At 41.4% G+C, this 144179-nt stretch overlaps 2 protein-coding genes across 5 annotated transcripts; one reads left to right on the forward strand and one right to left on the reverse strand.

Annotated features, from left to right (window-relative positions):
* The first annotated feature begins 33884 nt into the window (after positions 1-33884).
* Positions 33885-38572, forward strand: POU3F2 (POU class 3 homeobox 2). The gene has a single exon (XM_066315163.1). It carries the CDS (start codon positions 33957-33959, stop codon positions 35265-35267), a length of 1311 nt encoding a protein of 436 aa, XP_066171260.1. The 5' UTR covers positions 33885-33956; the 3' UTR covers positions 35268-38572.
* Positions 38573-55111: 16539 nt separating this feature from the next.
* On the reverse strand, positions 55112-113350 carry FBXL4 (F-box and leucine rich repeat protein 4). Of its 4 annotated transcripts, none has more exons than XM_066315164.1 (10): positions 113274-113350; positions 112628-112715; positions 106899-107065; positions 105724-106313; positions 96633-96978; positions 90492-90736; positions 81876-82089; positions 69274-69345; positions 68248-68560; positions 55112-60453 (listed from the first exon to the last, which is right to left on the reverse strand). In XM_066315164.1, the coding sequence occupies exons 4-10, from the start codon at positions 106230-106232 to the stop codon at positions 60290-60292; spliced, it is 1863 nt and encodes a 620-aa protein (XP_066171261.1). In that variant the 5' UTR covers positions 106233-106313; positions 106899-107065; positions 112628-112715; positions 113274-113350; the 3' UTR covers positions 55112-60289. The 4 variants fall into 4 exon arrangements, with proteins under 4 accessions (XP_066171261.1, XP_066171262.1, XP_066171264.1 ...); XM_066315165.1 differs by lacking the exon at positions 113274-113350 and adding an exon at positions 112978-113137; XM_066315167.1 differs by lacking the exon at positions 69274-69345.
* Positions 113351-144179: the final 30829 nt, after the last annotated feature.

The raw sequence follows: 144179 nt of genomic DNA on the forward strand, positions 1-144179 counted from the left end.
ATTCACAGGTTTTTCTCTGTGACAAAACTATTTAGAAGGGATTGCAATCTGATGAACACAATTGAGGGAGGAGTGCCCTCCTTTAATTCCCCAGCAAAATGGAGTCACCACCCAGCATCATTCTAAGCCTCCTTATTTCTCATTAACCTTAGCATTTCCTTTCTTGCCCCTCAAAAAGCACAATTATGTAGACTGACAGTATCTCTCCTGCCCTAATGCCTCACTACAGTATATGCCTTTTCTTTTGACCCTCTCTCTTGAGCCAGATTTAAGCCTCTAGTAGACTTCATGCAGACACCTCTGTAAGAAAAGCAGGACCATTTAGGAGATAGGAGAGTTATCAAATAAACTTTCCATTTTATTTACAGTTCAGGAGCCTTGCAGAATGACACACACTTATGGTTTGGGATCACTAGCAATTATTGTAAAGGTGAAAGCAGATACTGCAAATTTAACAAGCCTTTTGTATGAACTAATTGCATTAGAATACATTAGTAAGGGTGCACATTGTAGGTTTTATGTTTCATTGGAAAGGTCATCCTGGATTCCGGTTGAATAGTGAAAGAGAGGAAACCATATTAGCAGTTTATCCAGCAAGTGTCTCTAGGATGAATTTCCTTCAGGTCATTTGCATTATTTGATTGTAGCTGAATAGTTCTCCCTCTGCTAAGCAAGTAGGGGAAGACCTACGGTGACAATAGGGGAAGTTCAAAGTCTTTGAGCCTTATTAGAAGGCTCATTTTCTGCACACATTTTCGTGCACTCATTTCCCAGAACTAGGCTAGCAGCTGTATAATCAGGACAGCAGCTTTACATGCCTCCTGTAAAATACGAACCTCCCAGGGAAAGCTGCTGTTAGTTTTCAGGAGGCAGGAGGGCTCCTGCCTCTTCAGAGGTGTGACACCCCGTTATGCCACATCACACAGCCCCCCTTGCTGGTCCCTCTGCAAATGATTTGTGCCAGTTCAGCTGCCTTGGGTGTCTCTAAAACACTGTGTTGGAGACAGTCACTAGAGCAACTCTGCCAGCCCCCAGGGCTCTAGTGGCTTGGCAAGCCTAGAGGTGGTGGCAGCCCTGAAGAGGCTGCAGAGGGCAGAAGGGTGGTGGCAACAGAGCCAATGCTTGGGGAAGAGAGAGGGACATAGCAGCCCCCAAGATCCTGAAGGAATTTGTAGGGTGGAGAAGCTGAGCCAAGTAAGGCAAAGAATTTTGGCTCGAAGAGAAAACTCCTCTTCCCAGTCCGGCAACATCTTCCAGTACTGCCTCATCACATGGCTGCAGGAAGGGGACTAACTGACAGCCAGAGAAGTGCAGATACTGTGTCCATTCAGACATTGTTGATCTGACAGTATAAAACCTTCTGATTTTGCTCCATGAATACCCAACAGGATTTCCAGAGGAGTAGCTAATGTCCACAAGTTTTACTGAGCTGTGTATTTCAACCAACTCTCTAGAAAACCTTGTTGTGTAAAAATCAGGAGATGGCATTCCTCGGCTAGACAGTGCTAACAAGGTTAGAAGAGGAGCTAAATTGATGCTAAAAATTATTCCCATCCTCCACAAACCCCTCTCTACTCTGTAAGTGGCACAGAAAACACAGCACCCTCTCAGAGGGTGTAGTGGCATTTACGCTGTCGCCAGCCCCTTTAGCTCTGAAAGGAGGTGGCTTCTACCCATCTGCCACCCCCAGAAGATGTAAAAGAGAGGAGCATATGGTTTTGAGAAAATGAAAGGTCCTGGTATCTCAGCTTGGTAAAGTTATTGACTTACTGTCTGACCTCTGGCAAGACACGTGCCCTCCATCTGCCCGGCTCAGGCTGGCAAGACAAGCAGAGGAGACTCTAGTGCAGAGATGCTGAGTTTGAGTTTAGCTTGTCAGAGCCACAGCAGCTGGTCACCCCTTTGATCCTGACAAGCTACATTAAGGCCCATTTCAGCCAGCTCATAGAAGCTGGGTCTTCTCAGCCCACAGATTCAAACTGGCTGTAAGGCTCCTAACAGCTTCCCAAGCCCAGGAGCACAAGGAGTGTAAAAATATGTATAGTATGACTGCTAGGGTGAGCTGGGATCCCCTGGGCCCTGTTGCTCCTCTTCCCTCAGCTCCATAGCCCATTGTCCCCTGCTGCAGCCCCACAGGCTCTCCCCACAGCCCCACATCTGCTGGGACTGCACACTCACTTTTCACCTATAGCTCCTTTATACAAATGCTATCACTCAACCACGGCCAAGGGAGCGAATCAATCCCCTCTGCATTGAACGTCACCTCTGGCAAGGTTAAAAATTCAGTTCAGCAAAGCTCTTGTGCATTTGGCCACGGGGACTCATCCTGTGCTGCATCACTTTGTGTAGGAGAGCTCTGAGCATGCAGAGGATGACTAAGCCCCATCAGAAACCAGAGGCACCTCAGACTTCCCAGAACCGAGACAGCAAAATCTTAACACAGGAATAGTAAATATTGTCCATCCTTCATTAAAGCTGCATAGCAGCCCAAACAATAATTTTTACATATTACACATTAAAAACATAATACTTCAAATTTTAGTGTCCCATAATTTTCATATTGAATTCCAGGGAGGATATTTGATGGAGTGTGTGCCATAGCTCCTGTATGTATGTACTATATCCAAAGGACATGACAATCCAGAGTAACATCAGGTAAGTCCTAATAACAGCCATATTTTAAGGGCCGTTTTAAATATTTAAAGATACAATCTGAAATAAAAATGGAGTGTGAAACATCCATATTAATGATATTATCATCAACCATTATTAAAGCCAAAGACTTGGGTTTACACCACTGCTACAGCCCTGTTAATAACTTTATCCTGAAAAATGCACCCAGAACCTCTATTTTCTTCTTCTTGGTCCACTTTATAATTTCTTTTCATAAGGAACCAAAAGCTGCAAGTTCTAGAGGAGGGGTGAAAGCCTCAATTATCCCATCAGGTCCCATCAACACAAATACCGTGAAGCTGCTTCTGGTCCCTTCTTGGTGTCACTGATACAGGCCTGACAAACCCCATAACTCAGCCACACAGCATTTTTTTCTCTCCCATCCTACACTAATACAAACATGTTTTCACTGTCCTCCAAGTCTCCTGATGAATTAATAGCCATGAAACTTACATCTGAAACTTGAAAAAGATTTTTTAAGCATCCTCCTCCAACATGATTGGTGCTTGCCACTTCTGTCCCCCCTTTCCGTGTTTATTTCACCCCTCTTGGATCTTGGTGTTTCTCTCCAATTCAGGAGGAGTGGGAAGGGACAGTGTTCCTGACTGCTATGAATATGATGGGAAAGAGGAAGACAGGATTCATACTGGTGGTGCATGGGCTAAATATTCATTATATCCATGTCTTTACACAGCAACAAAGTAAATATAAAATTTTCTTACAATGTGTTCTGAAAGGTCATGAAAATACATTGAAATACATCAAATCAATAACAAGAACTTCAAACTACTTTCAGAAAACACTAAATAGCTACATATAAGAATGATAAGCATTGGAAAGAGCTTCATATAAAATCGTTTCTCACTTCAGTACCCTCTCATGGTCTGATGGAAAGATTTTTCTGCTCTGGAAGAAAATTATTTGTTTGTAATATCAGTCTAATACTATTAGTTATATTGATTTATGTTAGACTATAGACTGGTGGAGTTTTCAAAGCTTTAGAATTACACAGTTTATGAAAACCCCTCACAGGATCTTTGACCTGGGCAAGGTGCAGAGCAGGGTCCCCCAAGTGGTGTATATATTGCTGGATTATGTTTAATCAAGTCATGTAATAATTACTATAGATTAAATTGTCTTGAGTTGTTGAAATAATTTTATTAATACATCAAAATCTCCGGCATGTTTCCTTGAACTATTCTACAATTTCATTTCTCGCACCATTCTTATATTCTTTATGTGAATAAATACAATATTCTTGGTTAGTACGAGCACCTGGAACATGCTTGCACAGGACACTTCCAAAGACAGCACATAATCATTGTTGTCCTTATATAAAAGAAAAATGCTGTGTGGGGCTTCTGTTTGCCAAACCTCTCTGGCTTTTCCAAAACTTCCTACAGTATCATTACAACAGATTTGTTTCTTGGGACGATCCCTTAGCCCTCATGCTCCAATAATGCATGAACCCAAGGATTTGACATATTGTGCAGAGGCTCTGCAAATATGAATCATTTTTACCTCAAAACTCGTAAATTAAAAAGGTAATCTCATGTGTACCTGCTTCTCTGAAGTGTTTACAGTCTTGGTTCATATTAAAAACCCAATAATATTAAAATTCCTTAAAATAAAATAAAGATTTCTTAAAGTCTAGAAGATTAATAAAATAGAAACACTATTTAAGGTGATGGATCATGTAAGGCAATCACTACACTCTCAGACTGTAAAATGGGATTACACACCATTTCTTCTTTTTTTTTTTTTATTTTCTCTCTCGGACACTGCGGTATCAACTGCTGTAGTCCTAAATTTAGCCAAACACTGCAATTATCAGATGTATTCAGTTGCAAAAGCTTTTGTCACTTTTGTGGTTGTCTGACGGTGTATGGTTCAATCATAAAAGGGCAAATGACAGGCGGGTGTAGGAAATGAATTTTCTTCTTCTTCCTGACATACCAGGGGAAGGCCCCCTGCTGTAATATGGAAAATCTTTTATGCAAAAGAGCACACCAACTCACAGCGCACAATCACTATGCAGACTTTCTGTTGGGGTATTTTTTCACAATTCAGCAAAGGAAAGGGAAGAAAAGGCAGCCTTAAAATCAAGTTTAAAAGTTCAAATTTGATTATAGCACTAGGATATATTTATAGGTTTAGGGATCTAGTAATTAAAATGCAATAAAGCTCCCTCTAAGTGTGAACATTCCTTCTGTAAGCGATGTTGCTTTTCTGGTGATCCCGAGGCCACAGCAGCAGAGTTTTTCACACACAGCTGAAGCAAGGTGAGAGGCAGAGAGGGATGTTGAGTCCAGCAGGAAGCAGTCAGGTCCACCCCATGCTGTCTACTCAGAAAACAAAGAGAAGGCTGTATTTCTGAGCATAATGCAAACAAGAATCTGGGAAAACACAGAAAAATGTCCTTCCTGTAGGTTTTAAGTAAAACTGCCTTTGGAATAAATAATCTCTACTCCTTTCCACAGAAGGGACTTTAACACCTTCTGGCAATAAACAAAAATCTTAAAGAGGAAGCAAATTTAGCATTTGTCATTTTAAGGTCCTGGTGTGAAGTGGTATTATGGAAAATAAGCATCACTTGGATTATCCACAGTGTTTCCAAATGAAAGCAGGTATGGCATAAAGGCTTATTATTTGCCAAAAATACACTTTGGCTCACGGTCACTGCTCAGCTGTATGAACCACAGGTGCCAACTCTGAAGTAAGAAAAAGCCCTGCTCCTTACACAGAGGCTGGCATGGACACCATGGCAAATTTTCTGGGGTTTCTCAAGTCAGTGACTCTTCAGCTGAAGGGAAATTGGTCAAACCTCAGGGGCAGGGCAGTGCCTCCCAGGCTGGCCTTGCTCACTCAAGGAGCTTCACAGGCTCCTGTCTGGTCTGAGTGCAGACCCTGCAAAAAAGAGGAAATTCAGTGTACAGGGGGAAGTGTACAGTGTACAGGGGGAACTACACCTCCCATCAGGCACTGGCACAGCATTTCCAGATCAAACAAAAAATAACACCTTTTTCTTTCAAGACATCTATTTACTTGGCTTTTTTGTTTTGTTTTGTTTTGTTTCCTAGGGAAAGCTTATGCTTTACTTCTAAAATTCTTTTTTTTTTTTTTTTTTTTACTTAGGAATCTACATTTCTAGTGAAAAACAGTCTCAGTGAACAATCCCTTTTGAATTACTCAGAGAAAACTGAACAAACACCAACAGCAAGACATATTAGGAAAGAATATTTAGTTCCTTAGGAAAAAAATAGCCCTTCAATAACCAAAGGCTAAAATACAGCAGAACTGGCCCCAGTGAGTGCAAATCAGCTACTGATTTCAATGAATTTGTGTCAGTCTGCCCCAGGTGAAGTTCTGGCCCACTGAGCTCAGAGAAACAAAATGTCACCTTTACTTTCTAAACACTCTTTCTCAAATCATATTCCCCTTGTAATAATGTGCAGTGAGTGTTTAGCTCAACATGCCTCTTGTAGTTTCTGTTTAGGAGATGATTTTTCTTTTTAATTTCTCTGTCAAGCACACTTATTGAAGCGCACACGCTTTAGACAGATGCAATCTGCAAAAAAGGTTTGAAAGACAGTGATTTATTTATGAAATTCCTGGTTGAGAGGGTGAGGTAAGCCACACAAAAATTTTAAAGCTTCTCACTAATGCAAGGCATATGTGTTGTATATGTAAAACATGGGGAGGGAAAACATTTAGAATATTTGGGCACAGATCCTTCACAGCGTAGAACAGCAGTGGGAGAAAAGGGGCAGCAGGTGGAGAAGAAGCCATAAGGACAAGTTCTGCTCTGCCTTTAATGTCACTTTGTTACCTCAGGGCCAGCAGCATTTATTATATGGGCCTTATACATACATCAAGTTTTTATTCTTGTGTGTTTTATGCTGTGTGGTCGACACAGCAGTCAAACCTGAAGCTCCGTGGTGGGAGCTTAAATTTACTAAAAGCATAAATTCACTAAAAGTCCCTGCACTAAAGTGTTTTGCTTCTAGCTAAACATTTCTCCATGCCAAAGCCCTTTGCTTCAGCTGGGAGATGTTTTAACTTTCAGATGTCTTCAGACAAAGTGGGCAGACTAGAGTCCAAGGCGTGCACTGGGGACACAATTTTTCTGACTGTGCAAGGTCCATGGCTGCCAGTGCCAGTGTCCTGGGCTCTCCCTCCACAAGGCTGCACTCCCTGTCACTGTGGAATGTGGGAGGACTGGCAGACACATCCCAGCAATGCCAGCCTGCAGCACCTTAAGAGGGATTTGCCTGAGTCTGTCTCCTACCATTGAATGCCCCTGTGACAGAGCTGAAGCGCAGGTGCATCCCAGTCTCTGAGGAGCAGGTGACTGGGAGGAGCCAGCAAGAACAGCTCCATTCCCATGCCAAGCCGTGAATCACCAGAGACTGTCCATACTCACTGGAGAAAAGTAATTGAAGGAGATGCATGTGGAGAGAAAAAGGACCTGTTTCATGCAGGCTGCAGCTAAAAGGTGCAACTAAGCAGCCTGAATTATGGGAGGAAGAATGATATTGGGAAGAGCAGCAGGATCTGGGGTTAGAGAGACACCTCTGGAGGCTAGAGTTGGCCAGGGATATATCCAAACATCTTTTAAAAGCACGTCCAAAACTAAGAGATTTCTGAAGTGTTTAATGGTCCTAGCTGTAAGCAGGTGGCAATATTTGCAGGCTTTTGAGCTGAAATGGCATTGAGAATTGTGGAGGTGAGGTAGCAGTGGCTGAACTAGCTGGCTCAGAAAGAACAGCCCCTGCACACAGGCTGGACCATCAGACTGGTGACAGTGACAATCAGGAAACGCTAAAGTAAGACACAGCAGCAACCAGGAAGATATTGGAGCTGCTCTATCTTACTGTGGACAGGAAAGCTGCATTCAGTGATGGGGAGAGTGGGGCTTTGGCAGAGAGATTCAAGGTGTGAGGTGAGAGGAAGAAACACAGTGTGAAAGACCCATTAGAATGATGATCCCAGCAGGGGTAATTGGGATACATAGCCAAAGGCAGAGACCACTCTCAGCACACAAGGGGGAAAATCTGTACTCCTTATAAAATCATGTTCTTCTCCACCATCTTGTCCATCTTCCTGGAACATAGTATGGAAAACAGCATCAAACCCAGTGAGTACAACACCAAACCACCATCACGCAGGGCACCAGTGCCAGGATAATGCAGAGCTGGCACTGGAGAAATTGAGCCGAAAAAGATCCAAGGAACTGTCTAACAGTGGACAAGCCCTTGAGTCATCCAGAGGAGCAAGGCCTTTCTGCCCTCCAAAGGGAAGAGCAGTCACTTAGGAGGCTGCCAGTAGCTGCCCACAAATGAAAAGGGTTAAAAAAAGAGTCCTCACCTGCAGTGTAAGAGCTATTGCTGGCAAGATCAGAGCTGAGAAAATTAAAGTCTCAGACTAGAAAAATAACATTTATGATGTCTTCTTTTTCTCCCTGAGGGGTGGGAGAGTTAGATGGAGGGAAAGGTGAGGAGATGCTGAGTGTTGAGAGTTGCTGTGTGGATGTACAAAGGAAAAGATTACATTAATCAAGGTGGGAGACTAATCAAGGTGGGGGATGAGAAGGATTTTTGCAGTGCCCACAGAGTAAAACTGGAAAGGAGATATGGGAAAGGAAGAAAGGAAGATAAAGAGAGCATTAGAGAGGACCCCAAGGGGCTGGGGTTGGAAAGCAGATGAGAGAAGAGCCACAGAGAGATACCAGATGTAAAAGATAACAACCCAGCAGAATTTTGCCAAGAATAAAGGCTTCTGAGCCATCACTTGGAATTCACATGTCCACCCTCTACTAGTAAAACCATTAGACAGACAAGAATTAAGAGGAGAGAAATCAGTCGCCTGCAAACAGCCTGCTGAAGACATGACATTCCTGAAGAAAAATGTACACAAGCCTAAGCAGCTTACAAGAGCGAGCTATCTCACCCAGCTCACCCCCCACGAACACCATTAAATCCATGAGAATCAGAACAAGGAAATTGTCAGGGAAAGGCTGCGATTAGCCAGAGTCTCAACTAGAAAAATAGTTTATGAATTGTCATAAAAATTTAAAGCTCAACCTCACATTAGCTGCTGCAGTGTCTCTGCTCCCACCTACAGTACAGTTCGTCTCCCTCTATCTTCTTCACCGACTGTGCCAGCACAAGGGGGAAATCTTCTGAATGTTTCCCCAAAATTAAATGCTGAAACAGCATATCATTATTTTTGATATTCAAATCTATTATTAATAAGCTATACACTACAAAAAGATTCTGAACATGAGTGATACGTCTCATAATTCTGACCTATTAACAGAAGTACATGAGTCTCCCTGGACCAAAAAAATAGTTGTTAAAAAAGATGAATCACTTACTCAAATCAAAATAACATGACAGTTCCATGAAAGATTTCAAAATAAAAGTTAATAAGTTAATGGATTCATTTTACTGCTCCTAAGACACAAACAGACAATGCAGAACCGTCATCTTCTTATTGAATAATATGAATCAACTGCTCCATCATGTTTGTATTAAGCAACAGGCAATGATACTCTCTTAGTGTGTATTAGGGTGAGCATGTCAGTAAGAGGGCAGAGCCAGAGCATGTTCTGAATCTTCTTTGCTTTCAGTGACCAGGTACTTAAAATTTTGTAGTACACCTAAGTATTATCCTGAACACAAGGGCAGAAATGTCGCCCCAGCAGATGCCAGCAAAACCTTCCCAGTTTACTCCTAATCCTCATGGTTTGTGTGAGACTCACCTTAGCAGCTGCCCTTTTATCTGCCATGCAGCAGAGTGCTGGGAGCTCCCTGTGTCCCTTCTCCTGAACACCTCTCCCAGGAGAGAGAGAACTCCCCTCCAAAAATACACAATAGCTTCTGATGGAGCCCAGGCAAGTGTCTTGAACCAGGCTGCTGGATTGTCAATAGTGAAAAAGAGGGGAGAGGAATATCATGCTCAACATGCACTAGAGAAAAATATTTCTGATTTTTTTTTTATTTTAAAGTAGGTTTTTTCCAGTGTAAGTAGAATAAAAATAAAATGGCATTTCCCTGATATAAAAATAATTATTCTGGCTTCCTACAAGTGCTGCAGCCCAAAAGTATTCCCAAGGAGAGAGAAGAATCTTGGAAAGAACACTGTCCTTAGTGAGTGGTAGAGGGACTTTCTCCAGCCCCATGGATGTCCTGTTCAGTTTTGGCTGCATTATGTGGGCTTGATAACCAAAGCCTTTATATGCACAGGAATTACTTTAATAGGAATGAGGGGTAACAAAAACATCTTCCATTTGAAAGTAGGTTGCATTGTACAGGCATAAGGGATTTCACTGCCTGCTCAGAATAGATAGATGAGAGAGTTTTAATGTAAGAAATCAGGCGGTGAAAGGACAGGAAACAAGTGACTTGTGGCTCCTGCCATTTAAGCATGAAAGGGGCATGTGAAGAGGCATTAATTTCAGCCACACTGGGCTGAAGGATAAGGACTATTCACATAAGTAAGGCTTTGGAGGACTGGGCTTGTAAACCCCAGCTGCTTAAACAAAAGTCTGAGGCACCTTTTTTCAGGAGAACTTAAGGCTGGTTTTCTAAAGGACCTTCCCCTCTTAAGTCACTTCAGATATATCTACCCTTTCCATGTTGGATGACGGGGGGACAGTGGCCGGGCTGGTGGGGGAGGAGGGCTGAGGGAGGCTGTCAGTGGATGGGGCAGGGGGCTCAGCAGGTTCCCCAGGCTGCTGCAGGGCTGCGTGTCCCGAGTGGGGACTGGAGCCGGAGCGCTATCCCGCATGTTTCATTCCCTCAGCCACTCAAAACTGCTACCTTGAGCCTGCAGCAGGATTTCAGCAGAGGTCTCCTAGGCTTTAAGCAGCTTCTAACTGTATTTATGTGCTTCGTCCCTTGAGTAGGATAAACAGGTTAGCAATTAACTCTGGTTTTCTGACCTCTAGCTGGATAACCAGATCTCTAATTATATTTTCGGTGGCAGTGAATCTCAAGAGTTGTGTGACACTATCTGAAAGTTTCCGCTCCCATGCCATGTAACATCTGCAGCTCTGTGTGGAAATTGGCAGCCAAGAAATTATCGACAAAACAAAGCAAATTTTCTTCCCCTCCTCAGTACTTCTGCCTCCTCAGCGCTTCCAATCCTTCCACTCTGTTGCTTGGAAAATATTTACCCTGATAGGTGATTCCTAGTATGCCAGGTCCTGGGTCAGATTGAAAACCAAAAAATTCGGAGAAGTATTTTATTCAAAATGCCTTTTATTTTTTCCTTTTTTTTTTTTTTTTTTTTTTAAATAAGGTCCTTGTGGTAGACAATATTCACAAGAGTCAATCAACTGGAGGCAACGATAAGCCCCATGCCTGGTTAAGTTATTTTCTATTGTTTCTCAAAAGATCGTTATTTTGTGAGAGAAGGTGTTATTTAGGGCTACAAAAATATTATTTATGAAAAAGAAAAAGAAAAAAAATGAAGAAGAAAAGATTTAACATAGCGCTTACTATAGAAGCACAAGTGACCTTCAGAAAGGCGATAGAGTTGAAGGGACAGCTCTGGAACTGGCAGAGCACACCTCAGGAACAGAGTACCTAGATGGCCTAATGCCAGGAGTTAACAGTGACAAAGCAGAGCAATTTGGAAAATCAGCTTGCTGTCATCCTGTATGCATGTAACTCTTGAAATAAAGCAGTGATCTAATATAAAGGAAGTATATGGATTTACTCTGACAGCAATGCCAAGCGTTCATTCTAATCAAGTGCCACACATATTCTCACTTGAAAAGGGGTAAAATAGACAGCAAATTAGCTATGTTCACATCTTCTAAATGAGTGATCTCTGCAATAATTTTTCCATGTGGATTCCTACTACCTGTACAGAACATTCATGCCTGTGTCTGAGCCCACTTCTTACTTCACTGCCCATACAAATTATCCCTTCTGAAGACAGATGTGAAAGAACTGTTGAAGGTCTGCATCAAACCAGAAGAAAAATCAACTACTTCATACTTACACAGAACATGATAATTTATTGTAATAAAAGCTGGTTTGGACTCACACCACAATCAGTTCCAGCTTCAGGCTTCAGTACTGCAAAGATTATTTCAGAGAGCTGTGCCAAATTCCCTTGTCATCAGGACAAATGGGCAGTCAGACACTGGTAGATGCCTTCTGTAGAAGGTGGAATCTAAAGTAAGATGTGCACACATCAGATAATAATCTACAAAAGTAAAAGCCGAGAGGAGAAAATATGGTTCACACATCAGCTGGAGAGCAATTATACCTGTCTAGAGGACCACAACACAGTAATTTTAGATAGCCAGCAGTAACTGTATGACTGCATTTTGATCCTCAACGCAAAAGACAGAAGAGGTGAGCTGATTAGTTCCTTCTCAGAGCCTTCCCTTCTCAGTGGCTTCCTAGTTTCTCACAACTTGCCACCAATTCTGTTCAGCAAGGGCCAGTGCATTACACACCCAGAACCAGCCAAGCTCCTGCTTTGCCTGCTCTACCCCCACCACCAAGAGAGAAACTCATAACAAAGGTTACTCACGCAGTAACTATGAAGAAGAGATGTCTAGTGAGGCACTGCTGTTGGAAATCACCTTTCCTGGTTTTGTGCAGAAAGGAAGCAGTGGCAATGTAGTACGGAAAGCAGGTGAGATGCTTTTAAAAGGATGCATGCTTGAAGCGGTATTCAGGAAAAGAGGAAAGAGGGAAGATCAACTGAAATTTTAATTTACCTCATCTTTTAAAATAGTGGACTAATTTTTTTTCATGGAAAATTTTCAGCCAAGGACTTAAGGAGCATCCAAATAAACTTCGTGGAGGATATACCTAAAGGCACTGTACCCAGAACAACTCAGCAAGGTATAAACAGCACTGCATGAGGCCAGACTTAGCAGAAGGACAAAAGCACCTATAAAGTTCATGTCTACTCCTGTGTTAAGCATCCAGCCTATACAGTGCCTGCTCAGCTCACACGGCACAGCTGAAGCCATGTAGTTGCCCTTCTCCCTCACATGTAGACAGACACATAGAGACAGACACATTAGGAACAAGAATACAGGAATGAAATTGTTGCAGATCACAGATTCAGAGAAAAATCACTCTGGGTGCTCTAAATAAAGGTCTAAAAGAAAAAAAAATACTATACTTTATAATTTATACCTCAGAGAACAAAAAGGAGGGGATGATTCTGTTCTTTAGTTGACCGAAAGACTCCAAATAAATCAAGTAGGCAGGCTTTTCCAAGCTGAGCTTGAAGGGTAATGTGCAAAAAGAGTTGTTTCATGACTGAGCCTACCCCATAAGTGTGTTCTCATCTTCTATAACCTGCTTCTAGACTAAAAAAAGACCAGACATCCTTCCTGTTTCTGAAAGTTCTGCCCTGTTTTTGTTCTTGGAAGAGGTTATAAAGGCTGAATCCTGTAACTACCTGGCCAACCACAAATACTTTTTGGTGGTAAAGCAAATACTGGAGATCCAGTGGTTGTGGTTGAATAGCCAGCAGGAACAGTGTATGAGTGCATTCTTCTCCAAGAAGCTTTGCTCTTTCCCTGTTCCTAAAGTGGAAAATAATTACTTCATGAGAGTGTTGGCTTTTTAACAGCAAGTGATATACATACATCAATATTCAGATAGTTTGAAAATTAATACTAATCTCTGTGGCAGTTTTACATATTTGGTTTTCCACTTTCCAGTTTGTGTGTTAGTTTTGCAATCCCATTAACAAATCATCTAGAAAACTAAAAGTGATCCACACACAGTTTAAAGTTAGTAATGGAAAGTGACACTTGTCCATTGCCCAAAGATGCCATCTCACCTGATCACACCTTTAATGCATAAAAAAACAGTATTTCACATATTTATCGAGGGGAATAAAACCAGTGTGTTACAAGTGCCTTTTAGTTTGGTTTAGTTTGCTCAGGAAATGATGACTTAATAAGAGCCCTCCTCACAGAAAGCATGCAAGTCTGAATTAGAAGTGTGAAACTGAATTTATGAAATAACCTTGGCAGTAAATAATAGCACACCTCAAACCAGGATTCATCACACACCTGTGTGGTAGGGAATGGAAGTCAGCTTCATCCCACTCAGGGTATCAATCACTCCCAGGATGAAAATTCCATGAGATACAGAAAGATTGCTTTACATAAACTGCAGAAATTGTTTGAATCAATGTAATAAAAGCTTCAGCACAGCATTGTACAACCTACGAGTGTCCTTAGGAGCACACTTTTTTCATCATTTTGCATATGAGCACAGGTATGGTATGGTATGGTATGGTATGGTATGGTATGGTATGGTATGGTATGGTAGACAGATGAATTAGCTTGTAGCTGCAGACATACTACACTTCATTCAAAGATTTATTCAAAGCTTTCAGTAATGAGTGTTGAGTCTTCATCAGAAGAAGCCTCACCTTCCTTCAATAAGCAGCAAAAGGCATGTGACTTTCGCTCAGGATGGGTCTCCCACCCTAAATGTATTTTGAGTGCTCTGCTTCTTTCTAACAGCCTCTGGCATTTCTGAGGGGTGCCCAAAGGAGGCTCAGCCAGCAGGACACACAATTCATGTGTGTCTACAATCCTGGCTGGGACTGCTGTTTTGGAAGTGTTCCCTTGGAGAGAGCACTCTATGGGCCACAGATCAGAGATCACTTCAGGGACTGCAGCTCTCCATAGGCCTGCCTCTGTCTGCTCCAGTACAGACACCCAAAAGAAACACCTGCTTTTCCAAGCAGCCCAGAATACAGTAGCAAAGCTCTTCTGAAAATCCAAGCCCTGAGTGAGATATGTACATTAAAATCAAATTCTTTTAAAACACTGGTCCCAAGACATTGGCCAAACCCTCCTAAACCCCAGAGCCAGGGAAGGGGGAGACAGCACAGCACAGCCAGTCCAGACAGCCACTGCTCCCTGAGGTCAGTGTGGTAGGCACAAAGTTAGCCAGGCATTTTGCTGGCAAGGCAAACACCACAGCCAGAAGGAGACAGACAGCCTTATTTTTAACTTCTATTACATAATACAATACTTAGGTTGCATCTACTGCACACGCAGTCTCCTAAATACTCTGTTATTTGGTAAAACTGTGTATTGCATTAAATCCCTGTATTGTGTACATTGCAAGGGATTTCTGACTCCAAGACACCTTAGGAAAAAAAGATGCATGTGAAATGCACAGTAGGAAAAAGATTGAAGGTCCCTTCTTCATTATCATGGTTTTTTTCTGTCATCAAAGAAGTATAAACATATAAACATAAACCACAAATCTTATAGCTCATTCTATATGTTTTTTATATATTAAAAAGGACTGTTTAACTGTTAATAAGAAACTTCAGTTTCCTATTTTATGCCTTTTGAAAAGAGACTAATATAAAAAGTTTTAAAGTAAGGCATTCCACTGTCACTTCTTTTCTATTGCACTATTTATTACCTCTTTGAGACTGCAGAAGAGGGGCACAAATGACACTTTATTCCGTAAGTCTTTGGGTCAAACTGAGTTGCCAACCATGCTGATCAGATTTCCTTTTTTTAATTTTGGCAAGGGCTAGATATAACCCATCTTCATATGAGATTTTGCAATATAATCCTTGTTACCTAAGCCCACCTACACCTGTCAGCATACAGCTTTCAATTTTTCTTGTAATTTCTTTCTTTTCTTTTCCTTTTTTTTTTCTTTCTTTTTTTTTTTTTTTTTTTTTTTTTTTTTTTAGGCTAGTATATAGAATCCACACCCTAACTGACATATAAAACATCAGGGTAAAAGATAATAAACTTGTTTGCAGCAGTTTGGCAAAGCCTGAGAGGAAGTGTGGGGCCAGAGAGCTGGGAAGGTCCAGGTCCTGCAGCCACATCCAGACTTAATTGAAGTCACTGCCAGCCTCAGTACAACAGAACTGAAGAAATAAGGGGAAAAAAAAAAAAAAAAAAAAAAAAAAAAAAAAAAAAAAAACCACCACTTCAAAGATGTGGTTAATTCAGGGCACATCAGATGACCAGCATCACCCACCTGCCCGAAATCAGGCCCACGTCTAAACCTTGAGAGCAGATCAGCTCTTGTTGCTATTACATTTCCATTCAGGGGAGCTGGGGAGGGTACGGGGAGGCTGCACTCCAGAGCACAACAGCAACATTCATAACAGCCTTCATTCACTCCTCTGCAATCATTCTTCTGCCTATATTCTAAAGAATAGTCATTTAATATTTGTTTCTAGGTAATTAATTTTGGAAATGCTCTTCATTAAAACTGAACAGATCACCACGTGTTCTGCACTTACTGCAGGCACCCAGGTAACCTGGGGCTTATGCTGTGCAAAATTTGAGATAGAGGAGGTATGGGTAGGATGGAGAGAATTCAGATTTATAAGATTGTTTTTTTAAAGTGTGAATGAACTAACCTAATTTTCCTTTGCCCAGCAATGGCTCATCTCTACTTAAAAATTAGTAGATGCAGAGTTGAATATTCAGTGTGCAAACAAGACTTCAGTCTTTCTGTGCCCTCACTGGAAATTATTAAGCTTGTAAGCCCAGAAAAATACTAAACCTCTGTTCCCATGGGTTATGTTCACTCTGCCCACCTCAAATTGTCATTTTGGAGCTTGATTTACAAGTGATTAAGAAAAAGGAGACAAACAGCCATCAAAGCAGGGCCCTAGCTATGAGGCTCCTGCAGCTGGTCCTTGCCTGTTCTCATGGTCAAGTTGGACTATCAGAAACTTCTCCATCTTATTCCAGCAACCTCAAGTCTTGGAGGACCAGGAAGGCCAGAGCACCAGCCATCATGACAGGGAGCAATATTGTACTAACCAGTGTCTATGGCTCACCTACAGAACTATAGAAGAAACCATAGAAGTTTGGGATACCTGATGAGGATAACTCATTTCACAACGCTGTTCTCTATTCTCCCCAATAAATTAAAAAAGGTGATGCTTTCTTTCACTTCCAGCCAGAAGACTGAGTATAATGAGCTTGTGTTCCAGCAAATAACAGGTCAGATTTCCTATCCTGATGAGGGCTGGTAGTGTTCAACCCACATTGTAAAGGAGGCCCTGGAATAAAAATAATACACATGCAATGTCTAGTTATTATCTATCCTATTATCATTGCCATATAGAATTAAAACATAAAAGTAATTTGGTCATTTTATCAATTCCTCCCAAGATGTCACTCCACTTTGGATGACCAGTCTTAATCAACTGGGATCATACATGTAATTACACAAGTGTGCTTTAATTTATATACACAAGAGAAGAAACTTAATTTTTACATTCTGTAACTTTTGAAGGCTCAATTATTCAACCTTCATACCCCTCAAACAGATGGAGTTCAGGAGGAGGAAATCTTTATGACTTGTTTTAAAATAAATGTATTGCTGGGTAGGAGAATTAAGTCCTCCACTCACAATTAAGTCCGTGACATCATTTGTTACTTGAAATAATGGCAGTAACAGGCTGTTATCTTTGAAGTGCTGCTCACCAGAGGTGTATAAGAGCATGGGTGTATGGGAGCATGTTCAAGACTACTGCGTCCACTGCTACTTGCAAGTCAGAACACAAATGCAGAGAGATGGCACTCTTGGATCCTGCTGTGGATCCCTTAGGGAGCTACACACCCTTCAGCCTCATTCCCTCAATCCCCCTTCAGCATCATATTCTGTCCTATTTTGGGCCCTGATGTTTCGCTCAGCCTCATAATTTCATCCTGATCTTCCACCTTCCTCCTCTTTTCCCTTGTGTGAACCTCCATTCTCCCACCATCTTTCCACACTTCTGGCAGTTCTCCTCCTCCCAGTACTCCTGCCTCCTCCCATAAGATGAAACACATAAGATCACAAGAGAGCAACCCTTACTGGCTATTTCCCTACCCAGAAACGCAGAAATATAAAATCACTACAAACAGGGGTTGCAGGGAAGGTCTTCCCCAACCCACTCACCTGGGTGCTTTTTCTCCATCCAGAGCCTGGTCATGACCAGGTGAGGGGAGAAGCTGAAGTCTGTTAAAGGTACCTAGAGCCTGCAAGGACTGTGTCTGGCCCAAGATAAACAATAAGCTGTAAACTCACACTTTTAGAAATATCAGAGTTTGGTTAAAAGCAAAATTCTGCACTTCTGTACCAAATCTTGATATGCTAGACTTTCACAATGAAATAATAATGATAATTTTTTTAGGATGTTCAAGTGTATCAGCTTCCCTTAATTTCATTCTCCAAAACCGTGGAACCATGAAACTGGCTACTTCCAGGATAGTTTGCCTTGAGTCAGAGACTAGCCAGAAAAAGCTCTTTAATTTTTATAAGTTTGACAGAGCTATAAACAATACTGCCAGTCCTGAGCATTAGGAAAGTACAAATCAGGCCATGAACAAAAAGCCTCACAGATTAGCTGTAAAAATGAGTTGTTTGTTTGGTTTTTTTTTAAATACCAGTAAAAGCAGACACCTGCCATTGAGGTGCTTTAGCTTTCGCATTGCATTTGCAAGGCTCCTCTCCAAACTTTGCAACTTTGCACACTCAAGAAGCTTTTCTTTTGAAATGAAAGATAGGCTGCTTATATTTTCACTTGTCTCCTGGATCTTGATCTGGATGAAAACAGCAAGCACTGAAACACTCAAATCAAGACAGATGGCACAACTATATAAGCAAGAGGAAGCAGAATTTCATGATGAAAAGCATCAAGGAACATATCTATAGGTGATAGCACCAGTGTGTCTATCAAGCTCCTCATATCTCTTGCGATAAAATTCCAGCCAATGAATCTCAACTCTGTGGTTAGTTATGTGCTCCTTTCCAGTGCTTTGGATAAGATTTCACCGCATGACCAAGGGGAATAAAAAAAAAAAAAATGAGAGAGAGAGAAAAGAAAAAAGAAAAAAAAAAAAAAAGTGAATTAGGAATTAGGGGTAGCAGTACTCACTACAGTAAGAAGAGAGTTCAGCTTCTTGCCCTTATCTTCTTCTTTCCTTGCATTTGAATCTATTTTCCTACCTAAAGCCATGATAAAAAAAGAGCTGTAACATTTCTAAACCAGCAGCAACCCTAACGAGCCCCAGTAAAGTACAGAGGACCATGGCTGAGGCAGCAGCTTACATGAGCAATGCCTGAGAGGGGTCAGACTCTTTTGGGGCCAGGCTCCACAGAGAAGTGTGCATCAGTGAGCACACCCATATGCAGCCCCAGGCACTCCAGGAGCTCCCTGGCACCCCAGGCTGCAGTAGGGAGAAGAAACACACCCCTGTCTACTATGTTGACAAGAAATGATGCTGAAGAGCTTGATGGAAAAGCTGCTTCCAGAGATGCCATGTTTGGCTGCCCTGGGAAGCAGAGTGAAACTCCATGGAAGAGGGGCACTGCAGAAGAAGAAAGAAGGGATGTCTCCTGGGTGTGCCTCTCTGCAGTCCCACCCTCCATCACATTGACTACTGTGGACACTTCTGCCTCTGCTGACCCTCTTCCCAGAAAGTAAACCTTTACATAGCACTATATGTGCTGACTTGATACCCCAGGGATTTGATGAGAGGAAAAACAGATATGAAAAAGGCAAGTAAGTGGATACTTGTTCCTGTACTTCTAAATTCCTGTAGCTTTCAGAAGGGTTTCCTCAAAATGTACCTAACCACTTTTAAAATGACACACTGACTTTGGCCACTGCAATGTAACGATGATGCTAACATATCCAGAACTTCCTGGGCCATATTTGTGTGGAATTGATAGCACTGCCAGCAAGATATGGGACAATGGTCCAGTATTAAACTGGGCTCTGTGGGCATAGAGATTAAAAAAAAAAAAAAAAAAAAAAAAGATGCAAAATGTAGAAGGCAAGAATCCCAGACATTCTTATTTTTAAAAAGGGGAACATTTCAAAGTAAGTATCAGACACCTGTTGTTATGTGCTAATGGGGAAATCTTTCCACCAGATCCACAGGGCAGGTCTGAGATAAGCAGCCGGAGAATGATAAGTTATCTCTGTTTCGATTCAGGAAATATAGATGCTTCAGATGCTAATGGTGTGTCAGCAGGGAACCAGACACACAGTGGACTGGGGTTAAGTAAGCCTAGGAAGGTGTTTATTCATGTATAACATTTGCAGAGAAGGTGACTCCCTACCTCTCTCCTGGCTGCCCAGAGGAGCTGCTTATAACCAGAAAAATGCTCAGAGAAGTCAAGCAGAAAGGTCAGGCGGGGTGAGAGGTGAATCCCAGCCGTGACAGCCCTCCCGTGAGCACTGGCACTGCCCAGCTCCACACATGTCCTGCGAAGGACAGGGGTCTGTCCATGTGCACCTGCCAACCACAGCACCTTGGCATAACCCAGCCCCTCCAGAGGGGCCACTGCCAGCACAGAGGGACCGTAAAGTGCTGCAGCTTGGAAGAGTTAGAGGTCACTTGTGCATCCTTTGGCACTGGGCTGGATCGACTGTAGCTAAACCATTCCCAGCAGACATTTGTCCAATCTATTTTCAAAATCCTCCCACTGTCACTCTAGGCAATCTATTCTTGTGCTTTCCAACTGAAAGTTAGAAAGCTGTTCTTAATGTCTAATCTAAATCATAAGTCAACTTTAAAAATGACAAGTATGGTTAAAAGTTTCAAGATTTTTCCTAATAATAAATGTGGTTTTCATTCTATTTCTCTGTTGGTTGCTCCGCATTCAGGGTACTTTCAAATCACTTTTTAAAACATCCCTCTAGAATCATGATATATAGAAACCATATTTATTATTTTTCACAAGGGCTGAGATTGTCATTTAATTACATAAATCCAAGAGTAGGAGATTTAAGAAGGAAAAAAAATTCAATAAAGTCCTGAGAGAGATGCCCGCACTTAATTTAGCTGTAAAAGGTTTTGGGGTTGTTTTTTTTATCTGTATGCCTCACAGAGCCATTGCCCAAAAATGTTCTGAAGTGACAGCAATGTCAAGCAGAAAAGACATATCACCCATATCTAATAGAGAAAAATATCTCAGTTGTGGGAGACATATATTCCTGTGTATATGCATAAATATTCCTTCATTTACCACTCATCAAAATCCCTTCTAGCTATCCCAATCATGTGAGCACTGTCTTTCAATAGATACTTTGCAAGATCCCATTCAAACCAGTTAACAGCAAGAGAAGTAGTTTCCTCTTGCCTCACTGAAGATGAATCCCTAGAAAACTGCCACTTTGCTCTGGTGCTTGAATTCAAAAACATTACTCGAAAAAACCTGGAAACACTTTCTGATTCAAGCTTTTTGAAAGGGTTGCTACCAACCCTGACTCAAATGCAGAAACACAATAAAAACACAAATAGGATCTCTTATCTTTTACATCATCAGCACCAGATACGAAGGAAAACTACACTGGCTCAGCTTTCTAGATACACATGGCTGGGCACTGATTCATCCCTGGAGACAAACATGCTCCAAATTTACATCCTCAAAGCTTGTTATTTATCGCTGGAAATGCCTAGCTTTTTAGCTAGGGTGTCACAGTAATTTTGCTTAACCTTAGCATCCGTGGCATAGTCAGCTCTATCTGCGTGGGCTCCCCTAGGCATTGCACTTCCTCCCAAGAGCAGACACAGAGGCACAGCAGAGGAGCTGTGCCTCCCCTTGGCTGCCGATGGCCCCTGCACTGCAGACGTCTGAAGTTAGGCAATGTTATCATCACCCTCGCTGCCTGCATCCTTCTCTCCAGAACCACCCAGGGAAGGGAGGAGAGCGATTCCTGGTGAGAGACGAGAGTCTGTCTGTGCTTACCATTTCCTTTCAGCGGGCTCAGGCCAGCCAGCACGCCCTTTTCAAGGTGCCCGCTTATCAGGATTGTAATTGTGATAACTTGGAGTGCACTTCCAGGCTGTGAATTCTCTCAGAAAGGCAGGTATCTAAAAATTAGGTATTGCAACCCTGAGTTTCAGTCTCCCTCTAGGTACCCAGCCTGAAGTGCATTGCTAGACTTTTTTCTTTACCTTCAGCAAACACAAGGGAGGGAAGAGGGCTTGTGGGTGTCTTAAGCTGTTTAACTTTTGCTTTTACCACACCACACTGGACCTATATGTAGGATATGCCTTTTTCTTTATGGATATAATGCATTATCTACAAATTACACTCAAATCAAGAAGCAGTGTTTATGGTCTTGTCTTTTGCAGACCAACCTAAGATGATAAATACAGTCCAGTGAAAGGTCCAGGACTGTACACTCCTAGAAAAGAGGAGCAACCATTCATCCTCATTGTGTCATCCATGCACTTAGAATGTGAAGGCATGGGATTTCCAAATGGCCCCAGTTTCCACCTTCAGCATGCCTACAGAACATACAGCATCAAGCTGGATGATCTCAGCCATGTCTGGAAGAGCTCTGTTATTCCATGTACTGCATCTGAAGTCCTTTCAATCTGTTCCTCACTCCCTAGACTGTTTTCTCTGCCCCACTGTAGATTAAAATCTACAGGATGAAAATTTTTGTCCTCATTCCCAAAGTGTTGTGTGACTACAGAAAATCTGGGCCCTGTTGATGCAATCTAGCATAGTATAACCAAAAATTTTTAACTGGAAGAATCACACAGCTGTAACAAGGGCCAGCTCTCCCATTCCCACCTGTACTGACCAATACGCATTCAAATAGGAGGCAAAGAAAGGCGTGAGATCTTCATCTCCTACCCTTAAAACCAAAACAGGCAGATTTTTTAATGAATGCTTTTATTTTTTGTCAGCAGCCGTGAGTATGGACCTCTTTCAAAATAATGTATGAGCACTGGATGTTGACCAAGCTTTTCTGGATAATTACTGGATAAATACATTGGCATAGTATAAAAAATGACAACAAGAAAAATGAAGAAAGGAAATAATGGGGGAGGAGTACAAGAAGCCTTGCAAGAAATTTGGGAGAGCTGGTAGAAGCCACTACAACCACCAAATTGCCCTTGAGTAGTCCAGCCTCACCATGTTTCATCATCCCAAAAGGTTTGAACCAGCAATGCCAAAACTCTGGAGCAAAGGGACTAAATCAGCGACCCTTTTGGCTGCATGAAGATCTTTTATTTTGAGCAGAGAGCAAGTTGTCGTGAAGCCATGGCAGGGAAAACACACTGACACAGGGTCCCCCAGGATTACTGGTGCCAAACACAGAAGCTACTGTCAGCTCACAAAATGCTTTACTGACATGCCAAAAATAAAAACTCTGTATTGCCAACCACCCTTACCACACATCCCAAAACATGCCATATGGCCGAAAGTACGACAATGGATTTTGCCACTCCTCGGGTTTGGGTGTGAATTGACAATGAGTCTAACATATAAATTACATCATCTTTTAACTTTTTGTGATATATAACATCGGACAGCTTTGTCTGGGACAATCCATCATGAACTAGTCTTGTTGACATTCTGGATTCTCTCTTCTGACCTTGTCCTTTCAGCACAGGCATAATTGTGCTTATGATAATTTTATTCCCAGTTAGGCAGTGATTTTGCACACCTTTGAGTTACAGAATAACTAAGAAGCCAGTTCTCTGTACGACTGCTGAAACAAGGCACCTTGAACCAATTTATGCTGAAGCGCAGTCCAGTAGTGTAGCAGTAAATAAAAGTGGATAAATTCACCTCTCTCAGAGAGCATAAGTAGGTTAACTCTTTAGTCCTGTTTACTGTTGACTATACCACAGGTGTGCTCTCAGCTGGGGGCTCCCCACTGAGGAAACACCAACCGTATGTTTGCACAGCAGAAAGTGGAGTGTGGGACATGTATGACCCAGCCTTCACAGCATGAAGGGTCTAGAAGGCAAGGGGAAGGGATCCAGGCTCATTTCTGCCACCCAGCTCACGTGCATAGAGACTCCCATTTCAGCCACAGAGCTCTAGGCTCACTTATCATCACTAATTTTTTGCACTTGCATATCATCATGGAGGTTTAGGGGGTTTTTTTAGAAATGTAGCACTTTAGCAATCATCTAGGGTGATGGGCAAATCTTTTTTGTTGAAGGATCGACTGTTCGGTGTCACTTCAGTGGGAATATACAATTATTATGCTACATGAATTATTTGAGCTGTTCCCTATGAAGACTGATTGCCTTTCATGGGCTGTGTGTGGGAGCAGCAGAGAACTCCCTGCTGTTCCAAGTGGTGTTGGCACCCCCAGACAGTCAAGCATAGCTTCAGAAGTGCAACTGTCACGTCACCTGTAGCAGTGCCTGAGTCATGGTCCCTGCCCACCCTGCACTCAAAGCAAGGGAGTGATTTAGCGTATTTCTAACCACTGGATTTCCACAAATGGGAGAAAATAAGTTGGACTGCAAATACTTAAAATTAATTTTTGAACTGTCACTTACCACAGCAGAGAGAAAGGAGAATCCCACCACATGCACATCTGTATTTTCAGGGGAGAATTAGTTATGTCAGCTGTAGCCTCCTCTCAATATGAAACTTGTAGACTAATTATTAGATTGTTATAACGAATAGGCTATTGTACTCCCACTGTGATAACTTGGTAACCAGAGGAGTGCCAGTGTGTTTTAGTTGAAGGCCACTACCACCCAGTCACTTCTGCCCTCTTCGACACCTTTTTCAGCTCTGTCGCTGAAGCTGACAGGAGGATATGGAAGAACACACATCAGCTTGACCAGAGGCAGAAAGTTCCTACAGAATCAGTTGCTCTAAAGCTGGAAAGAGTGGCAAACAGTGGGATCTCTGCAGGCTGCTACTTTTTTAGCTGCTTGCCACAATATTCTTTCACGTGGTTTCTGGACCTGCTTCTGTTACATGTGTTTTTCGACTGTTTCTGGCAGAGGTTCTTTTTACCAGAGTGTGGATATATTGCTGAAGATGCTGTTCAAGTTTGCAGACTGCTTGTGCACTACCAGATAACTTTTACTGTCCTCAGTGCCTCTGGTCCCATCTATCCAACTTTATTTGCCATCAGCTTTAAAATAAAAGGTATTTGTTATTTATTGGAAAGATTAACTCCCTGGGGTATAATTACTTGCTTTTAGCATTGGTCTGTCTGCATGGCCTAGGCTTCAGGAGAGGTGCTTCTGGAGATCAGGGCGAAGAACAAGGCAATTTACTCTTATCTCCTCCACAGCCTCCTCACCTACTCCATTTCTCGAAGCTGTTACTTAACATAGCATTAAACATAAATGGTTATCAATCCAGTCCAGAAAGTGAGCAAGAGACATTAATAGACAAGAAATGGATGTTTTTGACAAATGCTGAAGCTCATGGAGGAGCAGTAACACTGCAATAACAGAAACGGAGTTTCAATTGAGTTGAAAAAGCAATTATCTGGTACTATAGAATGAAGTGAGAACAAGGAAATATTTTATGATGTTATGATTCCTCTTTCTCACAGTTTTTCGAGGTGGGTAGGGGGTTGCTATGACTTTTGCATTTACCCATTGCACAGTTGCTCTCCCAAAACAGCCTCTGGGTAGTAACATTTGTCTTAGTCTGACTTCAGACTTTTCTTCGGGATCTTTCCTGGATGTTCAGCACAAAAGCAGACACAACGAAGAACCACGGAGGCATCACCAGCATCCCCACCACCAGGCCGGAGATGCTGCTGGGAGGGCTGAGCCGAAAGGGTCGCCTGCCCCCGGCATCCTCTGCCCCACGGGTGAGCACCCACGCATCCCTCCCCTGCCACAAGCTCCCGTCTCTCTCTCTCTCTTTCTATATTTTTTCCCCAATTTATTTTTCCCCTGCAGAAGTCGAGGTTAAAGCCCTGAAACCCGAAGCCCTGAAACCGAGCTGCTTGGCCCCGCCGGTGGCACGGCCCCGCCACGCACGCCCGTGTCCGCTCCGTGGCCCGGACGCCGTCGGGGTGCGGAGGGGAGGGGGCGCGGACGAGCCCAAGCAGCAGGCTGCTCCTGGGGTGACCGTGAGCCCTGGGTTATGCCTCGGTGACCGCGGGGCTGCGGGGGTGAAGGAGAAGAGGAGAGGGGGTTTTTCACGGGCAGGAAAAGGCAGGATCCCGTGTGCCTGCGCTGGGGAGGGTTGAAGAACCGCTGAGGTTTTTTTTCTTGAGAGAAGCAATAAACTCAAATTAGTTGCACTCATGAGGTGGGAAGACAACCCCGTCTCTCTTACTCCTCGGGGCGGCAGCCCCTGGGGCAGTGCGGGTGCCCGGGCCGCTCCTCAGAGCATCCCCGGGCGGCGGGCGAGGCGCTCCCGCATCTCCCCCCGCAGCCCCGGCGCTCCCCGCCCCGCCCGGCCTCGCCGCCACATCCGGGGCGGGGGTGAGGGAAATTCAAGTTAAAGAAGGGCTGACCCAGAGCTGCTCCCCGATCCCGGCCCGCGGTGAGCCCCCGGGCTTCGGGAGGAGCGGGACGGGACCGGGGGCTCTCTCCGGGTGCCGGCGACCGAACAAGTCCGGTCTCCCCAGCCTGCATTTTAATCCTGAAATCTGGAAATGGAAATTGTTTGATGTATGAGGAGACGTTATCTAATTAGGGCGTAAGAAATTTAATCTTTCCAGCAGGCAGGTCATATAATTAATGTTAATTTAACGCTCAAATTCTCAGTCATTAATTTTTATTCTCTTAAATGTAGTTTGGCAGGGCCCCCTGATCCATGGCAATGGATTTTACTGAATGTAAGAGCACACTTGGTCTTTGGAGTGAATTACTGCAGCCCTTCCTATCCCAATAACAAGATCACATCATGTATGCATTATTAAGCCATGTAATTGAATGGTCCATAGTTTGCATATCAGACTATTAAAGTAATGTGTTTTGCTTTTCTTCCAACACGTAATGTTAAAGCCTTTGCGAATATTTGGTGATTCTGATAATTATCACCAAATTACTACAAATGTTCTCTTCATTAACGTGATTTCTCTCAAGCATTTTTAAAAAATGTCAATAATGCATTAAGTGGTGGCTTCTAAAGTGTTTTTTTAAATAAAACTTGTCAACTACAATTTGAAAATTAGAAAAAGGAAAAGGAAAAGGAAAAGGAAAAGGAAAAGAAAAGAAAAGAAAAGAAAAGAAAAGAAAAGAAAAGAAAAGAAAAGAAAAGAAAAGAAAAGAAAAAGAAAAGAAAAAGAAAAGAAAAGAAAAGAAAAGAAAAGAAAAGAAAAGAAAAGAGAAAAGAAAAGAAAGAGAGAGAGAAAGAGAAAGAAAGAGAAAGAGAGAGAAAGAAAAGGAAGAAGGAAAGAAGGAAAGAAGGAAAGAAGGAAAGAAGGAAAGAAGGAAAGAAGGAAAGAAGGAAAGAAAGAAAGAAAGAAAGAAAGAAAGAAAGAAAGAAAGAAAGAAAGAAAGAAAGAAAGAAAGAAAGAAAGAAAGAAAGAAAGAAAGAAAGAAAGAAAGAAAGAAAGAAAAAGAAAGAAAGAAAGGAAGAGGAAGAAAAGGGAGTGAGAATTAACAGTTGCAGTTGCACGGAAAGAAAACAATTTTCGTCTGAGATTGGAAAAGACGAGTTCTCTTTTTTCCTTATTTCAGATAAGTGGCTATACACCTTAAAAGTTTCACTTCATCGGGAGCAAAAGTGCATGCAATCTAAAGAACTGTCGATTGCACATGATACAGAACAGATGGAGGAAAAAAGTTGGAGCTTTTCCCTTTACAGGGAATAGATGGGAACAGAGGCAGACAGACAGAGAGATTGATTTGAAAAGATACTGACCTCTCTCCTTCAGCTGCAATTTAACTTGTCCTGGGAGGAGAGAAAGAGGGGAAAGAATAAAAAAAAAAAAAAAAAAAAAAAAAACCCTCTCCAGTGAGACCTGCCTCCTCCCCTGTCGGCCTCCTTGCCTCCACCCGCCCCAATTTCGCACTGTCATCTGAACAAACTGCTGCGCCGATCTCAGAAGGTGAATAATTCTCAATTAACTAAGTAACTAACTTTCTTTGTGCAATCTTGAGTCACTCACTTAACTAAATCTTAAGCCTTCGAGACCCTTCATTATTGCCTTCCCCCGCCGCACTATTTTCAAAGTTCAATAGCAAGGCAACAAAAAACACTGCTGCAAAATAAGAGTCTCTTTTAATTTTAAAGAGCTGTTCATTTGCATCGGAAGAAGTAATTTTTTCCCCCTGCTTTGAATTATTTAGGCACAAATATATATATATAAATAAAGGACACCCCACAAAGTCTCCCGCAGTCCGTGTCAGGATCAGTGTCACGGATGCTCTGCGGGGTGCGAAGCATCTGTGACCAAGTGAGTAGGCTCTGGATCAGGTGCGCTGTTGGGCTGTGCGGCTCGGGGCATCCCGCCGCGCTGGGAGGTTGCTGCTCCGCAGCCCGCAGCGCTCGGACCGCGCCGGGCCGGGCCCGCCGCTCCCCGCGGCCGGGCGGCGGAGGATGAGCGGGCTCGGGGCGCGGTGGGGCGGCCGCCTCCCGGGACCGAGGCCGGGGCCGTGGAGGCTCCTCACCCCACGGGGAGCCCGGGTCGGCCCGCGGCCCGCTCTTATTTTGGTTGGGAGCGGGGAGCGCTGCCGGCTGGAGCCGGGTGAGCGAAGGGAGGCGAATTGTGCTCCTCTGTTTGGTTTAGGGTCGGGTATTTTTTTTCTTTCCCTCTCCCTCCTCTCTCTCTCCCCTTCCCTCCTCACTATAGCAACCAACGCCAGCCTGACAAAAATGCACCCTCTGTGGACAATGGCCCAGCCTTCCTGCTCGCCTCGCTCCTCTTCTTCCTCGCCAAGCGAAAGAAAGTTTCCAGCCCCCCCGGCCCGTTCTCGCCTCTCCTCCCGAGGCGAGCTCCCTGCAAATCCCGCTCAGCCCCGCCGGGACTGAGCCGACCCCCACGTGGGAGGCTGAGAGCGGGGGGGACACAGAAGTCGCCCCCAGCCGGGGCCCCGGTTCCCTAAGCCGCCTTGACAGCGGGCTGGCAGAACGCCCCTGGGCCACCGCCAGCCCCGCGTCCGTGTGCGGGGCCGCCCTGCGCGGCCGGGGCCGGAGAGGGGCTGCCCGCTGCCCCAGCGGGACTCGGCTCTCGGGCTCGCCTCTTCTCTGGCGACAAACACCATCCCCAGCCTGGAGCGCGCCGCACCGCGGGGACGGAGCGGGGCAGTGGCGACCGAGAGCCCTCTAAGAAAGCGCTTCTCAGAGTGAGGGGAGAGAGTCGTGCCCAAAAGTGCCCCGAAAGCTGTAAAGAGAGGAGGGAGGATCACGTCGCCCGGTGAAGCAGGGACACCATTTATCTGAGCTTTTCCCGGGGATATCTGTTTGTCTCCATCAGGCGTGAGCATTGACAAAACAAACAAACAAAAAAAGCAGCCGTTAGATTTGCCAGAGAAAGCTGGGTACTTTTTTTTTTTATTATTTTAACCTATGTGAGACCGCTTTCCCTAGCCAGAGAGGTTGAATTGCCTCCTCTCTCCTTCCAATTCACCTGCTTTTCAGGCCAACAGAAACGCCCTTCCAGCTCCAGCACGGGGCGGTCATTTCCCAGCCAGGCTTTTGAACACTAAATTGCAAACTCCGTTGCACCAATAGCATCTGGGTCTGTCTCCGAGAATTCAATAAACAAGCTGTATTAACTCCAACCAGAATTTATCTCGTAGACTGATGGAATTCGTCTTTTTCCTTTTTATTTTTTTTTCCCCTTTTGCTTCTTCTGCTTCTTTTCCCCCAAGGCCTCATATTCACCACTCAAAATTTAGCAGCCTGCCTTTGATAAATTACTCAAAGTAATCCCTGCAACAGCTAAGTCTGACTGGTTGACGTTGTGTTAGAAGTCTTCATAGCGGTATCTGTCTATAAAATATTCACTTGCGGACTACAAAGGGTGGATCATTTTTAATGACAAGATTCAGAACTGGAGGATGAAGGGAAAATATTAATATCCGTGAATTCAAATAATTTAATTTCAAATACTGAACTTAGAACATTATATCCTACTAGTTTAAATACTGATGCAGATAAAATAGCAGATTCTCAGATGAATGAAGCGGCCGGAAGAATAGAGTTGTGGGGAATGTTCTAAATGAACATTAATACAAACTTTACAGGAACTTTTTTTTTTTTTTTTTTTTTTTTTTTTTTTTAAATTCTACACCTTTCTACGTTCTGTCTTCTGGGATAATCAGTATTCTAGCAGGGCAAAAATGTTCATGATATTACACCGTGTGTATATCTATATACACAGGGAGAGAATTTTTTTTCTCTAGAGGTAGGTAGAGAAATCTATTTAGATGGCGTGTTTTAATTTCAATGGGTAATGTGAGCTTGTGCAATCAAAGTTATCAATTTCTGTCCTTTTTGTTTAGATTTCTTAGTTAAATGTGTTTGTTATATCTACCCCGAGGAGAAGCAACTTGAAAGTGTAGCTTTTGAGTCATCTTATAAATACATCCCTGAGGCTGCGGTTCTTGCCGCTTTAAGCAGTTTTCATTAAAGCAGCCAGCTGCCTCTTTGTGTAGATTGGATTTTTTTAAAGCAATCACTTGTGAAGCCCCGGCCTTAGTTTTGTCTCTCCGCAGGCCCTTAAAGTTGAAGTTTCATTCATGTCTTGGGTCTCTCCGCCGAATCAGACTCCTCGGAGCAACACTGGAGAGAGCCACACGAAAGCACAGGCTTGAATACCTCATAGAGAAAGGTTAAAAAGGAAGCAGAGATCAAAACAATCCCATCTCACAAAAGGTGCATTAAATGCGCCCCAGCAATAAGCACAAATCTTCCAAGTTGGCCTTTAAAGCGAGCACCAGGAGTCTCACGTTTATTGCACCCAGCAATTCTCTGAGCGACTCTCCGCGTCTTTGCACTCCTGGCGCATTTCCTCCTAAAACAACATCTAATGGGTAGATAATAGAGACACGGAAAGGAGGCGCGGGGATTTCTCCCCCTCCTCCTTTCCTTTTAGCTGCGTGAGTCTATCTCAAGGTTTGGAGAGCAGAGTTAAAAAAAAAAAAAAAAAAAAAAAAAAAAAAAAAAAAAGGCGCTTTTCACCTCTAAACACAACAGGCACATGCAAATATACATTCCCCACCCTACAGCCGCACGCATCCAAAGGCACACAGGAGCGTGCGTTTGGGGAGCGTTCCCCCAGCCCCCCGAGCCGGGGAGGCTGACGAGCGGCGGCTGGAAGCCGAGGCTCGCTAAGAACGAGCCGTGCTCTTGTTTTGCTGCTGGAAATGCAGCTTTCTCTCCGGCACGCACGGAGTTGAAACACCAGGGAGCCCAACATCTCGTCAGCCGGAGCCCGCCGCGGCAGCTGGGGGCGGCTGGCGGGCAGGGGACCCCCAGGTGGGGAGCCGGGGGGGCGGCGGGGGGCGGCCAGAGGACTCCCGCAACCCGCCCGCGTCCTTCTGGATGCACCTGATGTGTATGCAGCACCTCGCCTCCCAGCCAGGACTCAGCTCCAGTTAAGTGGCGCTCTATGTATTTTATAGCGAATATTCTCGAGTAGCTGCACTGCAATGAAGGAGATATCAAGGAGGCCTGTCAGTTCAAAGCTTTTGGGGTTGTTTGAAAATCTTCTTCACGTCAAAGTAAGCAGCCCTAGTATTTGAACAGCTGCTTTGAACAGTGAAAAGGGCTGAGCTGAATCAAAACACTGCAGTGTCTGCCCAAGACACCGCATCACCTTCAACCTGCTTTTATGCGAGCAGAGAAAAGGAAAGAAAGGCTGGTGAGACCTCTAATCCCGCGGGGTCAGCTCCGCCAGAAAGGGGCCACATGACTGTCTCTTTTACATCCCGAGCGGCCCGGACCTGAGCGGCGACCGGAGCCGGAGCCCGCGGCGGGCAGCGGCGAGGCGACAAGACCGGCGGCCGGGCGCTCGCTCCCCGCTCCCCGGCGCTCCTCTCCACGGGGGGAGATGGGAGCGGAGGATGCTTAAGGAGCGGTATTAATGACAGGGCTAACAATGATGGGGAGGACGAGGAGGTGGAGTCTGCGGCGGCTCTGAATGCACCGGCCGCGCTCCTCGCTGCTCCCAGCTGCGCCTCCATAGGCGTGCGCTCCGCCGGGGAGGGGGCAGGAGGGACGGCGGGGGGCTCTGCCGGGGAGACGAGGTTTCGTTCGCCTCCTAAGGCCGCGGTGCTACTTCGGTAACTGCAATTACCGTCAGCCCTGACTGAGATCTGCCTCTGGGGCAGGGGGCGAGAGGCACGCAGGACGGTGACCGTAGCACCTGCCAGAGGGCCGGCCGGGGGTGAGGGACAGGACATGCACGACTGGGGCAGGCCCGGAGAGGTTTTTCCCCTCCCCCCCCGAAAAGTGTTAGTTGAATCTCGCTGACCCCGTGTCCCGTCTCCTGGTCGCGGCGAGCCGCGGGGAGCGCGGTGCGTGCCTCGGCACTCCACGGGGACCAGCTGTCCGTGGGGCGTGCACACTCCGTGGGGCCGGGGCACAAGGGAGGCCCCTCGGACGACCACCGGGGTAGGTCCGTGCTCGGCGAGCACCGCACGCTGGAGGCGCCCGCGCGAAAACCTCGCTCTGAAAACGACGCGTGGCGTGGCCCCTCGTGTCTCGTCCACGCACGAACTTTTGGCAGCGGACCTGGAGGCGCGCTGGCGGGAAAGCCGCCCCCGGCAGAGCTTCGGCGGCCCCAGGAGCGGGGCGGGAGGGCTGGCCCGGGCGCGGAGAGCGGGGCGGCTCTCCCAGGACGGTCCCCGCGATGCCTTGGCAGAAGCCTGCTGCGGACTTGCCCTGTTGTTTTGTTTCAACTCACTGGTCTACACCTAATTGGGAAGAGAGAGACGAGAAAATGAGCATCAAATTATAAAATTCCTGGGTGCCCAGTTGTTTACACACGGGAAACAAAAGGCACAGCTTCACTTCAGAGACACTGACTTCCCTCTCCGTAACCCTCGCAGAACAGGCAGCATTGTTCTTCCCTTCGCCTTCACCTCCAAGAAAGAGGAAAACAAAACAAAACAAAACCCAAACCTTAGGAAGAATATCCACTGTTTCCTGGACAAAGTTTGCGCCCCCCTCCTCCTCCTCTCCTTCTCTTCCTCCCTCCCTCCCCTCCCCACCCCCCGGCAGAAGGAGCTCTTGATACGCCGCTAAACTAACGAAACGAGGTAACTCCTGCTGCGCCCCTTGTCTCAGGGCACTGGATATCCTGTTTATGCTGCTGCTGCTGTGTATATGTTTATGTGCAGGAGCCCATCCCCCTTCTCCTCCACACCCCCATGCAGAGGAATATTTCCAGGCAAGGAGCCTTTCCGGCGCTCACGTTAAATACGATGATTTATAAACAACTCGCAGAAGAAAGCTGTTTCTTGTTAGTAGTAATAAATTCCCTGGTCCGCCCTATTGTGTTATTTCGATGAAGGCAGTGGGAGCCTGCGACGCGCACCTACCCCCGTGAGCAGTTTATTTTCGAGACAAAGCTATGGCTTTCGGCTCAAAAATGGGCAGCGAACTCATTTCGCGTCGGCCAGCCTGGCGCTGCTCATTCCTAGGAAATCGGAATCCAGTTCCAGGGTCTCCTTCCTTCCTTCCTGTCCGGGCCGCAACTTCTTTTCTTTTCCTATCCCTCTCCTTTTTTTCCCTATTTTTTTTTTCTTTTTCCCAGCACCCTCTCATGCCCATCTTCTGCATCCATGCAGAGTCGCGAGCGCCGCTGAGGTGGTCCCGCAGGCGTGCCGTCCCGTGGGGACGGGACAAGCGGAACAAAACCACCTCCGCGGTGCCGAGGTGCGAAGCCCCGACATCCCCGGAGGAGCGGTGCGCTCCGGCGACCACCGGGTGCCGGGAGCAGGGCAGGGCCGGCAGACGGGCAGGGGGGCCGCCCGCTTCCCGCTCCCCGCCCCCGGGGGCGCGGCGCTCCCCGGCCGCTCCGGCGGGGCCGGCTGCGAGGCGGCGCCGCGAAAGTTGGGGGCGGGCAGGCGGGTCCCCCCCCGGCCCGCAGCACCGGCTCCGGGGCGGCGCGGCCGCGCTCCGCGCAGAGACGCGCGTCGAGGCGCGCGAGCAACAGGAGCCGGCAGGCGGACCGGCGGCGGCGGCATCCTCCCGCCGGCGGTGCGGGGCGGGCCGGGGCGGGGCCGGCGGCGGCGGCGCGCCCCCGCCCTCCCCTACGCTCCCCCCCCGCCCCGCGGCCGCCGCTCCCCCGCGCCCCGTTCCCCCTCGGAGTTGGGTTCCAGCGGGGGCGGGCCGGGGCGGGGCCGGGGCGGGGCGCGGCCGGCGGGGAGCGCCAATGGCGGGCGGCGGCGGCGGCGGTCGCCGGGAGCGCCGGCGTCCGTCAGGGCGCGGGGAGCCAATGGCGTGCGGCGGCGGGGCGGGGCGGCCGCGCGTGCCTTCGCAGTGGGCCCCGCCGCGCGGGCCGGGGGGGCGCGGGCGCCGCGCGGCGCCCGAGGCGAAAAAGTAGCTGTCAAATGCGCGGCGCCTTTAACCGGCGCGATCAGTGCGGCTCGGCGAGTCATGGCGACCGCAGCCTCCAACCACTACAGCCTGCTCGCCTCCGGCTCCCCCATGGTGCACGCCGAGCCGCCCGGCGGCATGCAGCCCGGCGGCGGCTACCGCGACGCCGGCGCCCTGGTGCAGGCGGACTACGCGCTGCAGAGCAACGGGCACCCGCTGAGCCACGCTCACCAGTGGATCGCGGCGCTGTCCCACGGCGGCCCCGGCGGTGGCGGCGGCGGCGGCGGCGGCGGGGGCGGCGGCGGCGGCGGCGGCGGCGAGGCGCCCTGGTCGGCGGGCGCGCTGGGCCAGCCCGACATCAAGCCGGCGGTGGTGCAGGCGGGCGGGCGCGGCGACGAGCTGCCGCCGCCGCCGCAGCACCCGCCGCCGGGGCGGGCGCCGCACCTGGTGCACCACGGCGGCGGCGGCGGAGGGCACCACGCGGCGGCGGCGGCGGCGGCGGCGGCGGCGGCGGCGTGGCGGGCGGGCGGCGCGGCGCACCTGCCGCCCGGCATGGCCGCGGCCAACGGCGCGCAGGCGGGGCTGCTCTACTCGCAGCCGCCCGGCTTCACCGTCAACGGGATGCTGGGCGCCGGGCAGCCGGGGCTGCACCACCACGGCCTGCGCGACGCCCACGAGGAGCCGCCGCCGGGGCCGCCGCACCACGGCCCCGAGCACCCGCCGCCGCCCCACGGCCCCCACCCCGGGGCGGCCGGGCCGGCACCGTCCGCCGCCGCCGCCGCGCCCCCCGGGCCGCCGCCGCACCACGACCCGCACTCCGACGAGGACACGCCGACCTCGGACGACCTGGAGCAGTTCGCCAAGCAGTTCAAGCAGCGGCGCATCAAACTGGGATTTACCCAAGCGGACGTGGGGCTGGCGCTGGGCACCCTCTACGGCAACGTCTTCTCGCAGACCACCATCTGCCGCTTCGAGGCCCTGCAGCTCAGCTTCAAGAACATGTGCAAGCTGAAGCCTTTGTTGAACAAGTGGTTGGAGGAGGCGGACTCCTCCTCGGGCAGCCCCACCAGCATAGACAAGATCGCGGCGCAGGGCCGCAAGCGGAAAAAGCGCACCTCCATCGAGGTGAGCGTCAAGGGCGCGCTGGAGAGCCACTTCCTCAAGTGCCCCAAGCCCTCCGCCCAGGAGATCACCTCGCTCGCGGACAGCCTACAGCTGGAGAAGGAGGTGGTGAGAGTGTGGTTTTGTAACAGGAGACAGAAAGAGAAGCGCATGACTCCCCCGGGAGGGACGCTGCCGGGCGCCGAGGACGTGTACGGGGCCAGCAGGGACACGCCGCCGCACCACGGGGTGCAGACCCCCGTGCAGTGAACTCGCGGCGGGGGCGCCCGGCCCCTCCTCCTCCTCTCCTCCTCCTCCTCCTCTCCTTCCCCCAACTTTTGATTGTCCTTCGTTTTTTTTTTTATTTTTTTTTCTTTTATTTTTTTTTTATTTTATTTTCTCCTATCTTTAAAAAAAGACAAAAAATCAGAAAAAAAAAAAAAAGAAACAAACTCGAACAAAAAAGAAAACAAAACAAAAAGGGAGCGAGCGAGAGGGCGAGCGCGAATCACAGCGGACAGACAGATAGACAAAGCACCTGCACCACACTGTCCCTTAGACGGTAGGAGGTGTGATGCTGTATTTTGACCTTTCCAGGCGAGTGCCCGTGCACGGGAGTGGAGTGGGCACCGCGCACGGGCAGGCAGGCGGGCACCGGCAGGGCAGCGGCAGGCACCGGCAGGGCAGGCGCAGGGCGAAGCGGTTCGCACAAAACTCTCTCACTCGCTGGCCAAAACATACGGCGCTGCTGCCCTGCCGGGGAGGGGGCGGAGGAGAAGAGGGGGCACAGCCACCTCGGGTCCCCTCCGCAGCCCCCTCCCGCCACACAAAGGCAGATTGCATTGTGGAATGTCGCTCGGTGTTGGCACATGCTGCTGTGTTTATTTTCTGTGGATCCCCTGTATGAATATATGAAAAAAAAGATAGAAGAGAACTGAAAAGCTATCCCTTTTGATGTAGACAGTATTTAACCGTATCAATTTGCACTGCAAGAAAATCGAAGTTTACATAAACAAAATGTTTATTTTTTCTTTTTTCCCCTCTTCCTTTCCGACCTTAATTTTGCAAATGACTTGCATTTTCCACAGTGAGCGTTAGTCAACCAGTGACCGGTCTACAATATGTTGCTGTGTTTTAAGCCTTTGCTTTATGTGTATATGTGAACTTTTGTTATAAACAAGTATTCTTAAATACGTGTAACGCTTATTTTCTCCTTTTACCATAGCAAAAAGAATTAGTATATGTGTGTGTGTATGTATTCATATGCACGCGTGCAAAGACATACATACATACACACATATATATAATGTCTATATATACACATATATATGCACCTCCAGCTTCCATTCTCCAGAGATGTGACTCTCGTAATTGTTTAATATATGCCTTCAGTGGCAAGAGTCGAGTTTGGAGAAGGGAGAACAATGCAAATTAAGAAAGTAAACTTCATTTTCAGGCAGTGTGTCCGGGGGTCAGGGCGCAACCAAAGGGGGAGGAAAAAAATACGTGCAACCCTTCCAGACTGTGTCAGTGCGGGCAAGCAAGGCCTGGTGTGGGGAAGGCGGAGAGGGAACGACATGTTTCCAGAGTTTTCCCAGAGAAAGTGGCATTTCCTTGAGAGGGAAAGGGGATTATTTAGCTCCCCCACCACCGCCCCCTCAGCGCCCTTTCCTTCCCCTCCTCCCCCCGCGGCTCCCCTGCGTGCCTTTGGCATCCCCGGTCTCGCCGCCCGAGCCGATATCAGCCTCCAAACTTTCTTTTATTGAGCAGTTTTTTACGTCAAGGCAGAGCCAGGGAGAGCCTGAGGAGCTGCTGGGCCCGAGGTGGGGGTCGGGTGCTTACACCTGCCTGTAAACACACGCTGCCCCCTCCTCTCCACAGAGACTGTGCATTTCTTTTTCACTTTACTTTCCATATTTATTTTTATTTTCTGTTTGTATCCAGCCCCTATCCCTCCCCATCCTCCCCTTGTCCTTTGGTCAGATTGTGGTATAATTTATTGAAGGAAAGGACCAGTTTTAACTTGGGCAGCCTTGTGTCTTTCACTGGGGAATGAAATGAAATGGGAAAAAATGCCATTTTTCAATCCGTGTTCCCCCCCCCCTCCCCTTCGCTAATAGTTTTAAAGTGCATTTCGTGACATTATCCTAATGAGAAATGGTTAACTTTCCAAAATAAAAAAAAAAAAAAGAGAAAAACCCACGGGAACAAAAAGGAAAAAAAAAAGGGAAAAAAAAAAAGGAAAACAAAAAGCTCTGAAGGGAAGCAGAGGAGCGGGACCTCGGAGCAGCGCATGTATGTGCGTGTGTCTGCGTGCGTGTTTGTGTACTTATGCACACACACAGCTATGCATATACATTAGAGGAATTTTATGATAGTTATAAATTCATAAAGGGATCATTTAGTCAGCACAAACGGGTGCTATAGAGACAAAGCATTTTTATAATCTAAAAGTTTACTTAGTTGAGTGTTGGACAATTATGGAGAAAAAACAGTGAAGCATTCTCTCGCAGAACTCTCCTATAAATATTGCATTCAGTAGCTGAGGCTTTAGAATATGTTTCTCATTGTCTTTTAAAATGCCTGTGACACTGGGTTTTCTTTCCTTCTTTCTTTCTCCCTTCCTTTCTTTCTTGCTTTCTTTCTTTCTTTCTTCTTGGTAAGACGGATGATGATTTCTAAGAGGCACATGCATTAGCCTTTTTCCTGGTTTTCCAACAATTGTTAAAAAAGATACGGGCACCAAGCTTTTCTCCTTTTTTTTTGTTTTGTTTTGTTTTGTTTGTTTGTTTGTTTATGTGTTGAGCTGCTTGTTATTTAAAGTGTTGAGGACTAGCGCCTAGTGAAGTGAATCAGATCAGGGCAGATCCAGTGGTAAAGGGAGGAAATGAACTTTCAGACACTTATTAATATGTGCGTAAGGTCAGACAACGGAGTCGAGAGGATGTTTGAGAAAGCCTCAAACTCCAAATAGGTTTACTAAAAAAAAAAGTTACCACACAAACCTTACCACTATGTATATATGTTTAATATTTGTCCTTTGAAATGCAGAAATAGTTTCAATGTTTTCTTTGTCTATTTTTCTTTTTTTTTTTTTTTTTAATGCTACCCAGGGAAATATTTTCATATCATTTTTAAGTGGCCTGCCTCAATGTATATTTATTTCTTTTAAAGCAAACAGGTTCTGGAAACTGTTTTTCTGTAGCTTTAAATGAGTAGGTGAACAAAATCTATATGGGATGTAATTTTTTTTTTTTGTTCAGTCTCTTTAAAAATACTTTGTTTTGGTACATTTGGATGTGCTTGTGGGGAAAAATAAAAACGCAGAGATCCTTATATATTTATGTTAAAGTAATATTTTATTATCTACATAAAACAGAAATGCACAATACCTTCATAGTTTCTTCTAATTATTGAAATATCGTTATTTTATTTTTAAAGATAGCACAGATTTGCATAGTTCTTAAAATCTGGAGGGAGAAGACCCCGGTACTTATACTGAGCTGAGTTCTGTGTAAAAGCACCGCCGTTTCTTTCTATTTCGTGGAATTTTTGGAATAAATTTGATGCCTATACCGAGAGGTTCCACACTTATAACTTTCAGGGTCTTGAAGGAGAGCCTCGGGAGCTGTGTTCATTATGTCTCTGAGCAGATGAACCACAGCGGTGTGTTTTGGAGCATTGATTTCTGTGCGGGTAGGGCTATCCTGCCTTTGGTGCTGGTGGGGAGATCTGCTCCTCAAGTTTGTTGCATGTTCTGGCGAAAGGCATGGGGGAGAAGAGATTCGACTCTTCTCGGTCCCTTTTTATAATTTAACATCTGAGTCCTTAAAAAAAAAAAAAAAAAAAAAAAAAAAAAAAAAAAAAAAAAAAGAGAGAGAGAAAGAAAAAAGCAAAACAAAAAGGCGGGGCTTAATGATGGGAGTACCGTTTGCGGGAGGAAGGAAGGACGCGGCTGCCCAGCGGGGCTGCGCACCCCCGGGCCGGGCCGGGCCGGGCCCCGCGGCGATGGCCCCGCTTTCCCGTTGTGTGTCTGCGGCTCCGTGCGGTGACGAGCGGGTCGGTTTTGCCGGAGGGGTCCCGGCTGGGGACCCGCGGGGCTGGCGCGCTGACATGCGGCGTCCAACTGCGCAGTGTTCGCACGCTCGGCGGTGTGTTCAGGTCCTTCTTGGCTGGCTCGGTTTCCTGAGTGCGATATCCTGCTCTTCTCCCTCCCCCCTCCTTCACGATAGTTTCTAGGCTTATTAGATTTAATCATCTTTTCTAACTTCTAGTCAATATTACACTCATCCCGAACAGATTCAGCTAAATGATCTTATCAATAGTTTCGAAGAGAAGTGACAGAAAGAAGAAGTGTTTTGTGACCGCAGACGTGCTGACGGGTAAAATGTTGAAGCTGGGTATGGATTTATAAGTCCTTGGTCAATAGCCCGCGGAACGGGCTGCGGAAAGCGAGCAGCCTCTGCCCTCTGCAGGACACTCGGGTGGGCGCCCAGGGAATATTCCCCCTTTGACGACAGGGCCCCGCTCTCGGGGAGCGCTCTCGTGGCGGGTGGACAGGAGGTTCCTTGGGTGTTCGGTGCCTCGCTCGGCGGGGCAGGCCCGGCGCCGCGGGGATGACCGGCTCCGCCGCTGGCGGGGTGCCGCGGCAGGCCGCTGTTCGGGGCCGTCCCCGGCGGAGGGCCCGGGGCTGCTCCTCCGGGGCTCTTGGCCCGGCGGCAGGCTGACCTTACGGGAGCGACTTCGCTCGTCCTTCCGGACTGGTTGTGGGGAGGCCGGTTGGTTCGGGGGTCATTCTTTTTATCTCCTTCGATCTCTCGTTTAAGATAAAGGAGAGAGGGAAATGGAGCAGCTATAGGATGCTCCTTCTGCAGGTGTATGTCAGGGTGCGCGGCAGCTCCTCGGGCTCCCTCGCTCTTATTTCCAGCAGGGACACTCTGTTGTAGGTCAGATGTCAACAACAAAAGCCCTCTTTCCTCGGTTCGCTCTCTCTCTGGTGGAGGCCGAAACTGCAAGGCGAGAGGAGACGGTAATATCCTCAGGTCTGTCAGTCTTGTCACCCCCAGTGTGTCCAGCCCCGCAGGGGCGAGAGGGAGCAGTCGGTGCTGCCCGACCCCGGGAGCTCCGGCTGCCGCCCAGCTGCGCCGTCTCTCCTGAGTGGGCAGTGGGGGGTCGGGGTTTAGAAAGAGAGAAGCGGAGGAAGGGGAAATAATCCTACAAATTCCCCAGGCTGCGGGGCAGGCCGGAATGGTGTCTGGCCAGGTGCTACCCTCGGGCTGGGCAGCTTGTGAGAGCCCCGGCGGGGGCAGAGGCCGCGGTTGCCTCCGGCTCCGCCCCGCCGTGTCTCTCTCCATCGGGCTTTGTTGTCGGCAGTTCGGGTTTGCCCCGTGTCCGCTTCTCCAGTGCCCCGGCTTCCGAGCGCGCTCCTTGGCCGCGCCGGGCCGCGACGGTGGGGCGGGACGGTCCCGGCTGCCTGCGCCTTCCCGCTCTCCTGCCCGCGGCCTGGGAGAGCCCCAGGCTGGGGCTGTTCCCTGCCCTCCGGCTGATCCGACGGAAAACCCTCTCCCCCGGCTGCCTACCCCTGCCTGCCGGGCGGCCCCCGGCCTCGGGGTTGTCCCAAGCCGCGTTGTTGGAGATTTGGTGGCTCTTTGTTGCTGTGCCGTCGGTGAGGGGGATAGAGGGCGGGTGACCCGGCCGGGGAAGGGAGGCGACGGCCTCCGGCGGGAGATGAGGCGTGGGGGAGAGCGGTTACCCGCGGGCGGGAGAGCTGGGCTTAGTCCGGCTTAAACCACTGGCCTCAGATACAGCACTGGAGGAGGGTGGCGGGCATGGGGGTTCCCCTCAGCCCGAGCCAGGGCAGCGCCTTGCGGAGCAGGGAGCGGGAATGAGGAAAGAACGAAACCGCCCGTGGCTTTTTGGCGGTGGACGGGGCAGTGGCGACCTTCTGCTGCCTCCAGAAAGGAGCCTGGGCGTTGGGGTCTGACTCGGAAATCGTGGCTCTCTCGCCTCCCCTGCTCCTGCGGGCGAGTGTCTCGTTATTGTGCGTTTCGGAAGGGACGCGGCCTGGGGTGCCTCCCTGCCTTTAAATCTAGAGACGAAAAAATTTTTTGAAAACCCCAAATTTTCAGAGCTGCAGACGCTAAATTGGCACTCTGTGCTCGGAGCATGGCCGGGCTGCCGTCGGGGATGTAGGAAGGCGTTCCGCAGAAGCGAGTTCTCCCCAGGCTCGGATGGGCGATGCTGAGGGAACGGGCACTTCTCCGGGGAAAATTAGAGCAAAGCCAAAGCGTGCTTTAGCAGAAATGGTAAAACATAAAAAGCAAAGACTGGTCTTCAGACCCGACTTCTCATCAAACTATAGACCAAACAAGTGGGCTTTCCGGCAGGCGAGTCCCAGCTGCAGCGCGTGGATTCTCACGCTGCAGTCGGCCTCAGCCCGTGGCCTGGCCCAGGCTATGGGTCTCTTCGTTCTAAGCGTTTATCTCTCCCTGCAAACTCTCTGTAAATACTTCCGAAACTCGGCCGAGTGTCCCGACTATGCCGGGATTTCACGCAGGGCCCCTGGGCCAGGAAGGTCGCCTGAGCCGGCGCGGAGCCCCTTCCCCCCGCAGCGCCCCGGTGCCAGTGCCGCCAGGGCCGAGCATCCCCGCGGGACGCGGGCGTCGGATCCTGCCCTCCGGTCGGCGGCCAAAGACAGAGAGCGATGAGGCAACGGAGCGGCCGAAGCTGTGCCAGCGTTGCCGGCAGCAACAGCGGGTCGGCGGCGGGCGCTGCTCCCCGAGAGCAGGGGAGGGGGGCCCGGGACCCCTTCGCCCCAAGGGGACGGCGTTTTTGGCCCGTGTCTGCCTGGCCCCGTCCGTGCCCCTGCCGGGGCAGAGCCGCTGCCGGCCCGGAGCAGGAGCTGTGCCTCCCTCCGTGAGTGGGGATGCAGGGCGTGGGGGCCGCCCGGGGGACCCCATCGCTTCTGCGGCAGGGCCGGGGCGGTGCGGGCTGTCCCAGCGCCGGGCTGTCCCAGCGCCGGGCTCCAGCTCCCGCCCGGCTGCAGCTCTCCCGGCCGTCTCTCAGCGTCCCGCCCGGCCGGGCTGGGCTGTACCGCTCCGTGTGTCCCTGGGCCTGTCCGCACAGATGTCATTTTTAAGGATTAAAAAGGGAGCAGGCCGGTACCAAGTTGGAGGCCGGTGTTTCTCTCCCTCCTCCTCGCACGGCGGTAAATCCTGGCAGGCAGAGGCAGCTTGTAAAAGTGATGACGAGACCGCTCTCCCCCTCCTCTTCGCCGTCCCGTCTCCTCCCGTCCCGGGAGTTGTAAGAGGCGCTCGTCTAAAAGTTAGGACTTGTTTTTAGCCAGCCTGACTCATTCATTAATTCTCTTTCCCTCCTTGATTCATTCATGTCTGCAGTCATTCATTGCCAAGTCCATGGAGGCATCAGCTCCTTGGTCAGTAGGGGAGACGTACAAACAAGGATGGTGCTATTTATTTCCCTCTGCCTGTGGATTTCTAAGACGTTCAAGCAGGCACAATCATTAAACTAATTTGTATTTGATTGTTTGGGCGGACGGGGGTGAATTTTATTGCACTAAGCATTCAAGCACGCACGCATCGCTGATTACCAGTATACATTAAATAAAGTTGTTTGTACACATTGTCTTACCACATATAGGCAGTCTTATTATTCTAATTACTCTAATTAGTGCATTGAAATGTTTTCTACTTGATTTGAGGAGACAGTGATTAGTTCTATTACTTCTTTTAACTCTTATTTCATGGAAAACTGTTGATGCATGTTCCAGTTACCTTGTTTTTCTCTGCAATATAGCGTGGGTCAAAATTATTATGAAATTATAATCTTTGGCGGGTAGAAACATCCATTTATTTTCCCTTCCTAAAAGAACTTCCATTTTTTTGTACCCACCAGCACCAGATAGAACATCCCCAAAGCCTTCACAAGTAATTATTTCTAGGCAAAGCAGCAGGTTTCTTCTTTACAATTTCTTCTGCTATTACTTTAGTACTTTGTGATTGTAGTATTAACCTCTATAATGTTTTGTGGGTTTTTTCCTAAAAAGAAAAAAAAAAAAAAAGCCTGATGTATACTTCAGGCAAAGGTATTTCATAAGTTTTAAATTAAGGTTACTATTAATTGATAGGATCAGATCATCAAACATGTTACTTCGATAGGGAATTGTAATTAAAACTTTAATCCCGTTTGAGACTTAGTTTTATTTTAAACACATTCTTGAGGGATTTTTCCCCCCTTTTCCTTCCGGTTGCTGTTTGAAGCACGGTGGTGGTACAGAGCGGAACCCAGACCCCACCAGAGCAGGGAGGTTATTTCGTTATCAAAATACCCATCTTCACTATTGAGCCAATTGAGGTTTTGTGTCGAGTTTTGGGATGTGTGTGTGTTGGCCTTTTGTGTTGATGTGGCGGCCACTTAAACCCAGACGGTGACAAAGCGGGCGGCGGGGATGGAATCTCGCCTTTCTTTTCACATTACAGACAGGGAGACTGGCTATTTTTCGGTCATAAAAATTCTACGCTTTTTTTGTTGTTGGAGTTTCCCCCCTATTGTTCAGGTTAGTTTCTAAATAAATACGAAGAGATGGGGGCGGGGGGGGGGGGGGGAATAAAGAAGAAGTGAGAGAGAAAAAAAAGGGAAAAAACTCAAACCATCTTTTAAATTCTTGGAAGTCCAGGTCTGGAGGGAAATCTATGGAGTTACATAGGTAAATATTTGGCCTAGGCTGCTTATACTTTTAATATTTAAACTGGGATTATAGGGGATCTAAAGACGCCTTCCTAACCTTTGCCAATTGCCTGTGCGAGGAGAAATCCCGCAGGATGTACAAAGGGGCCAGACGCCTTCCCACCGCCTCAGATAAACGACTCCGCCGCTGGTGTGGCTGGGGACCGACTTTCCCCCAGGGTCGAGGTCGACAGGGCACAGGCAGCGCTGGGGTTTGGAGGGTGTTTGAAGGCGGAGGTCCTGTTTCTGCTTCCCACGGGACATCGTCTCGCCCCGTTCTCCGGGCCGGGCTCTGCGCTGGCAGCGCTCCGGTCCGGGGAAGGCGCCACGGGCCGGGCCAGGACTGGGGCCGGGACTGGGGCAAGGACTGGGCTGAGGATTGGGGCCGGGATTGGGGCCGGGATTGGGGCCGGGATTGGGGCCAGGATTGGGGCCGGGATTGGGGCCGGGATTGGGGCCGGGGCAGCGCGTGGAGCGAGGGCGCCCCCCAGCGGCCGCCGGCGCCGCGGCGGGGACTCCCCGAGAAGGGCAGGGGAGCATCCAGCATCCCCTCCCCGCTCCCGGACACCTCGCTCTCCCTGCGAGCAAGGACCACGGGGCTGGCCCCAGGGGCACCCGTCGGAGAGGTCGCTGGAGCCCGTGGTGCCTCTGGGAGGGGGATGGCAAAATCGTGAGTAAGTTTGTTGTCTTCCTTTCCTTTCCTTTTATTTTTTGGTGGTTTGATTTTGGTTTGTTTGCTCTTTCGGTTGGGGGGGTTTGCTGGATATTTTTTTGTTTCTTTCTTTTTGGTTGTTGTTGGTGGTGTTTTTTTAAATATACACACAGAAACGTTTAAATCCCACTTTAAAATTGTTGCTTATCCTGTCGTCTGGATGGGATTAGAAAAACCAAATAAAACAAAACAAAACAAAACAAAACCCCAACCAAAACCCACAAAAACCCCCAAAAAAACCCAAAAAAAAAAAAAAAAAAAAAAAAAAAAAAAAAAAAAAAACCACCAGCCAGCAAATCAATCCATGGTTTATTTGCAAGCCCCTGAAAACTGGGAGAGATGCTATTTGCCTCACCTCCTCCTCCTGCTGGGGAGGTGTGCAGTCCCTCAGACTGGCAATCTCTCCTCCAGCTCAGGCATGTTGGATAGCAGGACAAAGCTCTGTCAGCGCTCCGTGGTGCAGAAGCAGACCCACGTGGTCCCATGGAGGGGGACTCCTGTGGGGCTTGGCTGTTCTGAGCACGCCGCGCGGGCGCGGTGTGGCTCCTGCTCCTGCCCTCAGGCTTGCAGGGAGCTGTGAGCCCAGCGCCAGGCATCCCGCAGCCTCCGGGAGCTGTTCCCTGCCCGCCGCACATCCCGCGGCCAGCGAGGGCACAGCCGGGGCAGCGGGAGTGGGACAGGTCCTGGGGCCCGGAGCACACCTCTGCCAGGGCCCTCCCACAGGGCTCCGTCTTCTGGGAAGGCGGGGGGCTCAAACCCCACCATTTCACCAAAAGGCTGCTGTTCTTGCTGAAGGCAAACCACCCCGCATACCAGGCCGCTGTCACCAAACACCTCCAACAAAATCGCTACAACCCAAAAATGTTCTTCCGTTGGATGAACCCCCCATTTCCCAGGAACAGAGATCTGAGGACAGCCCTGTTCTCCTGCAGGGCCTTTTTGTGCTGGCTGGGAGCTCTGGTTTCACACCCAGGCCCAGGACAGCCTCCCCGGGCTGAGAGGTGTCAAGAGTTCGGCTCTGCCTGGGCCCAGACCCCGCAGCAGCGCGGGCTGGTACCACCACACAGGTTTACATCTTGTGTTTATTTCAGTGCTGCCGCTTTGTAACTACCACTTGCCACACTGTGTATGTAGGTGCTGAAAATGTTAAAATATTGCGAATATCAAGAACCCAAGACATTCAGACATTCTGCTACAGCAGACTTCATTGCACTGAAAACTGATAAGTGACATATCACGATCTCAGAGTCTCTTGTTAACTCAACAAGCAAATTGAGCTGAAACAAAACAAAACAAAACACCCAAGACAGAATAAGTTTTAGAAAGGAATAAGCATTCTGCACAGAGCTAATCACACTACAGGCAGCCAATACTGTAGCGCTGAGCAGACATGGGAGAAAATAACCTGTTTTCCAGCTGAACATCAATGCTGGACTTGTTCAGATAAGAGAAACGAGATGCTGTGGGTACAGGAGGAATTGGAAAGGTAAGCCGTGGCTACATCTTCAACTACAGACCAAGCCTGTGTCTGTCTTACCTGTGGAGATAGCTCTGTTCACAGTAGGCAAAAAGCCATAACAAAGGTTCAGCCTCTAAAGGGAAAAACTGTCTTTGTTCCAGGGACCCTTCCTAAACCAGCTGATAAGTAAGGATTGATTTATTTGCTAAAAGGTCTGAGGAGCTGGAGAACATTGGCCTTTTGCATACTAATTTTGCGTACATGCTCAGTATGTATATCATATCCCAAAACAGTGGTTTTTAATTTTGGGTGGAATTGAGGCCTTTAGCTTAAAGCAGTCCCTCATTTCATTATGCATATCTGGCTCTTTGAATTGGGCAAGAAAGAGGACAGACAACCCAGCCTGCCCACATGCCTTGTGTAGCCAGCCAAGAGAAGGGAGTGTTTCAGAGGACCTGCAGAGAAGCCTTCAGTCTATTTGGCTTTAGTCCTGCCTCCTCTCCAGCTGACCATTCAGAAATACAGGCCCGACCACAGTAGGGGCCAGGCCACTTGAGGTTTTATATCTATAGCTTCAATCTCACTCCACTTGCCACAGGCTCTACCCACAAGGCTGAAGTCAATCTCCCTCTCCCCTGCCTGGTCCAGCACCATGGTTCCTGCCCTCCTGCCTCTACATCTCAAGTGAAAAGGCAGAAAGGGGCTCACCCCAAGAACATACACATAACCCAGCAACTAAGCCTCAGCTACACCTTCAGTTAATTCCCCTTGGCCTGAATCCAAGGCTCCCCACGCTCCAGCACTGCTCTACTGCCAGACTCGGACCTAACTCTCGCCAGAGGAAATCAGGCTAGCTGCAGTAGGCTCCCACTAGTCCTAAACATGCAGTCTACATGGCCATAGGCTGTTACATGCAGGGAAAAGCCCCATCATTTACATGTGCTGTACAATTTTACCTTAGCTAGAAGTCAAGGTAAAATTCAGCAGTGACCAGAGAGTCTGGGGTAAGAAGGACAAGCTGTGGAGTTTGCAGGAGTCCTTAGAGGCTGCGGCTGCTGCAGCTGTGAGTGTTGTAAAACATGAATAACAGCCTCATTGAAATGTTACAATTCCAACCTGTTACCCAATACAGAAGAGCATCCCAAGGGAACGTGGACCATTTTCTCATATCTGTTTTGAGACAAGATATAGCATTGCTATTTCTCGGCCAGAGGGAACAGCCTCTGCCTTCCCTGGATAGATCCTGCGGTTGTGTGTGTACAGAGCCACAACAGATATGAATCATTCAGCAGCAGACAGAAAGATGCAAGAAGCTGGAATTCCCTCACTCTTCCAAATTTAAGCTCATTATTTTAGGAGACTTCTGGGGAAAAGTGTTTTTTATAAGGAGACAGTGCTGTTCTGAAGAAAAAGATATGCTAGGGAGCAAGGCAGCACATGTACTTCCTTGCAAAGAGAGAGAAGGCTGTATGTGTTCACTTAGCCCCCTACAATATTTAAGGGAACTGAAAGATGTAAAAACTGCCTAAGGACTGTGTATTTAGGAAAAGGCAAAAGACGGGTTGTAACCCCACCCCCTCACAACTATTAAGTGACAGACAGCAGTCGATCATTAGCTGGAGATCCTTAATCTGTGCCTCCTTTACAAAGACCTGCCAATCTGAGCAGAGGAGACACAGATGTGAAAGCCTCTATACCTTTTGGGGAGCAGCAGAACACCCATCGATCAATATTTAACTTGAAAGCTGAATTCATAATTCCCTGAAAAGACTGAATTATTTAAAAGTACAGATATAAAAAAAATCAGAGCAGCACTGTAGATCTCTGCTTGATCAGTGCCCACAATATTTTGATCTTACAAATCCTTTCTCTTAGCCAATTCAAAGATAGTGATTTACTCTTGAACAACATTTTCCTCCATAAGTCTCATTAGTAACAGATACAGTAAATACTACCTGGTGACACATAAATGGAAGATGAATCAGAACCGGTTTAAAACTCCTCCCCAGGTCAGGCAGCAGCCACAGCACTGATAAAAACATAGTCCAGGGCACCTGAAGGCTACGTCCTACCAATTTTTTCCCCTTCCACAATCACTTTAAAAAGGGGAGCATCTTATACTCAGCACTAGGTAGGGGTTCTAGAAAAGATATCGGCTAGGGGAATGAAAGTTACTGTAAGGCATCATATCAAGCCTATCAATGAATGTTATGGGGAAAAAATAGACATATGCTGAAAATATCATGTCATCACCTTCAATGAACCCTCCCTGTGATAGCTGAATAATTTTGCAGGCAAACCTTTCGCAATTACTAAGCAGAAGCAATGGCAAAAACACAATGAAGATTTCTCTAAACAGAGATACCACACAGTAAGTTCTCTGAAGTTTATCCCAAATTTTCCTCCAGATTCTTCTATGATAGGCCTTCTGTGCTACAGTAATGTTAATATTTATTATTAGGGTATTATAGAAAATAACCTAAGTAGATTGCTAGTCACATCTTTCTTTCACATTCAGTGTAGTTTTTAAATACAGACAATTTAATGCCCATTATCTGGGTTTTGGGGGGTTTTTTATTAGTATTTTGCCTGTGGTGCACTTTGAGCCCTGAGCTTGTAGCCAGTTAACAAGACTGACTCTAAGCATGATTCATCCTTTTCACAAGGAAACGATGGAGACTGCACCATTTGGCTGCAACTGCTTTTAGAGACCTACTGGCCTGAAGTTTGAACTGAAATTGTTTGTTCATTTGCATCCAGAGGGGTGGACATGACCTTGCTACAAAAATGCTGCTGCATTTATTTTAACTTCTGAAGATACTTGTCAGTTCAAAACTGCCTGGTCACCGCATCAGGGCATTTTTATTTCTACCTCTAAAAAATTGCAAGGGAAAGCATTATGTTTAAATCTGTTTGTAATAATAAATTGCCTATGTTGTATATAATGACATTTGATTTTACCAGTGAATAAACAATTGCAGCATGCACAGTATCAGATATGCAGCATTCTGTTTAAATTTCAGTCAAGATTGCCAATTGCATTGCAAAGTAATGGAGATAAGTTTGCATTTTTAAATGTTTTTGCAGAACACTAAGCTTTCCTCTCTCTGTCTGGACATAGAGCAGGTAAAAGTATGGGCATGGAGAACACACAACTCCTTAAATTGCCCAAATAATAATGCACATCTTCCAAATAGTAATGTAAACAAGTGTATTACAGGCTTTCAGGCATTAAAGTTTGCAAGTCCTGAAATATTGTGAAATCTTGCTTTATCTGTGCAGGTTTTCAAACTGTTTGCATTACCAGAAGTGCCACACAGAGGAAAGACAGACACCTGACACATTTTAGACTTTTGTGTGAATTTTCAATACTGTGAAACAGGTATCACAAGAAAGAAGGCCATCAGAAATGATGCCTGAAACTGTACTTTAGCAGATGTCAAAAGTCAGCTGTGTTTTGTCCGCATGCACAGAACCCAGGTCCAGTCCTGTTCTTACACTTCTGGACAATTGTAAACACCAGCAGCTCTAACTTGATGCTAGAAAACAGTTTTAGCACATTTGAAATTACACTGGCCTGAGGCAAACCTGTGATACAAAAATGGAACCCTTCAGGACGTGCTGGAGATTAAAAGTCTTATTAAGAGTTTCTTTAGAGATGTTAGAAAACTCAAAGCTCTGTATCTGGTTAAGTTAATTGCCTTGAAAATTAATACTATCAGGAGAACCTAGCACTTGAAAAATTTGTTGAGAAGAAAATGGGCACTGATTTAATCAACATTAACTTTGGAACCCATAAAACCACTTTAGATAACTCATCAAAAGGAGGACAAACTCTTAGCAAAGCAGTTGCTCATTTTCAATTCAACATTTTGGTTGTTCTTGACAAGTAGAGTCCAGCTGATCACGTCCCCTTCTGGTGCCTATTTTCAGAGCCACAGAACTCTTTAACATTTTTGCTAAATTCAGAGTTTATCACGTTACTTAAGTTCCACATTTAAAAGCAACTGTACCAGTACGTACATAATTAAAGGGATTAAGAAATACCTTATGGTAACATAATTTGCACTAGACTAGGAAATTATTCTTGAAAGAAATTCAACAATTATCTTTTTCTTGGAGATCTCTCCTGGTACATTGTAATCTCCATATTCTGCTTTATATCCCATCTGTCTACATACATCTGTTGTCTCTTGCTCTGTACCACAAACTGTTTCAGGCAGTGAAGCATCTATTTTGCGTAATACACCTAGCTCCGTGTATTTAGGAAAAGGCAAAAAGACGGGTTGTAACCCCACCCCCTCACAACTATTAGGTGACAGCACTCGATCATTAGCTGGAGATCCTTAATAGGACTAGAGGAAGCTAACCATTAAACAATAAACCATTAAACAATTATTATTTTCTAATAATATATTTTTTTAAAAGCTAGGTTACAAATTCATATCCAAAAAACATCCAGGGTGTCTTATTTCAAAATAAACAGTGATACAAATATAACCAAACTGTCCCTCAGAATGCATCATATTGTGTTGTATTTCATTGTTTTTTAAAAGAAACGCACAAAAGGTCAATGAATGTAGACAAATAATTTATTTTTTATTTATTCATTATTTTATGTACATTTGGCATTTTGCAACACAGTCAAAGGGAAACAAATTAAGTGCAAAGCAAGATAAATATTATAGATGGAATATATTTTTACACATTTCTGTCATCTCTGAATTAGCAGACACTGACAACTCAGGGAGAACATTAATTTCAACTTCTTTATACTGGCAGTAATAGAGTAAACTGCACAACACAGTATTATGACATTTTAAATGATCCAACACAGAAGAAGAAAGCAGAAGAAAACATGTTTACTTTCCTAAACAGAAATCATTGGTTAACTTTTAGAGATAAGAAGATTTTATCTTTGAATTAGCAATATAAGGCATTAGATGATTTCTTGGTAATAAATTAAATCCTTCATGAATACAGGGCTAACATCTCTGTTTTGTGTCTATGTGTGTGCTCAGGTCAACCCATACTTCATTCCCCAAAAGCATGAGTCAAATGGGGAGGAGCCAGGTATCCGTGCTGGAGCTGTGTCTGCAAATGCAAACGTAAACCTTTGGGTTTACACACAGAAAGATACAGTGGCCAAATCTGAAGAGAGAATACGCCATTATCTTTCACTTATCCTTGGTCAAGCAGAACACAGACCAGAGGAAAAACCTTGTTTTGAAATGTAATCCAGTACTTTTCTAGGTATAAAAGAAAAGCATGAGTCTCAGAGAGGAATATTAAAAACAAATGTACATGTTAAGATAAACACTGCTAGTGTACTAAGAGGAGCACAAAACTAAAAGTGGGGCTAATTACTGAATAGGAGCACAGAAAACAGATTTGGGATCTAAGACTGCACACGCAAAGAGTTCTTGGAATATTGACTATATTTAGTACTGCAAAGGAGTGGTTGGTAGCTTTATGGACCGATGCAGCTTAAGATCAGAAAAACAGTCCTGAAAAACACATCTGAAAACTGCTGCTCCTCCCTCCAGCTCAGTTTTGCTAAGCACTGCCTTCACCATACTTTAATATGCTCTTATTAGCCTCTCTAATCTAAAGCTTCCAACATCTGCTTGAAGGAAGGATCTTTTGGGGGGAATTTATTGAAGCCAGTTAGGACCTGAATGTTTTCATATGTTCACAGGAGCATTTAATACTTCAGGGCTTGAATCACCATCATGAGGTGCAAATAAACCACCTCACTTTGGACAATTTTGTGGAACATTACCGAGATGAACTATGTAAAAATTAAGAAGCTCTGGATTACAATCAAGAGTGGCTATCCTTGTTTATGCTAATTTGAATTAAAACATTTGCACAACCAACAGGCTCCCACCTGCTGCTTGTTATTCTTTTAATTGAAGCTAAATGCCCCCTTCCTTCTGCTGGCTTTAATAGCCAAATTGGGAGGGTAAAAAGCCCCCAACAAACCAAAAGGAAAACTACTAGAAACAAGCTGTTTTCTAGTTTTAACCAAGATATTTTGTAGGGAGAAATTAGATCCAGTTCAACTAACAGAGCAAAGCAAGTGGTGGCCTTTGGTGGAAGAAAGAGGACTAATAGAGAGCACCAAGGGATGAGCAACCTCTTACTCTGAATCTACTCATGCTAGCTTCCAACAGAAATTTTATTTGGTTTACACAGGCCTCTGCTTTTCCAAAGGTCAGTTGAAGACCAATCTGATCTGAATTACCCTATCTACTCAAGTGATTCGACCCCCAGAAAATAGTGTCCTAACTTAAGTATCTACTCTAGATATTTAAAATTCAATGATCTAAATATCCTCCAGCTACAGAAAATGTGCTTAGAGGCAATTATCCCTTTTGTCCTTCTCAACTTGTTATTACAAAAAGGCATAACTTGCTTCTGGTGCTTACTGGCAGAGCATGCACAGCACAGGTATTTACAGATAGTGTCTGGAACTATTCCCTCTACTGCTGCTCTTCCACCTTTACAGAAATTAGTTTCTTTAAAAGGTAACGCAATAGGAGTTTCTTGTTACATTACTCAAACTCCTATTGTGGCAGAAAATGGAGTGTACTATCAAATCATAAATACAATGCAAGTATTTTGTTGCTGGTTATGTGATGGGAGGGGCAGGGAGAGACCTATTATGTTTAAATGAATCCAGGTGCTGGGATTAGGAATTTAAATGTGAAAGTCTGGAGATGCCCTTCCTTCTCACCTGCACATATGAGTAAATGTGAGTAGGAAATTTCCCCAGGCAATTCACACACCTCACTTCCAGAGATCAGGCCACTCTCCACAACTCCACCATCTGCCTGGCAAGGACATGAATGCAAAATGCCACAAGATGCTGAAGAGCTGCAGTGCCTTTATGTTCACTAGCAAAATCCAGAAAGATCACCATCACACAGATTTCACTATGACAGCTGAAGGGCACCTGTAACTGTCTGTATGCCAAAGTTAAATCACAAAGTTCAAGGTCTCCCTGTGAACACATCAATTCCTGGTTGTTTTAGTTTACTTTTAGCAACTACTCCAAAATTACTTCAAGCATAGACTAGCCATTAGTTTCCAAATCCTAACCAAGCCAGCTATTTTCTCTGTTCATTTCAGAACAGTGGGTATGTGCAAAAATCTGTGGCACTGCCCAAAGAAAAATTTAGAGAGACCAAGGTCTGATAAAAGTGAACCCATCTTTTGATGGTGAGCAGAGACAACAGCTCCTGACAAACAGTAAAATAGTAAATATAAAAAAGGTGGGAACTCACCAGTTATACATGGTAACTCCCTAAAACATTCAGACATCTCAGTGTTTCAAAAACTTGGTCCTCTTTTTCACCTGAATTCAAATATTCGTGTTTGATACTACAAACAGGTAACTGCTATACACAGTTTCCAACAGAGTAAACAGGGATAACTGTCACCAAAACCATGGCAATCCCAATCCAGTGTAAGGTCTATGTAAACAAATACTAAAGATAAACTAACTGAACTATTCCTGGGGTATTGTAGACAACTCAGTTTCTAACCAGAAACTATTGCCAGTGCCCAAGAATAGGGTTATTTTTCTTAGTCCTTGGTGTAATGTTCAGGCTTTGGAGTGACAATCATACTGTCATAGCATAGAATAGTTGTGTGTTCTCTGTTACAGATCTGCATGTGAAAACGTTACCAAAATTTTATTCCGTTTAGATTTTCCTGCTAACCTAAAGGGAGAGATACAGCACTTCTCCTAAAACAGGAGAAGAAAAAAAAAAAAAAAGTACAAGATTCTTGTGTCTGTTTTCAAAATGAGAAGTTCCTTATGATAGGTAGTCTTTCCCCCTCTCCCTACCTTCTTCAGCAATTGTTGGATCTGTAATTTTCCAAATAATGGGATGGGACTGCCAGGAGATGTTCCTCGAGCTTTATTGCAACATCAGCCTCAGTACAGGGTGAGATAAGAGATGGCAAAAGCTCATGTCTTGCCAACAGCAGCCAGAATTCTCTGTGTTACAAGGCCTTTTAAAAGCTAATAGCAAATTGTTAAAAGCTTACAAGCATCTGCATAAACCAATCATTAGAACCACACATATACCTTATATCTAACTTGTTTCATATTTTTTTGCTATTCAGGAACTTTTTATACTCTTCTATAAATGAAGCACAGAGCCTCATTATTAAACTTTTCTATTTGCTTGCTTAACATATTTTTCTACTTGCTAAGGCCTAACTCTACACAGCACAAAAACACAGTCATCAAGTTCTATGTCCTCATCCTTGTATCTTTTTAACTTTAGGCCTACATCTGCACTGCCATGAAAGCTTTCTGCTTTTTCTATTTCCCAAAAGAAATCAGTACAATGAAGCAAAGAAACCAACCAGAGAGGTATCTCAGATCATAGAACAAAGGACAGATGAGGCTGGAAAGAGACTTCTGGAGGTCATCCAGTCCAGCCTCCACCAGCTCAAGTAGGGCCACCCACTCAGTTGTCCAGGATGATGAGTACCTCCACGGATGAGACTCCACAAGCTCCCTAGGCAACCTGTGCCATAAAACATGTCATCTTTGTGTTTCAGTTTGTGCCCATTGCCTCCTGTCCTGTTCATGGGCATCTCTGAGAAGAATCTGGCTCCCTCTTCTTCATTCTTCCCCTTCCCATCAGGTATTCCTATACATTGATCAGATTTCCCTTGAACCTTCTCCAGAGACTTTACCATTTTTACCGCCGCTTTACAGTTTGTCCTCAGAAAAGGACCAGCTGCAAAAACCTGAGCAATTAAGTCTTACAAGCACCTGTGTGTACATGCATGAAATAGTTTCATTAAATAACAAAAACATGATTTCGCAGTGGCAGGCAAAGAAAAAAATTTTTTATGTAGCTGATAAAAATGAAACTAAGAGACATCGTGACTTACTGCACAAACATGTACATGAAAGGTCAATGTTAAGAGCATCTAAATGATAAATCTTGATTTAGAAGTATGAGCATATGATCCTGTGTGGAAAGCTATGTTTCTGGGAAAGGTAACAGCTGATCTAGAGCAAGGGACTTACTTTCCTCACATCTATAAATAGCTCTGGCTACCCTTCCACGAGTTTCCAGATAAATTTGGTTAAGTCCCCTTTTCTCCTTTTCTCAACATCCTTGACATTTGCATTTCTTCAAAATCTAAGGAAAATGAGTTTTCAAATAGTTGAGGGTATTTTTATTCTTTTATTTTTAGAAAAGGTGAACAAAACATGCAACAGAAAAACTTCAATCCTCACAATGGATGCCCTTCAGTTTAGGACATTTGTCCTAACTGTGCCATTTACCATCCTTAAATAAAAACAAGACAAGGAAAAATCAGAGCTGTGTAACTCTAACAAAAGTAACAGTATTTAGTCCATTAGCTGAAAAGGAAATTCTCACCACTGCCTCCTATTACAGAGGCTGAATCTTCTTAAAGAGACTCCTCCTGCTGATGCCCTTCTCTGAAGCTCATGAACATGCAACACTCATTTCTCAGCCCTTCCTAATGTGATTCACCAAAACTTGTCCTGCACCTGGTAACATTTATTAAAAAGCACCTGCTTGCGTTTCATTATCAAGACAGAAATCTAAAAATCACACAAATCATCATCTCAATGAAGGACTAATGTCTTCATTTGGGAAAAAAGTTGACTGAGTCTGACACAGCATGTGCAGTGTTAAAGAGCAATAATGAACATGTAAATCATACATATAAAGTCACTCCCATAGTCCTTATAATAAAATGCTACATTTTATCTCATTTTTGTAAATTTAGCAGTCCTGCTGATGTGACATGGGAAATATATCCCATAAGATGCAATAAGTACACACAGTAAGAACCAGGATTCAGCACACAATTTTTGCAAATGCACAGTGGGTGACATTTCTTGTGACAGAAGAGCAGTTAAACTACTCAGTCTTAATTATAGCAATATGAAAGATTACCAAAATAGTGGCAATACATTAATTATGTTTGTCTGTTCTCTTCATGCATTTACAGAACTATACATACAGCCAGTTAGGTACATGAGATTTTGGAACAGGGAAAGGGGATGTATTTCCAAAAAAAACCCAACCCCCAAAACGAAATAAACTAATGAAATAAAACAAATTATATACCACAGGTATTGGCAAGGGGCAGAAGCAGATCCTAACACTAAGAAAAGTCCTCAAGTTTCTCTTTTTTTTGCTTCAGTTTGGATAGAATTTGGAGGATTTGAAGGTTTAAGGATGGATGTTGTTTCAGTCTTGTTTTTCAAGACAGGTAGTACAGCACTGGATGGAATTAATCTCAGTTTAGTATCTAACCTGAGCTAAATCACAGCTTCCACGGTCTCCAGAGAGGCTCTCTACAACATGACTCATTCTTCTTTCCTTAAATGTCTGCCTTAGGAGATTGATAACTCTCTAGAGGTGCCCAGATTCCTCCCCTGAAGTAGATGTCTAACTTTCAGAGAACTAACATCCAGTGAGATGAATTCTACTCACTGTGTACCATGATTATTGGACATTTTGTATCTGGAAAATTTAACTTCAGAGCTCTGAGGAAATGCGAAGGTTTTGGTAGGTTTTGTTGTTTGTTTTGTTTGTGGTTTTTTGTCTGAAACTTGGACCTCCAAGTACATAGGGGATTATAAAGTCCAAACTCTCATGCAAAACTGTTCTATGTAAGTCATGCTCACTAATGGCCTTAATCAGGTGTATAATTTAAAAAGCAGAGACCCCATCCATTTCATAGAGCTATGTGGCCAGACAGCTCAAAATTATGAATACGAAAGTAAGTACATTACTGAATTAAAGCCTTTAAGAGTTAAGATGATGCTTTAAATGATAAAGTTATCATACTAGTTTTTAAAACTACTCAAGGAATTGCATCTTTACGTACAGGCCATCCCACATTTATTTCAAAAAGAGGGTATGGAAGTCCCTCTTTAGTTTAAAAACAGGAGCAGTTCAGAGCAAATCCCCTTTTTTGAACATGTTAGTCATGGTTTTTTAACATTTGTTGCCAAAACACATCTTTTACAAAGCTTCATAAAGACAGACAATCAAACAACAAGATTAAAAAAAAGAATACCTTTAACAGCAGAATTTAGATGACATGACTGAGGGACAGTCTAATGATGGAGATGACAACCCAATTAAAGAGTAATTAAATTCCTCCAATGGAAGAATTGACATAATTCATTTGGGATTAAATGAAACTAGAATATAAATTTCCCTCTATATGACTGCTTCACAAGGAGACAGTCCACAGTAGTTATCGGACTTTGCATTCACTCTTCATACCCTGTAACACCTTTCATGAGCAGACAAACCAAAAGGCACTTTGGCAAAGCAACATTGGAAATCCAGCACATCTCCTGTCCAGGCTTTTCCTGCTGCATGGGTGGAGATAACTCAGTCTCCAGGTAGAGTAAAGCAACAGCTGAAAGCAGAACTGCTATGAAACATTTTTTGCTATTACACTCATTTTACAAAAGTAATTCCTACATGAAAAACTTACGAGACTTATACATACATGTTTATGTATGTACAAACATCTAAAAAAATTCATATATACACGAACATATGTGTGTATACATATAATTTATGCATACATATGTATAAATAAATGCACACACTTAAGTATAAGACAGCAGAACTAAAGAGACAGAGACCTATTCTTGCTTGTTTGTGACATATAAGGAAGGTCTAAAAACAAGTTGCTTTCTTTATCCTACAAGGTTTACAAATGCCAACTCTGGTCTAACTTTGTTTTGCTGGAAGACTTCTTGGAATTATAAGGCCATATCTACAAGAGCTTCTTACTTTCTAACTGAAGGCTGAAGTCTACAACTATAGATGGAAGTCATTCCCAATAGCTTTTCTGCTCTTTGAATTAATTTATTATATGTTGGCAATAGCTAAGTTTTAAACAATTCAAATAAAAAGTCAACTTCAATTTATCTTCCAAGTCACAATAGAGAATTCCTGAAAAAAACCAATTTCAAACAGAAGATGCAGCATAAAAAAACAAACCCTTCAGTATGAACAAAATTTCAATTTAAACCTTCTTTACACTACCTAAAAAGCAACAGCGAAAGAAATTCTTTACAAATACATGATTACAAAAACACATATTTGATTCACTGATGAGAAGTTATACTGTATTATCTACCAAGTTTACCAGTTTGAAGGCACAATGGCTACCACTTCATCCACATCTCACTCTATTTACAGTGAAAAACAACGGATCTCTATAGAAGAAAAAGGAGATAAACGCGGAACAACCCCTGAGAAGTGAAATTTTACAACAAAAACATTTGTTTTGAAACTGTTCTTTGTAAACTCCCATTATCTGTACCTGTGTTCTCCTGTAACTAGAATAATAATGTCTAATACTCAATTACCATGAAAAATATAGACTAAAAAAAGTTTAAAGTTCACAGAAAAAACAAATGAACCTAAACATGATTGAGAGAAATGAGGTCTCACAGAGAATCATACCAAAGCTGACATCTTTCAGTGTGGAAAAAAAGTGAATCAATCTAAAGTTCTCTGACAATGCCCAGATTTCTAAAGAAGAAAAAAAATGGAATGGCATAAACTAGTTGGAAATCCCATACTGCCATCTGTGTGCAGGAAAAAAAATAATCAAAAAGCCAACTGTGCATGCCCTTCTTTGGATCTGGGATTCCCCAGAGTTTCAGCAAAATTTAAAAATCTGAAGAACTAGGTCTTTCAATAAAATCAGATAAATGTTTGGTAGCTGTTTCATGACATGGTTTATAAAGTATTGGCACCAGCACAAAGAGTTCAAAGCAGTCATTCAGGAGTCACAGAGATTGTCAGATTTTTTTAATGATTTGCAGCAGTCCTCCAGTAGCAGTTGGTTATTTACTGCATGAACTGAAGTGTTCTTTGTCACTGATCTTCAGTACAATACTGTACTTCTCTCGAAGTATTTTTCTTCTTATTCCAGTAGGTAATAAGTGCCATCAGTACAAGAATAACAGAACCAGTAACAAACGACAGCCTATATTTTATGGTCCATATGCATCAACAATGGCTAAAAAGGTAAAATTCTAAACCAAAGCTGTACATAGCAACATACTCCATTAGTAGTATTCAAGGAAAAAAAAAAAAAAAAAAAAAGAAGAAGAAGAGAAAAGCTTCATCCAAGAAAGTGCAAAAGGAAGAAATTCCCAGAAATTGTCCATCAACACAGTTTTCCTTCTTCAAAGGTTAAGCAGTCTTAAAGAGAGAGTGCAATAGTACTTTGAGCTACTCTCCTCTTGGAAAAACAAAACAAAACAAAGCAAAAAACCAAACAAAACAGATCTAGTACTAAGGTTTGGTGATCAAAAAATCATCAAATCATATTGCCATTGTTTCAAACCCATTGTATTTTCATTGCCGTTTTACTGAACAAAGATGCTTGTTTTCACACCTGACAGTAGATCTGATGCCAGTGAAAGGACAGTTGCTAACACATTACCCTAAATTCTATTTTTCATGGTACTCTGCACAATAACCAGATGAATCACAAATCAAGTCTTGACCATGATGGGAATTTGAAAAAGAAAACTACTCTGGAGTTTTCTACACATTATCAGTTACAACATTAAGTACCTGGCTTAAACTTTGTATCCCAACACCAAGAAGCAGCTGTCAATCTTATCTTTCATTTCTGCTCTAAGTTCAGGGGGTCCAGGTTCTCGCATTTATCTGTTGTGTTGCTTAGGCTGGACTGTAAAACATCACTACATCTATTTCAGGTGAAGGAAGGGAACTGTATCAGACACAATTCACTGCCAAAACTCAAAGAAGACAAAGTGCCTTTTTTATCTGTTCTTATACAAGCTTTAAATAGTTTTCAAATAACTAATTATAGGCCAGATCATAAAATCTTATGTTGCAGGCCAAACTAGAATGCTACAATATCTGTGTATGTATATACAAATACATATGTATACCTTTATATATACACACACAAACACATGAAAAGGAAGCACCCATATTTTCCTTACTGATAAATATTGAACTTCTGCTTTCACCTGGATATTAACATAGTGTATTGTGTGTAACACCCTGTGAAGGGACACTTAAGAAGACATTCATTTGCGTCTCATTAAAGCCAGACATATGGCTAGTATTTAAAAACATGCAGTGCCACCAATTAACAGAGTAAAATAATCTTAAAACAATATCAACTTTAAGAAAAATAATACGTTTAAATGTATTTTACCCATTGGTGTAGATAATTAATAGTTTCCACTATTTTATAACAGATTTATATTCTTCTTAAAAAAAATCAGCACAAATTTACAGGAAAACAACTCTGTCAAACAAGTTCCACAGCAGCATATAAAGGGAGTCACTGGGTGAAACTCTTTTTTATAAACACATTAGGAAAGTTGGCATTCAGTTCTAGCACAACTCTATTATCGATCTGTGAACAGAAGGACACATCAAGTAAAGAAAGATCTTTACAAGACTCCAGCAATTTTCTTAAAGATGCAGGGCTCACCATCCTCGTTCCTGTTCAAAAACAAAACAAAACAATTGTAAAGTTACCAAGAATAGTGGAGAGTTTTGAGCTGTTAATACAGTGTCATGAAAAAATGCTACTACAACACAACTTTCATCTAAATTATTTAAATTAGTTTTCAAATTAAATGCTTCTCAGAAAACACGTAGAGCTTTTACAATTTAAAAGCCTAGTGTATTTTCTTAACTGCTTAAGTCACCATCATTTCCTATTGGGGACAACTTTACAGCTTCAAGGGGAATCTCTGTTTACAGAAGCCAGATAACCCTGAGCCACAAAACCTCCCAGGACCAGATGCTGGGCTTAGGCAGCAGTATGGACTGCTGCAGTCATGCTCTCATGACTCTCCTGTTGAGCACACACACCATCAGCACAGCACACGAGTGATCAGGAGCTACTCTAGTTCCAAAGGCATCAGCAAGGCTCCCAGGGCTGTGAAGCAAGTGTGGCTATTACACACATGCAGGGGCAGCTGTTCAAGAGACTGCTGATCATACATACATGTATGTATAAAACACAGTAGTTAAACCCTGCTAGAAACAAGACCACAGCGGCTGGACTCCCAAGTGTCACACAGGGTCAGATCAAGCACAGGATTCAGTCAGAAACCAAATAAATCGTTGTTTATAAGCACAAATCCAAACACCCATTACAGCTGATGGGCATCCATACAGTCCAGTCCATGGTGCTTAGCACCTGATTCATCTGGCTGGGCACTGGGGTATGTCAGTCGGCTGTCTGAAGTACTCAGTGCCCCTCAGGGAGCTTACACCGTGTAGGACATCCAGACACAGCTGGCAGAGACAGGACACTGGCCCCAGAGGAGGAGATTCATGCCTTACAGGAAAAGCTGGAAGCCTGGCAGGTTACTCTAGGCAAGTGAACTGAGCCTGGGTGTCTACAGTGGGCTAAACTGCTCATCAAGCTTTCCCTCTAGAGAGTTTATACATCCAACACTACGGCAGAAAATTGCTGGCAGACACTTCAACTCACACAACTCCATCTTCAGCTAACTAGCACCCCAAAAAGCCATCTTGTTCAGGATCTTGTCTAGGGCCAGGGCCAGTTATGTTCCCTACACTCCTGCCCTTCTCTGCAAAAAAGAAGCAGATTTTTTAAAGTAGCTTTTCACTAGTGAATCTTCTCAATTGCCAAAAAACCACTAACGTTAAAAAAAAAAAAAACAAAAAAAAAAAAAACAAAAAAAAAAAAACCACCACAAACAAACAAAACCCTTCAGCCTATTAATTGTAATAATTAAGGTGCAATGAAAGAAGAAGTGAGATCATTCCCAGTTCACTATTTCTAAATCATTCAGACTCCCATGCCCATCTCTTCTGTTCCCTCAAGGCCCTCAAGGCCATTTGTTTTCTGGACTCCCTTGCATCTCAAAATGATCCGTTGTGTTGTTTCTGCACTAATTTACTACTTTTGAAACTGGATGATCAGAACAATACTGTGCACTGAGCACACAGTAATTTTATAGTAAATCTTACAGTGTTTTCTCCATTTCTTGTCTCAGAAACCCTAATCTTCTCTACTTCCATTAGAATGATGCTGGGCAATGAGCTGATGTTTTCCAAAAATTGTCCACAGGATCTTTTTCCTACAAAACAGTAGCTAATATAAATCCAGTCCCCTATGTATTTAGCTGATGTTATTTTGCCTCATGCTACTACTTTGCCCTTGATTCAATGTTTTCCTCCTGCTTTATCACTTGTTTAGTAAGTTTCACAAGACCATTCTGCAAATTTTCAAAGTTAAGTTCTTCAGTTTAAGATTTTTCTACCCTGAATACCTGTGTGTTACCCTCTGTGATTATTCTCCCCTCTGCCTGGATTACTCATAAGCAGATCAGAACAGATCCTTGATGACCACAGCAGTGACATAACTTCACAATGAAAAGAGATAATAGATTCTTGTCCTGTTTCCCTGAAACATTCATAATCCAGAAGAAGACAGCTAAGTTACAAAGGAAGCACAACCTTGGCTAAAGCTTGCGAAAATCCAAACTTCTATGGATTGGCTACTGCTCACATTCACCAAGAACTCCAAGGAATTCTGAAAGACCAGAGAGGCAAAGCAAAATACTACCCATGCTGGGATGCAGTTCTTCAAAATATGGTAATGCCCTCTGTATGTCCCACTGACTGACTTCCTCCTGGCTGCCACTGGTTCACACAGAGCAAAAGATGACCTTACTGTTTGGTAGCCCCCAACTCCCTTTACAGAAGGTTGTCAAATGTTTGTAACCCTGCATTACTCTAGCACTGAGGCTGACTTAAGAGACAGATCACACACCAGAAATAAGATTTCCAGAGCCCTGAAAATTTTTACAACCACTCATTTACAACCACGGTTATAAATACCATTTAGTCCTAAAAATTTATTACTGTTCAGTGTATTGATTTGTTCAAAAGCTTTCTGTATTGGCATTCCAATTTAAGGCAGCTTTCCAGGCTAATCTCCTGGAAAGAATGGCTCTGATGTAGCAGCCTGCTTGATCCCCTATGCCACAAATACATATGGACACCCAACAGTTCTGTAATAGCCTTGTGAGCCTTCACACCTGGACTATCTACTGAGCTCAGTCACTCCTGTAAACTTCTAACACAGCTGAAATACAGTATCACTCACCTCTAGCCAGTGCTTCCTTCATACTTCATACTGCCTTGCTGTGATTTTATTTCTTTTTTCTAGAGTTCATCTTCCTGTTTTTGTTCTCTGAATGGGATTCAATTTCTGAAATAATCCAGATGATTTCAGTAGTCTCCAGTACTCTTCTGCATAAGCAAGGGGGTGTCTAAATGTGGTCTTCAATTATCCTATGTCAGGTTCTCAAAGTAGTTGCTTTGTGATGTTACTGAACATCACCCAAAGACAGCCTTGGCTATCATGCCCCCAAATTTTATCTCCTCTACAGAGACTAAGCTTGTCATTATCACTGTGATTTTTAAACCTCCCCCCACCATTATATAATCACCATAATCAGAACTGTCTGGTGGTTCATGCAACAGTCCCTAAAGCTTCACACAGAAATTCTGTAACGTGCTTTATTTATTCGCTTTATTTGACCATGAACTTTACCACAGTATCACTGTTCTACCATAAGGACCAGCTCTACCATTCCAAATGCAACTCTAGGAACAACACATTATGCTACTTATCTTTTTTTCCACCAAGCCTTAAAATTGCTACTACATCAGCACCTTCATCTAAACCCAGCCTCATTTATGCATCACAGCTTTTATGCTTCAAGATCTGAACGTGTGTTTCTACAAAAAAATCTAGATTTAGATGCCCAGCCACAGATTTTTTTGTGTAGGATGTTCTTCATTCCTTCCTACCTGAACTTTGATACTTCTCCTACCATTTCATCCAAGACTTTTAACAGATTTGCATCTAAGCAGGTCATCTTAAATTGCATGTTTTATTTCACCTGTGATTTTTTCCTCCTCAGACTTAAAATTTATGTTAGGTAATACCTTTTTCTAAAAGCAATCCAGTTGGGGTTTGGTTATGCACACCACAGCATAAGTGAACATAATCTGTAGTCTTATTTTTATTTATGCAATGTACAGTTAGTGATGTATGTATCTTAAAAGCCCATTCAAAAGCATTTCAGAATTTTAATACAGCACATTTTCCTTTGCTTTTGAAAGACTGACAATGTAGCCTGCTGGTTTATTACTTATATAGTGCATTTTTTGTCTAGAGTTTGGAGGCTTTTGGACCTTTATTATTTACTACAACTTCTCCTCCATGGACTAATCAGCCATTTCTCAGAATACACACATAACCAAAACATAAAAATCTGCTATTTAATTTTGCTGTTAATTCTCTGGTATCACCCTTGTAAAAGGCACCTCTGAGTAATGATCTCTTTGCTAGAACAATCATGCTTATTAGCTGTAAATAACTTAACTTATATCCATCATATATCCAAGTCTTCAAATTCTATAGCTGTTAAGGAGACCTGTGCAGGACAGCTAAAAAAACTGCAGAACCCAAATTTCTAGGGCAAGGGACACCAAATAATATTTCAGAGTACCAACCTTCAAAATAACTAGCACTCTTGCCTCAAATATTCTTACTTTTCTTTACTTTCTTCTTCTAGACCAGCCAAACTAGCCTTTTACTCTTTACATTTTATTCAATCTATTGCACACAACGCAAATTCAAAATTTAAATGTGCTACACATTTTCATGTTTGAATTGACTAACTACGTGTTGATGTTCTCAAGATAAAGCTGAAAACTTCGACAGCTGGCAAGGGGGCAGTTGGGTTTTCTGTTGCTCAGGAAGGGGTGGGAGGTGTTGGAATGTAGATAGGAACACATGAATTTTGTGGTAACGAGGGTGTCTACTTTTCATTATTCTTTTTGTGCAGGACAGAGACAGTTGGAACTTTTGGGGAGCAAGGTTAATTCGATTTACTCTTCACCCTTGACAGCAGCTGAGAACCCACAGCAAGAGAACTAGGCAGCTGATGTGACGTGCAAGGAAAGCTTTTGGCACTGTCAATTTCAGGTTGCCATCTGACTTGTCACATTGCTCAATGCTGATCACAGTTTGAAGACTAGTTTTTTAACTACTGGTCGTGAGGTGTCCACTTAACTTTTGATAGCATTGGCTGATGCACTGCGTCACTACAGAACTGTCAGATGATCATAGCTGGATCATTCTGACAGAGGGTGGAAACAAGCCATGTCAGTCAGTGGAAAAGATGTGGGCTGAGAAGGAAATGATACTTGTGAGCAGGCAGTTTAGGATGTAGTGGGTAAAAGAAAGCTCAGAACTAAAAGTTCGAGAGAAGCACATCCTCGTGTATTCAGTGACACACACCATGCTTCCTCTACCAAACTTATGATACAGCAGATATGGACCAGCCCATGAGGTATATTTGAACAGAAATTTACTTTCTATGTTTTACCCAGCACAAACACAGCCTGACATCCAACAATGCTTTACATGGGCCAGTAAGTATACAGAGTCCTTGAAAACCAGCAATTTTCATCTTCTACTAGAGCCTTCTGACTCTGTAACAAGGAAATTGCCAAACAATTATGGTAAAGGACAGACGGGTAGCAAGCCTCAGGACCCATCACCTTAAAACAGCATCCAGGCTATATAAAATGGCATTTTGAAACCCTTACAGTTCAACACGATTTCTTTCAGAGGCTTAGACTCCTCCACCCCTGAAGTATTGTGATGATAAATAACCTATAACGGAAACAAGAAGTTTTCTCTGACAAGTTTATAAGTTCTAACAACTGCAGAGAGATGTCAGTATAATATCTTCAACACTGGTGACTACAGTGAAGGGAAGACATTCTGACCCTTACTTAGATAAGTGCTTGTATACAGCAAAACCCCTCGCTTTTACACAGCTTTGTTGAAGCAAAAGAAGTTCCCTTACAGCACACAGTGCTAACCTCTCAGCAATACCTCTACACCCTTCACAATGCATACGCAAGCCAGACATTTCTTTACTTGGGAGATGACAAAGGATATAATGAGAGCACCTCTCACTCATTCACATCACAGAGAAGACCCACTGTTCAAGGTTACTCTTGCAAAGCTCAGCTCTGACCTCCTACAGCTTCAAACCTGTTGTCACACTTCTGCTGAAGGACAAAAACATACAACGCATTCATGCAGCTTAAAGTAACAGGATGGCCTTGTATCACATGCCCAAAGTAAGAGCACATTCAGAGATTTACGACTTCCTTGGTACTCCTGCACAGTGAGAGACTCACTCTTCAGTTCAGACAACAGAGACTTCTGCACTTACATGGGAACACCTGGCAACTCTACCTCCAGATGACACAATGTGGTTGTACTTGACAGGCCTTTCTTGTAATCACAGACTGTAGTGGTTACTATATTCAGGCAAAAAAATTTAACAATTTCCTCACTGTTGCCAAAAAAACAGGGCAAGTCCTCCACATATATAGTATCACCTTGTACTGACTTGTTTACAGCAGAGGACAACCTTTTTTTCACCCTACCAAGTATTTCTCTGAAGGAAGAAATAAATAAATTTTTGCAGATTATTCATTTTGCAGGTAATTCAACTAGATATCCCCCAGAGGGGATTTATCTGAATACAACATGCAGTCTCACAGGAAAAGTTTGACTATAAATCCACCTGACTCAGGAATATTGGTAAGCACCCAGGGAACAAAACAAACTCCTTTTCCACTTCCTCATTATTTTAAAAAAAATCATTAATACGTCAAACTGAATTAAAATCTGAATTCACACACTGAAGAAATGTGGCAGCAAGCCTTCACTGCTGTCAGAGAGGCAACAGAAGTAGCAGACTATGCATAGGTTTAACACAGATAAACTATTCTTTGGGGAGCCTCTGGTGCAGTGACAAGGTACAACCACTTTGTGGGCAGACATAAGGCCTTTGTAACAGAAACACATGGAAGTGGATGGTCAAGGGCACCTAAGTGTTCATGAACAACTTAATTCTCTACACCATTCGGAAAGTTTTCATGTCTGAACAGGACACTGTGCCCCTGATAATTTAGCTACAAAGCAGATTCTCTTCAAGATACACAAAATGCAGTACCCCTGGGGGGCATAAACATAATGTATCTATAACTTGTACTTGATGAAGTTAACTCTCTCAGTCAGAAGTGAATAGAACTCTTTATCATTTTAGAAGAGTGTACTGGAGTGCTGATCTAAAGCCATAAGGTAAACAATTTGAAATGATAAATGCTGATAAGAATATATCCTTAAACTTGCTTGGAACATTATTCACATTGATGGCTCTCAGTTCTCTGCAGTATCCCTCTCAACCTAAATGTAATATTTTCATTACAATTATTAAACGTTAGAGGTACACAGAACAACTACTTTATTCCCTTTCATCTGAATCTTCCTTTTTCAGCTAACCTGTGAAACTAAGTTGGTAAAACCATGAAGAATTTTCTCCCACACTGATGTCACAAACATCCCTGCTGTCCTACATTATTATAAAAAGAATACCTCATATGCCACCATAAAAGAATAAATTCAGCATCACACAAAACTACATCTCTCAAAGTCCTTACGCAAGAGTTCAAGGTATATATATTTACTTTAGTTCTCTAAAAATATTTTCAACTATGGAAGCTGCAGTGGATTAGAAATTTCAGACTTCCTATACTTTTTGACCCTCACCACTTCCTTCCCACCTTACTACAAACTCTATTTAGGTTTTGCTGTTAATTACCCTTTCATCTTTAATAACTCAACTTCACGTATGATAGAAGTGATGAAGAAATTCAGTATTGCACAGTATATAATATATATTATATAATATATAACACTTTTATTGGACAAAAGCAAAATCTATTTATTGATCACATACTCATGCTATAAATATACTTTGTCGCACTTCACAGAAATAAAAACACTAAACAAAAGCAGAAAGAAAGTCAAGAAATTGGATCCTCTGATAATCAAAAGCAAAAGCTTCAGTTAAAAAAATTGATGGTCATGAAAATAAAAGTTAGAAAAAATCTTGCACTTAAATTCCAGTTTAAGCAATTTATACCCAGCAGTCAAATTACAGAGCTGGTATAAATCCAATCCACAGGATTCTGAGTCAGAATTCATGCAGCGAGTAAAACTTCTCTTTTTATTAAACGTGCTAAACCACAATTTTAAGAAATAATTATTTCTAAAGTATGTCTAGAGGGCAGTTTTGTCTGAAGGACTCCTTTTTGCCTGACAGGCTTTTGAGACACAGTAAAACAAACACCAGGATTCCCACATTCTCTTACCCAATATATCCAGCTGCCTCAAGTGCGTACAGTTGGCAGCGAGCTCCTCGATGTCTGTGTCACACACAGACCTGTTGGCCGTAAGAAAGAGCTTCTGCAAATTGGGGAGTTTGCGTGCAAGGTTTGTGAAGCAGCCTGTACTGCTCTGGAGCGTAGGACACCAGCCGAGATCCAGTTCTTCCAAAAGCTGGCAGCCCGAAGCCAATTCCGCGATCCCGCTTTCAGTTATGTTTTTACATCTCCACAAATCCAGACTGCGAAGCTTTTTGCATTTTGCTCCCATCATGCTTGCTATAAGGTCATAGTCTTCAATCTGCAAGGAAAGCAGACACTCAGTCATGTGCAGCATCATTCCAGACATATATAGGTGTTTCAAGGTTTGCTTCCTAACGCACGTAACACATCTGTCTCAAGCATTTGTCATTTCTAAAGAGCTCTGGAAATTGTTCATTGCATGGTACAGTGAGCTACTTTTATAAAAGACAAAAATAAAGTAATTTTTCTATAAACCCCAGACACAGCTTTTTAATTTCACTTAATACTCAGGATCAAACTGTGCAAAAGCTGTTTCTTTGAAGACACTTTTTTTTTTTTGGGCAAAGTTGTTTTCCCCCTGAAAGATGATTACATCAGCTTTTATGACCACAGGAAGTGCAACTACTGAAGAATGATTGAAGACTGTACTTATTTCCATTTTAAGTTGATCAGTTGCTGCATCCCCTTATAAAAGTCTTATCAATTACTTATTAAGTGATTACACATACAGAGAATCCCCAAAAGCTTAGAAAAAAGCTGAAGAACTCTGAGAAAGCCTACAGGATGTTTTAGGCCTATTAAACTAGTACATAATTTAAGGGTTAGTACGTAACTCTTAAATATAAGACTAAGCTGCATTCATCTTGGACCTTCCAAAAGGGTAGACTCTTGCATCAACACCGCATTTAACACACCTTTGTGAAACAAACCCAGACTGGTTCCAGAGTGCACACAAATACACACAATAATCTGAATGGTCCAAGCACTCACCATGACACAGCTGCCCAGGCTGAGGTGCTGCAGCTCCGAGCAGAAGTTCAAAATACTGAGCAGGGCTGTTTGCTGCCATGGGGGAACACATCAGAAGGAAATACAGAAAGTGAAACAAAGAGAAGAGGTCAATTAGACATTAAAGGCTGTCACCACATTTCCTGAAATACAGCTCAAAACTCTTTTACAGGTGCCTCAAATGTCACTTAATGAGTCTCTGGGTACCTTACCCATTGATTGGCTTTAAGAAATGGTAATCGTTACAAACCTTTATGCGAGTCACTCTGGATGGGGTTCTGTGCTGCCCCGAAGATACCCACACAAGTGACCTATCTGCCCATTTCCCATAGGAGAGCTGATGAAGAAGCGCAGCAAGATCAAATAACAGGCGAGGCCAGCCTGCAAACACAGAAGGCTGGCGACACACCAGGAGAAGAGGGCAGGCTCTGACATTCGCCGATCAGCTGCAGCCTGATGGAACTGCCAATAGAGCTGCACAGCCTCAGGGCTGGGCTGGGGACTTTAATGTCAAAGGCGGCTCCGCGCTGACAAGGATGCTGACAGCCATTGAGCACCTGTCACTACTATCAAGCAGGCTGAAACAGATACAATGTGTATTTTACACTCCTGTTCCTGACATTTAACGTTGCCATTCTTTGCAGAAAGTACTGCACATTGCTCAGCCTGAAATTAAACTTCAACATCAGATGTACCTTACAAAAGTGCACAGCTGGTCTGTTCCACAACAAAGGAAACTTTTACAGATTTTTACCTGTGTTTCTAAAATAATGAAAAGATCCTTCTGCATTGTCTGTAGACGTATTTTGTTTTGTAGTTGGAAACACACACAGTGAAATAAAGAATGTAATATGAGATTCACGTCACAAATACCTGTGCATCATACTTAAATCATCGCTTTATTAGGTCTTTGTGATCTATATGAGCTTTAAAACAGGACTAGGCTTCACAACATATTAACAACAAAAAATACGTGAATTTCTACAAGATAAACAAGTTTCTACGAGAAAAAAACCTAAGCAATATACAAGTGACAAAGTAATTGACTGCTATGAAGTGTAATTACAACAAGAACACCAGTCAACAATGTTTGTATGCAGGGTAGTATAATTTATAGTTTCTTTTAATATAAATTTACTTGCTTTCAGGAAGTTTATATTTAAATGCTTTATCTAGTTTCCTCAGTTTGTTACATTCCAATGCAACTTGGCAGAAATATGATCCTTTGCCATATCACCAAGAAGAAACATCTGATTCCTGGAAAGACTGGCAGACACAGAACAGGGGTATTCACAAAGACCATTTCAGACGTTTAGATTAGGTGTCTCCAAGGAACAATTAAAAGCACCCAACACCTGACATGTACAGAATCTTGATTCCATCTTGGCCTTCTAAGATTTGATTTCCCAAAGGCAGCCTAAAAGTAGATGCTAAGAGTAAGCCTTCCTCACATATATCTTGGTAGAAGTCCTACAGAATCACTGTCCCTTGCTTGACTTTCATTCACTTTTAAAAGGAAAAGGTAGGTAGGAAATGAAACACAAGCATTTAAAAGTCATCATTCAAGAGGTTATTAAGAATATTTTAAGGTTGATAAATGTGTAAATATCCAATTCATTTTAAATCGCACACTTAATACGCAAATGGTTCATTTGGATCAATAAAGAGGAACAAAGAGAATGAGACAGCCTTTCCTACTCGACTCAGTGAAAGCTATGAGCCTCAGAACCTACTCAGATGCAGAAATTAAAAGCAACATCCCCAAACCCCTGTTTGCAAACCCTAAATATCAGAGCTAAACAAGTCAGTCTCTGACTGCACACAGAGCTCCAAACAAGGTTTTTGCAGGTATTCAGATGTCTCAACAGGAAAGCTGAATATATTGCTGCATTCCACCAAGTCTCTTAATAATGGTTTCCAGACTGGAATTTAAACACTGGCCTGAAAGGATGGGAAACAACAATCTCTTTCCCAAACTGACACAAACATTACAAAAGTGAACAGTCACTCTGAACAGCTTATAGGATGTGAGATCAATTCGATGCTTCTTCAGTGAGGGGTGAAATAGAGAGGATGATGAGTATTCATAGTTATCTTAATAGATAATTGAGCTCCATGTGTTAACTTCAACAGGAATGTCATGGATCTCTCAGAGTACCCCTTTAGTCCCTCTCTTTTTCAAGACAGTCCTTTCTGTACTGCAATGCACTGAGTGTACATTTTCGAAGGTCTTTTCACAATCTACTGCTTTAAACCATTATTTAAAAAACCAAAACAACTTTTAAAAAAGCACTAGAAATCTGAGTAATAGAAAGGAGCTTGGTAGAACACCATGTCGTACCATCACAAATTGTGCCAAGTCAAGCCCAAGAGTAAACAACTACATACTCAACGTTTATTTTACTGGCTACATTAATTCTTCTTCTGGGGCGCATACATGCCCACACACAGCAAACCAGATTTCCTTCAGACACAGTGTCTGTTCCTCTGTAACTGAGGTGGGCTTTGCATATGTCATGCAAGAAGAAGAAACCTTTTGTGCATGCCTAGCTGTGTCTCAGTCAGTTGAGAACCCAGGTGGCAAAAGACATGAAAATAGCAGGAGAGAATGGCAGCTCACAGAATCCATATGCACTACATATAGAAGGACTATCATTGTAATAACCTGTCTGTGTCAAGCCATCTGTCAGTACAACAACATGAGCGACAACACTCCTACTTAAGCAAAGGAGAACAGCAAGGCAATCACCCAATCCTAGAGCTGTAACACAGGCCAACTTTCAAATGTTAAGAGTGCTTTGCAAGAGGAGCTAAGAGGCCACCTAAACCCTGGATAAACAAGCTTTAACCTGGAGTCTAACTGCACTTTCTTGGCCAAGCAGAGACAGTCAAATCAAAGACTATCCATCTAACAATATTCTTCAGCCTAGTAGCCAAGGTGTGTATAGTTTGGAGATTTTTTGAGTTTCCCCTGAACCAAAGGCAAAGTCTCACTTCATCACTTCATATCTGCTCCCTTTTAAATGGATTGAGAGAAGAATGGATGATTATAAAAACCCCAAAACACTAAAACAAAAAACCACTCTGGAAAATGAACTTTAGGTAAAGATCTCCTTTTGCTTAGTGGAATCATGGCTTCAGTGGTCCAAGTTTCTTTTACCATCCAAGCCAAAACAAAACATTTTTATAAGATTGCACATACAACAGGAAAAGTTCAAAGTGGGCAAATAAAATGGTCTGCCCTGTCTTCCATTCCCAGGAAAGATGTTTTTAGACGAGGAAAACATACAGTGAAGAGGTTGCTTTCAGAGTGAAGGCTGATGTCAAACTGATCAGAGGGATATGACAGTGCTGCTAAGCACAATCTTACTAGGAAGAGTTCAGAAATATTTTAAGGCACAGTAGTTAGTCATAAACCTCAGAAAAAGGGAAGATGGCTTGAAGATTCTCTGAAATCTTTATATACGGGTACAACAAATATTTGTCAGAAAGGACACCAACAGAGCTGATCCTGCCTTGAACAAGAGATGAAACCACCACTTGAAGCCTTAATTTACTCCACAAGACAGCTGACAGGTCTGTCCAAGCATCGAAGTCGTCCACTTTGTAATACACACCTGGATACATACAGTAATACTTACTGGAAGCCAGTTATGTGCTGTGTATACTTCTGGTAAACAGGTGGTATTGGACTAAATTGTATCCTACCTGTCTTTGTAAAGGCTTTGGCCATCACACAAGTTTTGACTTTGATGTTGTAAAAGCACTGCTGGTTAGATAACCCACCAGAAGAGAAACCAAATGCTGGTGCCAGAGCAATACACTTGGCAAGACTGAATCTTGCTTAAGTTTTTCCAGGATTTTTTTACATTCATTATCCAGCAGAAAGCACAAATCATTTCTGATGTTAGTATGATAAAGAAAGCATCCAACAGCTAGCCTGAGCTCAATGTCTGTTCAAACAGAAAATCCTTCTGTCCGTGGCAGATGTGACTCACCTGTGAAAGATGCACTTCGAACATTTAACTATTTACTCAATGTGGTTTCATTGTCAAGTAGTCAGAGATTAAAAATGTATCAAAGTGTTTAAAAAATACGAATGATGCACTACAATATGGCTATCACATAACAGCTGCACTACCACACAAGGCACGAAAATAAGTACACCACAGTGTGACTCTGGAAGATTAAAGGAAGAGCTTAAGGAAGGTAACAAAGTTTTGCTTAGGGCTTGGGTTAGGGAAGAAATAGTGCAGCTTTTAATTAGCTTTCTATAGATAAATCTTTAAAGATACTTTTACATTTGTTACTTTTTTACTGGAGACAAACAACACATTGTTTTTCCCCCTTCTCAGAAGAACGGTGTCTGACATAAATTGGGAATTCTTCCAGCCCCTCAGTAAAACAAAAGCCTAAGTCTTTTAAAGGACCTTTATTCTTCTGCAATTGTTTCTTCAAAATTTTCAGTGAAGTTAATGCTATGACAAAGGAATCTAAAAATTATCTTAAAGTAATTAAAGACTGCTTCTTCCCTTCCCTTGTTCGCCATGTTTTTAATCAGGGTTACTCAGTGTCTAGTTAACCTTTTTGTTGAAGAAAAAAAATGAGTTATGCAGGATTTAATTTTGTATTTTTAACATTAAAAATCCAAGTTACTAGTAGAAAATATTTCCTTCAATGCTCATCCCCAAAACCCTACCTCAATGAGGAGGGGTAAATGTGGTAAAGAGGAGGCAACTCTGCAGGGTGCTCTAAGTATTCTGTCTTCCTAAAAACTATCAAAGTCAGTAATATTTGAATGAATTCCTTAAAATTCTTGGAACCTGAGATACTGAAAGAAAGAACTGGAGAACTGCAGACAAAGGCCAGGCCAATGAAATCTATGTCTCTCAAGCCCACCAATTACATCCATAATTCTCAGAAGCTGATTCTTTAGCAGAAAAATCGCAATAGCCTTACAACTGCACAGAAAGGCTCCTCTGTTCATGATCTGGGCAGAAGCTTCCTTTTTGTTCCCAAAAGGTTTAAATTTACAGCAAGGGATGTCAGAACTGGCTGACTCACCCAGAGAAACTCACCACTGTGGGAACAGATTAGCCCAAAACATCTAACTTCAGCACACACACGGGTGCTACTCTTTGTTGTTAAATTAAAACATATTTTCAAATAGTTGATATATCAGTCTACTTTAAGCCAGTGAAATTGTATTTCATAGGTACCACATCAAAAAAAGTTTTGGCATATTAAAACTACCTTTAGTACAAAAATCCAACTAACCGAGGAAATCCTCAGAAGAAACCCATTCTATTTCAATCTGAGTGCCACTACTGCTATAAATATTTGTAATTACAAGCACCCCATACAAATGTAAAAGATGATCTTGTTAAGACTGTCAAAAGTAATTAAAAATCTACAAAAATTCACAGTATTTATTTTTTCCTCCCTTTGGCATTATACAGCACTAGAAGAAAGCCAAAAATCAACTGTTTGGGTGAGGGGATTTCCTTGGCAAGTCTGTGAAAGAACTAAGTCAGAAATTACTTGGCATCTGCTATTCTACTACAACAATTAAAAACTTCATTGGATGCAAAGCCAGAATTCTGTAAACTTCTACTGAACCATGCCTTTTGAAAGGTACAACAGGGCAAACCAATATTTGCCTGAAAGTAAAAAAAAAAAAAAAAAAAAAAAAAAAAAAAAAAGGTGTATGTCATGAAGTACAAGGTATCATATCTCTGCATCTAAAAACCTATAATCATGCTGCAGTAGTCTCCAAAAGCAATTTTTTTTTTACAGAAAGGAGAATGCAATACATTAATAATGCAGAAAACCAAATGTAGGGTAGTGGTGAAATACAATTTTTGTCTAAATCTGCTCCAAGAAATTGCAAAATATGATTTCAGGATTATTTTCCCTCCCATCCCCCCCCATGTCCACAGTATTTCATGGAATCAAGATAATTTCAGTTACGGACTTCTTGGTCTATGATACTTCAAAACAATTAAGTTAAAGATATGAGGTACTGTGAGAGGTTTACAGAGATGAGATGTATGCTAATAAACATGTAAGAGTCAGTGGTTTAACCAGATAAAAGAACCATAATATTAATTTTAGATACTTGCAAAGTACTAGCCTTAGTTTTCAGAAAAAGTTTTCATACCTACTGGTTGCTCAGAAAGCACTCATTTTCAGACTGCTTCTAAGATTTTGAGTTCTGAGGATAAATATCTATTGTCAGGGGTTTTTTTTATTCCTTTTACAGAAAAAAAAACACATCTGGGGATAGTATACAAACATTCATAACACACAAAATACATAATACATTATTTATTGAAACTATACTTGGATCTAGAGGTCTAGAGCTATTCAAGTCGTTAACCTTCTATTGGTCTATTCTTCACGATATGTTAATTTTCAGCTGAATTACAGATGTTAAATATTGCAGAAAATGTCAGTTATAGAAACTGGCAGGGAATCATATGTCAAATTAGAACTAAATGCTGGCCAAAATTGTTTAATGCTTAAGTCCTTCAGTTCCCTGAGCTATTTCATGAGGAAACAAATAGAAGACGTCACTTCACCCTTTACAATGTAGTTTTTGTGGCCTTTTGGAAGAACAAGATGCCCACGCAGTCCCAGAAAGAGATATCCCCCTGCAAGTCTCCAATCACTCTGTGCCCAGAAATGGTTATACCTCTTATGCTTCTCTTTTACTTCTGGAAAGTTGAACCATCCTTTTCTCAAATTTTCTAGATGAAAAAAGTTGAGCTTTCTAACAAACTGAACTTCCTGCAACTTAGAAAAGCGTGTCATATTATGTACAATATTTCAAGTCCTTACACACACCCCTATGTAGAGCATCCTATATAGAATCACATACATCAGAGAATCTCAGTCTTCTTTATATCTATCCTCATACCAGAGCTACAAAATGAGCAAGTTGCTACTGTACAAATTTTACTGATAGAAGGAATGTAGCATACAGACACTGTGCACCTTGTAACTGGCTATGGTCAGAGATCAGGAAAACAAAGCTGCCAGGTAAGTCCTCAATTAGTGTCATCAGCATGAGGAGAATCACAGAAGAGCTAAGTGTGGAAAGGAACTTCTGAAAGTCCAGACTACCTGGCTCCAGCTCACTGGCATCTCCAAACCAACTGAAAAACGCTGTCAAGAGATGCAGGACCCCATCCCGTTCCAGGATGAGGCCTCCACCCTGTCCTTAAATACTACAGTCACAAAGATATTTGAGTGATGCCTTCTGATATTAATGCAGACAATTTTATAGATTCAAAATAAACATGGCAGCAAATAATTTTTCTCCACACTAACAGCTGGCATCAGAGCAGAATTCTATTCTCCCCCTAAGTATCCATCAGCTATCACCCTGGAAGCTACAACACGGAAAGAAACATGATGAAAAGGGAGACAGTTGAAATATATTCATTAAAAATCACTTCCCCATCTCCCTCTAATGCATATGGATTACAGGACCATTACTGAGATAATGTTTTTGAGACAGTGATAAAAGTTTTGTCTCCAAAACTTTATGACACACTTAAAAACACTGATGCACTATGAATACCTGTAAGCATGAAGTACAAGAAGAATGAGGTGGAATGAGCCTTATTAACGAGTGCAGCTGTAGCCTTTCAAAAGTCAGAACAACTTGGCTCTTCAGAAACAGGCCCAGTATAGTTTGCAAGCTGGGATTCAAAATATACAGGGGCATCTTTTTGTTCTCTACAGCTACTTGGCAGTGCCAGGGGCACAGCAGGGACTGGGACACAGCAACACAGCAATTACTGAATTAATTCAATGAAAGTAATAGTCTCTGCAGTTAATTAAATGACTGTATTTTGATTTTGTTTTATTTGGTCAAATTATGTCCTCCCTTATGTCTGCAAGTCTGTTTTACACCTTCCTTCTTCCCCCTTACTTCATATTACAGGCTCAAACAACCAAATTCCATGCTGTGAGTCTGACACAAAATCAAAAAGCACCATGAAGGCCCTGTATCGCACAATTAACTGTCACTGACTCCCTTGATTCCAAGAATCCACATTCCAGCTAGAGCCTTTCACGGTTTGGGTTTTTTTTCCACTATTTGCTTGCAACTCTTCATCCTAAAGATTAATACCCATGCCAATGGAACTTTGGCAAAACCCTATAAACAATAGCTCTCAAAAGTATGCTGTGACCCACAACAGGTTATTTCTGAAAACTCTGTAGAACATTTTTATGGCAGCATTAACTGTTATATTGCTCATGGCATAAGAATTTAAGAGTTTTTACATTTACTGCTACAATCCTCCTGCTGCTTTTTGGTATTTAAGATTTCCAGTATCCTCTCTTGCAGCTGCCCAAGTTCTAAATTTGCTTTTGGTCAAAATTATCAGAGATATTATCTATAAATACAACACCTGCTTTAAAATGTATGAAAAACAAAGGTCCTTTGTTCACTGTAATTAGACTTGAATTTAATTCATTTTGTATCTCAAATATAATTGCAATACAAATTTTAATTTTTTTACACATTAGAAAGATTTTAGAATATTATGTAGCATGAAATATATAATATTGCATTAAAATTTACACCCATCAATAAGAAGACTAACAAGTTCTACTGTAATTGTGGCTTTGGTTTCTTTAAAATACATTATTTATATGGACTAAATACTTCACAATAAGCATTAAATTAAGATAATATTCATGCTCAAGGATAAAGATGTGTATTGCCAATTACTTTAAACAATAATACTTCCACTGTTCATTGTATTCTTCAAGTGTACCAATGCCAATGAGTGCTTAAGTTATGTTGTGAATACACTCTCAAGGAATAAACATTAAGGAGTTATGTATTGGTAAATACCAAAACCAGCAGCACCAAAATCCCACAAGTATAATACTGGTGCTGAGCACAAAGAAATTACTTTTATAAAAAGCTGAGACTAGTTTCTCAAAGCAAGACACAAATTATTCAAGTATATACATAATCAATCAACCTTTGAGAACCTTTGTTAATGAACTCACAGCACTGGAAAAACAAGTCACATTTGGCAGGGAGGAAGATAGCCATGCAAGACACTTTTTTAGTAGCTGGAAAGTCACTGAAAGTCACTGGACTTTCCTTCTTCTAGTAGAAAGGCTGAAATAACTCTAAGGCATTAGAAGCTTCAGTTCAGAGGTTAGAAAACAATTTTATGCACACAACCTCACACTCAATATGTCAAGGAAATAACATTATATATTGCCTTAAAAATCAGCAGGGTTAAGACCAAAGACTACAACATTCCCCAGATGGTACAGCAATCTTCCAAAGTAGCAGTGCACTAAGTAGCAAAACACCAGCTTTGCCCATTTCACACACATTTAAAAATTGGAACTTTGATTACAGAAACAATGGCAACATATTTAAATACAAAATCTATTAAAAATAGCTAAAATAAGGAGAAATTGTAATTACAATTGCTCAGACAACATAACATTATTAATTTTAGTAAGCTTCCATTGACCTCAAAATCTATGCACCTAAAAAAAGTCATTAATAGTAGTCATTTTTTCAGCAGACTGTTTCCTTAGAATTTACCTATTAGTGTCACAGGAATCATATACATGGAAAAAGTACAACAAATACTTTAGATGTCGAAAGAACTTTTTTGCTCTTTTTTTAGTATTGAAAGGCAAAAATGTAAAAGAAAAGGCTACAGCAAGACTTTAGACTGCACAAGAAAATTCTGTATCTGGGCTTGAGAGTGTATATGGGAGAAATAACATTTCTTTTATTAAAATGTTAATTCTGTATTTTTTGTTAAGCATAATGCAAAATCAGAAACAAAATTATCACATATTGACAAATAAGATGGAGAATCTTCATCTGTTATTTAATCACATGTCCAAATCCACAATAAAAAGGAAAAAAGTACGATTTACCCATATGTGCTCTAACACATGAAAATTTTGTGCTTTATTTTGCTCATTGCTTGATTTAAGAAAAAAAAGCAAGCCCCCGAATTATTTAGGAAAACAGGCTAAATGAAGTGAACATTTTTTTTTTTTTCTTCTTCTTTCTTCTTCTTGGTTTTTGAGATGGAACTTTTAACAGAACAACGTATCAGCTCTGTTCTTCTCACCTTATTTTCTCATAATAACCCCACACTTGTTATCAGTTTGCATTTTTTTCTTAGTGGATTCACAGCCTCAGGTTCTTTTCACTGAGCAGATCCTGTTGGCAATAATACAATGCCAAGTTCTTGATTAATCATTAGCATTGTTCCTCTGCTCCTCAGAAGTTCCAACAATGAAGACAGCAGTAGAAATTTCACAAAAATCAAGAACACTAACAGCTCTTAGACAAGTTTTAAAGAAGTCTCAATCACTTCACTGCATGCTTGATCAATCTATCCTTTTTTGTATATAGCCAGCACTTAGTAACAAGCATTTCTATATCAGCTGACAAGTAAAGAAGGAATGGCAGCCTATTTTGTACAGACAACCAAAGATTTGCACTAAGAGAAGCTCATGTTGAGAAAGATAATATTATTTCTACAAATCTGTGACTTTTATAGTTCCAATGCTCTAATTCAAATCCTATGCCACATCTTCATTCTTTCCTTTTATTTTTTGACCTGTGATGCACAATATATATTGTTAAGTGTCTTCATATTAACAAGTAACACCCAAGCATTGTCTCCAATTTATCTATTTAAATTTCCAGAAATTTCTCTTCCACTCTTTGTTAGGAACAGTGCCTTTTGTTCATACTTACGTATAAAACGGAAGCACAATCGTAAATAAACTTGATTAAGAATGAATATTCTTGTCAGCTACAAGCAGAGGCATGTCCATACACATGAAAGGCAGAGGTTATGGAAGCCATAACGGCTTCCAAGTCAGAAAATATTTCCCACCTACATTCAATCTATTTCCAGGCTCTGCTCAGCAAAGTGACAGCAGAGGAAGGACAGTTACCAATCATTACCAATCACCTCAGAGTACATTTCATCTGCTGCAATATTACAAGCATGAAGTCTCAAACTTCATAAGTTCCCTGAGTAGAATTAAGAAGATTCTAATCAACCAACAGTAAAAAAAAAAAAAAAAAAAAAAAAAAAAAAAAAAAAAATTATACAATCACTAGCTCTGATACAATGATCTTTCCTGGATCTGAAAAAGGTCTGTGAATTAGAGCCAACAGTCAAAATGAAATGAAGAGATTTATCCAAGATTAACAGAGAGACTAGTGTTGTGGAATCAGAACAGATACACCCAAGGCACCAATATGGCTCTGGCCAAAAAGAGGTGAGCAGGGCTCACCAATTTTCTTTTTGGTTTGAAGAAAATAATAATTGCTTCAATACAGAGAACAGCTACCTCAATGTAACAAGTTAATGAGCGGCACTGGCTTCTTGGTGACTCCACAGCAAACCCCACAGTAAGCACCACTCACACCAGGTAGATTACCCAGTACTCTACCTTAGGTTACCCACTCACTATTACAGACTGGAACTGGGCACAAACAAACTTAGGATTCACCAAATAAAGGACAACAAGACCAAACTGACTCTAACACACACGTTGAACTGCTTATGAACGCAATACAGTACTCCTAACTTCAGATGACCCTTGCACATTTTGTTGACAGAACCTACTGTTCCAGCTTCATTCCTTTCATTACACTACAGATTAAAAGCCCACACAATCCAGTGTCACAGCCTGACTTCTGGGTACCACAAGCACATGTAACACACACACAACCAAATTCTTCCTAAAATGCTTAAGCTAGGATTAGAAGCTAGGAAAAAAAACCTGCAGAGACATGGGTTTGCCTTCATTTCGGCATAGTTTTTGCAACAACAGAAGCAGGGCAGCCACCATGTAAAGCAGGGTAGTAAGGTTCTAACACATGAGTAAAGTAGTTACCCAGAGGGAATGGAATTCTTCTGATTCAAACTGCTAAATTTATAAGGATACAACATTTGTAAACTGTAGCAAATTACATCAGACTTCTCAGCTGCAGCACACAAATCCATTCCATCTCAGTTAGAGAGGAAATGTGTTGCAGCAAGCAGTAGCAACTCTGATTGGACAACGAAGTAACTGCATAATGAACTAATTTTTACCCTGTAAATAAGTTTTATAAAAAACTTGTGTTCTGTGTGCTCTCAAATATTGCTAATATAAAAGACTGTAGGAATCTAGTAATTAGCAAGTCATTTTAAAGGAGAGAATGTTGAGAATTAAGTAAGCTTACTAAACATTATAATTTTAAAATTATATTTGCCAATACAGTTTATCTAGAGTACACTTCAAAATACAAGAAAATCTTTACATTTGTAACTTTACCACACTGCTTAAAACAGCTGCTGGAAAGTCACAAATCTACCATGAAAGTCAAAACATGCAGGCCAAAAGGTTTTTAAAAATAAAAAACCACCCCAAGGCATCTGAAACTACCTTTGGATTTTCTGAATTTACATTCAAATCATAATTTATAATTCATTACTGAAAAAAGCCCAAACCCCAAACCAACTTTATCAGGATTGCAAACACTAATTACAAAAGTTAAAAATAGCAGTTCCTACCTCCACTTTTGTTCTGTAGAGAATGAGACGCTTTAGGCTGCCCACTTTGGCTATGTGGTTGAAAGCCTGAGGTGGTATTTTATCACATGATGAGAGATTTAATTCTTGAAGATTTGGGCACGTTTCAGTGATGACCTCCAAGCATGTTTCATTGAGGAAATGGCCACAAGACAACTCAAGACGTACCAGTTCAGAGCCACAGACTTTCAGGAACCTGTAAAAGAGTCCCATGTTTTAAGTGAAAAACTAACATACTTTCAGGTGAGAGTCTGAATACTGTCAAAATCTTAACCACATAAACCAGGAAATAATTCCTTTCAACAAAGAAATGACACTAGTCTTGAAAATTCTGTTTTGGTTTAGGAAAGTAGAACATGCTTTAATATTCTTAGTATTATCTGAGACAATGGAACAAAGTAAAACTCTGATCATGCTTGAAAAGCTTTTTAACAGTCAAAAGCCAATTTTGACAATGGCCTGCAAGTTTACACCAGTAATTTCATATTTATCTCAGAAAAATCTGCAAATGTAAAAATGAGGTTAAATACTTTTAAATGGATGATATATTCAGAAGTGTTTCAAGACTTTCAGGAAAAAAATCTCATTCTTTTCACTAACAAGTCAGAACCAACACTAGCTAGCTAGAACACAAATTCTTGAAGAATATTTGACTTTCACCAGAATTATAAAAAATTAATAAATCATATATAATACGACAAAAGACCCAAAATTTAGAAACTTTGATGGTCTCTCCATTTTGTTTTCATGTCAGAGATCTCGTGTCAGAAACTCAAGCTCTTTTATCTCTAATCCAAGCTCTAACCAAAAACACTTAAAACTTTAGTCCCTTTTAATTTCAAAGATAACCTTCAAACCATAAATTAACCATTAGACTTGTAAGTTGATAGACTTGTAGCTTGATATTTAGTAAGATAAAAAAACCCACACATTTGCCATGCTTATATTATATTTTTATAGTTCCTCTAGAAATAAAACTAGTTTCTTAAACTAAATGCTGTAATGAGTTTCCCATGTTACTTCCTAGAATAATGGAGGTACTTGTGAAATAGCATGAATTAGTTTCTCTTAATAAATATTCTGATCTGCTCTCTTACCAGTTCTATCCTACAAAAACATTCATGAAGACAAAGCAGCTTCAGGTTCTGACACTTCCACCATGAAGTCAGTATTACTTCTTGGGTTTAACTGATATAATGAAAATGTCAGACAGACACGAGGCTCCTGCTAGCACAAAAACTCCTGTTGCTACAATGGAAGAGTTATTAGCTTTCCCAAGCATTTGTCCATGCTGAGCTTAGGATGAAATTGCTGCTGCCCACAGACAAAGACACATTTAGGGAAGCATTCCTCAAATGACACCAACAGTAGCCCAAGACTTGAAATTCAGCTTTCAAGATCCAAGTTTTCAAGCTGCCTCCTTTTCTTATTTTTTTCATTACTCACTCAAGCCATACTTGCCATTCATCACCCCATATCATTATACCTTCCTTTATTCCTTTCACCTTGCATATTACATGGCCTTAGTGTGATTATTCAGATCCTATGTAATACAGAGGGAAAAGGAGATTCCAGGGTGGCATCTCCATCCCTGGATGTTTCCAAGAGTCACCTGAAACCTTGACTGACCTGATCTAGCGCTGGGGACACTGGCACTTCAAGTGGGAGCTTGGAGTAGACGACCTTCAGAGGTCCCTAACATCCAACATTTCTATGAGCCTAAGCAAACAGAAACAAAGAGAGGGTCTGAGACACAAAAGGGGAGACATAAGCCCCAGAGCCACAGGAGTGCTGCCACGTATGGTCTTCAAGTCTACTCCTCCACTGTTTTTTTTCTAACTCTGCAGTCTCAATTTAGAATCTATTTTAGCTTTTAAAGACAGTTTAATCAAACATCAAGCAGTTTCCATACTGGATACAGTGAATTCACAGAGATTGGTAAGCCTTCCTATGGGAATATCAGAGCTGAAATGACACGACAATTCACAACAATTAACATCGGGTATTTAAACATTTAAGTGTTATTTTAGACTAGCAATAGAGTTCAACACTGATATGGAAAAAGGCAGGATGTAAATCCCTTGGATATCAGAGTAGAGATATATGGATACATTGCTGATTACCAATTAGCCAATTCCTCTATTTAATGAGTGCTTGAACAATACATTCACACAGCTTCTTTCATCAACAAATTATCAGGTTTGTTTGAATGATGGTATTTTCCATAAAACTTTGTCAGTCACCACTTATTATACCTCTAGCTTTTAATTTGTTAACAAATAAATATTTTATGAATTACTCTATTACAATAATGGATGTTAGTTTAACTGCCATATAATTTAACAGGGCTTGGCTGTTATAAATGTTAGTAGGGATCAATGCTTTTCTCTTTCTAGGGCTATTAAAAGTTAACATTTCCAGGTCAGGGAAACACTCAGTTAACCCCCTAGACTTAGAGAAGAACTCCAGGCTCACAGCTTGAGGAGTTATTATTCTCATAACATTTTATTTAAACCCATTACATTTGAAACACACAGGTAGAGACCAAACACAGTGACTGCAACAAGCGTTGCCCTTCATGGCTTTGCTGCCTTGTTGGAAAAGGCTACTTAGGAGACATGAAACAGAGACAAAAGGGGGATAAGGGACATGCAGGGTACAAAAATGAGCAGAGGAAATGCATGTAGGAAAGAGAGGAACAGGAACAGAAGGAGGAATCTGAGGAAGTCACCAACCAGCACAGGGCAGAGAACATCCAGCAGAAGTGCACAGAGCTCTGAGTGATGGGGACACCCCAACCTTTGTTTGCATTGAACAGACTGCTCAGTATAGAGGTTTTTGCTGCTGTCTTTCTACATGCTTCTCCACGTAGAGCCATATGGCAAGGTAGAATATGAGTTCTCATGCTTTCAAAACAAATGTGGCATGGTCTTCATACTTCTGAGATTTAACAGTCTCTGAGTGACTAGCTCAATTTAGCTACTCTAAAAACAAACAACACCCAAAAAAGCACTTTCCACCCAAATCAAAATTTCTTCACCTTTCTTCACATACCTCTCCTTTAATCACTGAGGATTGACTGGCTCCTGTTCTCAGTCTCTTCTCTGTTCTGCAGTCATCCATCCCTTTAGTTTTGTTTTTACTATCAATATTTTATAAATTTCAGAGGTGATTTCTCTTCATCCCTTCATGTTTGCTATAAAATATGACTGAACAACCTAGGATAATGCGAACATGTACATTTCTTTTGCTAGATAGTGGATTGGGCCTTTCCCTTGAAGTTTATCCTCACTCTAGACAGCAGTATTTCAGGCCTTTTAGTTGTTTAGTTTTATTTTTTTCTGGATTTTGGTTTGGTTTTTGGAGAGGGTACAGGGGCCCTGTTTTGTTTTTTTTTCCAGGAGGGAGAGGATTATTTTTTTTAATAAAAAAAGGAATCTCACTTTCCATCACTTTCTGCCTACTCTCAAGAACTGCTGCTTACTTTCGACCCCTTCACCTTTTGGGGAATAAGTACTAATGAAGTTTTTCTGAAACATCAAATATGTCCATTAGCAGGCAGAATGGTATTTGCTCATGGTGATCATGATCACAGGGTCACTTAGCCCACTAACAATTTCCAATCTTGTAATTCGTGTGTACATCATAAGCATACCTCATGATCCAAAATTAAAATCCAAGGTACGAGAGGTAGTACTCTTCACGTCAGAATGTAAGACCTCCCAAACAAAATTCTCAAAACACCTTTAGACATGAGCTTATACAGGTACTGACCATATCACACGTGCTCCAATGGTTTCTGCTGGAACTGCATTGGATACAGAATCTACACTATAGTTAATGGTCCTCACTTACTCTATATTCACCACTGACTTACTCTATATTCACCAGTTCAAAATTACTAAAGACCTTAAAACAAGCAGGAACCACAGTCTTGATCTCTTCCATCTACTCATCCTCCCTAAACGCAATTAGCTACATAGTTTTATACTCCTTTAGTGCAATTAACACAACAGTTTTCTATTATGCCGATTTTACCAAATTTTTTTCAATTATAATTTTCAGCACTGATTTTATACTCATTGACATCTATTTGAATTTGGTATCCAAGAGAGAGAGTGGAAAAGGGAAGCAACTTCCATTTGTGAACAACACAGGCTTGGACAGAATTTTTTTTTTTATCTTAGCACCTTCCCTTATAGTGTTATCTTACATTAGCATCCACATTACCTCTGTTAGTTGACAGATATAATATTGCCCCATTTCCCAGGCCTTCCTTGGTATAAGATTCCTAGAATCAGTATTTCATAGAAACAACCATTTCCGTCTGCTTCACGCCAACTACATGCTCCCTCCAGCTACTCGAGTCTCCTGTTTCCAGAGCCTGCCACCAGACAAGCAAAATGTCAAAACCCACCTGGGTTTTAGTCTTCCTCATTTCCAGGATCTTGAGGTCTTCTCTTTCTTACTTAGTTCTGTCTTTACAATTATTGTATAAACTCACAGAGGACTTTCTGCCTTAAAATTACAGTCTTGCATTTAATAAAATGGTTTGTGGAATTCCATTTTAATATCCTTCTTAAAGACATGTTCATATATTTTTAAATTCACAGTGATGCTCTTCCTTTCAAGACTGCTATTTTACAGGACAGCAGCAGCACTTAGCACAGGTAATTGTAACAAAAGCATTAAGGGTGGTGTGAGTGGAGAGCAACTGGCTACACAGAGGTGTAAAAGCAGAAGAAAGAACAAATGGCAACACAAGGGCTGGAACAGAGGTGTGTGTTGGTGGAAATCAGATTAGCAGGGCACTGACATCGTTGAACACTTGTGCAGGCAGTTTCTCAAAAGACGAAGGACAGAAGCAGCACAGGGTGGTGAGACCACATGCCAGACAAATTGATTTGGACACACATTTTGGCTCTCTTGGTGCATGCAAGTATTCATGCTTGAGAGTGAGACTCTGTAAGGTATTTTGGTTTTAAAATTAAGTCACTTTCCCTTCCTCTAGCTATTGTAAATGTCATTTTCTACTCTAGCATGTATTACACCTCCTTTTTGGTAAGCAAATCCTAAAACATGGCATATAAGTAAGCAGAATATTAAGTATCTGATCTTGTGCTTTTCTCAACACAGATTAAACTATTTCAAGAAAAACATGCAAAACTAACCTTGTAACTTACTTTCAGTTACAGCCAACCCTAGGTTTACTAAAAACCTCTGGAAATTAAAGCAGAAGATAGACCAGATTGTTAAATTGAGAATCCCTGTAACGTCACACATTACTCCTGTTTTCTGGGACTGTTTGGTGCATATTTCAGTAATTTCTCTGACACTCCTGCTAGCTTGACTTCTAGCAAAGCCTCACCAAATTAAACATTGTCAAAACTTCTACCAAAGCCTTCAAATGTGAACAACAACAAGACTGTTAAAGAAATATTTCTGGATGTGCAAATACTGCATCACTAATCTGAAAATAAAAGAGTATTAATTCATTTCCACAATGTAAAATGTCAGATGTAAATAGAAATCCTAATTCCTCAGATATTTAAAGCAAAAGAGTTTAAACAAGTTAATGACATTATCAGCGATCCAAGGAAATCTGCATGCAGAGCTCCATTTTTAAACTGTCATTGTCCTTGAGCTGTTTAAACCTCAGAGCATTTATTCAGCATCTCAATATTTAGTACTGCTCCAATCAACCCCCCTCGCTCTTCCTATATAGGTCCTACCCTCCCACACTGATATTTCCCCCTGGCATGAAGAGATTCACCAGACCTCCAAAGCCAAGAGAAATGCAGCGCTGCTTATGTAATGCTTGCTGTGAAATCTTTGCTTATTCCCTGTCATTTTGCATTTCAGACTCCTGAGACTGCTCAGATACTCCTTTCACTTTTTTGTACACTTTTAGTTCAATCTAATATAAAGTTTAGTTAATTTATATTATATGCTGAAATGAAAAATTTATGATAGTAATTTTTAGCCCTAAGGAGTAGATGTTATCAATAAGTTAAAATACCTTCAGCTTTGCCTCAGGATGTTCATATGCCTGAAGCATTCTGTCTTCTCATGATAATACAGTATTTGCTCTGGTCACATTTCCTAAAATTACTTTAAACTTCTTTTCACTTTAATACTTTTCAAAGAAAATATGTATTTCCAATAATTTCCTAGTATTTTCAATCATTTCATGCATATAGGAACATTTTAAAATGACAAATTTATACAAGCTACTACTTTTAAGACTGTCGTAAGAAACAACAGATAAAAACATTTTTGAAAGGTATTTGCCCAAATTAAATTTAAGCAAGGGTAGCATTTAAACATAATTTACATAATTTCTACAAGGCTTGTAGAAATTAAACTGTACAGCTGCAAGAATTAAACTCTACCAGTTTTGAATTCAACACTGCCAACTGTAACTCCAAATGCTAAGAAAAATGAAAAAATACATGTGTCTTGGTTTTGAACAAAAGGAAAAATGATGTGAGCTCTTGATTATGTGTCCTGGATGCTGTAATACCCCCCTCGGGTGGAGGTATCTTAATGACAACCAGGGCACTAAACTAAACTAAAGAACATATTGACAGATTTATCTGTCAAGGAACAGTATCTCACACGAGGAAGCTCCTTTTTCAACAAGAGTTAGATAATGCTTTTGAAAAGCAAGTCTTGTTCTAATGAGTCTCCTCTATGTAGATACTTTCACAGCAAATGAGTAGCAAATTTTCCTCTCCTAGAGGCCAGCAAATTTGACAAACGTGTTGATGAAGACTATCGAAAGAAAACCTTGCATTGGAGATTCTACTAGAAAAGACTTTTACAGAACAAAGGGTTTCAGAATTATTTCTGTAATAGAAAAAAGGTTAAAAATCAGACCTAGTTACAGTGATTTTTTGTTTCAGAAGGGAAAATGATAAGCACAGTTTAAACATGCAAATTATTAAGCTTATAACTTTGCTTCTAGAATTTAAGATTGAACTGCATCTCCCATTCCCAGCCTGCACCCTTCTCTTCCAAAAAAGACTTTTTCCTAAAACTAAGATAACTTCAAAATTGCAACAATGTCAATTTTTCCCCATTTGTTACAAATAAATATAATCCCCTATATGAAATATAAACTGAAAAAGTGTACTTGCAGATTATTAATAGGCAAATAATAAATATTTATTATTTTAAAGCACCATGTACACATAAATGTCACTAGTAATTCAGCACTGAAGAAAATAAAAATTAGTAATAATAAAGTCATTTTCAACTAAGTAGAAGTCAGAAATGCCAGAACTGTAAAGTTTTTAAGTCTCTGAACCTGGCAGTAATTTCTTCTAAGCCTACCAAGAATTTTAGCAGTATTGTATGCTAAAAAAAATATCATGGAAATGAAAAAAAGTTGCCAGAAAGATTCATGTATGTTAAGTTTTCAAAAGACAGGTTGAATAGCTAAGCATCAGAAAGCATGCTCCTCGTGATTTCTGAATTGAATTCTCAATTAAAGCTTGCATATTTTTCCTCTGCATAAAGCATCTAACATGAAATCCAAATTTAGGACAAATTTTTGTACCTAATTCAACAACCATCCAATGTATATTTTCTTTTTCTACCAAGAAGCACAAAAAAAGGCACAGGATTCTTGCATTATACTGGAGGGTCTGGAAAAACACAAGCAAAGTTCCCATCTTGACAAAGTATCTCTTCAAAATATTTTACTTCCTCAGGTAAGGAACTTAGGCACAAAAGGAAAGAAAATGTCTGCATACTTGAGTTAACCTTTTTATTCAGAAAACAAATGAGAGTTAGGACAACTTTCTCAGATATATTAAACATTTCAGTTTCTTATCAGTCAATTTCTGCTTTCACCTGCCATTGCTGATTACCCCTTAGCTGAAGCAACAACTTGTGCTTAAATGAAATACATTGATAGAAGCTGTTTAAGTAATGCAAATGAGCAAAGAAGCAAGAAATGATATCTTAAAAAAGCAGAGAACACGGCTGTTACACAGAGAAGAATCCCTGCAAATTTGCTATTTTAATGACCTACACCACAGTCATATTTTCAGCTCATTGGAATATGCACATGCAACCCCCCTGTTTTCCAACAGGGCTAATGTTTTAAATCACTTTTATGAAAATATTTGCATTTACATTGGACTCCAGTGATTACTTGGCTCATACCATGTGAGCATGCAATCAGTTTATTACTGCAGCCATTCTAATACAGTCCTACTGATGACTCATCTGCACAAAGAACAACCACAAACATTTTCCTTGCGAGATGGATTTTTGATAGCCCAGTTCTGGCAGAGTGTTTTAGAAGTCCAGAAGAAAGCAAAACACTGCTCTCCCTGGAAGAAGCCTTTCAGTCACAGGCAGCTTGGAACATGCAGCTTCTGCAGACTCTTATGGACTTCTGCTGCTATATTTATTATCTCCTACTGTTTTAGCTGTTCCTTTTTTCTGCATCGTAACAATCGCACCCCTTAGAGTAAATCCAAGACATTTTTTTGCCTTTTAATAAAGTTTCAAATATTTAGTGAAACTACTGTGCAGCAGCTCTGCAAACAGAGCTTGTCAAAACATTTCTGTACATTTAACACTGACCTGCTAAATCCAGAAACAGAGATGGCTCCCCTGTTTCCAGTCCAAGATAAATTCAGCCATTGGATGAGAGTGCAGCGAGACTGTAGGTACTCCAGGGATGTGTCATTAATCCTCGCCCAGTAAGGTTGTAAACTGAGATGAATGTACTGTAGAGGATCACAGCAATGCTGATACAGTAGCTTACAAGTTTGTGCTAGTCTACACAGGTCTGGTACTGTAAGGTGACTCAAAATCAACTGGATGAGCTATATTAAAGACAGGGAAAAAAAAGTCACAGATAGTCATACAGAACTTAAAACGTTAAGGGACAACTGCAAAGGAATAAGAAAATATGTTCTAACTTCAAAGAAAGTAAAACCTTTTACTTAAAAGTAACTTCTTAAATAAATCGATTAACTATTAAATAGAACTGCACTGCCTTCTCAATTTGACAAGATGCTAAACAAGAAAGGAAAAAGCAGATTAGCATATGAAAGTGACAGGAAGCTTTCAAATCAGAAGTTTCTTTACCCATGCTAATTTAAACAGTGATATATATGTAAACACTATGTTTATATATTTCCTTTCACTAAGTCTGCTCTTTCATTGAACAGAACACAGAACTGGCATCCTCCTTCTTGTCTGTATTTGGTATTTAAGAGAGGAGATATTTGCAAAGTACATGGAAAACCCATACGATGTCCCAGCTTCCCCTCACCCTGAACCAATTTCAGATTTATTCCTCTTCTCTCTGCTTTAAAAATCAGTGTTTTGTCTTCTGTCTTATATCCTCTACTCTGTACTTTGTAACCAGGTAAAAAATTCAACATAATCAGATCTCCTTTTACAATCTCTTCCTTGCTGTAATACTTAGAGAGCATTTTTGTTCTATACCAGAGTCAAATCTAAAAGGCAAAACCCCTTTTTAACTGTATCAGTTGAATCATCTCAGCTTCAGAATAATCACCAGCATTTCTGACTAACATTACTGTAACAGTTTTTGTAATAACTTATGTCACACTCAGAAACTAAGAAATATCCCTCCTCTCCTATCACACTCTGCTTTCCTTTCCAAGAAAAGATCAACACACACACAGACATAAATACTTGCTTTAGGAAATAACAAAAACGCCCAACAAAATAAATAAATATCCTTTAGCTTAGGAACTGAGAGAAAATGCACTTGAAAAATGAAATCTAAAAATTAATGTTTATTTTACCAGAGCTGTATCTAGCAGATATAAGTACCTGCACTCAAGTTATATAACTTAAATTGACTGTTTTCAGGCAGAATGGGAAACAGTTGCTTGAAATGAAGCAGTGTAAATTAAAAAAACCACAACTCACAAATCAACTTAAACAGAAGAGAATCCTGTGGTCCTTTCAAAATACCAACATGTTTCATTTTAATGTCTTAAGGATTCATAAGGCAAATCCACCAAAAATCAGAATAAAAAACATGATGTAAAAAGAAAATGGAGCTTTTTGTGAGATCCAAACAGATTGTACTTCCAATGCATCACTTTATTATGCAGCTACTTTCCACCTCCCCTCCTCCCCCCTTCATTTTTGGAACAACAAAACAATTCAACTTCCTGCAAAATGGAAAATGTTACTTCCTACTCAGCTCCAGATTTAGTATTTCAATTTTCAACAAGATCTACGTATCTTAAAAAAATTTAGTTCAAGTCTAATGCAAAAATACAGTGTTTGATATACCCCAGTTTCCTTCATGCTTGCTTTCAAGCCTTTCATCTTCTCCCTGTTTGTCCTTTGCCCAAAAACAGCCCGGGATTTTGTCTCTGCAGGTGTCTGGAACTCAGACTGATGCAGAGGACCAGCACAGACATATCAATGTAACAGCATATATAAATGTGCATATATAAAAAATATATATGCACATGTAATAACTGCAGGTATATTATAATCAGCAAAGTTTGCACCCAACTGACATTTAGGAGCCTGCTGACATTTTGAAACCTAAAATATCCAAAATAACTAGGAGCTAACAAAGACATAATCCCAAATTAGTATCTTGATTTTTGCAAACTTTCAACTAATCCACTCAGATTTCTCTCCCAGTTATTAAATAAGTTTTCTAGAGCTGAAAGCTCAACAGAGGCCACACAATTAGCAGAATTTATGTCTACAATTAATGTGACCATGTCTGATAAAAGCAAAGTAATACGAAATTCACTCAGTGAGAAGAAAGTTATTTTGTAGCTTCTGAGCAACACAGAATTGTGAATGAAACTATATATGACTGAATAATGTCCATTTACACTAATTGATGATTTCAATGAGTATTTTGTAACACACAGGATTTCTTTCCACACCTGAGATGAAATCCCCCATGTCTCAATCAGGAAATCTGTCTTTATTTTTTACTGAAACTGTGCTACTTCCTAATATATAGAACGAAAACATACAAGGAAATGTCACTCCTACGATATTATGTTATAAAGTGCCTTTTCCTGGCTTTTGATTAAACAAAGATAACAGGTTCAAAACGTACAGGCCAATAACCATTAATCACCATTAGCCTGGAGTCTGGTGTCTGTCAGGAACACTCTTTTTGTGTCTGTGTACCCTAGCATAAAGTACAATTTGATATCATAATGAGTATGTGACATGATGTGCTGTACTGTGCTACACCGCGTTCGTGGTTATTCTGACAATGCTACAGAACTGAGTATCTGCTTTGAAAGCTAATTTCATAATACAGTTTCTCACAAACAACTGTTTTTACTGTGATTTTATGAAAAACAACGATAGTCATTATTTCACACTTTCTTATTAATCAATCAGTAAAAACCGAGTTTATTGGAAAAAACAATAGAAAGAGGAAAACAAAATATAATTTATACAACACTGATTGCCTTTTTAGACTATGATGTACTTTTACTACAAAAGTACTTCCTCTCCCATTTCCAGGAAAAACACGGCACATGCCAGCTCAAAACACATGGTGAGATCAATGCCCATTACAATGAACACCTCCAAAACCAGAAGGTCTCCAAATCCTAATTCCCCACAATTCAACAAACAGATGTACACAAAATCACTGTGTGCTGAGCACAAAAAGGATCCTGATTCCTACCCAATCCATATTTTTAAGATCAAGGTAGTACTTGATTGCAGCATCTCACATACAGGCATACTTTTTGAACTACCTAATAAAAATATATCTTAAAAAACAAAACAAAACCTAAAAAAAACAGTAACAAAAACAAAACAGAACAAACCCAAAACCAAAACAACAACAACAACTTAAAAAAAAAAAAAAAAAACCACACCAAAAAACAAAACAAAACAAAAAAGCAGCTTCTCACCCACTGCAACGTTTGCTTATAAGCCCAGACAGAACTTCCACTCCTCAGTACAGGGGGAAAAACTTTACCAATGGTGCGATTTCTAATAATAGTTATTGAAACAAAAGGGTTTTTTTAGCTTTTTAAGCTTTTTTTTTGCTGAAAACCAGCAAGCAACACAACAACCTTTTGTACCTAATAAAATACTTTCTGTGGCTACAGCCATAATAATGTACAACTTGGTTTTGTCAGAAAAAAATGTCTGGATGTTGGTCAAACCTACAATATCCATACTTTCCACAAACTTCCTTTGTCCATAGAGTTCACACTGCAGCAAACCATTCCTAAAGCCATTCTGAGAAACAACACACTCTATGAAAGGATAGCCTATAGAAGTTTCAGAAATACAACAAAGGCAAAAAAAAAAAAAAAAAGGCTGGAGGAACTGCTGCCTACTTAGCAAAACCCACTCAAGCTTGAATATTTTGTGAATTACAGAGGGTAGTATGAAAAACCTTCAAACAGCTCAAATAAGGAACAAGCACATTCACGAAAACTTAGGACAGTTACACACTGACTGTCAATATACACCTACAATTTTTCATGTAATGCATCAATCAAAACCGGAAGGAGTCAGCAACTGCCCTACTTCATCCACAGTTTGAACACTTCCCATAAAAATCTGACATTTGTCAGTCTGAAAGACAGCATGCAGAGTACTGCTTCCATATCCAATGTCATAAAAACTGTCACACTACCAAGTACAACATTTTTGTTGCTCCGATGCCCAACCCCTCCAGCTGGACTAGGAAGTAAGAAACTGGGATTTCTGCTGTCACAAAACCAGTACAGAAATAGTCTTTTACGGTTTCCTGATGAATATTCCACCCATATTTTCAGTTTCTTTAAATCAAAGCAGAAGGAAAAAAAATGTTCTTGGTATTGACAGACCATATAAATTTATTCAAGATACCAAACACGTTAAAAAATGGATAAAAAATGAAGCTGGTGGACAAACAGAAGAACAGGAAAACACAATGAAGACATGGAGACAGAAGTTCATAGGAGTAACAAAACTACACAAATACTTCCTAAATTAAAATTTTAGTATGTGTAATCAACCATTTATGGTTTGATTCAATGATCTTGGAGGTCTTTTCCAACCTTCATGATTCTATGAACGTGGAACAGAAAAGAGATTAATCAGTCTCTCTGATATTCTAGTACACTACAAATGAATTTATCCAGCCTTTTCAAAAAAGAAAAATTCCTACATTTAAATGAAGTTTTATCTACAATTAATTTCCTTGAATTACTAAAATCAACATGTTTTCAAACTTTCAAACAATTATGCGAAGTCTTACTTCACTTCAGTACTGCTATGCAAGCATCAACAGTAAAATATATTAAAACACTACCTGTTTAAAACAAACAAACAAACAACCAAACACCACTAGAGCTAACTCATTATAAAGTTAGTACCCTCATTTATTATTCCACTGCATCAACAACAATAACAACAAAACCCCCAAACCAAACTCAAGAGGTTTGGTTTCGAGAGAATTTTCAAGAGAAGACAGTAAGAGTTGTTACATTCTCTTCCTTTCTCCTTCCTCTTTACAAGCACAGCGAACCTCTGCAGGCTACTAGGGCACATGGTCACCCATCCATGGCCTTCATGAGTCAAATTGGGGTACTTAAGAGTCAAAAGATGTGGTAAGACCAAAATTCTATTTGATTACATCAGGTACTTCTGCAAGCACCCTACAATCCATGGCAGCATCTCACCACACTGCCTTCCCTTTGGAAAGTGAGTCTGGTTCAAGCCACAAGCACTCTGAGCATTTGCTGAGTTACCACAGTGAATGAACACTTGCTGCCTCTGCCAGATTGCAGCACACTGAAAAGCAGAAATAAGAATCTTGTCTCTGCCCACGTCCAAAGGTCTGACCAGCAAGTCAAGGCTCCTTTCCATTATGTACCAACAGTTTATTTCAGGAGAGGTGAAGATAATTGTTTCCTCTCTCAATTCTTACTCCCATCAGGGTACCAGCCTTCATAAACAGCCACACACCACTGAGAACTGCCTGGCCTGCACGCGGTATTCAGCAATCACACTCCACAATTTCATTACACTGGAAATTAGAAGAAAATACTCATTTACAGACTTTGAGCACACTTGCAACCATCATGCTGCCAGAAGATCTGAAACAAATTTATTCACAACTGTTTTCTGTGCTAATGACAGAATAAAAAGTAGCAAGCATAAAAAGCAGTGTGCAGAAGTCCGGCTATAAGATATTTTACCTGCACCACAATTCAAAATTTAGGTGTATGGGAAAAGCTCATTTAATAGTAATAATAATAGAAAAATATTATGACACTTCCAAGAAGAAAGCTCTTTAAGATTTTAAGAGAGAAAAAAGGAAAACAAACGAATAGCATATTGCAAATTCTTTCCACTTCCAGATGTTGCCTGAATCTTTTCATCTCTCTTCTCTATCTTTTCTTTGTCAAACATGAGGACTAAAAATATACTGGAAAACTGCTAAAAGCTTCTAAGTTCTAAAGCTGTAAATGCAAGGCTAGAATAACTGGTGTAAAAACTGTGTGTGAATGCACACATTCTTGAAAAGTAAGAGTGCAATAACTATGCAAATATCTAACATCCACCACTCGAAGCAGACAGACTTACAGAATTCAGGCACATCTATAAAGTAAATGCAGGAGATTCAGAAGGAATGCAAGGAGCTAACTGAGAAAAACCAACAATCCTGACCAATACACTGTAAAGGACCTTTGCACTCTCAATGATTAAGACAATGACTGAGCATAAAAACGCTTTTCTTACCTCATAAGGCAGTTTATCAAAATATCCATTAGTTGGCCATTCCCTGAGGGTAACAATGCTGAACTGCTTATTAAGGGTGTCCATCCCACAGGCAAATTTTTCTTCATCCTCATCTTCATCTATATCATTCATATCAATCATTGAAGTCTTAAGTGAAAGCACAGGCCTCTCTTTCACACCATGTAGTACTACTGCATCCAATTCAGTGTAATAGTCCAGGAGAGAGCTGTTCACTTCCAGTCGGATTAAGTTAGTGGGAAAGTTTATCTGTTTGATACAGGGTGTGAACTGCCGAGCTTGAGGACCATTCACCTTGGTAGGTGCCTCAGACCAAAGTATTTCCCATCTGTGAAAAAAAAAAAAAAAAAAAAAAAAAAAAAGATACACATACAGTACAGGAATTCAAATGGAAGTTATTAAAGCAATTCCTGAGCACAGTAAGATGGCAACATAAAAGTATTTAACAAGCAACAAAAATGGCTGAAAAGATGATTTATGAAACTTATGTTTTCCCTAGATTTGATAAACATCCTATGGATGAATTTAACAGGACAGACTAATTCATGACTTTAGCATATATGAATAACAAACCCAGCTGTAGACTCAGTCATTTGTTAGTGTTATCTGTGCCCAAGTTGTGCTAACATCTCTCTCATAGGTAAGGTGATCTAAACAAATGGATTGCTTATGTCCTCATAACGATGGCATGTTAGTGTAAGTACAGGAGGAACAGTCTTGCCATGTAACCCAAGGAGTATCATCTGACCTCTTATTTCCTACAAAATAAAAGAGAAAAACCCCTGCCACTCAGACTCTTTAATACCAAGCCTATCCAAATTACAGTATTACAACTTACTAAAAAAAATAAAATAATATTACTTTTGTTTATCTGCCTAGGCAAGCAAAGTGTTCCTTTTAATAGTAATTCACTGACAAATTAGCAAAGAAAGTAGAAACTTCAAGTCATTTTTGAAAGGATCCTTTGCAAAAGACGTCAGTATTTCCAAACTGCTGAACGGAAAAGCCTTTCTCCTCTTTGGTCCAGTGACAGACAGAAGTTCAGGGCATGCACAGAACTACCATACACACATCCCTACTTTCACACACAAGCCAAAAATCTCCTCCAGTAAGTGACAGAGAAACTTGCTGCCAGCTGAATAATCTGGAGGATCCAAGTCTTACATTCCTTAGATCTTCAGCACTCCCAAACTCGCCTAAAGGCCTGAAAACAGAAACATGCTCTTTTTTATCTGCATGGGTCCTCACTCAGCAAATGAAGATCTTTCAGTCTTTTATGTCCATGTTTTTCCTCTCTCAAGTCTAGGTAATTCCTAAAGAAGAAAGCCTCTGGCAGTTACTACTGCTACTCCCTTAGATAATATGCTTATCTCAATACTAATCCAGACACTTGCACATGTATGCCACCTATTGCTGATCACCCCAGCCCCAGCTTCAGACTTCCTGTCCTGTCACAGGAATCTCTGAAGCACTCTATCTGTTCCCCAGTACCTCAGCATCTTGGCTTTCCCTTTGAACCACTTCTTTGAACTTACAAGTATTGCTTAACACTGGTACCTACCACGGAACACTTGTGGGGATAAGAGGGGAAATACTAATCAAAAAATAAAATCAATCATGTTCTACTTCCAGAACCAAATGCTTAAACTCTTTCCACCATAACAGAAAGCAAAACAAATGTAGGGATTTTAATTAAAACATGGCACACAGCATAAGAAAGGTTTAGAAGTTTGATATTTGCTAGTAGGAAAATTAAGAAAATTAATCCATGCTGGCTGAAACTTCCATTTCACAACAGACATTTTCAGGTATGCACAGATGTATTTTCCATCCTACATCATGCTGCTCTCCAAGTAGTAGAATGGGAGACTTGCAGAACTCTTTATGTCCAAAGGGAAAAAAAAAAAAAACCATCAAAAACATCACAAACTGAAAACAAGCATACCACAAGAGTAGAGAGGATATGGCACATCAAAGTACTGACACAGGAGAGTGGACCCTGAAATTAACAGTTTTCACAAGAGAGACTATTTAGATCTATTTAGAAAAGATTTTATTAATTTATAAAATGAATGTCAACTTATGGCAAAGTAACAGCTGTAGTCCCACTGTCACATCCTCTCACATAGGTCGATTCTCTAAGCAAATACTTAGTGCTGGCAAGGCACCTGACCTTCCTTGAACACATCCAGATCACCATCTGACATTTTGCTTAGACACTTCCATGTACCCACTCAAAGTATCCTTAGGGAAACTCAAGGCTATTTTCTCACTAATCTAACACACATTGGACCATCAACTTTTAGCAGAATGTGTCTGTTATTGACTTCTCCTTTTGGACCCTGGAGAGAGGATAACCTAGCAGCAGCAGAGCTCTGGAAAAAAGTAATGCATCTGGAGATTTGGGCTCACCAAATTTCAGTGCAATAACTAGCTCTAGCCAGCAGAAGCCTGTTTCCAGTCTTTGTAATAAACTAGAGAAAATGGAAGACATGCAGCATGACTTCACAGTCTTGGGAAGCTCAACACTGCATACCAAAGGATGATGAACAACAAAACCAGTGACAATTTTCCACTGTCCTTGTCATACTGTTTACTTTTTCTCAACAGCCATCAATCTAACTTCAAAGGAGTTAGTTCTTGGTTTATCTGGAAAACCTCAAGTCTATCAGGTTGATTTGACACCTCTGCCTTGGTGGCACCATACACAAGAGCAGGCAATAGCAACTACTCTGAGTCAGGGCTGGTAAATCCTTCCCATGCCCTTAACCCATTACTACAAGTGGAAGTGATTTCTCCCTCTAGGATCACCACTGTGATATTTAGATAGGCTGCATGTAATCAGAATGGGAGTGAAGAACTCACATCGGGATCAAAAAAGTCTAAATTCCCAAGAGGCTTCAGCAAGAATTTCATTCTTCTATTCTGGAACATTCTTTTTTATGGGAATCCACTTAAAAATCTTTCACAGTAAAGGCATTTTTACAGTCAGTCCTGGTTTGAGGATTTGTATCAAAATCAGTTTCCCTAAGAAGGTTGTTTGCATCTGTTTCAAGATTACAATGTTCAATAAACTATTTAACCCAAAACAAAGAGAAATCAAATCCCAATAAATACCTTTAAAGAAGTCAAAGGATTTCTGCCTGCCCCACAACTCAAGTTAATTAAGTAGCTCTCAAAAAATCAAGTAGAATCAAATGAATTCGGGTAGTACATTGTTTGTCCTCCAGTCTTGCAGATATATAGTAACAGCTGATCAAAGATGTCACAATGAGAAAGCTTTGATGAAAAGGTTTCATGAGCAATAGAAATCCTCAAGTGCTAGAAATCCTCAGTCCTTCCAGCAAGGGGTGCCAAGCAAAGCCTGAGTAAGAGTCAGCAACATCTGTATTATTTTCTCTATGACTGAAGAAAAGGAGGACATTAAGTGAGTTTCTCCATTCAGCCATTCACTCATGGACTCAGTTTTCCCATTAAATCTCTCTCTGTCTCATGAAGAACAGACAGGAACTCAATTTTCTCTGATACTAAACAATCCATACGCCTTATGTGGTAAAAAATAACAGTAATAAAAAAATTCCCATTCCTCTTCCTTCACCATGAAGGAAAATACAGTCTGGTGATTTCTAGGCCTAGAATCATACTTGTAGAGTCTCTGTCAAATGATAGCACATATTTAAAGTTTGCTTCATTTTTTGTTGACCTAATGCTGTTGGAAAGGTTTATAATGGTTAAGATGATTCCTGAGCAGACCTAGTTACTTCTGAAGAAATATATGTAATAAGAGAGAGTCTTTGGAAAAGGGGCTTCTAGGAAAAATAATCAGATTTCTCTCCAGCAATACAAGATTAAACTTTGCTTGCAATTGTTGAGGTTCCTTCTATTGTCAGATCGAGATAGGTGTAGAAAGCAAAGCACTACAAGCAATCCAATAAATGCCTTGCTTCAAGAAACTAATAGCTGAGTTAAAAGCCAATAGAAGGTAGAGATCCAGATAGACCAACAAGGAGAATATAAGGAATCTCAGAGAATATAACCACACCTTTGATGAATATACAACTTCTGCAACAATTATAATCACATGCTGCTCTTAACCAAGCAACTGCACAGCAAAAATATACTAAGCAAATTTTCACTTCTACCAAGAGTTCAATTCTGAAATACCAGAGACAGCAGACAGGATTCCAAGCATGCTCAGGACAGTTAAAATAGCAAAAGGTACTTCAAGGAACTGTCTGTCTACATGAGCTTTTTAGGAGCTTCTCAAAAATGACTGCATTCCACAAACCCAGAATTCATTTTTCTATGACAGGCATCTGAACAAGGAAAAGCTATTTGCCTGAAGATGTCAAAACAAGTTTTAAATAAGGATGCAAATGTCTAGAACTTGTGTGTTACACATAGGTGAGATACAGGCCCGAAGGTTCCTTATCACACTCTAATGTGTTGATGGTATCAGCAGTGTTTTGGGTGTTTTCATCCGAGATTCTCAGGGAATAAAAGGTAGAATGACAGAACCATCTGAATGCCACTCTCTACAAGTAAGAATTCATGGTATTTTACATTCAGTACACTGCCTTTCTGTTTCACTTCCTTTTCTTAAAAAAAGGGAGGGCATGGGGGAGGAGGTGGAGGTTCCATCAGACATTTTGATCCCTGTCCAGGCTGCTTAAATACAATAAATTTCCCATTAGAAGGAGAGGGAGTCTTTTATATTGTCCATCTTCATTAGCCAACTCTTTTGGTTTGTAGCAGCTTCTGCCTCTACAGGCTTTAAGACTTTCAGAAACAGGAAGAAACTTTGCATGCAGTAAACACAGTTAAGCTTGGAAATACTGAGCCATGCTCAATTTTCTAGCAAAATTCTAAACGACATGGAATTAAACAAATTAAATAGAAATAAACAACAGGAATACACAAGGCAGAATGGAAGTGGTCCCAGACAAACGATCACAGTATCTTATCTGTGCCAAAAAAACTCCAGTAAGTGTCAGACCTTATGTGTAGAAAACAAGAAAAAAAATAATCACAAGATAATCTGTAATCACAAAATAATCTGTAATTCTATGCAGTGAAGAAGCAATCACTGCATAGCAGGAAGGACATATGCTATGAAATATCACCCCAAGTCCAGCCATACATTCCAGACTAATTAGGAATATCTGATTCTGAGCTTTTGCAAAAGCACATGAATATACAGTATCACTAAAACATATATGATATAAAAACAACAGCCAAATTAAATTTAAAAAGACCACAGGAGAATAGGGGCCGATATCTTTTTTATACTCTAAACTTAAAAAACCAAAGTTATTTTTATAAAAAGGTAAATGTTGAAAAACTTCTGAAAAAAATCATTTTTGACTTGATAACTCTGATTTAAACAAAGACTAACAACAACTCACTATTAAGAATATCTAAGTGTATCAAAAGGGCTGACGCTGAAGAAGTTATTAGGGAACCACCAAGAGTAAGCCTTCTAGGTGCCAAAGGAGGAAAAAGAACAGGAAAAGAAACACTTTTCTTATCACAGAAGCTAGCTGTATCTTTCCCATCAATCTAATACACTATGAAAAACAAAGAAAACTCTCTTGGTTGGGTTCAGCTCACACTGCACTTCTCCCCACCACATGTGTGTAGAGCTCTGCCTCTTCCACTGGCTGAAGCTTGGTGACAAACACAGAATGTGCACTACAGTACAAAGTCCCAGGGCCAAACTTGTATAATAATCATAACACAAAAATAGGGACTGATTTCTTCACCACATAAAAACTGAGACTTTATGTTACATTTCCCTGATCTTGGACTATTAACTTTTTTCCTGGGTTTTCTACACTCAGGTAATTCACGTAACAAATCTGTACATGGAATGTTAGTACAGTTTTAGGAATTACCTACACTTCTCACCAGTCAAAGTATGAGAGACACAAATGAAAAGCATAAAAGGTTTCCATGTGTTAGAACAGCAGTTTCTCTGAGATTTATGATTTTTAAAAATTCTTTTATGTGGAGAAAAGTGATGTAATGCCTTCTGCATTTAAAGCAGCATAAGATATGAGAGGACAGAGAATCCTCCAATTGCTGGATATCAGTTAAACCATAATGAAAAAAACTTCAAACTAATTGTCATGTTCGAAGCAGGAGGATTACTCAGAAACAATTGCATACTCTCTGAGAAGTAAATGCTTATTCTCACTCCATGAAGATCTGACCCCACCTCTAAAGACACTGAATAAAGCTCACCTGAGACAGGAGCATACAAAGCTGCAATAGGAGTACTCAGTGCACCAGCAACAAAGGAACATGGCCAAAGACCATTTTCTGTACACCTGAATGAGCTGTTCCTTCATGCAACTGAAGCACAAAGTCAGTAATACATTGACCAAGTATGTGGGTGTTAGGCATTGTTTAACAAAAACATAAAAAATTCTCTTGAGCAAGAACTTTGATACACTAGCTTCTCACAAAGACTCTTGTAGCCAAGAAGTTTTTTTGTACACAGCAAAGTTTTGAATGAGCTGATGGTTTAAATACTAACCAAAAAAAAAGAAAAAATATTACCTAGTTGGAGCAGTAAAATCCACTAAACATAACACTTAAGCAAGTCTGAACAGACCTTTCCCTCTCAGCAGTTTTGACTTCACCGATAGTTCGGCTTTCTTTGTATATCCAAAGTGGAACTGGTGAAAAAGAACTTTCCTAATGACCTTTTAGACTGGTGTTCAGATACAGCATCAGCTGATAAAACAAAGCAGCACTGAAAGGTATCATTGGTAAGAAACAAAGTATCAAAATAATCAGAAGAGGAAAACAAGGTTCTGAGTGCCTTTTGAGTTAAGTAGGTCATGGCCTTTTTTAACAGATGAAAATAGTATGGCAGCACTTCAAGAGCAAAACATCAGTTAAACATGGAATCATCTGAGATTACAGCAGCATTCCATCTTCAAAAAAAGAATTCTTAGCTGATATCTCAGAGAATTTTTGGAAGTAAAAACAAGAGACCAAGAACAGAAGCAGAAAAGAGACTGCACTCTTGCAACTCTTCAGATTCCCCTCATAAAGGTGAGCAAATGAACAGAGAAAAAACCATTGTGTCCCTCATGCAGAGAAAGGGCTCCTTCATCTTCCCTTCAAGACACCACACATAAGTCATTTGCCTCCTTTAGAAGAAAAGAAACAAACCAAAAGTGCAGCTCTGAACAGGCAAGTCCTGCTGAGAGCAGGTAAGCAAACAGAAAAAAAGGGTCTCTGTAACACTCCCCCAGCATGCAGACTAACAAGTAGTGAAGAGGCAGCATGGACAACTCCTTCCACAGGTGCCTGAGACAATCTTTTTCCAACCAGAAATGTTAACCTATGCAGGCAGGATGGGGTATTCTTGCCTACCAATTAAAAAGCAAGATGCTACAGAAACTTCATCTTTTATTATGAAGAAGGGTATCTGAGCTCTCACTCTGACCATACCTCAAGAGAAGTCATAAAGCACATACCCTGAAGTTTTATTAGTATTTTCACTTCCATCTCTTTTTAGCTCTCTGTATTTTTTGTGTACCTAATTAAATAGGTCCTTTAATTATATATTTTTGAGCTTTCCTTCATTCTGTTCTCCACCATAAAGAAATAAAATCTACATCATAAAATAAAAAAGTAAAACGGAAGTTCACAGAGTAATTGCCCAGAAGTCGCTTCATATCAGGCTCTGAATCTGAAAGTCTTAAAGCTGCCTTCACACATTCTGTAAATAAGTTCTGTATTACAGTGCCAAAAGCACTGACACTTCTAAAGTTAGATGGCCTGTTATTATTACTTCGACCTACAACTGTTCCTTGAATTCAGATGTTTACTTTAGAGCTATACAATATATTCAAATCTGACCTGTAAAACAAGCAACTGCACTTAACCACAGTAGATTACAGAATCATACAAAATATATTAACTGGGAATTTTGAATATAAACCATGACACCTGATTTTCCAAGGGTTTTTGAATGAACATCAATGGCCTAGTATTAAGAAGCAAGGGATAATAAGTTAGACCTAAAAATACACTTTTTAAGCAGCATCTGTAAAAGGCAAGTCAGTAAAAAATCACCCAACATCCACGCTAGCACTGCTTGTACCACCTAACTATGTATATCATTGCAATAGGATTTGCTGGAATACCAGTCTTTACAGGACACATTTTGTTAAGTGTTTCCTCTATCAGCTCTCCCTTCCTTTATATCTTTGGTATCATTTAATTCCTTTTTGCTAGGGAATACTTCAATTGCATATACTGATGGCAATGTTTTTCCCCACTATGTGCTTTGACCTGTTCACTTTCTCCTTCCATTCCTATTTCCTCACCTCCTCACTAACAGCTTCTCACCTCACACACAGTGCATTTCTTTACTATCTTACCATTCCCCAGGTTACCACAGTCCTGATCCTGCAACTGGAATTTCAAGACTTCCTAATGCAAGGAAAACCAACAGGATCAAATCTGCTTCTTTTAGCTGAAGTGAGTGTAAAAACAAGTGCAGCTCACATCCTTTGATAACCAAAAATAAAAGATCAGACAAATGGCATCACCTTTTGTCTGACTGTTCAGTGCTTCTGGTTTCAGCTTCATTTCCATATGAATAGTTACAGTGCCTGATCGTACTATACATGCAATCTAAAGCATGCAAAGAAGAAAGAGTCCATGGCTACTTGAAGCAGGATGATACAGCAGCCATGAATCCTCAATCTCTCTTACACAATTTCCTCTTCCTAATAGAGGATGAGCTCCTACCATTTCAAAAGTAGTGTTTTACACAGACATAGTAACTTTTGCCCATAAAAATTCCAATACTAAAACTACCATTACACAAATTAAATTTGTTATTAGGAGATGCATTAATTCCCAGAAAATGGCTATATCTCTGAAATTGCTATCAAAACAAGTTGCCACAGTTTTAAAAACATGAAGAAATAAAGGAAGTTTTAGTGGGTCAGATACAAAATGGCTAAGTAGTAGGAAGTAAAGTTCACTGAACAGCCCTATTTGTAGCATTTAACATCTTACAGAAAAGCATAAAGAAGAAAAAAATTACCTTACTTCAGCTGGTGGATTTTGTGAGTAAGGATTTGCAGAGCATGCCAAAATTCTGACTACAGCTCCAGGATGATAGGTTTCCAGAATGTGCACTGCAGTGGGATAAACTGGTTCTTCAAAAGCAAGTTCCACATAGTCTTGGCTACAGAAAGTGGATGGTGTCCTCGTGAAAGGCAGCCGAGCGCTCGGGCAACGATCCCACCAGGTCCCGTAAGTTCGAAAGACAGCGGTCTGGGTGAAGTCCCCAGAGCTGGGGTACACGTTGGGAATACCCGCCAAATTCCACATGGTGTACGACATGCTGTTCTCACTGCCATAGTGAGAGCTGAAATCCAACACTTCTTTGGCATACTGAACTATTTCAACGTTGATAGGTAAGGCTCGGGTGTTCGATTCAATAGCTCTCCGACTGTTCATTTCTCCTCTCGTCGCTGTCCTAGCTCGGCGCCGAAGGCACATGTAGTAAAACATGCTCAGAACTGTTAACATGGGAAACACTGGTGGCATCTAGGTAGGACTTAGGAAGATGCAAAAAGTCAGGAGTCCTTTATGAGTCGCATTAACTGCCTGTGGTGTTTTGAAAAAGAGCTGATAAAACAGAATGAATAAACACAGTAAGCAAATACAGCATTCTTAGAAAGCAAACTGTGCTGTTTTGAATATTAACTTAAACCAAGTACTACTACTAAAAGATTAATAAATCATTGTATTTTATCGTAAGACAATTGTTTGGTTGGAAGCTATTAAGTGTGGCTTCCCATTTACTTTTTACCTTAATTCCTTTTTTTTGTTTATTTAAAAAAAAGAGAGGACTATGAAGAAACATTAGCCAAAACCAACCCTCAAGCAACAAAAACCTAGTGGTCAAAATAAGCACAATATTTAGGGATTTATTACAAGAAAAATAAATTGCACTGACTCAGGGAAATGAATTCAAGTATGAAATGAAATTTGGCTGTAAACAACTGAGAAAGCATATCTGAAAATACATCTTCCCATTCTGAAGATACAGCTTCTTAAAACCATTGTGAATGGTTTTACTTTCTTTAAAAAACAGTGTACATGGTTTTTAGAGCAAAAAGAAGGAGCTTTTTGGCTGTTAACCTAAACTTAACCCACTGCTTCTTCTATCAGAGCAGTAATCTGAAATATTCACAAAAATATTGCCTTTACCATTTGAAGTTGTCCATGACACATCAACAACACAAGGGTCACCAGCCTCCTGAAGGATGCTCAGAATTCACTAACAACATCATCTTCCTTTAAACCATGCAACAAATGAGGTCTTCAAAACAGTCCTGACATCAGATGCAAAAGTCCCCATAGAAAGCATTTTATTTCTGACAAGAAAAAAATATTTTCATTGAAGTAACAATTCAGTTAAACACAAAATGTACTAGATCTGCACACTTAAAAAACCCAACACAAAATATACTATTAATTAAGGATGCCAATGTGTTTTACACCACCTACATCAACAGAAGTAAAACAATCAAATAAACAGGTTTAACAACTAGAAAAAGCTAAACGGAAGGTAAATTACTTTACTAAAGTTTTCTGTTTACAACAGTGAAGAAACATTTATAGCTGCATGTTCTCTACAGGACACAGGAAGGCTGTATCATATTCCCTACTAATAAAGATCCTCTTACATATGCTTGTCCCATATTGAGCAGCTGCTCCATACCTGTGTGATGTAAACTGTGAGTTTTACCAACACACAACGAAATGTGCAGTGTATTCTCCCATTTCTGCTGGCACTACACAACACACTCGGGCTATGAATTCACATCCTCCAGCACCACAAACTGTTTCTCACAAAGTGGCCTTCTCATTAACTTGTCCATCAGCTTCACTAAGAGAGAATAAGGAGTAATGCCTGTAACCCGTTAGAGGCCAAAACAGGGATGACTAAGCATGTCTCAAAATAGAATAAATGTTTCTTCAACAGCCTGTGCTGGCGCTGCCGCTTAGCTGACCACAGGATACACACTGTGGTGATCTCTAAACCAACAGACGTGACCCTTCTGCTGCAGAAGACACCTCAAGCAAAAACTAACATGATGTTTCACACTGCCAGGCAGACAAACCTCATATCTAAAGTTTGCAGTGGGTACAAGTGGGTCCCTACTATAGCGTTTTTGGAAGCATAAGTTTAAAGTAGAGTAAATAATTAAACCAACAGAAACTTTTTAAAGTCTCTACACACATCCATAGTGTTTTTTGGGTCAGTTGCTTGTTCCCAAACTTACAAACACACAGAGATGTACAAACAGCTCTCTTTCACATGAACATTTCCAGCAAGAAGGCACCTGCGGTAAGAGATAAGGACAAGCTGCACTATTTGCCCATTTTACTCATGACAGAAAGAAAGTTTACTAATGAAGTGCTCAATTCCCACTTTCTTGCCTCTTCTGTTATTGGCTTTTTGCTTAGTTTCACATGTTGATGTAGCTGTCAACAACACAAACTACTCCTGATACTCAGTGCAGAAGGGAATGCATCAGACAATACACTGGAATGCCAACAACCAATAATGCCACATTTTCCCCAAACAGTCTGAGCCACCTTTCAGAAAATATACCTTAAAAAAAAAAAAAAAAAAATGTAGCGCAACCCTGAACTTCTCCTCCTTAAAAAAAAAAAATAAAAAAAAGAAACAACTCCAAACTGAAAATTGTTGTTTTACTTTTTCAAAGCAGAGATGTTTTGATATAAGATGTAAGTAAAGATTACAAATATATTCTCCTTCTGGATTTTTCTCCTCCTAAAAAGAAAGATTTATTTAAAGAATATGCCAACAGACATTAAACTTCAACAAACATTCTGCTATCCAGCCCTAGAATCATGGCTAGATCAGCATACACACCACCTTCAAACTCGGAATTTTACTGATTACCATGATTTGAAGACTGCTCCATGGAAATTATGGCTTTACAGATCTCAATTTTAAGAATCATTCAGCTGTAGTATTTCAAGATTAGGTGGGAATCACTTTATCTTACATACATAACCTACACAACCTCACATCTGCACTGCAAACTCCAGGCTCCCTCTGGCCACAGCCCGCAGCTCTTGTGGCACTGCTGTTAAACCCAGCTGTGCTCCTTATCTAAGCTTGCCCAAGAGCAGCAAAACCATCCAACAGTTCAGAGCTGTACGTCAGCTAGCTGGCCAGTTTAAGCCAGTTCAAACAGAGGGAATAACCTGAAATCATGCTGCAGATTTTCCATTAGCTGTAATGTTAATTTGGGTCATTCTCCGTCTAGCAACTTAATGATTTCATAAAACCTGTAAAATTTTTAAATCCTTGACACTGACAGAACTCTGACAATTTTGGCATTGGTCAACAGGGACAAAAGTAGATAAAGTAGGAATAGAAAGCTTTCATGGAAACTTACTAGTCTAAACAACAGAAGTGGAGGCAAATTAGTTTTAAAGAATTAAGAACAATATCAGATATAGTAGTTTATAACAAGTAAGACAAAACTATTATAAAAGAAGGATTAAATAACTGTTAGGACTACAATACAAATAGGAATTCTTCTGGCATTTTAAAAAAAGTATCAAGGATTGCGTGGAGTTAAAAGACAAATGAAAAACTGCTTCAGAGGCTAAAGGTTGGTAAGTTAGTGAAAGAATTACATACAGATCAGTAGGACCAGATGATACAAAGAGATTTTTTCAGGAGCTACCAGAAGTCAAGCTGCTTTCTAATTAAAATGATTTAACTTTGCAAAGAAAGATAAAAACACAAACCCAGATCTATGCAAAGCATCAAGATAAACAGCTCTGGAGCTCATGTACATGCAAAGTTTATGCTGAAAGCTCCCCTTCCCTCAAATTGCTTGATTATTTAAAAGAGATACACTTAGGCCCATGCAACTATGCCTTCCGATCTCTCGCTGGGTCTTTCGCCTGTTGTATGTTATCAATTTTTTTTGGTTTTTTGTACAGGCATAATTATGCCAAACTGAAGCCTAATAAAGGCTTCTTGTAAGTGTGTCTTTTTATACTCCTCCCAAGCAGCAGCCTTCTACATCTTTTGTTTCTTTTATATCATAAATTTTTTTCAGTCAATTCCATTAAATAGAGTGAAATAGTGCTATTAAACACCAGAATCTTCAGTGGCCACCAGAGACTAGCACGGAAGGTGCCAACGATTTGGTCAGAAACAAAAACCAATATGCTATGAACACACAATGACATTGTGAGCTGCTGTCCTATGCCTATGTGCCCATTTTGCACTTTGCTGTCTGGGGCAGCACCAGCCCTGTCCTCCCATCTTGTGCGCCATGCAGCCCTCTCCACAGACGCGTTTCCAGCCAGCACTGCTGGACAGCCAGGTGAGTCCTGAGGCTTGCCCAACCAGACATGAAACACTCTTGCAAGCACAAGCAGCTTTCAGTCTGTTCTTCTCCCCAAACCATCCTGTGCCAGGCCTGGCTTGAGGGGGGAAGCAAGACTGCACAGGCCCCAAGTCACACCAGCTCAAAGGGCTACAAAAATGCTACCTCTGCTTTTACAAGACAGAAAGCCCTCCAGAAAACCACTTTGGACTAGACCTAGAATAAAACTTTTTTAAGAGATATCTTCTTTCAAAATACATTAAAGTCCATCACACTATTTACAGTACCTCCCACTCAGACTATTATTTAATTGATAACGATTTCAATCATATGGGCAAATCCCTTTTTCTAACCTAAATAACTCCTCTCCGTGCTATATATACAGAAAGGCTTCTAAGACTGTAATTCACTATTTCCTTTTTTCAAGCACAGGAAATCTTGATAAAGTAAAATGTCTTACAGCTTCTGTAGATTTCATAGGAAAAGGCACTAATTAAATTAAAGTATTCAAAAGCACTAGATCTATTCAGTCTATTTTGCCTCTTTTTACAGGGAGTTTTTGTATACCAACCTATTTTCCAGCTTTGAAGCAACCCATCCAATCAATGACTACTGTACTTGAAAAAACAGCATGAAGCTGAGTGAGGGCACGTTTAGGCTGGGTATGAGGAAAATGTTTTTCACCCAGAGGATGGCTGGGCCCTGAAGCAGGCTCTCCAGGGAAGTGGTGACAGCACCAATCCTGTCCAAGTTCAAGAAGCATTTGGACAATGCTCCCAGGCACACACTGTGATTGTTGGAGTGTCCTGCGCAGGGCCAGAAGTTGGACTTGATGATCCTGATGGGTCCCTTCCAACTCAGGATACTCTATGATTCTACCTCTTCATTTTGGTTAGTTTGGCAAATACAACTCCTCAATAACCACAATTTTATCCCATACAAGCAGAAAGAGGACAGAGTTATTCACCAACCAGACTGCTGAGAAAAGGTGGGAAGTACACAGAAAAATACTTGAGATTTCAAGGGGCTGCGAAATGAAGGATGTGTGTGAAAACATAACAAGTAACAGATACTAGATTTAGGAGAAAAAAAAAAAAGAAAAAAAAGAAATATGGCATATTTCATCCCTGAGCCATCTCTGGAAAAGCACATGATAGGCAAGAGTTCATACTATTTCAAGAGAAGCAAACGTTGTACATGCAAGTCATGCATACACCAGGTTTGATTTTTAAAGCCAGTGAAGTAATAATTCCTGTTTACACTAGCTTTGCTAATCTCACATTTGGGAGCAGTTTTCTTTCATTTGACCATAAAAGAAGCAGCAACACTGACAAATTACAAAGAAGGTATAAATGACAAAAACAATGTATTGTATGATCTCTGAAGAAAGATTAATGCAATTTAATATGTGTGTCTTAGATAAAAGACAGAAAATGGGAAATTTCTTAATTATCTTTGTAGACTAATGCACAAAGGGAATACTGGATCCTTACACTACAGTCTAAAACAGTACTTTTACCACAGGTTAGCATCTCCTGCTGTTAATTACCTATATTATACCAACATCTACACTCAACTTGTTGAAACTAGAAGCTATTATTAATTAAAAATTAATAAGCTCTTACAGTATACTTTCAACTCAGGGCCCATTTGCTGTGTTTCTTCCCATAATATATTCTGGCACTGAAATGAGCCATTTTACACTTTTATATTTCTAACTTATAATTTTACTTTTTGAAAAAAATTGAAATATATGGCATTTTTATCTATCTAAAATCTTGTGTTGCCTTCATGAGCACTGAAACACGCAAAATCCAAGAACTTCAGATTACTTCATTGACTGCATTTCTGCTAGGACTACACTCATCGTGTAGTTTAGCACTGAGATACAATGGAGACAAAAGTTCCTTTGGCACCTATTTCACTTCAAAGTGGCCACCCTGTCTTATGGAGGCAGCTTTTCCAGATAACAAAAATTGTTTCTCAACATGAGTAAATCATCACATAACCCTTTCTAGTAACAGCCTAAAGTTACCTGCATTATACCACTTCATTCTGACCAACTACCCTTCCAGCTGTGGAAAGGTCAAAAAAAAGAAAAAATCCCCACACTACTTTTATAAAGGAATTTGTGTGCATTTATCTTATTTGTCTTTTCATTTTTCTCTTGAGATGTCATACTGCCTCTCCATGCAGGCACACTCTGTATAGCCTTTACTTGCTGGTCAGCTGCTTCCTCAGTGCACAGATCACAGCTATTAGGCCACGTACTTGTCATCTCCCACTGTCACAGAATTACTGAATCAATTGGGTTGGAAAAGGCCTCCGAGATCATCAAGTTCAACCTATAACCTAAAACCACTAATGTCATCTAGACCATGGCACTAAGTGCCATGTTTCCTTAAAACACATCCAAGGACAGTGACTCCATCACCTCCCTGGGCAGCCCATTCCGGTGTCCAGTCACCCCTTCTGTGAAGAAATTCTTCCTCATGGCCAACCTACATCTCCCCTGGCACAGTTTAAGACTGTGTTCTCTCATCCTAATCATACCCGTTCAAATCCAATCGATGCCCATTTGTCAGCCTGCACTGGTAGCAAATAACAATCCACGAGAAGTGAAGCACCCCGAAGTACACACCTAAAAAATAAAATTAAACAGTATCGCTACTTCAGCTCCTATCCTGCTCTCCTATCCTTGTGTTGTGATCGGGCAGCTGGGTGAAGCCGTGTAAGTGTGTGACACCGCAGGGACCAAGCAGCGGCGGAGGACCTGCGGGGCAGAGGAGCAGTAGCCGTGCCCAGCCCTGCCCGCTTTGTCTGGCCCCAGCACTGTTCCTCCCGTCCGCCCTGCTCCATCCCACTCCTTTCCCCCTCCTTGGGCACCCGCGCTCTCTACCCACAGGGGCAGTTCCCTTCCCCGGGGGACCAATTCCCTTCCCCGGGGTGCAGCTCCCGCCGAGGCCCAGGGACAGCGGGGGGCAGATGCGGGCGGGACTACCCGGTGCCGCCGCTGCTTTCCGCGTCCCCTCCCCGACAGCAGCACCGGCCCGGCCCGGCCCGGCCCGCCAGCCTTCCCTGGGCGGGCGGACGGGGAGCGCACACCCGCGGCCGCCCGCACCCGCCGCGCAGGACCGGCCCCGCACCGGGGCTGCTGCAGGGCCCGCCACCGCCGCCGCCACCGCCGCCGCCACCCTACCCCGTCCGGAGGGCGGAGCCGCCGGGCCGCCGGAGCCGCCGCCGCGCCGGGCGCCGCCGGAAGCGCCGCGCACGGAGGGCGGCGGGGGCGGGAACCGGGGGAAGCGGCGGGGGCGGGGCCCCGGCTGCGCCTGCCCGAGCCCCGGCGTGGGGCGGGCCCGGCGGCCGCGGCGGGCTTGCTGCGGGGTGCGGGAGCGCTGCGATTGTAAGGGCCCTTGCAGCTCGTCTAGTCCCAGCCCCACTGCCATGGGCAGGGACTCCGAGCACTAGACCAGGTTGCTCAAAGTTCTATGGAACCTGGCCTTGAGCAATGCTGGGGATCGGGAATCCACAGTTTCTCGGCAACCTGTTCCAGCGTCTCACCGTCCTCACAGTTAAGAAGTTCTTCCTAGTGTCTAACATAAAATTCCGCTCTTTCACTTTGTACCCATTACTCCTTGTCCTGTCACAGCAATGACAGATGCAGAGTCTCTCCAGCCTCCCTGTCTGCCCTCTCAGATGCTGGAAGGTTGTTGTGAGGTTTCCGCAAAACCATCTCTTCTCCAGACTGAGCAGCCCCAGCTTGTCCAGCATTCGTAGATGAGATGCTCCAGGCTGGACTTGCTTCAAAACTTTGATGTCCTCCTCACGCTGGGGACACCAGAGCAGAGTGCTGCAGGTGGGATCTCACCAGAGCAGAGTAGAGGGGCAGGATCACCTCCCTAACACTGCTGGCCACGCTGCTTTTGCTGCAGCCCAGGACTCCATTGGTTTTCTGGGCCACGGGTGCACACTGCTGGTCATGTCGAGTTTTTCATCAGCCATCACACTTAAGTCTTTCTCCACAGTGTGGCTCTCAGTCACTTCTCCGGCCAACATGTAGGTGTGTCTGGGATTGCCACAATCCAGGTGCAGGACCTCACACTTTGCTTTGTTGAATTTCAAGATTCACACCGGCCCACCTCTCAAGTGTGTCAGGGTCTCTCTGGAAGGGCATCCCTTCCCTCCAGGGTGTCCAATTTTTGTTGTTTTGTGTTGTGACTCAGGCCCACTGTGTGTCATGTCACCTCTGCAGACATGAAGGCCACAGTGAGATGGGCACCATGAGCTCACCCGCTCTCAATGAGCCCCGGCTTGGTTTCTCACAGAACTTTTTACCAGGCAGTGTGTCTTGCCCTAGCCCCAGGCCAGTCGGGTTATGCTCTCAATGTCATGTTTGAGTTCCTAGCATGTCGTAAGGGAAGCGCTGTGTTTAATTGATCTTAGTGAGTACTTTCTCCACCACACTGTGGTGCTTCCTGGGTTGCTACCCTGGCGTATTGCAAAGGAAGTGTCATATAATTTAATTTGGTACATGTGTCCAAGCACGAGTGCTTTCTCTCCCCACCACCCCTTCCAGTCAGAGCTTCTGCAATGATCACCAAAATTGCTGTTACTCCATCTGGTCTCCTCGGGTCTCCAGCAAGGCTCTATGTTAGATGGTATCTGGGAACATTTAGTTACAGCAGTAAATAGAGTTGCTGACTTGTACTGGGTGGTCAGATATAACTCTAAAACTCCAGAAAATATGCAAATAATTTCTAGGTAAGGTGTTTTCTGTATAATGCTTTAATATAAATTCTATGCATTTATAATAAATTTCAAATATAGAAATCTGTAAGTTTAGTATAGAATACATCTTGGTTGCTAACTGCAGTGGCAGACAAGCCACCACACAGCCCTGATTTCCAGAAGAGACATGCCAGGATGACCAGCTTATAGGTGATTTGTACACCTTCATGCACCTTCATGTGTGTGCACATATAGAGAAATGCACATATATACAGACATGTTTTATGTGCCTCATACTGTACTATTTTAAAATAATAATTGAAGCCCCAAATTTTAAGGCACTGCTTCCATGGAAGAGGAAGCTAAACTCTTCAGGTTTCAGTGACAGCAATGCAGAGTGCCTTTTGGCATCATTTATCCTCACCTCAATCCTACAATCAGATGCAAGCTACAAGAGTATTTATAAAGGTACTTTCAATAACCACCTTCCCAGGAAGTGTTCAACTCAAAGTTTGAGATTTTAATGCAAAATACAATTGGAAACAAGACTACAAATGAGTTTGGTGTGTCAGAAAATAGATTAGACATGAAAATGAATTTTTGTTGCTTATTTTGTTTATGTTATTGTTTTCACTTTAGGTTTTGTACCTCTCGTGCTATCCTCCCATTTCAAATAAAATTAAGAGGGAAGGAGTACTTGGAAGGCACAATTTATCTAATCCATTTAATTGGATAATTTAACAAATTATCTAACCCCTGCTATATTGGTATTCAATCTATCATCTATGAACAGGAATGCAGAAGTTTCTGTCTTTGTCTGTTGTTGGCTATAAAGAGAAAGCAAGCAAGAGACATCTTTACAGACGTCTGTGTTTGGCCAAATCATTCCTATCCTTTTTTTTATTTTAATACTGTATGGAGGTTGAATTCTGTATCAGCGCAAAAGGCAGATGGATACGAAAAGTTCTTCTCTCCATCCATTCATCTGCCAGCTCACAGAGTCTGGAACAAATTGCTCTTAAATTTAGCATTGTCAAAATTCTGAGTTTGGTCTAGCCTGCTGGGCATATTCTGTAAATCACAGGGAGACATGGATACCTCTAGGTGATCCAACGTATCCCCTTCACCATGATAGGTGCCTAGGGGGCATGGATGTTGTCACTGTTTGGAGGTACATCTCTCTTCACTTCACATGGACCATCCTCAAGCTTTCAGTCAGAAAATAGGATGTGCTATGTGTGAACACATCCTTAACAAGATAGAGAAATTACAAAACCAACTCCATCATTATTCACAGAGGCTGCCCAATGGCATGGAGAATTTTAAAACTGCAAAGAGACTAGTATTTATTGAAGAGGATAGAGGACATTGGGTGACAGTGTCCTTTTTGTCTAGGCTGCTGTCTCAAAGTCATGCTATGTGCATTCAAGATGTGCTCCAAATTACTGTCAAATTGTCATTCCACAGCCTTTGCAAAAATCAATTGATGATCTGTTTTTATTCAACAGTTATCCACATCTGGAGCTGACAGATAATTTCCAGTGAGCTATGGAACACGAACAATTTATACATATTTCTATATCCACATCAGCAGTAAAACTAGGCATAGAATATGTCCCAGAAATACTCCAGTGTGTTGAAAGGAAGTACACTGGTAGAGCAGTACAGGATATCTTCTGTTTGTAACATAAGAGTGATAGTTGGCTTCTGTGTGTTAATCAAATGTTTTAATCACCAAATTCATGTCTTAACAGCATCCTCCTTCTCCTTCAGGTTTTTCTCATTATTATAAGCAGTGGTATGTCTTGCTCATGAGGGAAAATCTTAACTGAAGTCAATAGGAATATTGTTATTTCAAAAATAGGTAGAGAGCGTGCAAAGTCCACGTAAGTGGCATGGATAAATGTGACTAAGTTATGTCTGTGTCTATACCAAAGGCACATAAGGGAGTGATATGACTGGTGACATTTCAATTCCTTTTGGTTCCCAGGACTGGTGACTAGGCCTCCTTGGGTCCACAGTCGGGTGCTTTAACTCATCCCAAGGCACCATTGTGATGACCGGTTAAAATGTCCAGAGGGAAACTTTTCACAGGAGGAGGTAAAGATCCCACACACCAGCTACTGGTCACTGGAGGTCAAAGGCTCATTTATATTCTGCACTTACAAAAGATGCCCAGATCCACTTTTCCAGGCAAAGCAGTTGTTGGAAAAGCCTATGTAGGAGAGGAATTTATAGTGAGAACAAAGAATCTGCTGATGAAGCAGTGAGGCTTACCTGAGCCTTGTGGAAACAGGGCAACACTTTATTTAATTTTGCAAACAAAGGAGGCCTGTGTTGCTATTTCTAGCATATTGTTTCGGAAAACATTTTGTAAGTAAACAATTCATGCAGGAAACTAGCTGACTTTTAAGTCACCAGGTCTTGCTCCCAGGAGGTGACTGATCTGAATTTTGTTATCACTTTGCAAAGCTTTGTATGTTAAAGTGTTAAATTGAACCCTAAAAATGATGAAATCATTTTAATCAGTGAGTTATTTTTAATACAACAAACTTAGCCAAGTGCTGACTGCGAAGCAGCACTGAGTGCATATGCATAACACCATTGCCACTGGTGTGAGTTGTTCTTTCTGGCTTCCTCTGCCTCCCAGGATATTAACTCAGCATGGAAAACATCTCACTGCCTTTTGGACCAGCGTTACTGCTTTTTGATATGTGAAATTACATATATTCTTTGAAATGGAAGAGAAAGTATCCTAAGTCAATGAGACTGAGTAAGTTTGTAGGTGTTTCCATGAGCCAGGCCTAACAATTCTTTGGCTGTTATGTTAGCTGGAACTCTTTTTTCAAAAAGAAATTTTTTATTCTCTGTGGCTTTTTTTCCATGTAACAACATTTTGTGTACCATTCTCTCTTTCTCTGCTATATTTTATGAAAACGCTGTATTGTGTAGTTGATCATATTTACTGCATTTTATCTTTATTTTCTTGTATTTTATCAAAAGATAAAAGAGAAGAATGTGCCACAGTACAAGTATGTGCTTAAATTTTATATGCTATGGAACAACTGCTGTGTTTCATCTGTGTCTCTGCTGTTTGTTACTAGTTCTTGGTACATCACATAGAATTTAGCCTATAGATTCATTGAGCAAGGGTGATGTCTTGCTTTGTCTCCTATAAAATCCCTAGTAAACATGATTTTATATATTTATAAATTATGTGACAGTAACAGATTCAGCATGTGAATGGCTAAGCACTGCCCTTACAGTGTAAATACTCCACATGATATGTAATTAACCTTTAAGAAAAAAGCATAAAGAGTGAGAAAATCCTGGTTTATCAAAATACAGTATTACCATGGTTAAACATCTTTCTTCTTTCCTTTTTGTCTTTCTACAGAAATGTGAGCAGTAATCCTAAAGCCTGGAAAGGATGTGCTGACTGAAGTCTTTATGAGATTTTTAATGAGGATTAAGGAATATGAGATAGCAAATTCTACTGTATACAAGGAGGTTGTTGTGCAAGAATCTTCAGACAAGTTTTAGACCAGAATCCTTTGTCAGCAACAGTAGGATCCAGGAAGGATAATATGCTAATTTGAACCAGCAATAGGCTTCATATAGGGATCTAAAGAGACAGATATAGATACAATCTTATTAAGCTTTTGTGTTGACACTGCACAGCTTGTTACTGCATTCAATTGAAATTTAAGAGCAGGACTGTAAAACCTATATAACATTTTAGGAAGATATACAGTAACATTGAAACCTGAATAACAATTGAAAGAATAAGTAAGAAATTCCCTTAGCCCTTGGGCTACCACCATTTTTCTATTCCAGCAGACAAGTAAATGCTCTAGGTGTCTATGCCATAAAAAATTTTCCCAGAGGCAATTCTGGCAAAGCACCTACTTTCTTCAAACCAGACCTGCTGCTTTAACCTTCTGAATGTCAGATTTCTAAAACTAAGTGCTCCTGGTGCACTGCTGGCTGTTTCTAGTCTAGGCTTTCCTTGCAGCCTGCTAGGAGTGCAGAGAGGTATCACAGGCAGATACACTCAAGAAGCAGGGACAATTGATTCCTTCCTTATAACAAGAGAGCTGTAAGGTACATTTAAACAATGTGTCATTGTAATTTCATGATGAAAAGGAAGTTCTAACAATTAGAAGGACAATTAGTGTTTTATCAGACTTACGATATTGATTGGTAGTAATTTTTAATTGGCTTAAGTATCATTTATCATCCCATTAATTTTTCTTTAGAGAGTTACCAGGGGTTTAATATTTTAATGTATAATGGCTGTATGAACTATCTGGCAGCGAGGAGCAGAGGCTGGGTAGATTTGGGACAGCTGTGTATAATGTCCACACTGCGTATTTTAGCACAAAAGAGAGAGGAATAGATACAGCTGCGGTGCAGTAATTCAGTGTTTGCACATCTGAGTCATATTGATCTCGATTGAGATATGTCATTTAGCCTCACAAAAAGACATTGTCATCCTCTCATCAAGCATCACATAACTATTTGAAACTCTCTACAATGCGTTCATATGACCAGAGATATTTTTATAGGTCAGCTGTGTTCCATGGCTACAAAATGGACTGTGGCTCCTCCACTGCTGCCACATTTCAACATGGTATAATCAGTCAAATCAGAACTCAGCAGAGCTGAAGAGTTACAGATGCTAAACAGTAAGGTAATTGCATCGAGGACTTAGAAACCTGGAAAGCGTTGAAAAGTACTGTGAAGTTCCTATTGTTGTTCAAAGTGGACCAATGTTAGCATTGTTATCAGCAGCACTGAGTGCAGAAGCTGGAGGTGGTTCTTTCCAACTGTTGTCTTAGGCTTCTGATATGATAGATCAGATGGGCCAAAGTTTTCTTTCAGAAAGAGCATGTGCATCCACAGATGCAGAAAAACTGCTTTCAGCCGTGTAAATATGCCAACAGTAAAACCATATGCTTATATGGTGTCTTTCCCCATTGCTAGGGATATCACATGAAAGGTAAAATTGATAGATCAAAAGACAATATAAGGAAAGGTATCCTATCTATAAAAAGTTAAGCTTGTTGTGCTTGCTGTGTTTTATTAAAACAAACAAACAAACAAACAAAAACACAAAGAGAGAAGAGGAAATATATGAAGCACTTTTAAAAACTTATTTTGTGATGGAACAGTTCAGAATACGTATTAGAATTCAGCATCCTATTTTGTTGCCTTCTTTTAATACAAAATTGTTCCTGAATTTTAGTGAAGCAAAGTCTGGAAGGTCTAAACATATCCAAGATTTTAAAAGTCATGGGAAATCTACCACAATTTGGGCAGTTAATGACCTGATGACCTCTTGGTTAACCTAATGAGTCCTCTTCAGCAAGCAAGGGCACAAAAAAGGAAGCTATCTTCTGGAACAGATAAGGTCAATTTGCCAGCAGAAATTATCCTCCTCTCAGAGTTGAGGATAAATGGTTTCCGGTTGTCCATCTGAGCTTGTCATTCAAGCATTTTTCCAGACTGTAGAGCAAACTAGGGAAATGGATTGAGAAAGAGGGCTCGTCTTGGGTAGGGCAGGTGTGTAAAACTGGAAAGAAGTCTCTTTGTCCTTTTTGTTTCGAGCAGATAATGTGTAAGTAAAGAAGCTGACACTTCCCTAAATACATAAGCTTTTAGCAGCCAGTTTTGGGAAAGATTTAATGAGCTTCAGCTTCTAACTAGAAGCTTGTATCCACCTTCTTTTCTCTGCTAGACCAACACATAAAACGCACTGTGTATGTGTGCTTGTAAATTCCATATGTGTAGACACACACACACTCAGGAAACACTTTTGATCTCCTTAGTTTGTGAAAGTCCCTTAAGTGTGAATATGGCACAAATAAAAAATAGCACAGCCTGACCCAAGCATTCTCTGCTTAGTAATGCACTTGCTACAGCAAGAGAAACAACTGGACTAAGTAATTTCTGAAGTATACACGGGTACCATGTTGGCATTCGGATGATCAGAATATAAAAGTCGTGGGTGAGTCTGGGGTTTTTCCATTCTTGGCTAATAATTATACTGGAATTTTCTACCTTAGCATGCTGGATGCTCTATTTCCATCTTGCAGCTGGTTAGAAACAAGCAAGCTGTTAGTTACAAGTAAATTGGGTCAGTTTATTTAGCTATCTCCTTCTATTTTGCAACCTTTTAACTTTTGAAATTGTCATATTTTCTTGCAAGAATTTGGCTGGTTTCCCTAATTACTAAAGTAGGTTCATGATCTAGGTTATATTTATGAAGCGAGGGTTAACAGGAGGCAATATTAAGCAACATGGTGTCATATTAGTACACAGAGCAATCATAATGGGCAGAACACCTACATGGGAGTTCTCCGTTCAGGATGGCTAGAAAGGAGTACAGGGAAGTGGGAGTAAATCCTAGCTGATCCCAGACAAGAAAAGCTAGGCATCATTTTAAAATAATTCCTTTTCTATATCCACATATCATGATTGCTTTGGAGTGGTCTTTTATAGCATAATGGGAGGTGATGGTTTCTAGCTATAAAATTACCAGCACTGAGAAACTTAAAGACCACAGGTATGTTCAGGCTGAGTCAAACGCAACACAGTCACACACTGTTAAACCTGCATGGTCTCTCATTTTATCTCTGTGAGATGATTCCTGGTGTGTTAAGGAAGACCTAGGTACATTTTTTTTGGTCAGTGTAAGGGTTGTAACTTGTTACTTAAGCACTAAACATGATTTAGTTTTTTGAGCTGTTGCATCTGATGCCTCAATTATTCATCCTGGGAATTAATGTACAATTAGCATGAACTCGTGCTCTCATGGAAATCGATGGTTATGTTAATTTGGATGCAATTGTTGAAAAAATTCTGAATAATGAAAAGGCTGATAATAGTGTCTTTGTATTGGACACAGCTCAGACTGTGTAATGAACAGTTTTTTTAATGTAGAAATATCTTCAGAGTTTGTTTTATTTATTCCATTGTCCCTTCAGTTTCAGGCTATTAGGCACATGTGCCAGTGATTTCCCCTAATTATGACCATTCAATAGTTTTTGACTTCAAATATATATAAAAGAATTGGCCTGCTTCTGCACTGATTTTTACACTTCGAAGTGACTGGAATTAACCCATTATAAAGTACCATAAGGAAGATCTTAGGTAGGTCAGTTCTTCCTGGAGGTTTTTTCCTCCAGCATATCATGAGATTTGTCAGCGAGTTACTGGTAATGCAATTAATTAGCTAATCCAAAAACAAGTTAACAATGTGCAGTTGCCAAGAACACTGGAATATGTTTTTCAGGGCAGAGTGATTTTATTCTTATGTTTAAATAGAGCAGTTTCACAAGAAAAGTGTGTTTGTTTGGCTTTTTTTTTTTTTAATCTGTTGATTTCTCTGTTCCTGCATCAAAAGCTTTCCTTGCTGTTTGGAGGACGTAGCTAGGGATCACCAGTCCAAGCATGAAGCTGTAATGACATTGGCAGCTCATGCATGGATTTGGGATGCACAGGAAACTGCTTGTGTGCAAGCAGCCCACTCACCTCCACACAGGTGATACCATGTTGCTTGGAATAACCAGCAAAATTAAATATGGTGGGTTTTTTGCTGCCTGCTGTTAACTTCCAGTACTCATTAATGAAAGATATTTAGCATTTTTTATTTTTCCCTATTCTGTCGTTATAACCCTTTAGACTGAGTGTCATCCTGTCCCTGGCTTTCTGATGATCGCTTATTCTGGGCACATAATTCTGAAGGTGGCATTGTTATTGACTGAACCTACTAACTGCTTGAGAAAATGTTGATTACTTCACATTCCTGAAAATTAATCCTGAAACCTTCCTGAACTGTATTAATCAACTCCTTTAACTTCTTCTCCGGTGGAGAAGGTGGAGGCTAGCAATGTCATCAAAGAGCAGGTGCTCCTCCCTGCCTCATTAGCACCTTGCCTTCTTCAGTTGCAAAATCCTCAAACCCAAGAAGGCTATTTATAGCTTTTACAAAGCTCCCTTGGCCTGCCCTGTGTCTGCTGCTAACCATTTGTCTGCCTCTTCCACTGTGTTAAATTAGCCCCTTGTGACAGCACCCTCAAGACGCGCAGGAGCAACGACTCTGGAATGTCGTGGCAGGTCTGAAGGAGATGGATGGCAGCTGGAATGGGGACCAATGAGAACATTTAAACACACCAGCTTCTGAGAGACCGAGTCAGAAATCAGGAGAATGAGGATGATGAAAGGGGAACATGAAGGCTTAGGAGGGGGGAGGAGCAGGGAGTCCCATGGACCAGAGCTGGATGTATCCCAAGACAGGAGGGTAATGTCAAAATGCCTACAAAGCAGATGCTGGTAACAAATTACTTTTAATTTTTTAATATGTGTATCCAGAATGTATTACGATCAGAGAGAGGGCACTTAGCCCTAATAATAGAAGCCATGCTAGGAAAAAAAAATGGGAATAATTTCTTCCCTGCATTTGCAATAGTTATCTTCTGACAGTTATCCTTGCACAATGTCTCAAAATCAAATACTACTTTGGATTGTGATGAGCAAGAATCTTTGTAGTCCTCTGTCTGCAGGGTATATCTCAACAGATGTTCTTGTGGTTTCAGGATATCTATGGATGATTTTTCCTTCCTTAAGCAAGACAGCACAGCCTGACTAGCCAAGGGTATTACTCTCAAGCACCAAGTTGACCTGCCTTCCTGCACCCTGGATACTGGGAATAAGAATCAGTATTTCAGGTTGGAATGAAAAATTCTGTGTTTCTAATGACAGCAGTGGTAACCACGATGACAAGTGCTTTTTTATGACATTAAAAAGCAGGAACCTTTAAATGTTGATAGCAGAGGTGTGCAGTGCAAGTTAATTTTCAGCATATAGGGAACGTCTCTGTAATACTCCTGATTACAGTAATAGCTGTGCACACACGTGGAAATCAAATGCTCTAGGTAATGACACCCAGATCGGCTGCAGCCAGCTGAGTGACCTTAAATATCTTTCACTTACCTATGTATGCAGATGCTCTCCCATCACAAAGGAGGATTAATGATGTTACTTCACAGAGCTAATGAGAGAATGAACCGCTTAATGTTTGATTCACAAGAACTGTAAAGCATTAGATAGACACTGTTTGTTTTTAATTCCTCCCTCTATCATTCTGGCTAATAGGTAGTATTTTTCATATTCATGCCATTATTAAAATCACATTATATTTCCTAGATAATCCAAAGCACCTTTCTGAAACCCTTTCTCCTGCTTATTTTCCACTTAGCATTTCTCATTCAGGCTATCTGGGTTGCAGAATCTCAGTTCAACAATATGCATTGGTTAGAAGATACAGGCAGTATCCCCCCTTCCCCCAAGAGTCACAATCAAAGGGTTTTTTATTCTGCTCTTACAATACCTAATGATCTCTGATTTTTCTTCAGTTTCAGGATATCATTCTTGAGATCCAGTTTACACTTCTGGGTGGAAAAGTGTTTAAAGGATCTGGTTCAGAATATTTCCTCCCACTTATATAAAGCTGAAAGAGGTTGTTCTCAAACAGCCTATGTCCACATTTGGATAGAGCATTCATGCTTTTTCATCTGATTCTTGCACCAGCTAACAAACATGAAAAGATATCATCTGCAAATGATATGAAGCATCGTGTAATTTCTTTCTTATTTATTACCAGGTGATTTAGGGTTTTGTAAATATTTTTACAGGGTCTTAGAATCACCTGTGTAAAAACTGGTTCATATTCAAAAATGACAGATCGCCTGTGCTTGTTAAAATAAAAGGTAGCAGCAATTACACACTTGTGATACAAATAAGAATTCTGATCTATGTTCTTCTGCTTCTTTTTTGGTTTTATTTTTTCCAGTAAAATTTCTGGTTGACAAACTCATACATTCCTCAAACAAATCAGGCTATGCCCTGTCCTATTACAAGCATAAATGTTCTAGGAATATAGTTTAAGGATGAGGCAGGTCCTGTTAAGAAGTCCCAAATGGCTCTTGTATTTCCTTTAAGGAAAAAAAAAAAACAATAAATCACTCTTTTATTTCCTTCTGTTACATGCAATTAGCCTTGCCAATGTGAGATGCTTTCTTGAAGCAACTGAGACAGCAGTTCATTTGAAGCCTGCATTAAAAATATCTTTCTGCACGACTGTCTTTCCAGTCCACCTGGTTGGAGAGTTTCTTTCTATATCGAACTTTCCATCTGGATTCAGTGCATTCTGAAAAATCAGTTCTCACTCTTCCAGGGGTTAAATTTCTGCTAACAAATATGGACTATTTGATATGAAAACCATTATCGTTTGATATGTCAAATAAAACATTTGTCAATCAAAAGTCTTTAAGCACTGGGCTATGTGACATTTACTCTTTTATAAACCGACGAAGTCCCTGGTGGCATGCCTTTCTTCCTCTCATTTAAATAGTGGTAGGAGAACAAATCACACTTCAGGGCAAGTTGATAACTGCCAGTCACGATTCCTGCCTTGTTTACTATAATGAGCAGGGTAATAAATGCATCTGACCATTTCAGCTGGCATTTGCATAGATGAATGATTTGTCCAGTCAGTCGCTCTCCAGTGATTTGGGCCTTTTTGTCAGCACAAAGAGCATTCAGTCTCCCTGGAATTTACAGCAGCCAAGCTCTCATTAGCAAACATCCTTTACCATGAATGATTCAAATAATTACCACTGAAATAATAAACTGTTTCACAAAAACATTTTATTTGATGGCTCCAAACATCAACTTTTCTGAATTGTTGACATTCAAATAAGCCAGAGAGCTTTATTGTTGAGCAACAATGATCCCCTTGTAAAAGGGTGGGCATTGTTTTACCTCCAGCAGACCTTTAAACTTGGCCAGATATCAAATGTGTCCCTCAAACAGCCAGCCAACGTGCTGGGTAATTGGAGGGCACTTACCAGATGGAGCTATAGTAAAACTGTATGTTCAGGCTCCCAACTAATTTTCACTAGATTTACTGAGGATATTGTGAGCATAAAATTCCAGACTAATTAGCAGCAAGTTATCTCTTTTCTTCTGCGGGAGTTTTGTAATTATTAAATGCTTGTGCTTGCACTGAGTGCTCAGTTCTGAGTTCTCTTCTGTAACGGTATTCTAGTGCATAATTAAGTGTTATTTGATATAGTTTTGGAGTTCAATCAAATGAGCAAGCAACAATTATATCCCATTATGATCTCCTCTAGTGCCTGGCAATAGGAATGATGTCACTGTATTTCCAAACCTATAGCATGAGGCAAAAGGAATTTCCTGCTATCATTCTCCTTTACCCTTTTAACATGCATAATTTGGAAAGTTTTATTAGTTAATTTAGAGTAAGGCCATTTACTACAGATTTTCATAGGCTGCAGGAATGTATTCAGTTTTCATTGCAGCATTGTTTGTATGGGTATGTGCATGAAATTATTATCTTAATATCAAGCAAACGGGATTCAATTGCACATTTTATGCTTCTCTTAACTGTGAGGAAACAAAATAGAACTACAGAAGGGGGGAAATATTTTACTCATTCTAGCACATTCTTCATTGCATGATTTCACTTTCACATTATGGTTGGGTAGGTAACAGTAATCTCAAACAGCCTAATACCTGAGACCTTGATATTCAGAAATAGAATAACTGAGCCCTGATTTTCATTTACAGGCCCTTTATATTCCTCTGGCAAGATAAATTTCTTCTGCTGCCAAGGAGAGGTAGAGAGCTCTTAAAATATGTGAAAGTCAGGCCAGTAAAATTAAATACATTAGAACACATGACTGTTATTTGCAAGCCATAAAGCATACTCCCTAAGATATAACGTCTAATAATTGTCCTGAGTCAGGAAGGCAAATATTTAGAACTCAACTTTTCATACTTAGGTATTTGTAATAGGATGAACAAAATCTGCCTCATTTTTATTGTCTCAAGGGTAATTGCCCATTACCACATCCAAATTTTGGACTCTATGTTCTATTTAAGCACCGAACTTTGCAAGCTGAATCCAAGTGAACAAAGTTGCCTAGATAAATTGAACACCATCTCTGAGGTTTCCAAATTTGTCCATGGGTATTTCTTCTTCACCCAGCCAAGACCATTCAAGTTCAGTCTAGTTCAGTTATTTTTTATTTCCTCCTGCTGCTTCTTTAGTCTATAGTCAGTACGTAGTTTAAATAGACTGTTTCTCATCTTCCTTTTTGAATTTTCAGGTGTAACATCAGAAGGAAATTAAGAAATCCCCTAATAATTCACTTTTGACAGATATATAGGGGGGTTTGCTTAAATTTCTATTCCATTATGGTGTTGATAGAGCTACGGAACAGACAGAACTGGCTGGAGCCATTTACAGATGACCAAGTGTGAAGAGTATTTTCTACACTTCTGGTAGTCCCATGTTCTTCTACACTGAGAGGAGCTTGCTCTCTTGCAATGAAGAAGAGTAAACACTCAGTTAAAAGCAATGCTGCTTTCCAGAGCAATTTCGTTTCGTCAGCAGGAAGAGAACCTGTATGCTCCTATTCAACTCACAGTTTTCTCTCTGTAGTCTTCTCTAGTAAATTGTTTGTGCTGTTACCATCCTGCCAGTGTGGCACAGGTGAATGTTCTTCTTCTGTCACCACCAAGATAGACTTTAAAGTTGAGTTAATTAATGACCTATTCAGTCTCGAACTTCTTAGATATCTTAGACATCTTAGATATCACCACAATTTAAACAGCAGTAAAAAAAGTCCTGTTTCAATGAGAACAAAAACCTCCAGAATTTAAACCAGAATTTAGAGTGGGATTCAGCTCCAAATATAGGTGTGTAGGAGGCAGGTATGTAAGCTCTCATCTAAGCTGAGACCTTGTCAATATTGTCAGAGGACCACAGAGAACAAAGTCAAGCCTCTATTGACTGTAGAGTACAACTCCACAGGTTATAAAGAAAGATATCTTGTTCACCTGCAGAGATCTCCATGTGGACACCTAAGTCTCAGTTTAGTTACCTAAATAAAGGCACTTTGTGTTATTGAAATATTCTGTCAAAATCTAAGTCATCTGCACAGGGCTATGAGCAATTTCCACACCTATGGAATAGCAGCTGGAGGCTTAGTGGGAGCAAAATACCACTCAAACTCATGTCTGACACTCTAAAAAAAGTATCTTAATCCTTCCTCGGGTCTACAAATCCAAAAATGCTGAAAATTCTAGCTGTGACAAAACTGGAGCACCCTGATTAGAGTTTATTTTAGGCAGAGGCAGAATAGGAGCCTGCCTAATGCTGGACACTGCTGGTGGCAGGAAAATAGCACACCAAGAACCATTTACATATTCCTCAGCTTCTTGGGACCATGGTGCCTTCCTCACATCTCCCCAGTCAACCTCCACTGCTGCTCCCATTTCTACCTGGTAGTGCAGTACAAGGTATGGTCCCAGTACAAAAACTATTTACAGAAAGAGGTTGTATTTTATTTTTCCAGCTCACCTTGTTGTGCTTAGACTAGCAGCCTGATTTATCTCATCAAGGCATTACAGTTCCTTGTAATTGTAAAATGCAGCTTATTAGTTAAAGATTTCTTAGATTTCTTACATATGTTTTTCTTTCTAATTAGGAGACTTTCTACACTATGTCTGACTGTTGTTTGCTTTTACAATAGACAAACACAGTACTATTAAGCAAGCCTAGTGAAATGAGTAAATCAGGCCAGTAGTAGTAGTGAAAGTGCCATCTGTAAGCAGTGGGATGTGTATTACAAGGAGTTTCATCAGATCACCTTCTGTATAACCCTTCATTATGACAAGGATACCCCAATTAACATCAATGTAACAGAAAAACACCTTTTTTTTTAAAAATCCACTGGTGTGGCAAGGTTTTAACTGGTAAATTTAAAACTCTAAACACAGAAACCTTTCTGTAATTGTGTTTTGTTTGCAGTTCTATGATCTGTAGCAAAATTGGCTAACTAAAAATGGACTTGCAAAGTACTCAAAAGTTGTCAATCTAGAACTGTTCTTTTTTGAGCTTAATTCAGACCATTTCAAGTCATATTTTAGTGAAGCAGACCCTAAATTTATCATGAGCAGGTATCAAATAATTTTCTGTCCCATGTAAAAGAGATTGTTCTGAATACGGAAATGTTACATAACAAAATGCCTACCAGAATTTGTGTATGATTTCTCAAATGGAAATAAATAGCAATTTTTTAAAGCCTTTAATTTAATCCTCTTAATTTACTGGTGAGGTTCTTCTTGAGAAGGATGAGTTATATGGCAAAAGTAAACTTTTCATTAGAACTATCACATATTATAATATTTCTGGGTTCAGACAGGCAAACAGACTTAATTAACAAAACTAGTTTTCAGTGATATCCAGGGTAAGTTAGGAGTTTAACGTGATGTACCTAATTCATTCTGCAGTAAATGCTAGAATGACTAAAGATGTAAATTATTGCACAGGATGTGAAGAATTTCAAGGTAATGCAACTTTAGAGTTATTGCTCCAGTTAGGCCATTGTATTACACCTCAGTCTGTGTCTGGCTGTTTGTACTGGATGTTCATACTTTTATCAGCATGGTCTTTTTCTGAGCATTCTGCCCCTTCTTTGGCAGTATATTTAGAAACTGTCAGTGTTAGGAATACACTAAAATACATTAGGTGACTCAGTTTTGTGAGACCATTCTCTACTTGAACTCTTTGGCAAAGCTTCAATGAGACCTGAGGGGGAAAAAAAAAGGACAGTTCTCATGAGAAGCAAACTTCTATCTTTCAGGATGGATGCTTTCACAAATGATGTGTTTATAACCAGAGGCAAATGCTCGACTTGCTATCATCACATAAACAAGCACCAGGGTCTTATGATCTGAGCAACAATAAGATGCTAAAAACCTTATTTCTCTTCCTTTGTAGATAAGGCACAACAAGTGACCATTTATGAAGTCTGTCCTCAAACCTCATGACTCTGAAGTCTGTGTTCCTCTTTGTGTATGCAGATTTACTGTTTAAGAGCTAAAAAAAGCTCAACAGGCCCTGAACAATAAATAAATCCCAGCTACTGAATTTCCTTGTAAGTCATGTCCTCTGAAAAACTATCTTGACTCCTCCAGAGGTGAGTCATTTGGCCTGAAATCTCTTTGTCAGTGAGCCAGATCCTGCCTTCTTTTATGTCCCTCCTGTAATGATCTCTGGCAATTCCTCAGTGCAGAAAGAGTAAATCAGCCCCACGGCTGTGCCTTTGCCACAGGGCGAGTGTTCTCAGAGGACCTGCTAGAGAGCATTATGGCTTCCCTGCAGTCCAGGCCTTGGTGTTTCTAGTGCTGCAGAATTTACATTTCCTACATTTGTACTGCTCCCGTGCCTGTGCCATGTAGCCTCAGATGAACAAATATAGTGAAGAGAGAAAGATGGTGGCTTGTGAGTGGGGGGAAATGTGCAAACTGTGCATAGTGACACAGACCATAGCCAGTACACGAGGCTGTCAAAGCAGAGCAGCTACAGGTGGCAGGGAGTGGAGTAGCCCCTGTGGCACCCAAATCGGCCAACATTAAGAAGGTTACAAAATCACGATATTGTTTATTTTTATTCTCGTCCAAATACCCAATACTTTCACATCAGCTTCTACAGCATTTAACCTGACCCTGGAGTTGGGGAAGTGCTGGAAAATAAAAGAGAAGCCATGCGAAAACCTTAAGATAAAGATATTATGCCTTATCTTTTAGATTTATAACAACTGAAAATGCAGCCTTTCTATGGCTGTAAATGCAGTAGAGCCTTCCAACCTCAGAAAGCTAAGAGCTCTCAGGGAATCCTTCTTATTAGAGCTGCTGTACAGCTGTTTTGCAGTGGTAAAAGTGGCACTCTGCCTTTCTGGGACACAGCACTGTGAGCACAAATAGAGCTTCTTCCCTTTCCCTCTTATCTACCCTCTTTCCTGGAGAGCACTAGTTGCTGGGCTTTCCCTTGAAACCTTCCCCCTGCACTGAGCATCTACACTACAAGTCCCCTAAGCTTGACTGAATTTTGCTGGATACAGCAAGGAGTTAAACTCCCACTGTACTAAAAGAAACTGCACAAAGAGGATGTGACACCCACATATCCCAAACTTTGAGATGCCAAGCATATTTTCTTGAATGAAAGCTCTTTTGGTATTTTTCATGGGAGGGGGAAAATGCACTTCAGAAGAATCAAAACCAACAAAGAGATTACAGATAGCAAATATAACACTGCACATATTATGATGGATAAGTACAGTAAACATGGATGGCTAATTAAGGGAATTCTTGAGAATGTCTTGAAACAGGGTTGCTGTACACATTTCTGATGAGCCATTCTTTAAAGGCATCACATTCAGGAAGTATAATGGAAAGTCTTGTTCCTTCCTACCAGAACTACTTTATCAAAAAGCTAGCCTCATTTTTATTATTTACTGAGCTTACAGTAGTGCTTAGAGTTTCCAGGTGTTAATCTAGCTGCTTAACAAATCTTGTTAAAGACAGCTGCTGACTCAGACTTCTCAGGGAGAAAAGTAGGAGATACTCCTCTCATCTCTTTCCAGATAACACACCTGCGTGTCTTCAGGGCCAAGTAGCATCTCTGCAGATCTTCGATATAGTTATTATTTTCTCCATGTATTTCTTCAGTTTGAACTACTGGATTAATATGAAACTTATGCTTCAGCTCACTAGAGCAGTGTTTTTACAAAACTTGAGTGCAAAATCTTCCATTCTGCCTTTCAGGAGCAGACCTGAGGGTGAATCCAACCAGTAAGTGCCTTGTCTGTGAATGACTTGCCTGCAGTGACTCCAAGCAAAGCCAACAGTGGGAAGGAAATTTAGAGGGTGCATAATTTGGGCCTGTAGTGACCTTCTTTGCTCTTCATTCTTTTAGTAGTACAGTTTGGCTCCTAAAGAAATGAGAGAAGTTGCTGGGACAGAATAGAAACTGAAGCTGCATGTCCTGAATGTCAGCCCTGTTAATTCATCCACTGGAGAATCTCTGTCTCACTTCATCTAAAAAGGCACCATCCATTATATATATTTTAAAACAAACAAATAAACAAAAATGTTCTAGCTTCTTATTTAGTATTTAATTTTCCTTTTTATCCTTAGCTCTGAAAGAAATAAACCTCTTTCCCTCTTGCTGCTGTCACCACTTTCAGCTTCCCACTTCTGTCTTCCAGAGTTACAGCAGAAAATCTGTGCACAGAATGGATTCACTAAGTGTAAATTATGCTTGACCAATCTGGTCATTAGAAAAGGGCAAAATGCCATTATCAGAATCTAAAGCACTCTGAGAATAAGCAAACATACTTACAGAACAACTTTTAGAATTTCAGGTGGTCTGCTTCTAGCTTTTTTGAATCTAATGAATATAAGGGCCATCCAGCCCAAGACGCCTTTTTTCAGCAGATTGGAGGGCAGATGGCTACGGGAAAGTATGAGAATATAGAAAACTCATAGTGATATTTCCCAAAAGTACTCCCCTAGCAACCACAAATTGTCATCTCAGAGACTTTCTGAAGCAGAGATAGTGTTTGTTTTTTAACAGCCGTTGGTGGAGCTCTCTTCCATGAATGGGTCTGAAATACAAGCAATGAACAAGCCAGAGACTACTACATCTACCTATCTAAATGCAGGGGTCAATGGAATAAAAATCTCACTAAACAAAATCCAGCTTTTTTTGTCTTAATGCAAAATGCACTGCTTTTCATGCTGATGGCACCACGGTACATTGCTGAAAATTTAAGTATGTTTTGTGGATACACCAGAAGAGTCATGCTCTAGTAGCATAAATTACGAGAGTCTTCATGAGGTCAGTGAGTTTCCCTGCATAAACCACAGGAAAATTTGGCTCACCATCATTTCCTCTGCTTGAGATTCTCTTGATAAACAAGGCTGTAAAGAAATATACCGTGTATTCTTGAGTTGCAGATAAAAACGATGGAGGTTTTTGAAGAGAAATTGCTTGAAAAATGTCAAAGAGAAAGAACTGCATGCTCTATGTTGTAATTCAAGGAGTTAAAGAGTATCTTAGATCACCTTGTGTGATGTTAGATAGTACAGTTTTATTCTGTTTAAAGAAGTTTGCTGTCCAACTTTATCGGACTCCACAAAATTTCAGTATGATATTTTAAAATCTCTCTAAAACAGCAAGAACACAGATATGTGCAACATCATGAATATAAATGCAAGCCATTTAAAATATATCTAAGTGAGCAATCCAGTAACCGTCTGATCATGCAAGAGAAAAACAGATAATCTGAATTTGTCTATATCCATGTCTCTCTCTGTAAATTTCTATCTATGAATACTCATAAATATTTCATCTGGATCTAGTTTGAATTTGAATTCAGCTCCTAACCAAGATGGGCAGAGTTCACAAATTGACTGTTCAGTGATCCTGCTTTGTTTTGTGTGTAAGGATGTGATTCTCACAACCAATAGAGACTCAAAAATCCTCAAAGAGGAACTCTTGAAGGGCAATACCTTTGGTTCTGATTAGTCAAACATCCTAGATTCTTGCTGCAAAGTGCATTATGGAAGGTAGTCAATTCACTCCTCAATTTCATATTAGAGGGACTGAAGTGAGGGCCTGGTTTCTAAATAGCTTTTTCTATTGATCTTTGCAGCTGACCACCCAGGGCACTCAGTTGTAACACCGTTGAACACCCATGGCATATTTGTTCTGTGCTTGGGAACATTTTTCTTAAATCAGGAGCAGTATGAATAAGATATTTTTATCCCCAGAGTGATTTGGGAGGGTTTTGTAATACCTAAAACTTAAGCACACCTGTGACATGTTTTATTTGCTTATATAAAATTAGTTTTTTATTAGTATGAAATACAGAATGTATCTTTAGTGTTCATCTTTTCTCTAAAGTTTTTCTTTTAAAAAATTGTCTGCTGCAACATGCATGTTTGCATATCTGGATTCAGGAAATACAATGGGTTTGCCCATGAAAAGAATTTTAGGGTGAAAACCACTGGTTTTCTATATCTGCCCATTCTAAACTGATTTGGCTGAAAACAAATGATTGAATTTCTTTCTAAGAGATAAATTTTCAGGTAGATCTTGAAAGTAAGAACTTGGCAATAACTGTCTGCTCAAACATAGTTAGAGCATTGCTACTGTGATGTCAAAGAAAACCTTTCATCCCTACATGACCAGTTTGACTTGAACTGTCAGCACGTGCAGTGCTGCCCCTCGACACATTGCCTTGGCTGAGCTAACAACTTTTCCCGAAGACTTCCACCAGATCTATTTTTATACATCACCTAGATGTGTAGCACTAAGCAAAAGCATAAATATCTGGAAAAAGTAACTCCAATCTTAATTGTGTCCTCATAAAGCTTCACAGAGAAAAACACTTGAAAAAAATTGCCCAGTTGTCTTTTTATAGACCAATTTTTAATGAACTTTTTTCTCTTCTTACACTTTAAATCAGTTGAAAACAGACTGTGTGAAATGTACCTCCTGTTGCATAGTACTCCCAAGCTCTGGAGTAGCTGAAATGACAGCATGTCACAGGCAAACGTGCACACAACACAAATTTCACAAAGTCAGGTCCCGATTCAGCAAAGTCCCTAAAACATGAGCATAATATTAAGGATACGAATAGTCCCAGTGAAGCCAGTGGAATTATGTTCCTTCCAGTTCAGCGCCGTGTTCTGAGGCACATGTGCACAAACAAAGCCATATAAACCCCCATCCATCTTTCAAATAGCTGCTGCTGACAGCTGCTGAATGCAGACAAGTGTGCCCAGTGCCACTCTGGCTTCTGCCGGCGTTATTGCCTGTGTCACCCCGGCGTGAGGCCAGGGGAGCACTGGCAGCTGCTCTCGAGGGCCAAAGGAGACTGTAATGAACAGGAGGGAAGCAGGCAGAAGGGCCACATGGAGCTGTAAGGAGCAAGGGAGAGGGATGTGTTGGCTGCAATAAATCCCCTCGCTGGAGCCATAAAACTTGGATTTTTCTGTTAATAGGGCTCTGAGTTCCTCTGTAATGTCATCAGGAAAAAATTACAGCATTTGAAATAAAGAAAAGGAAGAATCTTGAAGGTCTAGGGTGATTCGAACTAATTTGATCAGACTGTTTCTTCATTAAGACAATATACTCTTAATTACATTAGACAATACTGATTTCAGTATTCTGTTCCCTTAAAAGCATACAGTCTCTTCCTAACCTCATCTACATACACTAAGAGAGGAGGGCTGGAACAAAGATCTATCGCAGTAATCCCTGAAGAGATACCTGGTGCAAGGTTGTAATTCACCACAGCATGGAGCATGTGCATGTGCCTCTAGCATCCCTGTCCCCTTAGGGAAGAATTAGATAAGGCTGCTAGGGCCTCTACAGTCAGACTCAATCTAATCTGAAGATTGTAGATATATGTCTTGAATGTACAGTGTGAAGAAACTCTATCCCTGCTGCTGTATTACCCTTGTTTTCAAAGGAAATGAGGTCAATGTTGTCATGTTTTGTAATTGCATGTGCATCTACACCCTGTCTCCACACCCCAGCACCATATGAACCTAAACCTTTGGCTAGTTCTGACCAAATTTAACAGAGGGGCACTAGACCCAAAGACACAAGCCCCTGCAGTTCTGTGAAGGAAGGCAGCTGCCCAAGGAAGGGAGATCCACCTGAAAGAAATGCAGGAGTGTGTGTTCAGCCCTTCTTTAATGTGGGGAATCTGTGTGACAGAGGGAGGCTCAGAGTGCTCAGCTGTGACAAAGGCTTGTTCAGAGCAAGTCTCCTGGTAGACACCTGAGAATCCAACCAGAAACACCCACCAGTCTGTAAGAAACCAAGCTCCTCCAGTCCTACTGACCAGGAAGCCACCCTGCTTTCAAAAAGGAGAGGTAGATAACAAGACTTATCAGCTGGTTTAATTTCTTTTTACAGGTAAAATCTTAGCACTTGTCACAGTTTTAACTTTCTAAGATAGGTCCTGGGCTACACCTGACAGTGCTGCTCAGCCTGCCCACTGTACAGCCAGGGGAAGACAAAAGCAAGCGTATTCTGCACATCAAGCTGGTTCAGTTCCAGTGCCGAGCGTGGACCTGCCTGAGTGCAAGTGGAGCTGTCAGCTCATACAGGCTTCACTGTCAAGGGCTGTGTCATCTGTCAGTGTCGGTTCCAGCTCACTGTACCACATAGAGGCGATGCACTGGTGCCTCCCAATTGATAACACGCTGCCAGAAGCATGTTACTTTCTCATCTGTCTTCTTGTAGCTGTCAAAACTGGAATCCATTAATTAGTTTGTTGTTGTGAATTTTATTTGTTCTGAAGACATGTAAATTTCAAAGTAAGACACGGGAAAAAAGGGGGGAAAAAACAACCAACAAACCACGAGGAAGGTGCCAATGGAGGGTTCAAAACCCTAAGTGGCAGCTATTATGAACAGTAAGTGCTGGCTACAAGAGCCCGTCTAAGTGAATATAATGATGTGGCTAGTTTCACCACATTGCTTTTAATGAGACTGAGCTGCTTACAGGGGGCGAGATGTAGTGACAGCTAAGGAAAGGCAAGAAAACAAGGCACAAACTAGGAAAGTCAGCTGGGTTAAAAAGACTCTGCTTATTGTTTGTGTGAGGGGTTTTTCATAATTTACATTGTTATTTAGTGGAGGGAAGGTTTGACTGAGCTTCACTTCCCCATATTTTACATCTCGTGAAAGACATACTATGATTTCAGAATGAGATTTTGCCAGCTCTGTGTGTTAAAAATGAGATGCTAGCATTTGAGTAGACAATGCCATCTCTAAGCTGAACAGCAGTTCCATTAAAATTTCAAATATTACATAATTTTATTGTTATTTTATACGGGTGCTTTTGTCCACTCACTCACTTTTTCATGGTGTCAGCAAAGAGACTTAAGGTAGAAGTTTCAGAAGCTCCCTAAGTGAATCTTCAAAAGTGAGTAGGGGACTGGAGAGCCTGCATGACTGGAAAATCAATGTGACCTTAGTTCTGCTAAGTGTGGTGTAGCAGTCCATGAAATGGCAGCACACGAGCACAGCCTTGGAAGCAGCCTTACCAGAGGTATCAGGAGAACTTGCTAGCTCCATCACAGGCACACAGACACCATCAAGCAGAGGCAGACTCAGGCTGATGCTGCTTCAGCCTGAGCTGAAGCAGCCATCAGGATTTTCCAAGCCAACGCTGCCACATGCTCTCTTGTTTCTATGTTCAGTCACTTTCAATTTTGTAATTAAGCTCATGCACTACTTAGTATTTAAGTTTCCATCATAAGGAATATCACACACAAGCTAACTTCAACTTGGCTGTCTCTCTTTCTACAAAACCCTACAACATAAACTACCTATAGGAAACCATGTGCTAAAAGTTTCAGTACTCTAATTCCCTCTGCTGGAAGGGCAATTTGCTAATGGTGTGACTAGACATGATTTGTTTTAACATTTTCTTTAAAGAAATGACAAAATACTTTCCTAGATTCTGTCCACAAAATAGCTGCTTCTCTCTGAAAAATCAAGATATCTCCTTCTTTTTGTCCCAAATTATGCCAACCAAGGGCATATAAATATATTGGCCCAATATAAAAGGCGGGACTATATATTAACAGATAAGACAAACCTGCTTCCAGGAAATCAGATCCTTTCTTTGCTTTTGCACTGGTTACAGAAAAGGAAATGAAGTCCAAATTTGCAATTCAACAAGGTTACTTCGGTGTCAATAAAATACCTTTCATCAACGCTTTATGGCCATTGTACTTGGATATCTTCATTTGCATGCATTTGCCTCGTGTGGCAATGCTCACTTTCCTAGTTACGTGTTCATCTTTTTTAATATCCATTGAAAATTTGGCTCAGAATCAGCTCTTTAGTGGTTTAAGTTCATCCACTCACACAGGTAATCCATGAAAGAACAGGTGTTTTAAATGCTCCTCAGAGAAATAAATAGCTGCTTTATGTGTGGTTTGGGTGTTTTAGGTACTCTCATAAAGAAAAATAAATATTGTTTATGATCACTGGTTTTATACTTATAGCAACCCATATCTGAAGTCCTGAAATCTCACAGTCTGGATGATGATCTCAATGTTATATGCAGAAATAGAGATCTATGTTGTTTAGCAGTGCTTGAACTTTGTCAGATCTGTTGCTGTTGCCTGTGCCTTAAAAGGCACCCAAATCTGGCCAGAGTAGCAGATTGCACACAGTCAGACTTGGGGCTGGAAGAAAAAGGCTAAAAAGCAAATATTTGCAGTGTGCCAGGAGGAAAGGGACAACCTTCAAAATGCAGCCTCCTTGGTTCTGTTCTCTCTTTCTGCACTCGGGGATATTAGTACTCCCCTCCTCCTCACCTGCACACTTGGACAACAAGGAAAGTTCCCACCTTCCCTTCCGTACCAGCTCAGCTCCAGCAGGCTGGCAGGCAGGGTCCTTCCCAGGCTATCATGTGCTTGGAAAAGGGACTTAGAAAAAGCAGCAAGCTGCATCCTCCTCGATGGGGGACAAGGGTTACCCCACTAGGTGGGAAGAATGCACCAAGGACAGCTATGAAGAAGTGAGCACCAAAATGCCTCTCTGCAGGGCTGCCTAGACTTGGCCTAGTTATAAGCATCTACGTTTTTATGCACTGCAGTGATGAGGTGGGGCCCCCGTATTGCAGGTGCTCATAAAAATAAGCAACAGCTACTGTGGATATTTATTGCCTTATTTTGAGAATCTTATCTCTCAAGTAGCAGCAAAGAGAGTCATTTGAATACAGTTGCTGGCTGAGATGCACATGAAATCAGAAGTATTTGTTGGACAGAGGTTTTTTATGTTCATAGCGCTATGGGACTTTTTGGAGAGGGATGGGACAGAGGTGCACTTTGAGGAGTGGCTGGCGAGCAGCAGCCACCTGGCAGGGTGCTTTGATGGGAGCCCCCAGTGCTGGCAGACAACACCCAGAGATGTGAGGCTGCTTCTTCATCCCTCATGCCCTTTAGGCACAAGGGCAGGACATCTTACCTACGGCTCTTGTAGGGATCCTGAAGTCCGTGACCATCTTTTTCCAGAGTCAGTGTCAACCTTTGCCTCTTGTGTGCAGTGGAAGATTTTAAAGAGAATCCTCTTCAGTGGGAATCATCCTGGGACATTCTGCAACATGAAAATTATAACATTTACAGCTAGAGTAGAGATAATCTCTTTGTGGTCAAATTGTATTGCATAGGTCAGTTATCAGTGATATAACTGATTGTTTTATTGTGGAAGGTGGAAACTAGATTGCCCTAAAACATCCTCACCTCACTTCCCCCAGGAATAGAGAGGTATATGCACCCAGCTGGTAGTTTATAATAAAGTCCTTCAGGAGTATATTTGCCTATGAATACTTAAAGAAAGCTTCTGCTTTCTACAGTGAATAGAAATTCATATTTTTATTCACACTTTTTTCTTAATGACCTTCTGCCATAAGAGCAATTTGCTTAGTCCACTCCAGGTGATTTTGCATGATTTGCAAATCTAATTTTTATCTCCATGTCTCACATTTGAAAATTTTTTGCCACCATATTAATTTAACATTTTTATCTTTTACCTACCCAGACAGCTCATCGTGACCTTTAAATTCACTTACAAAGGATAACCCATTGGTTAATCTGGACCAATTGGCCTCAGTTACACACTTGGTGACAAACCATTATTTCTACTCCAGTTCTTTAATTGGCCAGAATGCTCTTTTTTATCAGATATATTAGCTGTCAGAAGTGTCTGCTAGCCTTTGCGTACTTCCTGGATGGTGTCCAGGTCATTAAAGCAACATCTTCTGTTCAAGTCTGGAATATTTATCCTGTGCCAAAATCCTAACTTTCTCCCTGCTTTTAATTAATTAAAGCCTGAAGAATGCTGGATGGGTCATTCTACAGGCAAGCCTTTTGAAATAGGAAAACTGATACGAAATGTTTCATGCTCCTTTTTCTTTTACTCGTTCAGCAGTTTTGCTTCACAAATCACAATTTTATACTATTTAAATTTCATCTGGTTGAAGTATTTTACTTTTATTTCTGCTGAATTATTTTGCATGACAATAAGGCAGGCACAGTTTCATGGGCAAAGAGGGAACAGCAGGAGCTGAAGGGGCTGTAACCCCCAGCTGTAACCATGATGGGAGAGCAGCATCCCTCTCCGTAGTCATTCCCCCCATGCATAAAGGGATGAAGTCTCATCAGGAATGAATCCTCTGAGAATCACAACCAGCTTTTGAGGGAAGAGAACACCTCACAACTCTGGCCAGTTCTCACAAGCCTCTACACACCTGCCTACAGGGAACAGCCAGACAGCTGAATCTCACCTCCCTTGTGGTGCAGCACCCGACACACCTCTGCAAGGTGCTCAGGTGCTACTTGCATAATCAGAATACATGACCCACTAAATTTCTGTATTTAATGTCTAACAGAGAGGCTGGTAACATTAATAGTCCTTCATCCCATGTACTTCCAAAGCAGTAACATCACGATTTTGATTGCCTTGGTACCATAAATATTGTATTCACCAGCCAGGGAGACCTGCTTAAAATAAACGTTTACAATGAAAGTTTATTTATTATTTTATACCACTGTGTTTATTGTCATTCATAATCTGTATTCTCTGTCAGTGACTCACAACAGAACAAAGGACTTCTTGGAAGGAGATGTGTTTAAGTGTGGTGATTTCTTCATTTCTTTGGAGTAAAATATTGTTCCTTGAAGACATATCTTGTAATATCTCTTGATATTTCCTTTATGCCAGCCTTCAACATAAAATTCCAAAGTCATCCTATGATAGAAATGGATTGGCAGTCTTCAAAATGTCAAAAGTTTATTCCAGTTTTGTCACTGCTATGTGAATTTGAAAACAGACATACCTCGGTGAAAATCTGTTGTGTTACAAATATTTCTTGCAGCTTCATGTTCTTCCAGCTGCAATATTAACACTCTGTGAAGTGTAAGACTGGTGTCTACAGGTATGCCAAATGGAGATGTTATTTGAATGGCAAATGATGAAAAATTAATGTAATACTTCTATTTTTGTTTCCTAGTTTTGTCCTATGGAACAAAATCAATGTATTTTAAAAGGTTGTTTGTTTTGGGTTTTTTAACTGGTTCTCTGCTTTCTATGTATGTTCCTTTTCGTATTTATTTCTTATTTGGAATTGGATAATCTTTGAATAGTTGAAGAGCATTTCTTTGAGAGCAATGTTCCTGCTTTGCTGTTTGATCAGGGATCAGACTTCACTATTGTTTGGATTTTTTCCACCACAAAAAAAAACGTTTTTCAGGCAAAACAACAACCCTTAAGTAAAGTCATGGGGGCCACATGACCTGAACGAGGCAGAAGGGCTCTACTAGACGTGCTCCCTATTGAAACCCGCAGTGTCACCTATCAGCAAGCTCTTCAATCTCCAGCGTACAGTATGTTTAAATGCTGTGTAAATACAGCTTCTGCACTTCCATTTATCTTTGTCTCGCTTCTGCCGTGGCGCTGCCAAACAATGCTGGGAGCAGCGAGGGGGGCGAGCAGGAGGCTGGTCCTGGAGCACATCTGCCAGCGGCTGATGGAAACGCTTGGGAGGCGAGCGCCGGCCGCGCTGATGAAAAGCCGGTCCTGCGGTTCACAGAGTCTGCCTCACACCGCCTGGGATGAGCTGCTCGGATTTTCAAGCCCACTGTATTTTTCTGTAAGGTGAGGGCTCGTGTTTGCAAAGGGTCAGGAGATGCAGTTGCATAGATCCCATTCAGGAGGAGGCCCTTGACGTGCATGTATTCTCAAGGAATGATTTTGCTGTAGCTCAAAAGGAACTGTGTCTTGGCCACGTTTTTGATTTTTCTCCCATTTGTTATAGTAAATGTAAGTGTCTCAGAATTGCCTTTCATGTTGGCATCTATACCCGATGCAGATATTTTTTCTAAAACCTCGAATTCTATGTCTGCTTTGTTTTCTGACTTTTTTTCAATGGACGAACAGTTTACTTAATGAGACTAATTTCAAAGATGGCAAGATCAGACTTTAAAAATTAGTATTGCAAAAACTAAGCTTGTGTTTGAAGTATGAAGATGCACCTCTGAGGAGCATCTTGCAAGTGAGGAAAAAATCCAAAAATTTGCCTTTGGACCAAAATACCAATGTGAACAACATTTAGAAAATACAATATATAGAAAATAAAGCATGCCAAAACCAGGAAAAAAATTAATATGCACATAGTTGCTCAGTTACTTGGTTTGCTTCCCACAGTTCCTGATGTATATTGGGTATGCAAGGAGAAATTAAACATGGGCTATTGTTTAAGTTTTGAATTCATAGCTGGATAGTCCTTCATGTGTTCTCTTTGGAAGTAAAATAGGTGTAACATGAATACTCTCGCTCAGTGGTACCCAAAATCCAAATGGAGAATGAATAAAAAAGAAAATTAAGAAGTCTCAAGGAAATCCCCATGTCAACATACTTACCAATTCAGCTTCATAAAACCAGACTTGTATATTAGAGGGTATGTATGTATTAATTACACCTTTAAAAGGCTTTGCATGAGAATATTCAGAATAACGGCAAAAAGCAAATCTTGGGCAGAAAAGTCACTCATCCTGCCAAATATGAAGGCACCACTCCAGAGAATTTGCATTAGAGAGTTCCTTAAAAAAATTTTTTTAGCATCGGAAGGCAGTCATTCTACTAACCTGTCCTCAGAATCAGCTGAGTCATTTTTAATTGAATTCTTTCAGATCAGCCATCCTGAAATAAGCCACTGAATGAAAAAATTTCCATTCACTTGGTTAGAGCTTCTCAGCTGAAAACAGAATGTCCAGAGAGAGGATCAGTGTACCCTAAGCATAGCAGGAGCTTGTACTGTTATGTTCCTGCAGGAGGTGAGCACATAGGACACAACACCATTGAGACATCATCTCCAAAAAGGCTTTCTTCCAGCAGCTGAGGAACAGTGCTTCCAATGGCAGCACCTTTGCTTTCCAAGGAGCTGAACACAGTGCTGTAACTCTGAAACAAGACATATGGAGGACTATGACTCAAAATGTCCATTTTAGCACCAAATTTAGAACTCACATTTTGTCTCAAACTGAATTTTCATTATTTTCACTACCCCAGCTAATCAGTAATTGAATTGAGGAGACACTCATAGGAAATTATGAACTATCTTCTAACTTACCTGCTTACAAAGAAGGGGAATAAACTTTCAGTGAAACAAGATTAAACTAGGTTTAATTTAATGCCATCTGAGGTCACGATAGTTTACTCTTCTGCTTGTCAGCTGAACTGCTAAGTTCTGTGTGAGATATTAATACTGCACCCTCTCAGGATATGTAGATGCATTGTTCTGGGTATTTAGCAGTGCATTTGGTATAAAACAATCCCTGGATAAAACCAGCACTAGAAGTAGCAATGGCAGCAGTGTTTGTCAGAGCCAAGCTCAGTGTCTACAGCCCCTCAACATTGTTAGCTGTTGAGCTCTTGGCTTGTTTGGCTGCTTTTAAAACATGTTCAGCCTATGAACTCCTCTGGATGTCAAACTGCAGCTGATGATCTGCTGCTTAGAATTGGAAACATTTGGTGGGATTTTACAGGGACCTGATGTAAGTAAAGTACCATGGAAATCAGGTACAAGCCACTGCCTTTGCCAAGAAAACTGCTTTAAGGTTTATTGTAAGGCAGAAGTGGGAGATGTAATCCAGGGGCAATCTTTGTCCATTTCTCTGTTTGTCATTTCTGATCTGTATTAATATTCATCCTAACCCGACCCCAGTGGGAAATTACTCTGCATTTGTTCTAAATCGGTCAAAACTCCTGAACCAGCCATATGGTGTGAATCCCTGTTTGTCTGGTAGTGCGGAGTCTATCTTTCACAGCCCTGATGCACATACAAAACTGTCTGCTTTCACTGCTTCATAGCAGTGTTGTAAATATAACTGAACTTGTGAAAGAAACAAGGTGTTAATTGATGGTGTACATATTCGTCCTCATAAACGTCTGCTCCTAAACTACTTTTCACTGTTTCTAAGGAAACCCTTATTCCTTAAAATGGCCAAGGTTCTTGCTCATAATACAGTTTAAAATCTTAATTATCTAAAGCACTTTTTGCTGCAAGGGGAAAGGTGTAGATATGGCCCATCTGTATATTCAACAGTTACTTTGAACTTGGAGGAAGGGAAGATTTTTGTCAGCACTGACTGTAGGAAACCATCAATTCGCACATTATGGGAAATGTGATACCGTATTTTCAACTCCAGCTCCTGGCTTTCTCAATTAAGACTGTGCGAGACATGCCAGAAGAAAGGGACTGTGTGTCTGATCATGTGCAGGCAGTTGAAAACAGTTGTCTCTGGTTGCTTCACTCATCATACCTGTTCCTTCTATCTGGCTGTGCCAAGATGGGTGGGCATCTTATGAAGGAAAGGTCACTGCCACTAACCACAGTGCCTTCCCT

This window comes from Sylvia atricapilla, chromosome 3 (genome assembly GCF_009819655.1).
Source record: "Sylvia atricapilla isolate bSylAtr1 chromosome 3, bSylAtr1.pri, whole genome shotgun sequence".
NCBI lineage: Eukaryota > Metazoa > Chordata > Aves > Passeriformes > Sylviidae > Sylvia > Sylvia atricapilla.

Coding starts and splice junctions, on each gene's coding strand:
- POU3F2 (XM_066315163.1), top strand. CDS start 33,957: ATGGCGACCGCAGCCTCCAACCACTACAGCCTGCTCGCCTCCGGCTCC.
- FBXL4 (XM_066315164.1), bottom strand. CDS start 106,232: ATGCCACCAGTGTTTCCCATGTTAACAGTTCTGAGCATGTTTTACTAC. Junction 96,979..105,723: donor AATCCACCAGCTGAAGTAAG/GTAATTTTTTTC, acceptor TTTTTTTCACAG/ATGGGAAATACTTTGGTCTG. Junction 68,561..69,273: donor GCCTGGGCAGCTGTGTCATG/GTGAGTGCTTGG, acceptor CTTTCCTTGCAG/ATTGAAGACTATGACCTTAT.